Source organism: Octopus bimaculoides, chromosome 7, assembly GCF_046866305.1.
Source record: "Octopus bimaculoides isolate indiv1 chromosome 7, ASM4686630v1, whole genome shotgun sequence".
NCBI lineage: Eukaryota > Metazoa > Mollusca > Cephalopoda > Octopoda > Octopodidae > Octopus > Octopus bimaculoides.
Window position 1 is genome coordinate 64246111 of NC_142934.1, and position 127891 is coordinate 64374001.

At 36.2% G+C, this 127891-nt stretch overlaps 3 protein-coding genes across 5 annotated transcripts in view; 2 read left to right on the plus strand and 1 right to left on the minus strand.

The window, feature by feature from the left end:
• Nucleotides 1-9625, minus strand: part of LOC106878088 (histone deacetylase complex subunit SAP30L) — a 44205-nt gene extending 34580 nt beyond the window's left edge. The window contains exon 1 of the mRNA XM_014927187.3: nt 9032-9625. The gene's annotated coding sequence lies outside the window, so the exon portion shown is untranslated. The remainder of the gene's footprint in view (nt 1-9031) is intronic.
• Nucleotides 9626-22228: 12603 nt separating this feature from the next.
• Nucleotides 22229-49146, plus strand: LOC106878089 (uncharacterized). Of its 2 annotated transcripts, XM_089355455.1 has the most exons (5): nt 22229-23129; nt 38956-39136; nt 42943-43097; nt 46261-46435; nt 47997-49146. In XM_089355455.1, exons 2-5 carry the CDS (start codon nt 38987-38989, stop codon nt 48804-48806), a joined length of 1290 nt encoding a protein of 429 aa, XP_089211581.1. In that variant the 5' UTR covers nt 22229-23129; nt 38956-38986; the 3' UTR covers nt 48807-49146. The 2 variants fall into 2 exon arrangements, with proteins under 2 accessions (XP_089211581.1, XP_014782675.2); XM_014927189.3 differs by lacking the exon at nt 38956-39136 and having other exon boundaries at nt 22438-23129.
• Nucleotides 49147-56454: 7308 nt separating this feature from the next.
• On the plus strand, nt 56455-117455 carry LOC106878086 (exocyst complex component 1). 2 transcript variants are annotated; one of them, XM_089355453.1, is made up of 26 exons: nt 56455-56555; nt 60449-60574; nt 61655-61785; nt 63034-63135; nt 64768-64831; nt 66130-66326; nt 66652-66777; nt 70779-70880; nt 71836-71968; nt 72727-72836; nt 78319-78468; nt 79440-79542; nt 80945-81084; nt 83826-83921; nt 84352-84410; nt 88867-88926; nt 102533-102556; nt 103882-103962; nt 107696-107822; nt 107948-108031; nt 109592-109745; nt 111029-111049; nt 112160-112284; nt 113296-113418; nt 115352-115423; nt 117169-117455. In XM_089355453.1, the coding sequence occupies exons 2-26, from the start codon at nt 60451-60453 to the stop codon at nt 117319-117321; spliced, it is 2661 nt and encodes an 886-aa protein (XP_089211579.1). In that variant the 5' UTR covers nt 56455-56555; nt 60449-60450; the 3' UTR covers nt 117322-117455. The 2 variants fall into 2 exon arrangements, with proteins under 2 accessions (XP_089211579.1, XP_089211580.1); XM_089355454.1 differs by lacking the exon at nt 88867-88926.
• The last annotated feature ends 10436 nt before the right edge of the window (nt 117456-127891 follow it).

Sequence of the window (127891 nt, forward strand, 5' to 3'; positions counted from 1 at the left end):
AAGTGATCAAATGTTATATTTAATTGAAATTTAATCATCAACGTACTTTCCCTGATTGTCTATGACTTCCTTCCATCTATTTACAAACTTTTTAATCCCATCAATGTAAAACTCTTTTGGTTTCAAAGCAAAGAACTCTGAAATGTCAGTTATGACCTCCTCCTGGCTTGCGAAAGTTATGTCCCCCAAGTACAAAACAACAAAACAAATGGTAGTCTGAAGGAGCAAGGTCGGGAGAATAAGGTGGATGAGAAATTTTTTCCCAATTAAGCGCTTCGATCTTTGTAGTGTGGGGTCACGCATTGTCATGATGAAACATCACTTCTTTTCGATTCACTAAAGGTGGTCTTTTTTTTCTTCAAAGCTTGGTTCAAACACTCTAATAGCTGACAGTAGACTTGAGCATTGATTGTGGCATTAGGAGGTAACAATTCAAAGTGAATTACTCCTTTGCAATCCCACCAGATAGAAAGAACCTTTTCCCCATGAAGTTCCCTTCTTGGTTGTGGTAGAATTTTTCCCCTTTTACCAAGCCACTGTTTATGACATTTAACATTTTGATAGAAGATCCATTTTTCTTTATCAGTCACAAGTCTATCTAAAAATGGTGAACTGAATTCGCGAGAATAGAGAGAAGAGCAGATGTCAACTCAGGATTTGCGATTGCTTTCGGACACTTCATGAGGCACCCATTTTCCAAGTTTAGGAATCTTTCCAAGTTGTTGAAGATTACGATGACCAGTTGTATGGTTTGAACTAAACTTTATTGCCAATTCTTCAACTGATAATGCAGGATTTTCTTCAAGTAATGCCTCAGGGAGTCTATCATCAAACTCAATTGGACATCCTGTTCAATCTTCATCTTCAAGGCTGAAATCTCCACTTCTGAATTTTGCAAACCATCTTCTGCAAATACTTTCATTCAAGCATTCTTTGCCATAAACTGAGTTTATGTTTTGAGTCGCTTCGGCTGCAGAGTTTCCTTTTTGTACTCATAAAGCATTATGTGCCTCAAATGCTCTTTGAATACTTCCATGTTAGAAAGGGTGTTAATGAAAGAAATTTTAATTCTATTATTCTGTAAAATAATATTTAATTAGTTTAAATGTACACAAATGCATAAAAATAATTCTTAATTCCATTAGACTTTCTAAAATACTATTAAATTTCATTCAATTTAAAAAAAGGCAAAATCGGACAAAACTTATGGGATGACTTGATATATACATATATACAATATATATAGACATATATATGTATACATATATATAGATATATACATATATATAAATATATTCATATATGTATATATATATATATATATATATATATGTATACATATATATATTATATATATATTACACACACACAATATACTGGTCGAAACCTATCAAAGTTACATATATATATACACACACATAATGAACTCCTACGCATTCGAAACAATAAACACCGACTGTGTGTACAACATAAATGATGTTTGTACTTGCATAAGAGATCCAGACTTATTCAATTTAGACAAACAGATGAATATTATGACGTTTATGCACGTCTCAATGGTATTGGGAGATACACGATCGCCAATCAAAATTATTAAGTGTTTGTTCTAGACCTGTCGACAGAGAAATAAACATTCACAGTTTTCGTTTCTTCCTTTTTCTAGTGTGTTTAGATCAGAGACGAGGAACCCTGGCCTGCATCCAAATTTAAAACCGTTCACATACGATATCTAAGAAACCTTAACATTAAAAAAAACCGCTTCATTCCTAAAAAGCGAAACAGTAATTTTAAGTTGGTTTAACTTTTGAATTTGTAAAATTAAAGATTCGTTATTTCTCTCAACACGAATGCATCGTCCTTAGGACTAATAAGATACCCCACCCTTGGTTTAGATGTTTGTATTATCTGATCAATCTAGAAGCAATATTTTCGATCAACAATTACTTCTAAACCTGTTTTAGAGTAAAGACCACATGTACCATATATCTCCTACTTCTCTTACCAAGCGGTCAGCTTTGCTAGATATCTCATGGAAGATTTTTTTTTTCTATCATTTATTCAATCATTTGTACCAAGCAAGACCCAGTTTCTACATACATCCATACATGACAAACTCAACCACCACCGAACACAACTGACAACGAAGCTTGTGCTAAACATCGCATACAAAAACATTCAAAAAGTAGCAGGATCAGCCGCCGCACAGTCAGCTCAACAACCCAGCAGCCGCCCCTCAGCCCGGCATGTCAATTCTAACTTCTACTACTACTACTACTACTACCACCGCGATTCTTGCAGCACCGGTCGTTCTGAATAGAGGCATTTATCCGTTTTATTTTCTTCTTTCACTCCTCACACCAGATTGCAGCCATCGTTTCTCTTCCCCCCCCCTCCACCTCTCTTTCTCTCTCTCACAAATTATCAACACTATCGACAGCCCTACCTCCCGCCTTCCCGGTTTTTAATAATGTCTTTACCCAACATGCAACGGACGAAGGAAGTCCTATTGAAAAATTGAACAGTCAACCCTACCACCTCCACTGCCATCATCATCGCCGCCCTTGATTTCTTCCGTCTTCGCTTCTGTTTTTACTCCATAAAACAAAAACCAACCACTGCTTTTAGTATTACTAACCATCACAACCAGAGCGGTCTACGGAATAACAGACTGACAGTTTTGATGTAAGATATTATCAGAAACAGTTTAAACAAGAGCCGGACTTCACTTCGATCTTGCTTAGATTTCCCCCTTTTTAAATTTTTTTTTATAGCCAAACTTAGGCAAACGAGATGAAGGTAGAAGCCGGAAATCGATAAAATAAATAAGAGTAATAATATATAAAGAATCGATTTTAAAGAAAAAAAAAAGCAACAAAAAATTTGTGCTTCGCCAAAATGAAATTAGGATCATATTATCGTGTCAATTGTTTGCTTTCATACGTTCAGCTATTTACATCCTCCCCTTCCCCCTCTTTCACCACCCCTTTTTTCCTCTTTATCACTTCATTCATCCGTTTTCCTCTAGCTTCGATAGAAAGACAGAACTGAGCATCCATCTCTACCCACTCCTCCCAGCCGATTTCCTTTACCTGCTCCTCCTATGTATTCTTCCTATTTATCACTTCTCTCTATCTTTTCTTCCTTCAACACATGTTCAATAGTCGCTCTTTTCCTCTCTCGCTTCTTCACTTCACAAACTTAATTTTCATTACTCTTTCCACTACTCACTACTTAATCTCTTACTCTCTCTTCCTCTCCCCTCCACATCACGGTGTTAACTCTCTTCCTTTTACTCCTCGTTACCTTTAACATTCCACTTCTCTCTATTTTTACATTCTCAACCTCTCTTCCTTTCCCTCCATTTCGTAATCCAGTTTTCCTCTCACTTCATCGTACGTATTCCTCCGTTCCATAACTCTTTCCCTCCTTCCATCTATGTATATATATTTTTTCTCTCTTGCACTTCGTCATAAAGGTTCTTGTCAGACTTAATGTTTTCATACTTTCACCGTCCTTCCTTCTCAACAACCTACATACAATGCTTCTTATACTTCGCCTCCACGTTGATTTATCCTCTCACTACTACTCAAAATCACCCCCTCACCTTCTCTACTTCACTAATATATTTATGATGAAAACTCCCTCCCACTTTCACACGAAACCCTTTCCTATTTTCCTCATATCTATGTCTATATATATATATGTATACTCTTTTACTTGTTTCAGTCGTGTTGACTGTGGCCATGCTGGAGCACCGCGGCAAAAGAGACCGATAGAATAAGTACTAGGCTTACAAAGAATAAGTCCTAGGGTCGATTTGCTCGACTAAAGGCGGTACTCCAGCATGGCCACAGTCAAAATGACTGAAAAGAGTATATATATATATATATATATATATTACAAAAACTTCGCTTTTTAATCTGGTGTTAGCTTTGTTTATTGTCTTTAAACACACCTCCAGTAAGTAAGACTTACATAGATTTGAAGATATATGTGTGCGGTAAAGTGCAGCTTCCATATATAAGGTAGCCTGCATAACTAGAAGTTCTTAATGCAGATGGCACTCCTTTGTATATTATATTGCGGTGCTCTAGAATGGCCTTTATGCCTAAAATCGTAAGAACATCGCTGCACATACTTCTATCTCAGCTGGGGTAGCAAACAAGGTGTTTTTTAACCTCATATATACAGCAGATGACGCATATATACACTAATAACACAGATGGACTAATAACAATACATGGAATGAAAGAAATGAGAAGATAAAAGGATATTTATACATTCGTTTTAAAGCAATCGATTCTTTTACATATAATTTGTTTTGTCTTTCCTTACAAATGTCAAAAAATAGGCAGGCTTTCTCCAAACTGGAGCAAAATAAATTGAAACTAAATCATATGTAATTAATGTTTTGGCGTGTAACGTAAGTTTTATATCCATACTATATAAATGTTTATCGGAAATAGTTTTGGAACCAACCACTTAGTTCACTAATACTGCTTAGAAAATTCATGTACGCTATTAATACACTCCTATTATGTTCCTAACAAAACAGAAATTGTATTCGATAAACGAAGAAAATTACTTTTTAAAAAAAAATTCCAACTTGAAAACATCTAACGTCTTCAAATATGGCATCAACAACACACAATCGCAATTTAACCCATTCCCTGTCCAACATTTATTTTATAATGGTGTGTGCATCACCTTGTGACTAAAAAAAGCTACGTGTTTTAGTTCTCGAGATTCGGTTTCGATTCTCTGGTAGTAACTATTCTATTTCATACACACTGTTTTTGTCCTTGACACACACAGGCATGAGTGTTTCAACTTCCTAAACATCTCTTCTATTTTAAGAGGAAGTCACACAGTTGTCATGCTCTAACACCATGTTCAAAACAATCGATACACATGATTTTCGACTCCCACTTGGAACCATTTCACGTCACCGTTGCTTTATGCCTCAAGAAAGGCATGAAAGGTCGCAATCATCCATTACTCGCCCCCCTCTACATTTATCCTTAAAAATGGTTAGGTCCTACATAAGAAACGACTGCAATTCCCGACAGATTAAATAAAGTGTAAGCTTGTAAATTAGTCTGCATATGCAAACAGAAAGAGGAATGGAAAAAGAGTTTGGTTAGGCAAGCTGTTTGTATATGAAAGTTGATGTTTTAGACACAGAGCAGCTCTGATTGAGCAGACCTTTCTTTAGTCAAAGACACTTCATTCGTGGCCATCCTTTTTAAAATCATTTTCCAGAACACTTCGTGGTTTAGATATCCTTCTGTTTTTCTTTCTTTTTTTTTTTATAACGGTAGGACGTGAAAAATTCGACTGCTATTTCTGATCGAACAGAATTTATCAAAAGCATTCCAATTAAGAGCATCCCGTCTTTTTTTCAATTTTATATTTCATTTTAGTTTTTCCATCAACTATTACGGACTCTTCTTGATTATTTAGATATCCAATGTGTCCTCTAAGCGAGATGTGATTTTAGTATGGTCTCACTGCTCTTCGATGCAAATCGAGTGCTCACACAGAAGTTTGCCTCATTAGCTTTGCATAAATGAAGGTTATGTGGCTGCTAAAGCTGAGATAAATGGGCCTGAATGTTGTACATTATTGCATGACCCATTCTTATAAATAACGTGCAAGCATCAAAAAGAAAGGCTGCTTTTTCATTTACACATCTACAAATAATTGAGAGGTTTGTATAACTTTAAAACACAAATATCTTATATACTACAATCCCAACACAAGGTATATTTCATCCCCTTCAATTCTTTAATACATATGCGCGTGTATACAAATATATATATATTACAAACACACACGTATATATACGATAAAACATTAGCCACATGTACATCAACATACAAAGATAAACTTAACACCTCTATTTAAATAGCTAGATAGATCGTGCTACTGTGCGGTCGCTCGACCAGCTAGAAATATCAGTCAACCCTCGAATCATAACCTATTGCTCTTAAAAAGCAGATACCGCAGGACAAATGCTAGCTATACGAAATGTATAAATAAAAAGGATGATCATGGGTAATAATGCGTTTAACCATATGTCTGATAAATTAAAGCTGATCTGGGGCTGAACAATATATATATATATATATATATATATATATAATGAACCCATTATTATTATAACTTTGTATGAGTGATGATGTAAGGGAGTAAAGAATAGAGGAAGAAGAAATCAATCAAGCTATATTCAGCTATCAACATAAGGCATGATGTGTAGATATCGTTATCTGGCTCTAGGTCAGTCCCAACTGAGCAGGCCTATGATCATAGACATTCCAGTTGTGACCATCTCTTCTTTTTGAATATGAGAGACTATACAGTTCAATATGTCCCACCTTTTTTTTTATGACAGCAGAGGGTGGTTTTAAAGATTTTGATTGACAACTATTTCGAGAGGGTCGAAACGACAGCGTAGAAGATTTCATGTGTAGTAGAAGGAATACCCGCCTCTTGAGTACGTGTGTGTGTGTATGTACAATGTACAGAAAAGAAAGTAAAAGAAAAAGTAAATAGGTAACAGAGAAGCTAACATGAGGAAGACATGAAAGGACATCAAACAAAAGTGAAAACCTTAGTGAAGTGTGTGAAACAGAGAATTAGGAACGAACACACACACATACATATGGATATATACATATGTTTATATATTATATATATATATATATATATATATATATATATATATATATATATATAGTCGTCTAAGAATCCATAAGTCAGAAAAGCCATATATATATATGTGTGTGTGTGTTGAGAGAGAGAAAGTAATAATACAGAACAGAAGAGTAAAAGACTGAAAGAATGGATTCCTTCCTTGTGTTTTCTTTCATTCGAAAAAAAAAAAAAAACCTATTTACGTTATACTTAAAATGTTGACAATGGAAAGAGGAACTAACTATTCGGTCTATCGGTAACTAGAAAAAAAAGGGGGATATATTGAAATCAGAAAGGCAGATTTACAGAGATTACACAGAAGATTAATGAGGGGAACTATATATATATATATATATATATATATATATATATATATATATATATATATATAAACTCACTTCAAACAACACTTGTGGACAAAAGGAGTAAAAAGAAAAGTAAATGCAAATTTACACATATATATATATATATTTATATTCTTATGTGACTGGAAGTAGGAGAGACTTTCTCCCACTACATCTTTCTAAATGTTTCTTTTACTTTACCATTTTATATTTTTTACACGACGCATACATATCATTTCTTATATAGGCAGAGAATCGAGTCGGATACTTATTAGGGGTGAAGGTACGAGATGTTGTGATATTCGTTCATAGCTTTCGTTATTATTTTACATTATAACACCCATTTAGGATTTCTTGTCACTGGGGCAAAAACCTAATAGTTGGTCTACTTTATTTTTCGATAGGGATTTCGTCTTTTCATATATGATATTGAAATCTGTACGTATACATATTGTTTCTAGTAAGGGAAAAGGAAATATAGATATATATATATTACTGGTACTTATTTTATCTACCACAACAAACATTTAGGTTGATAGCAGAAAAACTAAAGTCAATACCGACAGATTTTTTTTTTTAATTCAAACCACAGCAAAAACACCTAACTCTATGTTAGAGTAAAGATCTGAATAATGAAACAATTGAAAAATAACAAAAAATGGAAAAAAAAGTTCGGGAAAAAATCCTAAGTTTGCATTAAGGTTTATGTTGTTTGTTGTTGGTTTCGTTGTTATTGTTTTGTTATTAATCTTCAAACTAGTCTTCTCTGGATTCCATGAATGAATTTTTTCTGTTTATGCTACAACTTCGCCGATCAATTAAATAAATATACACATGTCACTGTGCGAATATATTTCGTTCTTAATTTTATAGTACATTATCTTTTTTCCATAAATAAAATCAATCACAGGACCCAGGGTGTTTGTTTTTGGTCCAACCTCTCTGAAAATGATTTATAAATAGTTTTTTTTTTCCCCCTCTATCTTACATTAAATATATGAAGTAAGGGCGAATTTTGTTTTTCTCTCCTATTCGATTTTAGAAATAAAATATACATCGGAGAGAAATTTAAGTTGTGAAGTGGATGGATGAAATGCGAGTGAAACTGTTCCAACATGAGAAAGCGAAAGGGCCAAAACATGAAGGAAAACGACAAACGCATGTTTAGTTCCCGACCAAGTAATTATAATATTCTTTTCTACTCTAGGCACAAGGCCTGAAATTTTGGGGGAGGGGGCCAGTCGATTAGATCGACCCAGTACGCAACTGGTACTTAATTTATCGACTCCGAAGGGATGAAAGGCAAAGTCGACATCGGCGGAATTTGAAACTCAGAACGTAAAGACAGACGAAGTAATTATAATATTGGTTTCGTTTATGTTGGCATAGAGAAAGGACATGCATTTTTTTTAGAGGATATTTCAAATGAATAACTGTGATGATGATAATGCTTTCCAAGGATGAGCCACATAAATTGAAGTGAAATCTTTTAACTATGCCCGGGAATCGTAACAGCATTAGTTCATTTATTTGTTCTTTTATATAATGACAATAATAACTAATATAGGAAAATGTATATATTTATATATACAACTGTATACATACCTATATGGCACTTATACCAAACAAATAAACTGACATGATTTTCGAAACACTATTAAAAAAATCCTTTTAAGTGTTCTAGAGAAATACTATAAGATAAAATGACGATTGCATTAATGAGAACTAATATAATTAAATTATATTTTTAAGATTTCCATTATCTTCCTAGACCAAACCATACACGCAACACTAGGAAATATATTTACATTTGTAGAAACAGCAACTATTATATTATATATATGTGTGTGTGTGTGTATAAACGGGGACAGTTTAGTTGACAACACCAAGACCTAATTCATTTTTAGAAAACAAAATTACGATGGTGACTGTAATGTAGAAGACAAACAGAATACATACAATAATAACCAAACTAAGGTGTAAAGTATTACCTTCTTATATTTGTCTCTTCTCTTCGTTTGTTGGTTTCCCTTTTCTTAATTTTTTTTTTTCGTTTATATCTGGTCGTTTGGGGGTGAAAATGTGCTTGATTTGAAATCAGGCTTAGATTTTGAGATCGTATGCTCCAATATTCGAATTAACTTATGGATTATACAAATACATATTTGTATATATATTCAGAGAAATAAACAAATGATAAATCCAAAATATTGCTGTCTTTATATATATATATGTATATATATATATATATATATATATATATAAAATGTGTGTGTGGATGTATGTATAAATATATGAATATTGTTTTTAACTCCTTTTTTTTTTCTTTTTTCGTTTTCAAACGTCAATTTTCTTTCGTTCTGTCTGCCCCATTTGAAATATATGTCGCAAGCATGGTGCTATCTGTCTATCCAACTTATAACTGCTCTCAACATAGCTGCTTGCTGCTAAGGCGAACAGCAAATACAAACTAACAATGAAAGCCGACTGGCGGACTGTTTTGAGTATGCGCAGGTCAGAGGTCAACAGGTCAGATGTCAACGGGTCAACACTTAGCAGCAAGAGATTGCTAGGTCAGCGAACTGTTTGTTTCTATTTGTTATTCAGTTATCTCCCTTGAAATATGTAATTCTTTTGCTTTTCTTGTGTCATAAGATGACGTGAATTCCTCTGTTGTTGTCGATCATGTATGTTTAACCCTAGGTCAACCATGATCGCGCATACCTAGCTATGGTGAAAGATCTACCAACAGCATGATCATCAAATTTTTATTATTTTTTTCCCAGCATAGTGTATTTAGGTATACTTTATTTGGTATGTCCTTTGTTCTATTTTTTAAAAGGCAGTCTAATGTAATTTAAAAGGGATTCGATTGTTATTTCTAACATGTTGAGTGACCGCGGTTCTTTTGTGGAAATCCTGTGTTGAAACGAGGAAACGAGTCTTGTATTTTATTCAATGATAGTTGAGTCTTTTTTTATGTTTATCAGTCTTTCGTCACACGCCATCACTTGTTTTTAATATCAAAAATTAATTTATCTTTTGGTATGTTTCATCCCACTATCCATCAACTATAGCATCATTCATTCATTAATCAACTCTTGCAGCTTCTTTCTGATAAACAGTCATCGATCAGCTTGCTAGAAAAATAGCATTCTACTGCCTAAAACTATAAAACGACACTTTAGATAATGTGGTTCCAGACACACTTCTAAAAAGATGGATCGGCACGGCTGGAATATTTTTGATCAAAGTTCTGCTCGATCACAGTTGACCTTGGGCTGAACAGTAACAGGGCAGTCGTACTTCTTTTGACATTTTGCCGGTAACAACGAAGAATAAAAATAAGTACAAAAGTATTTAAAATATTCCTTATTTTATCGACACCTAAAGGCAAAGGGAACCTGACGTCGGCTGAATTTGAAATCAGAAGGTAAAGACGGACGAAAGTATTTTGATCTATGTGCAAACAACTTTGTCAGCTCGCTGCTTGTTAAGAAAAAAAAAATGTTCAAAATATTGATAAAATAAAATGAGCGTATTATCCGACTAAAAGAACAACGGCAAAGGTTTAATGAATGAAACCACTAAAATCTACCTCAAATCACACCTCTTCGTTTTACAAAAACAAAGATACATCATGAACAAAGTAGAATTCAAAGAAACCGGGGTTGGTCTGTGTTATAGGTAGGCAGGCAGATAGAGAGATAGACAGACAGACAGATAGATAGATAGACATGTGGATAGCTGTTTGTAGAATTTTATATAAATAAAAATGCCTCACAATTTTGTACCATTGTAACAGCTATATAATCGTAAGGTATTTATATAAACATATATTCTACGCTCTCTTGTATTAGATCCTTTCTTACATTTAGTTTTATTGGATGTAGATCATGGGCTAAATTATCTATCTATATCTACAGGGTGCAGTGAATAAATTGTCTAAACTATGCAGAAATGAAAATAACACTGACATCTCATTTTAACAGATATATTTACCAAAATTACATAAAAATATCTTGAAATACTAAAGAGTAAATTTATTCAATAAAATCGCCATTGCCTTCAACCACAGCCTCCTGCAACTTTTCTGGATAGTCTCCTTCTTTAAGTTGGTGAATGCTGCCTTAATCCTTGCCTTCAGTTCATCTTTAGTGTTACAAGGAGTTTTCTTGGTCTCTCGCTGAACCGCACCCCACACATAATGATCAAGGGGGTTGCAGTCTGAGGAGTTAGGTGGCCAAATGTTGGGGGTGATATCACAGAAATTGTCTGACAGCTATGATTGAGTTCTTTTGCTTGTATGGCATGGTGCAGAGTCCTGTTGCCAGATATAGTGTCTTCTAGCAGCCACCATCTTGACCCAGGGCAGTACTACATCCTCCAAGCGCTTGATGTAGGCCTCCACTAGTGATCACTCCTAACACCCTGATGTTGACTGGATGTTTGATTTTTATCACTCTCGGTACATGTTTTGGGGACACAGCAAACCAACGGTCCTGTGTGTTCACCATCTGATCGTGGAAGAAATTTTTCCAGTTTGAGAAAAACCAAAGCATGTTCGTTTGGAGGGGATGCTTGAGTTTGTTCAAAAGCTTTGTAGCGTGGTCTTACCTCTTGTCCTTGATGGCTTGGGATAAAAATTGGCCCTTTCTCATCTTGTATGAGGAATACCAAATATCTTAATGTACTACCTATCTGATAAGAAACTCAGACACTCCCATGTCTCTGGCGATGGACCTGATTGACTAGGGGGACTGTTGTCAATCATGGCCTGGATCTCACCAACAAATTCAGGAGTTCTTTTCTTATCAGAAAGATCAGAGTAAATTTTCTGAGCTGCTGTATCTTTGTAATCACCATTAGACTCATTCAACTCTTTCCAAATCCTCTGCACTGTCCTCAGATGGACATCCAAAATACACTAAAATGTTTGTATTGGAGCTTTCAGTGTGAATGCCAAGCAGTACAGCATGTTGTTTCCAAATTTTTGGCAGATTACTTTATGCTTGTGCTAGAACAACACTGTTGCATGGTAGTGAGACACAGGCCTTGAACACAGAGAACTTGACGAAACTGAAAAGAAATGAATCCAATATGCTCTCTTAGATGTGCAATGTAAGTATGCATGAATGACAGTATAAATGTACTGAGAGAAAAACTAGGCATAAGAGGAATCGGATGTAATGAGCAAGAAAAAGGACTACTCTGGTAAGGACATGTGATGCATATGGATGAGGACAGTTAAACAAGGTATTGTTGCACACTCAAGGTGGATGGAGCTTGTGGAAAATGGTGACCCAAGAAGACAATAAAATGAAGTGGTGACAACTGATCTCAGGACTCTGGGCCTCATAGATGACTGGTGATACACGGTTCTTGAAAAGACGTACCTGCCTCAGTGAAACAGATTTCTGAAAGTGCTATATCTGTGTGTGTGTGTGTGTATCCAAATTGAGTGAGTGGAGGAGGTAAAATCCAGGCTACATATGTTTCCTAGCTAGCATATTCTCTGATGTACTAATTAGTGAATGAGGGATACTCAGCTAGCTATTCACCAGGCCGAAGATACCTTAACTATATGAACGTTACAGTGTTGTTAAGGAATCCCAACTCACCAAAGATATAATTTGAAATGAGTGGTGAAGTGCTTGAAGCTTACAAACTTTCTGCATTTAGATCCTTGGATCTTATAATTACACATATATGTATGTGTGTGTGTATGAACAAATGGATCTTTTGGCCAATCTCCTCCTCAAATCACCCCATTCTCCCCACCTGTCATCTCTCTAACTGCAGCTCTCACTTGATACCACTTATTTTTCTTGTTACCTGGAACCATTTCATTTATTATTCATACTTCATATATTAATACTGTTCTCTCCACCCACAATTTACATACTGAGCTCCCCAATTATCTTTACTCTTCCACTACCATACATCTCTCTCTCTCTCTCTCTCCATGTGCATTACACCTGCCTCTTTCTCTCCCCCCACCCCACATTCCTGCAACCCATCCATCTATCTGTCATATCTCTCTCATCTTTCCCCTGCATACTGTATCATCACTCTTATCCTGATACTTCTCCCCCTGCCTCCACTTTCTTCTACACCCTTATCTACCCTCCAACTCATGCATCGTTTGTTATTCCCCTACAAATTATCCACTATTCACTACATCAAGCTTTCAACCTTATCCAACCTTTACAGATGCTATCTCCCCTCTTCTCATCCATTCCCCCATTTCTCACTTCACAATTTACTGTTGCAACCTGCCAACCACCCACCTGCCCTTCTACCCTCCTGCATTTGTGGTTCCCCTATTCCCTCATTTCTACTTACCTTGTACCTTGAGAGGGGGAGGGCACTTGAACACTTCATCACTGCTATTATATCTCTTTCCAACTCCACCTGATCATTCTCACCCTCTCTTCTAAATGTGAGTAGTCATATAGTTCCCCTACTGCAAGAAACCTGTTCTGCTTTGATACCTTCTCTCATACTTTAACATCTGATATACTAACATAAAGCGCTCCCACTAACACTGAGGTTCATAGTCTTGCTTAGCTACATGGCAATGTCATTACTGCTGGTAGCATGAAAAAAGCACGCAGTAAACGCTGTAAAGTGGTTGGTACAAGGAAGGGCATTCAGTTAAAAAACCATGCCAAATCAGACACTGGAGCTGGATGCAGTTCTTGGACCATTAGTTTCTGTTAAATCATCCAACTCATTCCAGTATGGAACATGGCCACTAAATGAAGAAGGAGGAGGAGGAGGTGGTGGTGGTGGTGGACGGACAGACAGATATCACACCTTTCTGTCTAAAATGGGGAGGATACTTTGGATAATGTAGTCTCAGATAATGTGTATGAAAAAAAGATGGAGTTATCATATGTCAGGTCAAGACCAATTTCATCATGAATTCATGGGAAAACATATATGCACACACACACACACACACAATAGGCTTTTTTCAGTTTCCATCTGCCAAATTCATTCACAAGATCTTTGCTTGGCCTGGTGCGATAATAGAAAACACTTGGCTCATGTGCCACATGGTAGGACTGAAGCAAGGTCAATGTATTTAGGAAGCATACTTCCTAAGCACACACCTATACCTACACTTCAATATTTATGAATATTATAATGATAATATTTATGAACCTGTGCACTCCAACTAGCAAGCCCACTCACAAAGCTTGGCCAGCCTGGGGTTATAGTAGCAGGTACTTATCCAAGGTACCACATTGCAGTACTGAACCTGGAACCATGTAATTGGGAAGCAAATTTCTTATCATACATCCATGCCTGTGTCTATATATATATATATATGCATAGAGAGAGAGAGAGAAAAGAAAAACAGATGACAAAGGAATAAATGGTTATCTGTTTCTGTTATAAGATCCAGTGAACTCATAGTTCTTATAACTTCACTGGAAGCTCTGATGTAATTATAAGGTGTTATTCAGGCACTCAACAATAAGTCCACTGCATCTTATAGCAGAAACAGCTGTAAGCTAATGAAGTTCATAAGATAATTATTCATTCCTTTGATATCTCTTTTTCTTATTACCACTTTAAATTTGTCTAACACTTTGTTCTGAAACATATGTATATTGAGTTCTACACCAGGTTATTGGTCTCACTATGCCCAAGTGAAATATTAAAACAATATATAAATGTATGTATACATATATATAGTAATAATAACAATAATCCTTGGATGGAATTTAGAAAAGACATCTATCTCTGGCAATGAGTGAATTTTCAGTGATTGAGTGCTGGATAAAATGCCTTGTAGTATTTGTTCTGGCTCTCTGCATTCTGAGTTCAATTTTTGCTGAAGTCAGCTTTGTCATTCATTCTTTCTGGGTCAACAAAAAACAGTACCATTTCAGTTGGTGGATTGAGATAACTGTTGGTGCATTAGATTGGATGCCTTGTAGTATCTGTTCCATCTCTGTGCATTCTGAGTTCAAATCTAGTTCTTCTCTCAGGAGTTGGGACTGACAGTATCAATAATTTATCAAAAGACATTAGAAACCTAGATTCTTTGGTTTGACTGCTAATATCTCCACATCACTGGCACATAACCATAAATTTAGGGAAACATTTACTGTTAGTTAAATCAACATTAATACTTGACTAAGTACTTTATTTTATTCATCCTGAGAAGTTGAACAGCAAAGTCACATCCAGCAGAAATTGAACTCTGAATGTAAAGAAATATAACTAAATGCTTAAAAGCATTTTGTCTGCTGTTTTACTGTTTCTTGAATATGTATCAAGCAAGAATCAGCAAAATCAAATAAAGACAAAGAGGAGGAAAAGAAAAAGAATAAGACCACCTTGGTATCTATTTGTATGTGACTTCATTTAATACTAAGATTTTAAAAACTTCTGAGTATGTTTACAAAACTAAGAAATATTTTAACTTATGGATTACAATTTATAGCGAGAAAGTTAAAAAAAAAAACAAACATTATAAAAGGGTAATGCGTTTCTGAAGAAAAAAAAAGTAATTTATAGTAATGAAAGTGATGACGTCACAAGGGATATAACTCCACTGTGAATGTAGAAGAGTTATATTACTTAAAAGTTCAAGCTATACACAGTACAAAGGAATACTTTTAAATTAAAACCAGTTACTTTTAGATTTTTAACGGCCTGAATGCTTACTCTAAAACTTCATTATGATTCAGATAGTATCCTGCACATTAATTTCTACTTTGATGCTTGAGAAACGAAGTTACCCGTATAAAAAAAGAAAATAAAAAACAGACACAAGTCCATGAGGCAGGCTCTACGCTAGGGGTTTGCAAACCAGGATATGCATATCCTTGGGGGTATGTGTATCCCTAGGGGAACACAGGAGCAATTGCATGAGTAAGTGAGGCTTGTAAAAAGACTGGAATTTTGAAGTAATCACGACTATGTAAATGCTACTATTATGTTTAGAAAATGTGTGGAGAGCCTTTTGTTCTCATCCATTTCCTGTTGTGAATAAGGGTTTTAAGCAATTTTCATAATCAAAAACGAATTTCATGCAAGTCTTTCAACTGAGAATGATATGTGGGTGTATCTCTCTGGAGCTGCCTAAAACAGAGTCACTCATTCAGAAGATCCAAGCTTATTATCCTCATTAAGAAAAAAAGTAACATTGAATTAAATAAAATTATTTCTCACATAAGCACAAGGCCAGAAGTAGGTAGGGAGGGAATAGCTGGGTATATCAACCCCAATATTGAGATACTTTATTTTATCAGCAATAGAATAATGAACGATAAAGCTGATTGTAGGGGAATTTAAGCTCATTAAATTAGGTTAAATTAATAACAAAGGCACCAGTGTTGGTGCCATGTAAAAGTGCCCATGCTCATGCCACATAAAAGCGTCCAGTACACTCTGTGAAGTAGTTGGCATTAGGAAGAGCATCCAGCTGTAGAGTCCAAGCTAAAATAGACAAACAGAGCACAAGCAGCCCTTGAGCTGGCTAACTACTGTCAAACTGTCCAACCCATGCCAGCATGGAGAACAGAGATTAAATGATGATGATGATGAGTACATGTCTATTATCTGTTCTATAGTATTCAATCAACCATTTAACATTATATTCTTCACGTAGGGTATGCTAACACTTTTGGACATGAGGAAGAGATATGCCAGTAGAAAATGTTAGAGAATCCCATATTGACGCAATCACTTGACCAGCTAGAAATGGCAGCCAAATCTCCCTCTAATCCCATCCAACCACTAAAAAAAACAAGGAAAGATACATTAGATTGTTTTGCCCAAGATCAGACCAAATAAAAGGACAATATAGTCATGACTGAAATGCCTCTGATCATAGATCTGTCTGATCAAGTCTGATCTAGGACTAAACAACTGTGTATATAGAGTGCATATTTTAAGCATGCCAGACAAAATGCTTAGCAGCATTTCATCTGTCTTTATATTCTGAGTTCAAATACCACTGAGATCAACTTTGCCTTTCGTTCTTTAGGGATCAATAAAATAAGTACCAGTTAAGCCCTGGGGTCAATGTAATCAACTAGTCCCTCCCACTCAAATTTCAGGCCTTTGGGCTATTGTAAAATTGGATTATATAAAGATAACTTATCATGTCAAATATTTGTGGAACAGAGCTTGATAATCTGTCTAACTCTGTCAACTTGACAATAAATTATGAGTTAGATCTGTTGTCATCAAGAAAACTGATGTCAAATAGAAATAATACATCTTGCTTAGCTGAGTTTTGGATGCATATGTATGTATGCTGCTACGTGTAAAGCGAAAGAGTATTTGTGTGTGTGTTTCTACAATGTTTTATTTCGTTATCTGAATACTGATTTCTTATACATACACAATGATTAATGTCGAATATTTAAGTGAAGCAGTGTTTGATATTTAAAGTTAAAATCATTTAAAAGCCAATACAATATGTAAGTGTAAGCATGGCTATATAGTTGAGAAGCTTGCTTCCCAATCATGTCATCTTGGGTTCAGTCCCACTGCAAGGAACCCAACTCAAATGTCTTCTACTACAGCTCTGCACCAATCAAAAGCCTTCTGAGTGGCTTTGGTTGATGGAAAGTGAAAGAAACCTGTTGTATGTGTGTGTGTGTGTGTGTGTATACATATAAATTTGACATGGGCGATTCTTTCTTGTCTTGGGATTCACGGTCAAATGGCTAGGTGGAATTGCATGAAAAATTACACATCTTTTGAAGCTTTGTAAAATTTTGTAACTGAAAACTGAATAGAGGTCTGTTGAACACTGTTCTTATTCACAAGTTTTATTATTATTATTACTAGTCATCTAACTCCAATTGGTGACACTATGACGTTCCAGAACTCCATAGTATTTTCAAGTAGCTAAAGTGAGTTAATGAATCACCAGTTCTATCAACTGATAGTAATCCACTAACTTACTTGGTTGACCCAAGACTGGACATTGACTGAAGAGGCTCTTTTGAACAGAATGTGTTGTGTAGTTTCACTGAATGAAGATCAATACATCCAACTTCACATATGCTATACTGCTCCCCATGTCTTTGCCATGATCCTGGAGTCCAGGGATTTTTCATCATTGAAGTTAACTCCTCTCTATACACACTATTGAATGGCTCTTGACTCTTACAAGTTCCTCTGCTCTTTGACAGGTTTTGTTTTTCATCTCACAAAGTGTCCAAATTACTCTTCTCATTAAGCAAGCTTGGTGGCATTGACAGTTTAGTTGCTGACAACTTGACCATGTGATAGGTTGTACTGGGTTACATTTTACCAGTAACCATTGGGGGTGATCTGACATAAGTGCCAGACATAATTTACTGTTTGATTTAATACCACTATCTGGCAAAGTCTACTCTATTGTAACTATTCAGGATAAATCTATGGAATGGAGACAACTTCCTCCTACTAGCCTCTTAGACTCTGCGAAAGAGTAAAGGTTGTTGCTTGTTAATCACTGATCAAGTCAGTTATAAAGAATGATATTCTTTACTGATAATACTCCTCCATCCATTACAACTATTGATACCAGAGGCTTTGGTCAGCTAAAGGCAATAGTAGTGGACACTTGTCCAAGGTGCCATGCAGTGGGACTGAACATGAAACCATGTAGTTGGAAAGCAAAAGTTTCAACAACACAACCATACCATTCACCCCCACACACACATACTAATTATTACTGGTGGCGCACCAGCATGGCCGCAGCCTCAAGGCTGAAAGATATAAAAGAATACTCATACATCCACACCTCTCTCTCTCTCTTTCTCTCTCACACACACACATCCACCTCTCTCTCTCACACACACACACATGCACGCACGCACACACTTTGAAGGTATTTTTCACTTCTTTTTTAAGACAGTTATTATTTCTTCCTGGTATATAAAATGTTTGCTTCATTCCTTTATCAATTTCTGCTCAATTTATATATACCAAACTTTTGTGATGTCATCACCTCTTATATATTGTGTGGCTAAACATATTACTAATGTATTTATGAGGGGATGCTGAACAGTTCCTGGCTTTGAGGGTATCATGAAAGGCCTGGCTGGAGGCCCAACCTTCCGAATTCTTTTACAGGGCTTAAAAAAACTGAAGGACCGCTACAAGTGTGTGAATCTGAGAGGGGGAATATGTTGAATACACTCATAATCAACTGACCCTTCTGTATTCTCTTTTACCCAAAGGTAGGAACTTCTCAGCAACCCTCATAAAAGTGTATAATATGCATTTTATATAGTGTGTACTATTAATTTTGGGGGTTACAAAATATATAATATGCATTAACTTGTCTTTACTATTAAGATATATAGAAAAAGATGTGTTTTGTCAGATTTTGTCAAAAATATTGAAAAAATTCAAATGTTTTAAACAAAGCAAAAACCAAATTCAAAAGTGATCTTTGAACTTCCTAAATGAACACATGGAAGTCCTGTCATCAGCCCTCAATGGGTGTGTGTGTGTGTGAAACATAATCTTGTATATTCTTTGAGCAATTCAAAAGCTGAAGCCTACCCACTCCTTTTATTTACAAGATCTGCCTGTTCCAAAATGCAAACAAAGTGAGAATAATCTTTATTTGCGGATTATCCAATTATCCATTAATTAACAAAAAAAACAAAACAACCTGAATGAAGAGTAAAAGGTTTTTTCTTTTGCATATTTCAGTCGATCCATTGTTGTTCTGTGAGTACAGAGATGTAATAGGCGTGACAACTTTCTTAGTGTAAACAATTTCATTATCAAATGCTTCTGTTAAAATACTTTTATTAATGAATATTTTCACTCTTTCAATAGAAGCATATACAGCAATACTTCACTTTACAAGGAGCTGCTTTATAAGACCCCAAGTTTATGAGTTTTATTTTTCAAGCACAAGATCCAAATTTTGAATGATGTGCAAAAGTTTCTACTACCATAACAAATGTGTTACTGAGAAATTTACAGAGAGCGAAAAAAGCTTCATCTAAGCAAACAACTCTAAACATTTTTTTAAAAAAGAAATCTACAAGTCTGTCTATGAGTGCTTGTGAAGTGGTGATTACATCTACAAGTCATGGTGTGCATGAGTCTAGTGTGAGTGAAAGTGATCCAGAAAATGATTATAATAATAGTATTTTTTATTCAAAAGAAGTAAGATGGAAAGGAGCTTCAGCTAGGGTCCTCACAGGCAAGGCACATAAGTATAAAGTCTTCTGGAAACCAACTGGATCTGCCAATGCCAGATTTTGACACAACAATGCCCTATCATACAAACAATGGACTATAAGAACTGTTGTAATTCAAATCATCCATAGTCTGATATGATATTTCGGAGTAAAAACTCCTTCTTCAGATATCCCTAGGAATTGATGGAGTCACTGATATAATTGGTTTTGCAACAGCACATTTTTTTTTCGGAAGCGTCTCAGCAGTGTTCTCAAGAAGCTCCTACCGGAATTCCTCATGAGAAGTGTGTGAGGTCGGCCATGTCTCATTCTTGTGTGTGCTGGCACATCCGTTAAGATTTACTATATATATATATATATATATATATAGTAAATCCCAAAAAGAACAAACACAAAAAAGCAACAACGCGAGGACGTGGTACATGTAATGTATTAGCAGACGCTCAGGAAAGGAAAGAAAGATGGTTTAACGTTTCGAGCAGATGCTCTTCTTTGGAAACAGAGGAAAGTCCAATAGAAAGGAAGAGGGAGGAAGAAAAAAATCGCCAACGAATCACATGTGGTTACATTTTGAAAATATATATGTGTGTGTGTGCATGTGTGGGTATATATCTTTCTGTCTCCTTGTTTAGATATTGCATGATAGCCATAAACAAGTGGTAATGTCATAATGTCATACAATCAGTTTCATCCATTTTCAGTCTTCTGTGAAAAACATGTCTGACTATGGAGTAATACAACCACGTAACAACCGGTGTTGGTTCGTATACTTCCTTCGTAACATAGCGGTTCGGCAAAGGCGGTACCCCAGTATTGTCGCAGTTCAATGACGGAAACATGTAGAAGATGAAAGACATGTCTAAAAGTTATGAAATATTAACACACACTCACACAACTAACACAATGAAATTGAATAGATCTTGCAGTTTGAGGTTTGGTGCGTCAGCCTTTTATTATTATTGGAGTCATCATTATTACAAATTTTACTTACGAGGCAAAAATGTCAAGATACAAAACAGGATGAACCTTCTAGACACTTTCCGAATACGATACAGAAAATAAGAAAATAAATAAAGAATATTATAAAGGATTTAATCAAATACATACAAATATTTACTTTATCTAGATTAAAAAACAGAAAGATAGAAATAAGGAAATCAACATAGATAACAAAAACTGAAAGCTATTTTGATAACAGAAAACTGAAAACTATTTACTTTGATAAGCTATTTACTTTGAAAGCTATTTACTTTGATAAATCAAAAATATTTTGATAATGTATACAGATAAAGAGAGAAGATAATTTAATGTGCCCTATTACGAATCATTAGAGAAAGACGTATTAGTTGGCAATAAAAAAAAAGTGTACTTTTCTTTCAGTTTTGTTTTCTTTTATCTTTCAGTACAGCAGACATGTATCTTGAATGAAAGAAAAAAGGAAGTTTAATAGCATTAAAATTGTCAGAGTGGCTGTTTTCTGACATACACACATATATATATATACTCCTTGACAAAGAAAAAACGTGAATATTTTCTTAAAGGATGATTATTATGGAAATCTATTAGCTTGCTGAATAATCATGGGGAAAAAAAACGAACTTAGAGTATAGTGTCCGGGTTGAAAATACAAGATGAGGAAAAAACGAGAATAAATAGAATTAGGAATGTCTATAATAGTGTAAAATGAGAATTTATATAAGGTGGTTGTATGAAATGAGTGAGAGAATTGGAGAAAGTGGTTGTTGATGTAAAGAAGAGAGAAAAAAAGAAGACAGAACGTGGAGACAGAAAATGTGGTTGATGATTGTGTAAAAGAGAAAGAAAGGGAGTCATGAAATGTGCTGATGTGAAGAGAGTGACAGTTAGAGCGAGCGAGAGAGTGAGTGATAATCAGAAAAGGTAATTGAGGTTGGAGAAAGAGAAAGAGAGAGATAAAAATACGGTGGTTGATTGAGGTGACGGAGAGTGAGAGTGTGAGTTAAAAATGGTAGTTGATGAAGTGAGAAAGAGTTAGAGAAAGAGATCAGAGACAGAGGGGTTGTTGATGTGAGTGAAGGTAACAGAAAGACAGAGTTAGAAAATGTGAGGAATGATAAGAGTGACTGCGACAGAGAGCGTTAACAATGTGTGTGAGAGACAAAAAGAAGGAGACAGAGAAGATGGTTGTATAATGTGAGTGAAAGAGAGGAAAAAAAGGGGAAGGAACATAAAATGTACAGGCGCACAAAGATAGTATAGAAGTAAATGTGCATTAAACAAGTGAAGAAAGAAATACGTGTGTACGAGGAAAAAAGAGAAAAGTATCTATTTTATTTATAAGAAAGAGGACAGTAAGAGATAAATATAGATAGAAAAATCAGTGAAAGAGTGTGTGTATGTGTGAACGAATGAGAGGGAAAAAGATTGAAAACTAGAGAAATAAATAGAGAATGTACGTATGTGTGAGAGTGTATGTGCGTGAGTGAAGAAAGGACAGGAAAAACAATATGCGAGAATACAGAAAGAACTTAGGTTATAGTGGTTGGCGGTGTTGAAAGAGTAGGGCAGGTGCTTTTATGAACACGGAGTGCTAACAGAGGAGGAGTTGGCAGTGCTTACTTGTTCTTTAGTTATAGTAGTGACAGTAGCAGTAATAGTAGTAGTAGACATTATTCTTGTTATTATTGTTGCCGTGGCGGTTTTTTTCCCTCTCCAAAGCGATCCTTAAACCAACTGGTGTGCTAAGAGATACGACATATGTTCTAGATTCCAACACCATACTTTAAAGAAAAAAAGTTAAACTAAAGTGTCAAACAAACAAACGTAAAAAACAAAAGTCATTAAGAACAAAAGCAGTTTGAAAAACCGAATCCGACAGTTTAGAATAAACTGGTCTCTGGAACGATCAGTTCTTGTCATCTTCCCCGTGAGTAAATTCATGCCCTCATTTTATTCGATGCGTGTGTGTATGTATGTATGCATGTATGATTTTATAGTCATGATTATGGGCCACAGAAATTCATTAGGGAATGAGTATTTGTATGAACAAACATGAGTGAGTGTAAGTATGTGTGCATATGAGTATGTATGTGATAGAGACAAACAGAGAGAGAAAGAATGATAATTAGAGAGAGAGAGAGAGTGAGAGGACGAAGGAAAATTAATGAGAGAGAGAGAGAGGCGAGTGAGAGGAGACGGGGTTTTTTTTTTGAGGAAGATATCGACACATGCTTGCATTCTGTATGTAACTTCCACAACATATTGCTCATCACATTTATGAGTGTTTTTCCCTCCACGATATGATCGTATCTCATGGTCGATAACTGTTTATATGTATGTGTAAATAAATGCTTTTATCGGAAAATATAATGTGTTTACGTATATTTCAACAGAAACAAACATATGGTCATATAGATCATTTTTGCTCATACACATGCGTACGCATACTCACACACACATCTTTTTGAAAGAGATACATGTACACGCTCACACACATAATGTGTGTATGTGTAAATATTTGCGTTTGTGGGTGTGTTTAAATGAAAAGCATATTGCCACAAAGCGTAACTAATTCGTGAGTAAATGGGAAAATCTGGTCATACACAAATATTACATACATAGACACGTTTGAGTATGTATGGAAAAATAGTATCAAAGAATTTATGTATGTTTGTGGTAAACAAATAGATAGATAGAGAGAGAGAGAGAGAGAACGATAAGTGGCCTTGTTTCTTCGATAAGGCGTTGTTTTCAAAATACTCCGGCACCTTTATAGGTCCCTTTATCTATCCCTTCCTCATACCTGTTTATCTTAGTAAATTCTCATTTTTACCTTGTTCTTATACAGCTTTCTACAGACCTCAAAAGTGATTACTTGATTTGCTATAAACAGCAGCAGTATCTATCTAAAATCACATCCTATTTGAGAAAGGATAAACCAAAAAAAGCGATGAGGTGATGGATAGTCATGTGAGGAACACTTTTGATCAGGTTTATTGAGTTAGGACTGATCTAGGGTTAAACAAGATCTATTTTCTGATCAACAGAATTATAATTTTAATCATTACTCAAAAATAACTTTCCGAAAAGACTGTTTCCTAAAGATTAATCTAAATAACAGTATTGTTATTTCTAATTGTATATCGGTATGTTAATTTCATATCGTTGTTTTAGAATCATTGAAACTAGGTTCGTTATATCAGATTGCTTCAGAAACGTGTCACATCCTAGTTACCCTTAACTAACCCTTTATGACTGGTGCAGAAACTAGCCAACCATCCACCCGTTTCTCTGTCACCTAACTACTATCTGCTATTTTCTTCACTACGACCCACGTAGTCATTCGATCTGTTAGACATGACAAGCAAATTTCCTCTAAACTACACTCTTCCGTCTCAAAGAAAAAAAAAAAAAGCGGTACATTGCATAGTGTAACTTGAAAACAAAACTGGATGGTCACAATTAGAATGCTTTTGATCATACGTCTGCTTAATCAAGGCTGGGTTGTGGCTATACAACAACGAATCTTGTCCGCAGTCACCACCTCATTTTGTACTCGCAGTAATCACAATTCTCCAATGATTGTCTGTGTATGTTGCACGTTACCTTGCCCTTATAAGATATGTGTATGAATATTATTGTACACACGATTTAGGGGCATGTACACAAACACTTATAAAAAATTGGCGATTTACTCTGTCGGTACTGATTGTTTCTTGCTCGACACGATCCTTCAGAATATACTACCATCTCTCTCTACTCGTCTGATTGATCGTAGTGAACAGGAAATCGTAAGTAGTTTAGCAATGAAGTGACTCACCAGTTTCATACAAATAATTATACTCTACAGCTTGTATTGAGTACGCTTTGAGTATCTGAGTATGTACGTGTGTGTATGTGAGTGTGTGTGTATACAAACAAATGTATGTATGTGTGCGTGCGTGCATGTGTATATGTATGTATGTATGAATGTGTGTGTGCGTGCGTGCGTGCATGCATGCATGTATGTATGTATGTATGTACGCATGCATGTATGTATGTATTCACGTGTGTATGTATGTATACTGCTAGCAGCAGCGCTTGCAGCAGACGGCAATAACAATGCTCGAACAAAACAAAATATCTTCAGAATTGCATTAGGATTATCATTAATAATCGAAGAAGCTCCTAGAAAAACTATTGGACCATTCAGAAAATTAAACACAACCCCAGAGTATTCTCATCATCATCGTTTAACGTCCGCTTTCCATGCTAGCATGGGTTGGACGATTTGACTGAGGACTGGTGAACCAGATGGCTACACCAGGCTCCAATCTGATTAGGCAGAGTTTCTACAGCTGGATGCTCTTCCTAACGCCAACCACTCCGAGAGTGTAGAGGGCGCTTTTAGGAGTGGTTGGCGTTATTCTTTAGTAAAAAGCAAAGGCTTCTGTTTCATTTATTAGTGCACTAAAACATCCTCCAGATTTTGTCAAAGTTGTAGAGATTCTACTGAAGCAATACTGTTCTCTTTTCAGTGGTACTGATTTGGTTGATTTATGCTGTATCTATTGAAGTTAAACTAAATCCCTGATATATCAATCCTTAGACATCATAGTGGCTAATAAAATTAAACACAATGCAGCTGTAAAGCATCTTAAGTTACCCCCCAAGTATCTTGTAAACAGTATCGACATCAACTGATCCCTTTTGTCTATTTTTTGGAGAAAATGTATGGATGCTGTCTATAATACCTGAGCATTTTCTGTCCCTGTTTGTCATCCCAGCTTTCAAAAATGGAAATAAATTGCTTACAGTAAATTACTGTTTGCTTACTGGTCTCTCTTATTTAAGTATTAGAGGGAGAAAGAGAGAGAGAGAAAGAGTGATGAAGTAACAATAACTGATTTTGAAGAAAGCAACAATCTTCTAAATCTCAGCTACCAATAAGTAGTAAAGACTGCTTAACACAGCTTCTACACTCTAATGACATTTTGATTGCTTTAAGCGTGGGCCCCCAACATATGTCACATAACTCGGCTTCAGTAAGGCCACTCATAATCATTAATCATAACATTTTGATGGAGAAAATTATCCAATATGGGAGTCTGCAGAAAGGTAACTGCAGAGGTTTAAGTGTTTTCTAGTATAACCCAACATATTGCAATCAATAAAATCCACTCAAGCCCTGCAAAAGCGATGCAGCGGTGTCCAGCTCAGGAATTGTGTTAGCCCTTCCAAGACTTTCCTTATGTGTATATATATATATATATGGTGCCCCAACATGACTGCAGCTTTAAGGCCCGAGACAAGTTAAAGAGTTCTACATAACTTTCACATCTTTGCTCTAGGGAGTAGAGTTTTAAACTTTTACCATCTCTCCTAGATAATCTTGGTGCAGCAACATTGAATAGCTTCTAGTTCCATACCAACACTTTACATTGACCATAGCTGAGAGCAATAATCCCAATAGCTGAGAATGAATGTCTCCAGGTGACATTCTTGTGAAGGATCTTGCAATGCATTCTACTAATTTGCACATTGTTGCCATAGGTGCATGAAACAAACCATCATTACTCATATTAACTTTCAGGTTGTGCAGTAGTTGTAATTCTGGGATTGCAGTATCTCTTGTCCTATATATCCTGATTGTGGCAAGTGTCCTATATATCCTGATTGTAGCAAGTGTTTAAAGTTTTCTGTCATTAAATTGCTTGTGCTATCTTCAGCATATTTGCATATTGTATTTAGGTCTTACTGGGGATTTGAGACATTATCAAGGTTCTTGATTGCCTTTGATACTTACCTGTCATCAATATTGCTAGTGAGAGTGCTGCTTGTGCAATTGAAGGTATGCCTGAGAATACAGCTATAAACAAATATGGTTCCTAAAACAGTTTCCTGGTGGACTCCATTCAGCATTAATGTTTCCCATGGAAGCACATCTTAACCACTCTTAGTTTTCCAATTTTGGTGAGATCATCATGATCAACTTTATCAAAGGCCTTTGCAAAGTGAAGATATATCACATATACATTTGAATAATTTAGCTGCCATTTCAATACCCAGGCATAATGCTGTAGGAGCTTTGTAAATCTACTCAGGTAGAAATTATGCTGGTTGTTTGTACGCAAGTCATTTATTTCCCAGAAATGTGATCAGTTTCTCATTGATAATTTAGTTCTGCAATTTTGTTGATGTGTGAAGTTAGAGAAATAGACTTTTAATTTTTATCATCTGCTCTTCTTTCTCTTTTATTGATATAGTATAATATGCTTTGTTTTAACCTTTTGGAGAATTTTTACCAGTGAGTAAGCTTTTAAATTCTGGAATAGTTTTGCTAAAGCTTGTTTTCATGTTATTACGAGAATTATTGGAAAGCTACCAGGTTCTGTTGCTGAGTTTAAACTCATTTCACCTGTGGCTGACAATACATCTTTCTCCTTTATGCTGATGTTATCAATTATTGCACTTCGCTCCCATAGAATTGCAATGTTGAAGAACTCATTTGGCTTATTTATTTACATGTTTTCCAATGAGGTGGTGACAATACTTTAGAATTGTTCATTCAGTATTTCCTTTATCCTTTTGAGGTCTGCAGCCAGCTATTTTTTTGGAATAATGGTCTTATTTTGTAAAGTACAAAAACTAATTATTTTGCAAATCAATAAAAGCTTTAGAGTTTGTTTCCTAATTTTCTGCAGCTCTGGTTTATTTGTGTTTCTTCCCTTTTCATAAGAATGTTTGATTTGCTTTTCAATATCTAGAAATATTCCCTTTAGGTAGTATTTTTCACTGTTCTTGAGTTGTTCACATAAGCAATTTGAGATCTATATTTTTTTGTGCTTTTTGTTTTGGACTCTAATCAGAAGACTAATAGATATTGTATACAATGTGTAATATACATATATATGTATGTATGTGTGTGTGTGTGTGTGTGTATGTATGTATGTATTTTTTTTTTTTTTTTTTTTTTTTCTTTTCAAAGTTTCAGCTCAGAGCTGCGGCCATGCTGATGCACCACCGTGTATGTATATATATTATATATATGTATATGTATATATATATGTATATGTATATAAATATTATATATATTATATATATATTCAATATATATAAATATATAGGCATGGGGAGAAGCTTGCTTCCCAACCACAGTTCTGGGTTCAGTCCCACTGTGTGGCATCTTGGGTAAGTGTTTTCTACTATAGCCTTTCGCCAACCAAAGCCCTGTGACTGGTTTTGGTAGATGGAAACTGAAAAAAGCCCATTGTGTGTGTGTGTGTGTGTGTGTGTGCTCGCATGAGTGTGTGTGTGTCTTTATGTTGGTGTTTGTTCCCCCCGTCAATGTTTGCCAACTGGTGCTGGTGCGCTTATGTCCCTGTAACTTAGAAACCAATAAAATAAGTACCAGGCCTAAAATAGAAACCAATAAAATAAGTACCAGGCCTAAAAAAAAAAATAAGTACTGGAGTTGATTCATTTGGCTGACAATTCTTCAAGTCAGTGCCCCAGCAATGTCACACTCTAATGACTGAAATGCAGTGGCCGTTGCCAGTACCGCCTGACTGGCCTTTGTGCCGGTGGCATGTAAAAGCATCTACTACACTCTCGGAGTGGTTGGTGAAGGGCATCCAGCTGTAGAAACTCTGCCAAATCAGATTGGAGCCTGGTGTAGCCATCTGGATCACCAGTCCTCAGTCAAATTGTCCAACCCATGCTAGCATGGAAAGCAGACATTAAACGATGATGGTGATGATGATGTTTATCTGAAAGAAGCCTATCATATACCTCATCATCATCATTTTAATGTCCCCTTTTCCATGCTAGTATGGGTTGGACAGCTGTTATTGAGACAGATTTTCTATAACCAAATGCCCTTCCTGTTGCCAGCTCTCACCAGTTTCCAAGTAAGATAATATTTCACTCTGATCAGAATATTGGAAATGAATGATACTGCTTGTATGATATTGACAATAATTTTACAGCTATCACATGATGTCAAGATAAGGAGACACAAATATACACCTACTTATATATATATATATATATATATATATATATATATATATATATATATATATATATATATATATATTGGCTGATGCTGGTGGTGTGTGAAAACCTCTCGCATTGGGCCATGCTTGAGAAGAAAACCCATTGAGTCAAGTAAAATCATAGTCATGGCAGATACTGGTGTAATACAAATAGCACCCGTGCCAGTGGCACAGAAAAGTACCTGTTACACCCTCAGAGTGGTTGGCATTAGGAAGGGCATCCAGCCATAGAAACCATGCGAAATCAGAAAACCAGGTTAGAGTCTGGTACAGCTTGCCAGCTCTGGTCAAACCATTCAACCCATGCCAGCATGGACAACGGACGTCAAATAATGATGATGATTATGATGATGATATATATATATATATATATATATAATATATATATATCATCATCATCATCATCATCGTTTAACGTCCGCTTTCCATGCTAGCATGGGTTGGACGATTTGACTGAGGACTGGTGAAACCGGATGGCAACACCAGGCTCCAGTCTGATTTGGCAGAGTTTCTACAGCTGGATGCCCTTCCTAACGCCAACCACTCAGAGAGTGTAGTGGGTGCTTTTACGTGTCACCCGCACGAAAACGGCCACGCTCGAAATGGTGTCTTTTATGTGCCACCCGCACAAGCCAGTCCAGGGGCACTGGCAATGATCTCGCTCGAAAATCCTACAGGAGCCAGTCAGGCGGTACTGGCAACGGCCACGCTCAAAATGGTGCATCTCATGTGCCACCCGCACAAGAACCAGTCCAGGGGCACTGGCAACGATCTTACTTGGCTTGCCGGGTCTTCTCACGCACAGCCCATTTCCAAAGGTCTCGGTCCGTAGTCATCGCCTCGGTGAGGCCCAATGTACGAAGGTCTTGCCTCACCACCTCAGCCCAGGTCTTCCTGGGCCTACCTCTTCCACGGGTTCCCTCAACTGTTAGGGTGTGGCACTTTTTCACGCAGCTATCCTCCTCCATTCTCACCACATGTCCATACCAGTGCAATCGTCTCTCTTGCACGCCACAACTGATGCTTCTAATGTTCAGCTTTTCTCTCAAGATACTTACACTCTGACGGGTATTCACATTGACATTACACATCCAACGGAGCATACTGGCTTCATTCCTTGCGAGCTTACGTATGTCCTCAGCAGTTACAGCCCATGTTTCACTGCCATGTAGCATGGTTGTTCGTACGCATGCGTCATACAGTCTGCCTTTTACTCTGAGTGAGAGTCCCTTTGTCGCCAGCAGGGGTAAGAGCTCTCTAAACTTTGCCCAGGCTATTCTTATTCTAGCAGCTACACTTTCAGCGCACCCACCCCCACTACTAACTTGGTCGCCCAGATAGCGGAAGCTATCGACTACCTCTAGTTTTTCACCCTGGAATGAGATAGAAGTTGTTTCCTGTTTGTTTGCAGTCTTTATTGCACCTGAACATCTGCCACAAACAAAAACTAACTTGCTAGTTAACCTGCCTTTGATGTTGCTGCACCTCTTATGTGTCCATAGCTTGCACCGGGTACATCTTATAGAGTTACTACCTACTCCTTTTCTACATACTGAGCAGGGCCATCTACCTGAAGGGGTTTGTGTTTTATCTACCTTCCTACTTATTAGGATTTTGGTTTTAGCTAGGTTGACTCTAAGGCCCTTCAATTCTAGACCTTGCTTCCACACCTGAAACTTCTCCTCTAGTTCTGATAGTGACTCCGCAATTAGGGCAAGGTCATCAGCATAGAGGAGCTCCCAGGGGCAACCTGTCTTGAACTCCTCTGTGATTGCCTGGAGGACTATGGTAAATAATAGGGGGCTGAGGACGGAACCTTGGTGGACCCCTACCTCTACCCGGAATTCATTGCTGTACTCATTTCCAACCCTCACCTTACTGGCAGCATCTCTGTACATGGCTCGCACAGCTCTCACTAACCATTCTTCTATCCCAAGTTTCCTCATTGACCACCAGATAAGGGATCGGGGGACCCTGTCAAAGGCTTTCTCCATGTCAACGAAAGCCAGGTACAGAGGTTTATCCTTAGCTAGGTATTTCTCTTGCAACTGTCTCACTAGAAATAAGGCATCAGTAGTGCTTTTACCTGGCACGAACCCAAACTGCATCTCATCTAAATTGATTCGCTCCCTAATTAGTTGGGCTATGACCCTCTCTGTAACTTTCATAACCTGATCTAACAGCTTGATGCCTCTGTAATTATTTGTATCTAAAGCGTCCCCTTTACCTTTGTAGCAGTTGACTATGATGCTGCTACACCAGTCATAGGGTATGACTCCTTCGTGTATCACCTGGTTCGTAATACGGGTGACTAGGCTATAGCCAACACTGCCAGATATTTTGAGCATCTCTGCAGTGATTCCTGATGGGCCGGGGGCTTTCCCGGTCTTCATACTCTTAATTGCTTTATCTACCCTGGTACTATCAACTCGGATAGCTGGTCCCTCTATTGGGTCGACATAAGGCAGGCTCTCTTTCTCCCATTCATTCTCTTTATTAAGCAATTTATCGTAGTGGCATCTCCAGACCTCTTTCTTTGCATCCTCATTTAATGCAAGCGTACCATCATCCATGCGAACACATTTCTCTCCTACAACATCACTATTCTCTCTCCTACACTGTCTTGCAACACGAAATACCTCACACAGTGCCACATAAAAAGCACCCATGCTGGTTCCATGTATAAAGCACCTGTACCACAGCCATGTAAAATACACCCAGTACACTAAAGTAGCTGGTGTTAGGAAGGACATCCAGCTGTAGAAACTATGCCAAAACAGACAATCTGAGTCTAGGCAGCTTTCTGGCTGGACAGCTCCTGTCAAACTGTCCAGCTCATGCCTCTATGGAAAACAGACGTTAAGTGATGATGATGATGATGATGAGCTTCTTTCTATTTCTGTCTACCGAATCATCTCACAAGGCTTTGGTCAGCCTGGGACTATAGTAGAAGACACTTGATGAAGTGTCTTCTACTATACTGACCAAGTGTATTCTACTATATATGTATGTATGTATGTACGTATATGTGTATATGTGTGTGTATGTGTATACATATGTATCTATGTGTGTGTGTGTGTGTATATATATACATATGTATATCTATATACATGTATATATACATGCATATGTATGAGTGTGTGCTTGTGTGTTTGTTCCCTTTCCTTGACATCACATGATGGCTGTAAACGAGTGTCACCATCATACAAGTGATGTTGTTTTGATTCCAGTCGTACATGAAAACCTGTCTGGTCATGGGAAAACTTGGATCAAAGGCATTCCAGCTATGAGCACTGCAATGTGTCCTTTATTTAAGATGGTAGGGTGCAAGGTAAAATATTTCCCATTGCTATAATATTAAAAATGAATGACACTGTTTCTACAACACGAACAGTCATTTTACAATTGTCACATGATGCCAAGACAGAGAGACAGGAGTGGCTGTGTAGTAAGTAGCTTACTTACCAACCATGTAGTTCCGGGTTCATTCCCACTGCATGGCACCTTGGGCAAGTGTCTTCTACTATAGCATCGGGCCGACCAAAGCCTTGTGAGTGGATTTGGTAGACGGAAACTGAAAGAAGCCCGTCGTATATATGTGTGTGTGTGTGTATGTTTGTGTGTCTGTGTTTGTCCCCCCCCCCAGCATTGCTTGACAACCAATGGTTGTGTGTTTACGTCCCCTGTAACTTAGCGGTTTGGCAAAAGAGACCGATAGAATAAGTACTAGGTTTCCAAAGAATAAGTCCTGGGGTCGATTTGCTCGACTAAAATGGCGGTGCTCCAGCATGGCCGCAGTCAAATGACTGAAACAAGTAAAAAAAAAATACATAAACAAACATGGTAGGGAAACTTAGCTGTTATTTCTAGCAGGTTGAATGGGCATGTAAAGCAGGAGTGGGAAACTTTTATAACAAGCATGAAATAAGAATAGCCCAAAAGGCAAGTCAGTTTATAGCAAGTTTTAATTCATAAAATGTTAAAGAGACAAACATACACACACTCATATATGTACACAAGCATAGTAAGGAGATTTAACTGTTATTTCTAGCCGGTTGAGTGGGTATGTAAACCAGGTGTGGGGAACTTTTATAACAGTAGGGTTGAAGTATGAATACCTCAAGAGGCAAGTCGGTTCAAACAAGTTTTAATTCATTAACCCTTTAACATTCAGATTATTTCTGTCAAATGTTGTTGTTGTTGGCACTCCATCGCTTACAACGTCGAAGGTTCCAGTTGATCCGATCAACGGAACAGCCTGCTCGTGAAATTAACGTGCAAGTGGCAGAGCACTCCACAGACACATGTACCCTTAACGTAGTTCTCGGGGATATTCAGCATGACACAGTGTGACAAGGCTGACCTTTTGAATTACAGGCACAACAGAATCAAGAAGTAAGAGTGAGAGAAAGTTGTGGTGAAAGAATACAGCAGGGTTCGCCACCATCCCCTGCCGGAGCCTCGTGGAGCTTTAGGTGTTTTCACTCAATAAACACTCACAACGACCAATCTGGGAATCGAAACCGCGATCCTATGACCGCGAGTCCGCTGCCCTAACCACTGGGCCATTGCGCCTCTACATGGCAAATGTAATACTCAATTATCCACATTGTTTTTAATGAATCATGCACAGGCACAGGCGTGGCTGTGTGGTAAGAAGCTTGCTTCCCAACCACATGGTTCCGGGTTCAGTCCTGATGCATGGCACCTTGGGCAAGCACCTTCTACCCTTCTATAGCCTCGGGCTGACCAAAGCCTTGTGAGCGGAAACTGAAAGAAGCCAAGCCCGTTGTATATATATATATATATATATATATATATATATATATATGAGAATTTACGAAAAAAACAACAGATAAAGACAGGTGGTGTAAACAACAAATGGATGTATTAGTATAACGCTCAGGAATAGAGAAAGTCTTTAACGTTTCGAGCCTATGCTCTTCAAATGAAAGGAACAGAGAAAGAAATAAGGAGAGAAAAAAAATATAAATGTAGTGGTCAGCGATCTATCTATCTATCTATCTATATATATATATGATTGACCGTTGACTGAACACTATTCAATTTTTTTTCTCCGTGTTTTTCTCCTTGTCTCCGTATTCTTTCTGTTGAAGAGCGTAGCTCGAAACGTCAAAGACTTTCCGTATTCCCGAGCGTCATACTAATATATACTTTTGTTATTTACACCACCTGTCCTCGTCTGTTGTTATTATTTGTATATTCTCCTATATATATATATATATATATATATTTATGTGTGTGTTTATATATATATATTCCTGCACCCCCACCATCACTTGACAACTGATGGTGTGTTTATGTCCCCATAACGTAGTGGTTTGGGAGAAGAGACCAAGAGAATAAGCACCAGACTTACTAAAAATAAGTGCAGGGATCGATATCTTCGATTAAAAGGCAGTGCTCCAGCATGGCCACAGTCAAATGACTGAAACAAGTAAAAGAACAAAAAAAATATCTCATAGCTTTGAGATTTTGAAGTTGTGATTGTATATTTTTAGAATGACGTAGGATAGGTATGACAGGCCAGACCTGGCTGGTTTAAACATTAAAAGGTAGAATATTGGGACCAGATATGGCCGGTTTAAATACTAAAGGGTTAAAGATTCGACTGACTTCTATTGACAAAACTGTAGTAGTTTACAAACTATTTGTAGCAACAGCGGCAGCAGCAGCAGCTACTGCTGCAGAATGTTGTGGAAAAATCTTACATAATCATTAATACATTTCATGGACAATTATGTCTAAGTAATGAGGTTGTGTCATGACATGACATCATCTTGTGGTTGAGTGAAAGCATTTTTTTTTAGTATAGTTATGGATGCCGTTGTCATCATCATCATCTCTTTTAATGTCTCTTTTCCATGCTGGCATGGGTTGGACGGTTTGTCAGGAGTTGGTTAGGCAGAAGACTGTATCAAGCTTCACTGTCTGTTTTGGCAGGGCTTTTATGGCTGCATGCTCTTCCTAACTTCAACCACCTGAAATTTTCTTGGAAATCAATAGTTCAGCAGGAGTATCAAATAAAAGTCAATAGTTCCCTTCGATTTTAGCTTTATGCTCCATAAAGCAAAACAACCAGATACCATATTCTTTTCTATTCTAGGCTCAAGGTCTGAAATTTTGGGAGAGGGGAGCCAGTCGATTAAATCGACCCCAGTATGCAACTGGTACCTAATTTATCGACTCTGAAAGAATGAAAGGCAAAGTCGACCCCGGTGGAATTTTATTGTGTTGAGTCATTTGTGTCATAGTACAGGTTTTATGTCGAAGATTGTAGCTTTTATCTTTTACTTGTTTTACTCAGCGGATTGTGGCCATGCTGGAGCACCACCTCAAATGTTTTAGTCAAGTAAATTGATCCCAATACTTACTCTTGCAGTCTCTTTTTGTCAAACTGTTAAATTACAGGGATGTAAACAAACCAACACTGTTGTCAAGTGGTATTGGAGGATAATCACATACATAGATATATACATCACACACATACATACATACATATATATATATATATATATATATATATATATATATATATATATATATATATATATATATATATATATATATATAATACACACACTCATACATACATACAGATATATATATATATATATATATATATATATATATATATATATATATATATATATATGTACATATATATATATCAGGATGATAATGTCTGTCTATCTGTTTGTGAATCCCTAAAACTCAAGAACTACACAACTGATTTCATTCAAACTTTAAACATGCCTTACTTAGGGTCCATGTAGTGTCATGGGCCAAAAAAATTTTCAACTTGCCTAATGCAACCCCAGGAATTTACAAATGTGAACAAACAACTTATTCCCTACAAATTCATTGGTCGGGAACTTATATTTGTTTCAGATTTTGGTTCAATGCCAGCAATTTTGGGGAAGCACTAGTGTAGTTAGAGGTGGGAGGCAGTGGTCTACCCCATGTGGCACTTTTAGTGGGGCAGCATCACTTTTGGGTCTGCTGTAGGCAATATGTATTTTTTGTGGGGACCTGTGGAGCAGCAAACTGAAGAGACACTCTGGGTGGTGCACACTAGCTACAATAGTATGGGAGAGGGGTTGAGTTGATTACATAGACCCCAATGCTCAACTGGTACTTATTTTATAAACCCTAAAAGGATGAAATGCAAAGTTGACCTCAGTGGAATTTAAACTCAGAATGTAAAACAGGCGAAGTGCTGCTAAGCATTTTGTTCGGCATGCTAATGGTTCTGCCAACTTGCTGTCTTGTAGGAAACATATTAACCCTTTTGATGCTAACCCACCTGAAACCACCCTTAGTTTTGTGATACAAACTTTTTTGTTTTAAAGTTATCTAAATTAAAATACTCCCACAAAATTTCATGTTGTTTATGCACCAAACACCACTTAAATAATGATTAAATTATATTACTTATTCTTTAATATTTTTCAAAATCAGTTGAAACAAAAGCAGTTTATTTCAACAAAAATACGGCAACTAAAATTTACTGTTTTGGTGTTAAGACTTAAGTGATTTCTTTTTGTTGGGATTTTTAGAGATTTCCTTATAGACAGTTTCACATTTGAATGTAAATGCAATTTCACTTATAAGTGAGGAGTTCTCCATCTTTAAATTTCTTCACTTACTTGTAATGCTTTAGTTGTAGTTGATAGTAATGCCATTGTCTATGATAGAGCATTCTGGTATTTCAGTCTTAATGTAGGGTTGTAGTAGTGATTGCTGATGGTAATTGCATTTGCAATACAGTATCACTCTTCCCTTGGTTAACCATGCTGGAACAGATACAGCAGTGAGTTCTCCAGCAGTAATTTGGTGAGTTCAGCTACCTGCCCAGGCTCCACTGCTTGTCAGGCTGAGAAAAGCAAACTGTCATGTGGTAGTGGAGACCTCCGGTGTCTTCAGCCCCTGGGCCATACTTTGTTTCGAAAGTAATGACAGCCTTTCGAAAGGCTGTCATTACTTTTGAGACAGAACTTCTTGATACACCAAACATTTCGGCTGTTTTCGTTACTCTAGCGCCTGCAATACGAGCACCAACAATTTGACCTCTTTGAAAGTCCGATGGATCTGTCATTTTAATGAATTTTAATTACCTTTTTCTGATATGTGAAAAGAAACAGTAATTTTAGCGAAACATATTAAGCAACACTTAAAAACATAAAAATAAACAAGCTTTTGACGGTTTTATAGATATTTCAAAATTATGATGCTATGATGCTAGGTGTTTCCATTATTTTGTCCAACCCCTGTCTATATATGTATATATATCGAATGAGTCAACCCCAGTACTTGTTTGTTTTTAAGTCTCGTACTTATTCTATCAGTCTCTTGCTTAACTGGTAAGTTATAAGGATGTAAACACACCAACACTGGTTGTGAAGCAGTGTTAGGGGACAAACACATACACAGTAATGCACACACATATATACATACAACAGGCTTCTTTCAGTTTTCATCTACCAAATCTACTCACAATGTTTTGGTCATCCCAAAGCTATAATAGAAGACACTTGCCCAAGGTGCCATGCATTGGGAATATATATAAATATGTGTGTGTGTGTGTGTATGTATGTATGTGTGTATATATGTATGTGTGTGTGTATATGTATGTATATTATATATATATATATATATATATATATATATATATATATATATATATATATATATATAGTGAAGTATATTGCCACTTAAGTGTGGCTGACCCCTAGGGGTGGATGTTACTGTTGCTTTTAGCCCCAGGAGGACATCTCCTCCAGCTGGCTTATCGACACACTACTGTGTCCTGTTTGCCAAGGGAAGTTATCCCTCTCATCGTGATCTGTAGCACGAACGGACCCGGGTTTCAGGGTTATTTCCCTTCGTCAGCGTCCGATAGCCACTGATCTTTGATGAGAGAGATAAATTCTTGGCAATCTTATGTATACTTTTCCAGTGAAATTCTTCACTGATATCGAAAAGGTGAAAACAAGGAATGTTAATTCTCTAAATGAAGTATTAACAGTAACTGCACGATAAAGTGAAGTATATTGCCACTTAAGTGTGGCTGACCCCTAGGGGTGGATGTTACTGTTGCTTTTAGCCCCAGGAGGACATCTCCTCCAGCTGGCAAACAGGACATAGTAGTGTGTCGATAAGCCAGCTGGAGGAGATGTCCTCCTGGGGCTAAAAGCAACAGCCAGAGGAGACAGGGTCCATTATGAGCTTGCGAAACTTGAAGTAGCACGGAATCTGAATCGAACTGTTTTGAATAATACATGTAACACCTAATAAATGTGTTGAGTGCCCACTCACTCATATATATGTGCGTATGTGTGTGTGTGTGTGTATCATCATCATCGTTTAACGTCCGCTTTCCATGCTAGCATGGGTTGGATGATTTGACTGAGGACTGGTGAAACCAGATGGCTACACCAGGCTTCAATCTGATTTGGCAGAGTTTCTACAGCTGGATGCCCTTCCTAACGCCAACCACTCAGATAGTGTAGTGGGTGCTTTTACGTGCCACCGTCATGAAGGCCAGTCAGGAGGTACTGGCAATGGCCGTATATATATATATATATATATATACACACACACACACACACACACATATATATATATGTATGTATACATATAAATATATACACATGCAAGCATATCTTTATCCCAATTTTTTAATTCTACTTGCAGATTTATCTAAATCTACCCAGTCCTGTCAAGGATGGGTAAAAAGGCAGATGGCAAACCACGCAGTCGGTCAACATCTTACATGTTCTTCGTCAAGATTTGTCGGGAAGAACACGAGAAACAGCATCCTGGTGTTAAGTTAGATTTTAAAGAATTTTTACGGAAGTGTTCAGAAAGATGGAAGGTGTGAGACTAATTACTTTTTTTTCTTTGCCTGTTTACATTTATTTTTTTTATTCACACACACACACACACACACACACACAAACACTGCTACATATATATACAAATATGTATATTTGTATGTATATATATATATATATATATATATATATATATATATATATATATATATATATTGGTGTATATATGTCAAAATCACTTTAATGACCACTTTTCCATGCTTGTATAGGTTGGATGGAGTTTTGTTGAGATGAATTTGTAGCATGGTTATGATGAAAGACTTCTCCGTATATATACATCGTTTATGTATAAATTGAGACACAAAGTGTTCATTTCAATACATGGAGAATAAACTGTGTATGAAATGACATATTACAAGTGCAGCAAATCTTCATCAGAAATTCACATTTAGGCTGATTTTACACATCTATGCATATTCTTGTTGCCAGTTGCTATGATATGTTTCTTCAGCTATTGCATTGGGTTGAGTATGTAGCTGTGGAAACAGCTATTAGTGAAATTTGTGCTGGGTTGAGCATGTAGCAAAAGAATTCATCAACGAACAAATTCATCAAGGAACAAGTTTGCTCATGGTCTGAATTCACTTTGGCTTTTTCATGCCAAAACCATTTGTAGCCTCTGTTCACAGAAAGTTCTTGTGATTGTCACCAAATTATCACATGAACAAAGAGCGCTGATTGGCTGAAATGGGGGCTGCACTCATGATGAACTTGTGGTTTACATGTAGCTGAAAGTGGGGTTGAAACCAACTTTTAAGATTTTTACTACAACTGGATGCCCTTCCTCTCACCAACCCTCATCTGTTTCCTAGTAGGTTAATATTTCCCCATGACTAGATATGTTTTCATGGAAGATTGGTAATGAAAGACACCACCTGCATGATGGTAACATTTATTTCCAACTGTCACACGATGTTAAGGCAAGGAGACAGTAACACACACACACACACGCACACACACACACACACACACACACACTTATGTACTCACATACAATATTATTCACAAATTGTGACATAAAAGAAATAAGCAACACAATAGTCAATATATAATATGCTACAATATGTAATAGGTGGAGGCGCGTGGCTTAGTGGTTAGGGTGTCAGCATCATGATCGTAAGATTGTGGTTTCAATTCCTGGACCAGGCGACGCGTTGTGTTCGTGAGCAAAACACTTCATTTCATGTTGCTCCAGTCCACTCAGCTGGCAAAAATGAGTAACTTTGCGATGGACTGGCATCCCGTCCAGCTGGGGAACATATACGCCATTGAAACTGGGAAACCGGGCCTATGAGCCTGGCTAGGCTTTAAAAGGGCGCATTTATTTTTTTTTTTTACAATATGTAATACATACCTCAATTTTTAGGACTTGAACTGTCTTAAATACCTAATACCATTTATAATTCACAGTGTTGCCCAACTGGCTACAAAAGTGTATCTCAGATCTACCACAAGCCTGAAGGCTCATAATACAGGAGCTTATCCTATTTCAACGGCATTTAACCCTTTAGCATTCAGATAATTCTGTGAAATTGTGAAATGTAATATTTATTTACTGACACCCTTTTGAAATAATCATGGATTATGTTGTAGCTTTGAAATTTCAATGAAGTGATTGTTTATTTTTTTTAAGAGTGACATTGTAAGGTAGGTATGAGATGCCAGATCTAGCTGGTTTCAACATGGAACAAGTAGGATATTTGGGTTGGATATGGCTGGTTTAAATGCAAGATGTTGGCATTTAAACCAGCCATAAGGTTATTGCATCGTGGTTGGCTTCACCTGGGCTCACACCCGTGACTTCCATTGTTTGCCACAAAGCCTTCCTATTTTTACTGGTGATTGTGCCACCTAAAATTTTAGACCCAATAAAGCTTGCACAATATCATACACACTCTGTTAACATGACTCACAGACATGCCAGGGCAAGATATCCTGTGCTAATATGGGTCACCAGCTCAGGAATGTGAGAGTGCCATTATCTCAAGCGCAAGCAAAAGATCCCCAAAATGTCCAATCCCATTCCCTACATGTCCGGTTTTAAATCAGAGTGACCTTCTCATATGGCAGTGAGCTGGCAGAAATGTTAGCACGCCTAGCGAATGCTTAGCAGTATTTCATCTGTCTTTATGTTCTGAGTTCAAATTCCGCTGAAGTCGATTTTGCCTTTCATCCTTTCGGGGGTTGATAAATTAAGTACCAGTTGCATACTGGGGTCAATCTAATCGACTGGCTCTCTCCCCAAAAATTTCAGGCCTTGTGCCTAGAGTAGAAAAGAGTGACCTCATACACCCATACATACATACATGCATACACACAGACACATAAATGCTAGCAAACAAAATTAATCTATATAATCTATTAAATTATCTATAAATACATGTATTATATACATTCCTAATTTTAGTGAAAAAAATGTGCGTTTTGTACATTGGTTTTTTCCAGTAATTGTTGAAATGTCTGGATTGGCCTTCCTAGTGTTGACCAATTCAGCTGTGAAGTTAGGAGCAGAGTCTATATTTTGTTCAGTAAGACAAACTGGTGCAAGTAGAGTTACATCTATTGTTCAGTACACAGCACTGTTCACAGCATCTATTGTTCAGTACACAGCACTGTTCACAGCATCTATTGTTCAGTACACTGCAGGCAGATTTAAACTTAGGATCCTGTCATCACTTGTCCAGTATTATTAATTAAATTGACTTACACCTCATTGATACGTTCTTGAATTATTGAACAACTAACCAATCTTTGAGTCTTTTGCATTTTGCCATTGGCAGTGCACTTTTTCTATAATAGAAATATGTTTGTATTATAATCCTGAATGTTTGAAATCCCAAATGGCTAGAATTTTGAAAACAAACATCTTTACAAGTTCATCTCAGGCTACATTATCTAATATGCTCTTCCTTTTTTTCCAAAGATGGTTGGATATAATTTGAAAGAGATTTGGCTACTGTTTTCAGCAGACCAAGAATTTACCACAGCATAGTGGTATAATTCGCCACTAAGTATTGGCCTGTAAAACTGAGTAATACTGAGATCAATCCTTGCTTTAAGCTCTCTGCAGGGAAAGTTAACTTGCAATAGACTAATATCCTATCAAGGGGAAGATTTACCTCTCATCAGGCCTAGCAAGATCTGTGACAGATGTACTAGTCCCAGTGTATCCACAGACAAGTGACCTTATGGTTAACCTTTTTTATACCAACCTATCTGAGTCTACATCTGATTCAATGGTATCTTTTATCTTTTATTTTTTAATTGTTTCAGTCATTAGACTGTGGCCATCCTGGGGCACTACCTGGAAGAATTTTTAGTTGAATGAATTGACCCTAGTACTTTTTTTCTTTTTAATTTTTAAGCCTGGTACTTATTCTATTGTTCTCTTTGCTGAACTGCTAAGTTATGGGGACATAAACACATTAACACTGGTTGTCAAGCTGTGGTGGGGGACCAACACAGGCATAATGACTCACATGTATACAAGCATACGCACACATGTACAGGACAGGTTTCTTTCAGTTTCTGTCTACCAAATCCACTCACAAGGTTTTGGTCAGACCAAAGCAATAGTAGCGGACACTTGCCCAAGGTACCACACAGTGAGATGAACCTGGAACCATGTGGTTGGGAAGCAGGCTTCTTACCATACAGCCATGCCTACAAACTTTCTGTTTATAGTAATTCTAAATTAAAATATACATCAAAATTTCATGTTCATTTATGTTTCAAACACCAACTTAGATCCACATTACTATTTTATCATGGTACAATTTCCCTTCAGGACATGTTACCTATGGAAAAGAAACTGTTTGAAGAGATGGCTCAGAAGGACAAGATTCGGTACGAAAATGAAATGGCTAACTATGTGCCACCCCCCGGTGAAATTAAACGGAAACGGAAACAAGTTAAAGATCCGAATGCTCCAAAACGTTGTCTGTGAGTGGAAGTTTACTCTGTACTCTGGAAATTTTTCAAACTTTATTTTCTATTATTTCTTTTAATTCATTATTTTGCATCTTGTATATAGAGACATATGTGTAAGTATCATCATCATCATCATATCATCATCATTAAATATCTGTTTTCCATGCTTACATGTGTGCATGCACGTATGTGTGTGTATATATATATATATATATATTGAGAAAGAGAAAGAGAGAGAGAGAGATATATTTATATGTATATATGTGTATATATATACATATATATGTCCAGTTTAATATCATCACCTGCCTTTAGAACAGTCCACTCTGTAACAAGCACTCTGGCCAAGTTTCTGGTCTGAGGATAATTCACACCAGTTTTGGAGACTGTGACAAGGTTCATGGGTACTACTCTGTCTTCTGTGATTAAGCATCATAAAAAGAAAAAGGTCAATTGAAATCTTCTGTTTTACTAACTCTTTATCTGCAAAACATTGTAATACAGTGTTTTCTAACATATAAGCCAACATAGAGTATAAAATAAACATGTAGTGTAATCATTCAAACATAGTTACCATCTTTCCAAATCCTGCTGCATTTCACTTGGAATTTTTGGCAACTTTGGTTAGAAAAATTCAACTTGTATCCTGGAAAACATTGTAATAACTAACAAATTGTTGTTAGTATTGTTATTGAGCCTGTCCAGGGAGTTCTGTTCAAGCAAGCCTAAATTATGCAGGTAGTCAATCAATTATTTTCAGAGCAGAATGAGGGTATGGGATTTTTTTTTCTTTTCCATTTTCAAATGGTTTGGTCTGAGGGAAGGAACTGAGACTGTGGCTCTAGCAGGTCCTCTGACACTGGTGAGACTGATGCAGTTGATGTTCTTGTTGAACATGAGTCAGTCAACAACAGTAGGAAAAACACTGGCAAGGAAGGAATTCCACATGGGTAGCATGGATAACATTCAAGGTAGAACTGGGATAAGTGATATGGTGTGGATCCTGGTGAGGGTAGTGGTAGACACAATATGGATAATGAGGGGAGGAAAGGGGAGTGAGTCACATGTGTCAAAGTGAAGGTGGTATGTAATCAGTGGGCTCTGAGAGAGGCCACTGTCATAGTGATAGAAACGACAGAGGGGGGTAAACTACGTATTTAGGGACCAAAAGTAGGAGTATGTTGGTGGTGTGACTTCCTGCCAAGTGGTTACATGTCTTTTATTTAAAAAATTTTGTTTTTAATGCAATCTCAGGCGTTTGTATGTGTAGCAGTAGCATCATCAACCTCCTGCTCTGCTGTGCAGTGGAATGTTACATCAGAAACTGTGTACAAGTTGGAGCATGTTCAGTGTATTTTGCCTCCTTGTCTGTTCATATATTGGGAACTGTTGATGCCTTAAGATAACCCTTTACCTATCCAAAGTATTTCTATTAGTTTGTCCTTAATATCCATTCTTGTTTTCGGACTTTTAGTTAGCCCTTGTTTCATGCATTCAGAGTAATATAAAACTTTCCTTTCATAAGGACCAAAGTACTCTGGTAGTTAAAAAGAATTGGTAATGTGTATAATTTATGATGCATGGACACCTGGGAAATACATCCTGTGTGTCACGTGTTACACAGGACAGAGAAAGGGTTCGTAAGTAATTGCATAACTAGTTAAAAGAGTTAAGAAGTTACTTATCCTTTTGTGTTTGTACTACATCTCTCCATGGCTAAAACACTTAAGTCTCATCTGCTAAGTTCATCTAGCTTTAAAACATTGTTGTTTAGATTCATATCAGCCTTGATAGTGTAAACAGATCTCTGATCAAAGGCCATTCTGGCTACGATCATATCTGATATTCTAGAATAGTGTACCTTGGACAATATTATTTAATGTATTCTTATTTAAGATGACAGTGAATGGTTGGAGGAAGATTTGCCTGCTATTTCTAGCAGGTCGAATGACCTCATAGAATTTTCTTCTTACCTCTGTAAGTAGTGGCACTCTTGTGTAATTTATGTAAGTTATGTTGGTGTGTAGTGTTATGATCAGTGGAAAAATATATGTCTATAATAGGCCAGCTACAGATCCAGAAGATTTATCTCCCTTCATTCCAAAACCATACCAACTTACCTTGTGAATTCTTGTGATTCAAATAAGTGTTAGCTTTCTTGTGCAGTTGAAGATCCTAATGGTAACTGCAATGAATACAAAGTAAGGTGGAGCTCAAATTCTATTCGACATGTTGATACCTTGGAATTTGTAAGATATGTTTAACAGTCCCTAGAAAAGAATAGTACTCAAATACCGAAAGTAGAGTTATATGTTTTTATTAAAGCTGCAAAATTATTACAAGACTGTTACTCAGAGTTTCATATTCCTGTTCGTTGGACAGTTGTGATGAAAACTTATCACAACCATCTAGTGTACGCGTAGCTTTAATAAAGTATATATATATATATATATATATATATATATATATAGTTTTAGGGAAATTAATAATTTTCATCGATGAGTTCTTGAAAACTGGTTATTTTCCCTAAAACTATATATTATATATACTTTATCTATAAGGCTCAATTTAATTTTAATTTTTTATAAATTGATTTTAATTGAGTTTTTTACCTGTAATTTTGGATTTTGTCCCTAATATTATTATATATATATATATATATATATATATATATATATATATATATATATATATATGTGTATATATCATCATCATTATAATTTAATGTCTATTTTCCATGCTGGCATGGATTGGACGGTTTGTAATCCTGGCCCTCAGCTCATCCTTTGTATTGTAGCTGGATTTGTTGGTCTCTCATTCCACCACACCCCACATAAAGAAGTTGAGAGGGTTGCAGTCAGGTGGGTTAGGATGCCAAGCATCAGGTTCCACTGAAGAAGTGCATATGTATTTATATATATACACACACATGAAAGGCTTCCACACAGTTTTTGTATATCAAACTCACTCACTTGGCATTGGTCGGCCTGGGGCTATAGTAAAAAATAATTTACCCATGGTGCTGTGCAGTGGAACTGAACCCCAAACTATGTGGTTTCAAAGCGAACTTCTCAACCATATAGCCATGTCTGTGCCTTATTTACCTCTGCTCCTTATATTACAGTCACATTAATTTACTTTACATCTTCTCTTTCATTTCTATTTTCATTTTCAGCTCGGCGTTTTTCATCTTCTGTAAGGACCACAGAGCAAAGCTGATTGAAGAAAAACCAGAATTAAAAGTATCTGAAGTGGCTACACTGCTGGGAAAGATGTGGAAATTATCGACACCTGAGGTGAAGAAATCATATGAAGAAAGAGCAGCACAAGATAGAAAACGATATGAGAAGGTAATTGTTTTGTTTGTTCAAGAGTTTTATATCAAAGCAAGTATGGCTGTGTGGTTAAGAAGTTTGCTTCGCAACCACATGTTTTGTGTTCAATCCCACTGTCTTCTACTGTAGCTCTAAGCTGACCAAAGCCTTGTGAGGGCATTTGTCAGATGGAAACTGAAAGAATCCCATTGTGTAAATTGTGTGTGTGTGTCTATGTGTGCGAGTGCATGTGTGTGTATGTATGCGTGTATGTGAGTGTGTATATTTGTGTCTTTTTATCTTGATATTGTGGAAGCGCAATGGCCCAGTGGTTAGGGCAGCGAACTCGTAGTCATAGGATTGCGGTTTTGATTCCCAGACCGGGCGTTGTGAGTGTGTATTGAGCGAAAACACCTAAAGCTCCACGAGGCTTCGGCAGGGGATGGTGGCGAACCCCGCTGTACTCTTTCACCACAACTTTCTCTCACTCTTACTTCCTGTTTCTGTTGTGCCTGTAATTCAAAGGGTCAGCCTTGTCACACTGTGTCACACTGAATATCCCCTAGAACTAGGTTAAGGGTACACGTGTCTGTGGAGTGCTCAGCCACTTGCACGTTAAGTTCACGAGCAGGCTGTTCCGTTGATTGGATCAGCTGGAACCCTTGACGTCGTAAGCAACGGAGTGCCAACAAATCTTGACATTGCATGACTGTTGTAAATTATCGTCCTTCATTTCCAGTGTTCTGTGAAAGCATGTCTGGCCCAGGTGTAATATTGCCTTGCTTGCAAACAGGTAAGGACTAGTGAAAGGAAGGACATCCAGCCATGGAAAAAGAAACTTCTTTTAAAAATACTGCACACCATCTCACTCTTGATTACATGAACCTTTAAATGGCAGTAAAGAGTTTGCATGATTGTGTGTGCCAAGCAATCAGAAAAACAAAAATTATCTCTTTTCCTGAAGGGTAATTTTTATAATTATTTTCACTTTAAATAAATACAAAAACTATAGTAATTGTCAGTTTCTCTTCCAATAAAATTTACAATCTCCTTGTTGAAGAGTGCCATAGATTATTCACTTTTGTCTAATGACGGCTAAATCTCTTTTACTCTTTTACTTGTTTCAGTCATTTGACTGTGGCCATGCTGGAGCACCGCCTTTATAGTCGAGCAAATCGACCCCAGAGCTTATTCTTTGTAAGCCTAGTACTTATTCTATCGGTCTTTTTTGCAGAACTGCTAAGTTATGGGGACGTAAACACACCAGCATCGGTTGTCAAGCGATGCTGGGGGTCAGCCTTGTCACACTGTGTCACGCTGAATATCCCCGAGAACTACGTTAAGGGTACACGTGTCTGTGGAGTGCTCAGCCACTTGCACGTTAATTTCACGAGCAGGCTGTTCTGTTGATCGAATCAACTGGAACCCTCAACGTCCTAAGCGACGGAGTGCCAACAACAACTTGTTAAGATAGTGGGTGTTGTGGTGGTGGTGGTGCTTGTTAAAATTGTTGTTGTTGTGATGATAGTGGTCGTTATTGTTGCTGTAGTGGTGGTTGGCTGTGTGTTTATTAATTCGTCTTTATTGTTAATTGCAGGAAATGATAATCTTCCGAAGTCAGCAAGTCAGTGTTGAATCACCAAAGGCTATTCCTGTACCAAAGACCACAAATGAAGAATTCCAACCAAAAGCAAAAGTTGCCAAATTGAAACCAGAGAAATCAGTTAAACCTCAAGCACCAGTAGCTGTACAAGTAAAATCTCCACCGTCACAACCACAACTACCGCCAGCAAAACCCATGATTAAAAATACCAAAATAACTGATAACCGGACCAAAGCAGCAAAGGCACAGATGGCTGCTCAAGCGGCTCAAGCGGCACAAGCGGCACAAGCAGCACAAGCAGCTCAAGCAGCCCTAGTTGCAGCAACAGTGAAAAGAGTGGTAGTAGAGTCAGACGATGAGTCAGACGAGGATGATGATGAGGAAGAAGGTGCAGAGTCGGAAGAGGGGGAAGAGGGCAGCAGTGAAGCTGGGGAAGAGAGCAGTGGGGAGGAAGAGGAGGAGGAAGAAGGGGAAGAGTCAGAGGGAATGGCGGAGGCGGTGGAAGTTAAGGGCAAGGCACAGTGCAAGGACAGTGGTACCATCAATACTGACAACAACAACGACGATGTCGACGATGACGATGATGGTGATGAGGATGAGGATGAGGATGATGATGAGGAGGAGGAGGAAGTGGAGGAGGAAAATGACAACAATAATGACGAGGATAATGATGACGAGGGGGATGATGGTGGTAATAATGCAGGTGTCGAAGTTGACGATAAAGATGACAGCAGTGATGATGATGATGACGATGAGGACGAGGACGATGAGGACGATGACGATGAGGAGGAGGAAGATGAATAAAGCAATGCAATTTGAGAGGCAAAAAGTGCTTTTTTTTTTTTTAATATTTTTTTAATCGCTTAGTGAGAAGGGGCAAAAGGCAGCCCCTGTGGTCCATTTGGGCCTCTGACTGGTGGCAGGAAAGGTGGACATTATGCTCAAAACCAGAGATCTGTCTCAAATGCTTGTAACAGAATGGACTCTGCTAAAACCATCTGATGGCCTGTTGAGGTTGTTAAACAAGTCTATGTATTAAGTCTACCAAAATCGTCCTACTCTATCGAGATCATGTACACATTGCATTTATTTATTAAAAAAAAATACAAAAAAATACAGGTACCAAAAATGCTATAAAAGAAAATGTTTTCTTAGCGTTTTTATTTATTTTTTTGTTTTATAGGGTATTGTTTGCTTTTCTTTTTTTTTTTTGTTATTATCGTTACTTTAGGCATAGGTGCAGGCATGGCTATGTGGTTAAGAAGTTCAGTTCTCAACCATGTGGTTTTGGGTTCTGTCCTACTGAACATCACCTTGGGCAAATGTTTTCTACAATTGCCCTGAGTCAACTAAAACCTTGTGAGTGTATTTGGTTGATAGAAATTGAAAAAAATAAGCCCTTTCCATGAATGTGTGTATATATACATATGTGTGTAACGTGTGTATATATATATATTTATATAGATAGGGTGATAAATTGAATATTAATTCAATTTAAAACCAAGTGGCCTAGCATATAAAAAAATCTGAAAATTCAGAAAAAATTGTATTACACGTGTATAAGGGATGACCACTAGGTGGACATCCAATATGCTAGAAAGAGGTCATCAACGACCCAACCACAAAGAAAAATAATTAGTTTTCTTTATTTTTCTTTGTGGTTGGGTCATTGATGACCTCTTTCTAGCATATTGGATGTCCACCTAGTGGTCATCCCTTATACACATGTAATATATGTGTCTGTATATATGTATATATATACATATGTATAGATGCGTGTATATATAAGATGGACTCTCTTGTCGAAAACAACGCTGAGCGTTCAGTTCTTGCCAAATAACCTGCACAAATGATATGTTTACCTTGATCAAATGGTCATGCCACACATTAGCTCACTGTCTCTATCAAATCAATGTTGTCTGAACAGGTGCACAGTGTAACACACGATGAAAGGTGTTTTAGCAGTTTAGTGATCATCTCTTCTCTTTGATTATCTCCAAATACACTGTTTACTTTCTTTTAAGGAAGTAAGCTTTGAGGAAGATTTGGCTGCTATTTCTAGTTAGTCAAGTGACTGCACAGGTGCTTTGGTGGTAGCTAATAGCTGATCAAACATTTGGCATTGTTCCACAAATCCACAAGTTGTGAGTCCTTTAATTTGTGTCAGGAATGCCACTGAAGAGAGATAAGAAACAAACTAAGTCTTAGGGTTGATTTATTTAATTAAAACCCTTCAAGGTGGTGCCCCAGATTGGCCACAGTCAGATGACTAAAACAAGTAAAAGATAAAAGTTAAGAATAAAAATAGAAACAACAGCCAAATATCTCTCAAATTCCATCCTGCTGTCTTGAGAAAGGAAGAGATGGTGTGGTTACCCCTGGAATGTTTTTGGTCCTAAGCCTATTCAATCGGCTAATCTGGGGTTAAACAACAGCACATCACCTCCCTCCAGTTAATGTCTTTGGTAAATCAGTTCTAGAAGTAAGTATCAATTTGTATCAATGGGAAGAATTAGTTGGTGGAATTGAACTCAGTACTGCTGGTTTTACAAATCACTCACCGCCTGACTGGTCCTCGTGCCGGTGACACGTAAAAGCACCCACTACACTCTTGGAGTGGTTGGCGTTAGGAAGGGCGTCCAGCTGTAGAAACTCTGCCAGATCAGATTGGAGCCTGGTGCAGCCATCTGGTTTGCCAGTCCTCACTCAAATTGTCCAACCCATGCCAGCATGGAAAACGGACGTTAAACGATGATGATGATGATGTCACTGCTAAGAATGCTTGCAATCTGTGTGGACTTGATCATTTCAAGTTTGTCTTAGTCATCAAAACTACCCAGTTCTCTTAAATGCCTATGCTGTCATGTTATTTATCAAGAAAGTAGTACAATGAGGTGTCATCCAATTACTGGCATAGCAGTATCACCGTTAACTATTGGGTCAAACTACAAGGGCAAAAGAGATGTTCTAGAAAGAGGTCACTGTAGAAGCATCAAACTGATGGGCCAAGTTATGAAAATAACAGAAAGAGTTTTTAGCAACAACTGATTAGGATAAGAATTAGCTTGGATGAAATACAGTTTGGATTTGTGCCTTGACAGGTTATGACTGATGCCCTCTTCCTAGTGGGCAACTACAAGAGAAATTCTTAGCTGAGTGCTATATCAATTGTTCATTGATCTGGAGAAAGCCTTTGACGGTGCCATGTTCTGTAGTCTGATAGTCTTTAAGAAAGCTAGGTGTAGATGAATAGTTTGTGGTAGCTGTGCAAGCCTTGCACATTGTTGCTATCAGCAAGATGAGATCTCAATGAAGAATTCAGCGTGCAGGTAGGTGTCTAATCAAAACTTGGGTCTCAGCTCTTTCCTGTTTATTATACTTCTCTTTCCTGTTTATTATACTTAAACATGAGTTTAAGATCGAGTGATGACCAGCTCTCATAGTGGAATAATTCAAAGATATAGAGAATTTCTTCTCTAAAATCAAGATGTCTGAGAGTAGACCTAACAAAGTCAAAAGTTATAACAGGAAAGAAAACAAGAATCTACTACCATTTGGAATGTGGATATGCTCAATATGCAGAAATGATGCAAGTAGGAATTCTGCACAGGGTACAGGGTATGCAATATAAACAATGTGTGGACATGTGATGTAGTTGAAACTCAGAAAACTGTCAGATGCACAAAAGTAGCTTGTCATAATAGCACCCTCAAAATTCAAATACTTGGGAAGTAGTTGATAACTTCTGTTACCTGTGTGATCTAATTTGCAATTGAAGTTGAAACTTTGAAACACAGTAGCCAGAATACAGAATAGAAAAAGTTCTAGGAACTCTTCTCTTTTGGCAAAAAGGAGTTCTATCTTCAAATGCAAGATAAAGTGTATGATGTGTATTGTTGCTTGGTAGCAAAATATGGGCATTGAATGTGAAGGTTGTGCAAAACTTGAAAAGAAATGAAAGAAGTAAGATAAAATAAAACTTAAAATTTTTATGTCAATAATGCGAGCTCTTTGCAATAAATTTATCCCAGAGAGAAGGATCAATATATGCAAAAACATTTTTTGAGACAGAAGTCTATGAGATGAAGAATAAAGATCTCAAAATGTTGAAGGCAGCAAGGAATCCCATTTAAAACACCGAAAGCAAACTCAAACTCTCCCAGGACAGTGCAGGAAGAAAAGTCACTGCTGTAGAAAATACAAAAATGAACCTCAGATTCTATAAATTTGCAAAATTGATTATATTATGAAGTGGCATCCATCAATTACATCGACATAAAAGAGTGATGTAATATCAGCAAAAAATAAACACAACCTGATGGCTTTCCTGAGATTCTTTTAAAGACATAAGAAGACTCCAGCAAAACTACCACATATTTTGCAGAGCTTTGCTGTAAATGGTAAACTCATCCCAAAATTAAAAGAAAATATAATATACTCATAAAACAAGAAACAGAGCGGATGCAATTCTTCACACTAACCCCTTCTTCTCTTTCTCTTATTTTGTTATTGACCCCAGGTTAATGTTGAATAAACTGATATAAAGTCAAAGATGTGTTCTGTTTCCTCTCCCACAGTACATTAACATCACCTTTTTTCCTTGCTTTTACTATTTTAATCATTGCTTTTATAGACCATCTCTAGTCTCTTTGAATTTTAGGGATTATATTATTATTGTAATTCAGTTGTAACTCGATACCACATAACTTATTTTGTTATGTGTGAGAGGCAATGTTGTAGTTTGGGTGGGGGAAAATGTAAGAGATGAAAAGGCCAGCCTACCTGAACTACAAGTCATCTTTAATTAACACGAGAAGTGTGCACACTGGTTTGTGAGTAATGAATCAGTGGCTTCATAAAGACCCACATAGTGTTGTCATTGTTGGACAAAATGCTAAGTGGTATTTCTTCCAGCCTTATTCTGAGTTAAAATTTTGTTAAGGTAAAATAAGTTCCAATTGAGCACTGGGGTCATTGTAATTGAGTAGCTCCTTCCCCCAAAATTTCAGATCTTGTGCTTATAGTAGGAATAAAAAAAGAAAAAAAAAAGACAAATAATATTTCCTCTTTTAAAACTGGATTGGCAGAATTGGTAGCATGTTGAACAAAATGTCATGTGATATTAAGTTATGGCTCTTTACATTCTGAGTTCAAATCTTACTGAGGTCTACTTTGCATTTCATCCTTCTGGGATTGATAAAATAAAGCATCAATCAAGGACTAGGGTTGACATAATCAGTGTTTTCTTCCCTTAAATTTCTGGCCTTGTACCTATCAAGAAATTACCAGGGCAGTGAATTAGCAGAATCATTAGTGTATTGGACAAAATGCATTGCAGTATTTGTTCAAATTCTTTACAATCTGAGTTCAAATCCTGCTGAAGTCTATCTTGCTTTTCATCTTTCTGGGAGGCATTAAAATAAATCATTTGTTAAATAATTGACTAAACTCCTGCACACAAAATTGCTGGCCTTGTGCCTGAATGTGATACCTTGCTGCCAGTTTTGACCTTTGTTACCATAAAAGTTTTATTCTTTGCATTATAATTTACAGTAATAAGTAAATTGAGAACTCTGAAAAACAAACAAACAAAAATGTTGGAAAATGAAGTATCTTGAGTTCCTTCAAGCATCTAAGTGAAGGTTTTTGTTATAAGGTTAATTGAAAATGTGGGCCCTTATAGCTACAAAATTTGTGTAAGGAGCAGTGACTTCAGGTACTAGTGCTGCTTAAAAAAGAGATCAAGGTAGGGTCCATGCAAGTAGCTTTTTTCCTGCCAATATTTACATGACTCTGTGGTTGAAAAGCTCACTTCTTAATCACATGGTTTCAAGTTCAGTCTCACTACGTGGCACATTGGGCAAGTGTCTTCTATTATAGCACTTGGTCAACCAAAGTCTTGTGAGTGGATATAATGGACAGAAACTAAAAGAAGCTCATATATATATGTATATATATATATATATATATATATATATATATATATATATATATATATATACACACACACATATATGTATGTGTGTGTTCTTGTCTTAATAATGCTTGATAGATGTAAGTGAATGTCATAGTTATACATGCAATGCCATTCATTTCCAATCATACATGAAAACATGCCTGGACATGGGTAATAATACTTTGCTTAGAAAGAAGTTGGCAACAGGAAGGGCATGCAGCTATTAAAAATTATCTTCAACAAACTCCATTCAGCCTTTGCAAGCATGGAGAGTGGATGTTAAAATGACAACAACGACGATGTTGATGATTATGTTGTATTTTCCTCTGGTAGCAGGCAACAGATTCAAGGATGGTACAAACTCTACTTATACCACTGACTCCAGTTCACTCAGCTGTAGAAATAAGTTGCAATGTCACTGGTGCCAAGGCCTTGCCTTTCCTTTGGATAACATCAGTGGCGTAAAGAGGGGAGTCTGGTATGCATGGATGACTGCTGGTCTTCCATAAACAACTTTGCTTGGATTTGTGCCACCTCAGAGGGGAACTTTTTAGGTGCAATCCCATGGCCATTCACGAACAAAGGAGTCTTTACCCTTTACACTAGGCATTATTAGTTTCAAAAGACATGCATCCAGTGCAGAAGTTGAGAGATGTAGGTGATAGATAAAGAAATATATTACAGTAAAAGTAATCTTTAAATACTGATATTCATCAATCATATTAAAAGGCTTAGTAATAACACAAGGTAAACAATTACAGTTCTATTTGTTTAGAGAGTCACTGCTCTAAAAAAGAATTATTTTGTGTTCTCAAAATAGGTAGAGAAATTTGCAGGATTACTTTGTTTCAATAGTAGAATACCTGTCGTGTTAATAGGAGATGTAGGTTCAATTCCTATGGACAGCTGTTGATATTTTCTATCCAAAGGATTCTTTTAATCTAATGTGCATGTGCTATTATTTATAGCTTTATCTGCTTTGAGATCCACTGTTACATAAAAGGATAATTTTACATTCTCTTGAAGTTTATAAATTCTTCTTACATCAACAACATACAGTTCTTGCTGGTAAGAACAAAGTTTCTAAAATGGATTGAGAAATTCAAAGTATTGAAGGCTGATTTCAAAATGCTGAACATTACAAAGATGACAAATAAACGATTACCCATTTGAGTTATTGTTTAGATTTGTTACAAACACACAACACACATACATGTATCATCATCATCATCATCATCGTTTAACGTTCGCTTTCCATGCTAGCATGGGTTGGACGATTTGACTGAGGACTGGTGAAACCGGATGGCAACACCAGGCTCCAATCTAATTTGGCAGAGTTTCTACAGCTGGATGCCCTTCCTAACGCCAACCACTCAGAGAGTGTAGTGGGTGCTTTTACGTGTGTATGTATGTATGTATGAGTTGGCAGTACAGCTAAGCACTTTATAGGTGCAAAACCAATGGTCAGTTTCTGACTGGCCATTACAAACAATCATCTAAATATGTTACTGTTCTAGTGACTTAGAATGTACTTCTTTTTCAGATATATGAACTACTGATGCTCTCTCTCTCTCTCTCTCTCTATCTATCTATATATATAAATTATCCATTATCTATTTTCTTTTTTTTGTTTGTAACACTGACAAATTATATGCATGTATATATATATATATATATATATATATATATAAATATATATATATACACACACACATAATATATATACATATATATATACACGTGTATAAGGGATGACCACTAGGTGGACATCCAATATGCTAGAAAGAAGTCATCAATTACCCAAGCACAAAGAAAATTTTTTCTGAATTTTCAGATTTTTTTATTTGCTAGGCCACTTGGTTTTAAATTGTATTAATATTCAATTTATCACCCTATCTATATAAATAATACATATATATTAATACAATTTAAAACCAAGTGGCCTAGCAAATAAAAAAATCTGAAAATTCAGAAAATATTTTTCTTTGTGCTTGGGTAATTGATGACCTCTTTCTAGCATATTGGATGTCCACCTCGTGGTCATCCCTTATACACGTATATATATATATATATATATATATATATATATATATATATATATATATATATATATATATATATATGCGAGTAAAAATAAATACAAAAAAAGGGTTTTGTATGATTGTATGTATATATATTATGTGTGTGTGTGTGTGTGTGTGTATATATATATATATATATATATATATATATATGGGAGAATATACAAAAAATAACAACAGACGAGGACAGGTGGTGTAAATAACAAAAGTATATATTAGTATGACGCTCGGGAATACGGAAAATATATATATATATATATATATATATATATATACGTGCGTATAATTTATCAGTGTTACAAACAAAAAAATATAGATAGTGGATAATTTATAGTGAAGTTACCAAAGCCACAACTAATCGAATCATAAACAAACTGGTTTTTGATATTATGCATTAGTTACGTCCGGTAGCCTCGCTATCGAGCATAATGGCGTATTTGTGAAAATGTAAAAATAAAAATAATAATAAAAAGAGGAAATCTTTATTTATTTGACTTCTACAAAAATAACCGAACAGTAAGTCTGAGCCGTCTTTTTCATTATCTCTGCATTAGTTAATGTAATATTTTATGATTTGAGCTACAAATATTAATAAAACAATTCTTTCGCTTGATGTAGCTTATAAAAGATTTGTCGTCTGAATATTTTGGACAAATTTCTTAAACGTTATTTAAATATTATGCATTATATTTGGTAAATTTTTACAATTACACCCTAAAAATTTACCTTATATCTATAATATTTATGATAGGCTAATATATATATTTAGCGGTGTAATACACAAACATTTGCAAGTGAAAGTGTGTAAATAAAGCACCTGTATTCTAGACAGGATAATCCTGGGCTAAGTACGACCCCTCCCACAAATCTAGTAACTACGTTACCGTTGTTTAACCCTAAGTCAATCCGGTATCGAGCAACTCTGTGATCAAAAACATTCAAACCGTGACCATCCCGCCCTTCTTCATTTCAGAACCTCATTATCAAATGTGTTCTTCTTTTTAAGGGGAGTAGACTTAATTTATAGAGAGAATAGGCTGCTATTTCTAGCGAGTCGACCATTCACTCGGCAATTTGAGACTTGAGTTATGGGCAGAAATTAGTCATTGAAGTCTGGTTTATTTCTCTGATGCAGTGTTTCTCAACCATTTTTTTTTTTTTACCTATGTACCCCTTTAATTCCCATTTTGCTTTATTAGACCCCTTCCAGTTGCCATTCGATGTTTAAAAAATCCTGTTATGTTTTCATAATTGAATATTATTAGAAATTGTATTGCAAGAATTGTTAAAATATTTTGTGTATTGTAAAACCAATTTATTGCACATAAATGTTAACGACAAAATCTTATAAATCTTGTATGAACCCTTAAAGGGTCATATGGACCCCGGTTGAGAACCATTGCTCTTATGTACCCAAGATGTGAATAGAATTATGATAGAAATAACGTCACCTTTTAAGTTTTCCATTGTCTTCTTGTCACCGCTAGCAGCTCTGATATTTTCAATTTATTAAAAAGGAGAGTATTAAGTGACGTTTAACGAGCGTCAGTGTTAGGAACCTCAACATATCAACATGTTTTTATTTTGAAACTCAGCATCTTTATACATATATACTGCTTTCAAATGTTGGCACAAAGCCAGCAATTTCAGGGGTTGGAGTAAGTCGATTACATCGACCCTAGTACTCAACTGGTTCTTATCGACCATGGAAGGATGAAAGGCAAAGTCGACCTAGGCGGATTTTGATCCCGGAACGTAAAGACAGACGAAATGCTGCTAAGCATTTTGCCTGGCGTGCTAACGATTCTGCCAGCTTGATCAACATTGTTCCCCCACCCCACTTATCCACATAATAATAATTAAATAACAGTCATTGCATCTTTTAATATACTCCTCCCCGTTTCTCCATTTATGATAACATGCTTGGAACTCTGGCTGCGACCAAAAACAAAAAACATTTGTAAGCTTTGAAGAACTCAGAAGATTTTACACTACTAAAATATGTTTTAGCCTATTATATTCTTTTATGTGATAGTATATTATAAAATTGTCATACGGTAGTCTTTATAATTCTATTTCTTCTTCTTTATCATCATCATCATTGAGTAAGAGAGCAGCACATGCCGTCAAAGTGACACTGGGGTACAAATATATGAAGCCCAGTATACCTATCATGACTATCCGTCTGATAAGGGTACACCAGGCACATGCATCACAATCAAATGTGCACGACAGGGTAATCTCATATCATGATAAACAGTGCATGACCTTGCAGGTGGGGTCCAGTTAGAATTTTTTTCAGGTCAAGTAGCCCATCCTGCTCAAAAGGTCCCTGAATAAGGGTTGTTTAAGAATGTTGTACAAAACACCCATGTTTCCAGAGGTGAACTATTCAAACCCCAAAGAATTCTTCTTAATGCATGGCTATGATGCTCCCCCACTACTTCTGCTCGTGATCAGAGATGCACATATCGTCAGCCACAAAGGGACATGCTCAACTGGCTAAGGTCAAACAACTGACAAGCAAATCTGTGGTATTAAGCAGAATATTTGCTGTAGCTCATTTTTTATACCAAGACAAAACATGTACATGATAACACTTCCAATCAGTTAAGATCAGAAGCCATGAGAGCCATCATTATTGTTATTTCTTCACTTTTCTCAGTCTTTCCCTCCATAAAGGAAACACCCATCGTTTAATAAACTTCTCAAAGTCAATGAACAGTTCTAATTAACCTAAAAATAAGATATAATTAACCTAGAAATAAGATATAATAATAGATTAAAGCAGATATGTTTTTAGATGCCATCAGTTTTGATAACTTAGCTAGTTACTGTAAGAAATTACCGAAGAAGGAACTTTTACAAAGTTGTTTGACCTGCCAAAATTAGCAGCAAAATTTTCATTATACCACATCGGCTGTTAAAAATGGACGCATTGGATAACATAGTTTGAGGTAAAAAAAAGAAAAAAGATTGGATGGTCATGATTTGAATGCCTTTGATTATATAGATCTATTTGATTAGAGCTGTCTTGGGTTAAAACATTATCTATGAGGTATTTGAACTTGGTCATTGAAAATCAAGTACTTTGAGTGACACAATGGTACAGAGGCAGCGATAGAGTAAAAACTTTTCTACTCTAGGTACAAGGCCTGAAATTTTTGGGGAGTGGGGTCAGTCGATTAGATCGACCCCAGTACGCAACTGGTACTTAATTTATTGACACTGAAGGAATGAAAGGCAAAGTCGAAATTCTGCCAAGGTCGACTTTGACTTTCATTTTTCGCGGTTGATAAATTAAGTACCAGTTGCGTACTGAGGTCAATCTAATCGACTGGCTCCCTCCTCCCAAAAACTTTCAGGCCTTGTGCCTAGAGTAGAAAAGAATAGAGTAAAATCTATTAATTTTTCTCTTGATTGTACAGAACTCAACCGTTTCTGCTCTCAGAAATAAGTTATGGAAGAATTGTCAAGTTGTTAAGATTTCTTTGATGAAGTATGAAATTGTTATCGCAGGTATTTTGAGATGATGAGATGATTGTTATGACATATTTTGAGGTCTTGAGGTTCAAAAAAAAAAAAAGGAGCCATTCTTCAGGCTTAGGAAGAAGGATAGTGGTAGTGTCAGTCAGCAGAATCTTGCAGATTGAAACTGTCCACAGTATTGTTGCCAAGTGAAATTGGTATGTTGCTACGGAGTGATATAGAAAATACACACAGAGAATGGATTTTATTCATTTATTAATGACTTACACACATTTGCATAAAATTTCTTTATTTGTTGCTTAAGGCTACCATTGGTGTCATGTTAAAAAAATATCTTAATATCCTAACAATTTTTCAAGCTGATCCCATAGTGGAATATATGATAGGATCCTTTCAGTTTCTATCTACCAAAGCCACTCACAATTCTTTGGTTGGCTTGAAGCTATAATAGAAGACACTTACCCAAGGAGCTGTACAGTGGGACAGAACTCAAGACCGCATAGCTAGGAAGCCAGCTTCTTAACCACAGATTATATAATAGAACTTCTGAAGAACCATTAAAATATTAAAAGCTGTTAACTGTTTTTCTATGGAAATCAGATATATCCACTCAAAATTTCATTACCCTTAACTGTGGAAAGCAGTTTTATATACCAAACTACCTTTTGTTGTGCAATGTCATGTTTGAAACTATTTTTTGTTGGAATCAGTCAAATTCACTGAGTTAACATAACTTGCAGAAAATACCAAATCTAAGTTTTGTTAGATATTTAACATAATTACTGGAATAACCATAAAATTTAATTTCACAGTTAAAAGGTTAAAACAAACCTATGCACATGCAGTGACATTCCCATGAATGTCTATATGCACACACATAGAATTGTATACAAGTGTTTTTTTATTTCTCTTTCTTACAGTAATGACAGCAATTAAACACACACTTCAGCGGGAGGTATTTCTTCCCGCTGAAGAAAGACTTGTTGGCCTAGTTCATGTTGCAAAAGCAGGAAAGAAGAAAAAGAGTAGTTTCTTGTGTGCAGCAGGTAAGTCTGAATATCACTCCCGTTTACCACGAAAAAAAACAGCAAAAAAACATCACTCTAACTACCCCATTTCTCATTGACAGTAAGCAGAATTTATGGTGTTAGGTAATGCATATCAAATATTTAAATATAATCATAAAATCTATGTATTTAGTATTGCCTTTGGTCAGGCAGGACAAAGTTTAACAAATACTGCATTTGGTTAATGTTTAAGAAAAGGAGAGTCTTAATGTTTTGGGCATTAGTCTTTCATCAGCGAGGAAGTGAAATCAATGAGAGAGAGAGAGAGAGAGAAAATGGGATATGAGCCAGGCAGGAATGTGGTTCATGTGGGGGTGTAGGTGGGGAGTTAAGAAGTGTTTGAAAATGATCAAACAGTGGAGTTGTGTGTGTTTTTTTTTTTGGGGGGGGGGTGTCTGCATGTAGAAATGTGCAGGTGTGGAAGTATAGTAGTGTAGGCTAGAGGGGGTGTGAGGTGTTGATGTGTGATTGTAAAGTGTGTATGGGGAAAGTGAAGATGTGAGGAGGTGAGAGCAGGTGTGTGTTTCAAGTTAAAGGGAAGGTAAGAATGTGGATAGTGCAAAGAAGTGTGTGCAGGGGTTTGAATGCAAGACACTGTTGCTTGGGAGATATGAACAAAAGAAGTAAAAGTAGGAGAAAAGGTTTAAGGAGAGAAGAGAAGAGGTCAGAGAAAAATGAATGATTATAAAAGACATTGGTAGAAGAAATGCTTTTACTAGTTCTGAGAGAGAAGTTATTTAGAAATCTCAAAAATGTTGGTGAAACATCTGAGGAAGAATTCTGTAAGAAAAATTGTGAATTCTGAGAGAAGCATTTTAGAAATTTCACAACACTAGCAAAACGTTTGGGGAAGCTGGAAAGTCCTTAAGATGTTGAGAAACTGGTAAAAACAAAAGAAGTTAAGAGAGGCAAATGGAGAGGAAAAAAGAAAGTGAAAGAAGTGTGTGTGTATACACTGGAGTGTGTGTGTGTTATACTCAGTATAACACTGTAAAAAAACTCATACAATATGATATACTATACACTATTCTATCTCGATGTCTCTTAACTTTATTTCAGTGACTGTTGATAGCCCTGTTCAAGCTCATATCTACCAACTGAAGAAAGCAGACAAGGGCGAATCATATAAGAAAAAGTTGTCCTGGTTTCTTAGAGAACTGAAAGTGGTCGATGGCAAAGATGTCAATAAAGTAAGTATTACATTTGTTGGTTTTTAGCCCATGGATGATCTCTGGTCAATGTAGATAATTAGCTGAATGATTGGTGCAAGCCACAATACCAGATATGTCTTATCTCCACCTAGCTGAATTTGGGATCACATTGCTCTTTCTGACAAGCTTGTATGACTGAAAATCATTTTACAACTATCGCATGATGTGAAGACATGAAAGCACACACACACAAATACATGATGGGCTTGTTTTAGTTTCTGTCTACCTCATTCACTCATAAGGCTTTGGTTAGTCTGTGGCTGTAGTAGAAGACACCGAAGGTGCCACTCAGTGGGACTGAATCTAGAGCTATAAGTTTGGGAAGCAAACTTCTTCCCACAGAGCCACATCAGAGAATATAAATCATAAATAGAATTAGAGAGAAAGAGAGAAATTAGATGTGTTCTGTCTAGTTTCACATGTAATGTAGAATGACTTTTCTGTTAATAGATATAATATTGTTATGGATTGGAGTGAACATGGTCGTCTGGGCAGAAAATACAGAAATAAATTTGTTTGTACCTTCATTTTATGTTTTTTTTTTCTATGATAGCATAGGTTAAATGAATACATGTTAATAATCTTACAACTGGATGTTCTTGCTGGTGCTAACCCTTGTTTTGCAAATAAGGAATTTTTTTTACTGATTCCACATGTCTGTAAAAGTAGAGATCTATTGGATGATTTCTTGTCAAGGAATTGTCAAACTTCACATATTGTGGATGCTATATTTTGCAAAATGCAACATAAACATTCACACAGATATGCATGTATATATATATATATATATATATATATATATATATATGGACACACTCACACAATGAACTTTGCACAGTTTACATCTACCAGAGTTACAGTCAAACATTTGTCTAATGTACTGTGTAAGTGGGACTGAACCTAAAATCACTTGGTTGAGAAATGAACTTCTTAACTGCAAAGCCCTATCTGTATCTAAATAAAGAAATAAAATGTATGCCACAATAAATCCTCATCTTCTGAAAAACCTTCAATTAAATATTGTGTAAACATGCTAGATATTGCTACAGTAGATATATTTTTATACAAATACATGCATACACACATGCTTACATATTTATATGTGAATGAATTTGAATGTGTGCGCATGTATGTGTGCATAAGCAATGAACTGTGTTTGTAATTTACTTAAGTTCAGTGTTGTTAATTTTAGCTTTTATTTTTAATGAAATATTTTTTGTGTTCCAGTTTTCAGAAATTGCAGAATTTGACCTCCATTTTGAGAAAGTTTACAAATGGGTGGCCAGTAGCATGACTGAGAAGTCCAGTTTTATATCCTGCCTTTGGAGGGTAAGTTCTAGCTTCCTCAGCTAAAGCACAACTCTTTGCTTGGACCAATGGATGTCTATAGCAGTTGTGGTCTCTTCTGAAACTATTCATCTTCCTATAAACCTAGGGTAAACTCTTGTCATCAATAATAATGGTTATTTCCAACAGAGTTATTCATCATCATCATCATCATTATCATCATCTAATGTTTGTTCTCCATGGTGGCATGGATTGCATGGTTTGACAGGAACTGGCTAAGTAGAAGACTGCACTAGGCTTCACTGACTGTTTTGGCAGGATTTTTACAGCTGGATGCCCTTCCTAACACAAACCCCCTTACAGAGTGAACTGAGTGCTTTTTACATAGCACCAGTATTTCCCTATACTTATAAAATGTTAGCTTTTTCTCAATTTTCATATACATTTGAACTGTTTGTGTTGTATTTTTAAAATTCCTGTGGGGAAAATATCGAAGTTTTATAGAAAATATTAGATGAAATAAGTTTTATATACACTTTATTCTTTCATTAGTGAAGTTGATATCTCCTAGGTGGTTGAAAGGAGCCACGGTAATCCCCTGGATTGTACTTGGGTTGTTTCTTTTATTAGGACAATGACTGAATGCATCAAAGTTCCATCAAGCACAACTTGGCATGTTGATTGTTTAAAGAGAGGAAATAAATGATACAGTTGGTATGGGAAGAGCTAGACAAATGAAAAATTTATTTTATTCAGTTTATTTTAAATTAATGAATATTTTCGTTTTGAAAATTAGTTTTTATTTCATCATTTTGTATAAGCATCAAGATATTTGATAAAAATTAAATTATAATTGCTACATGTATGTCATATTTCCTAATATTACCCATGGTGGTAAAATATACTGGATGCTTTTTCATGGTACTAGCACTTATGAGGTTGCTATGTAGCTTACAAGACTAGGATCTTCAATTGAGTGGGGTTACATTTAAGGTAAGTGGCTTTATGCTAGAAGATAAGAAACCAAAGTATTCAAGAAGGGGCCAGAACCAAACAGGTTCATGTAGCTGTTGATGAGCTTCATGACTACTTATTTTATAGAAGGTTGGGTGGGGTGGAGGAAGAAAAGGAGGTACAATAGTAAAGCATGGGGTTCACACTTCTAGTTCACCTTCTAATTACCCTCAGGGCACTAGAAGGTGAAGAGAGGTGAATAGTTACAGAAGAAGAGAGGGTGGATAGAAGTTGTAAGAATGTATGGAGAGAATGAGAAATGGTTAGCGATGGGAAATGGGTGAGGGGAAAAATATAATGAAGGAAAGGGTTGAGCAGTAGTTGATAGGTGGAGGGAAAGCAGGGAAAAGTAGGTGATGACTGTCAAGATTAGGTAGTGTTGAGGGGTGTATACCCATACACTCATACACATATATATAGGGCATACTGAAATACAAATGTATACAAGTATAGATTCCCCAGACTATTGTAACATTCATGCTGTTAAAGTTTGAAATAATAATAGACTTTCTTAATCAGAATGAAAAATTGGTAATTTCCTTTAAGTAACTAAGCAAGAAACTGTTTTCCTTGTTAAGTTAGTTATGAATTAGTAAATTTGTATTGATGTGGATGATATTGATAATAACAATAATAATAATTACAATTTTTTGTTTTTAGCTAAGTCAAAGATACCACGTGCAGAAAGCTGACTTCCTGAATATTCCAAAGACATTGTTGGAAGGTAGTGTGGATAATTAAATATATTTAGTTGTTTTAATATTGATTGTTCACATTAGTACCAGGTTATATATCAGAAGAAGAGTGACCCCCCCCCCCCCCCCCAATACATGTAGAGTACACCTCACTGAGATGAAAATCCTAAAGTAAACCTTTTGAGGGTTTAAATGTGCAGAGTCAACTCTAAATATCTCACGGTTTTGCTTTCTTATCTCTGTTGCCATTGGTTGGTTTTTATACTAATGTTCATGAAGGGCAATGGATAGTAATTGGTGAAATTGTAGACGAAATGCCTGCAGATTTTAGTGAAACAATCGATATTTGATTCTCATGATCAGCTGACCTAATTCTGCATTTCACTACCCAGTTTTGAACTGCTAAATATTATTATTGCACTTCCTCGATTTGCATCTTAAACCTTAAAGACTTCATTCATACATTTCTATACATACATACTTTTTTGAATGCCCATTACTCCGATAATTCTGTATTTTTACAGTTATTCTTTTTCCATGGCAGTAGATAAATTTTTTATTCCACAACGTATTTGTAGCGGCTTCATGCAGGCATAGCGTGGATTCAATCCTCGATTGCCAAATTTCACTTAACTCTTCAACAGTGCTTCTCTCACGGTAAAACAATAGTTTTTCTGTGAATGGCAGCAGTTATACATTTCCCAGATGCCTTTGCTAAGCAGAATAATGTCTTTGCCACTTGACCCTTCTAACCTCTTCTAGGCCATCAGGGGCTGGAATGGAGATAACAGACCTCCAACAAAATCATTTGTTCTCAACAATGTCTATCCTTCTGGCTGCTTTTCGATAGTTATAAAAACAAGAATCTCATAAGCTAAAGGCAGTTACTGAGAGTGATCATCAGTGAATGTGAATGTCATTGTTGCACTCTTCATAAAGTTCACCTTTAAAATGCCATGACGAATCACAGTACTTTCTTGCCAACCTCCAAAAACCTCTCTCACCAACCTCCAACAATCTTTTCCTCCTCCAGCTGCCAGTTTTTTTGCAATTTTTTGCAACGGAGAATACACCATTTGTGGCAGTTATAACGAAATTGCTTTCTTATATTAAAGTAATAAGGCATTTCAATAGAACATTTTTACCCCTGGGAATTACTGGGTACACCAGCTAGTTATTAATATATACACACAGTTATAAATATATACACACACTTATATATGTGTGTGTGTCAGTGTATATGTGTGTGTGTATAGCTCTATACATTTGAGGTACTTCCTCACAGTGTGTGCCATTCATGTGTTCCTTTGTACTTTATCTTCAACAGAAGTATCTCGTCCATCAGGACAGAGTCAGATAGCTGCTGGTACTGATGACATTGCTATGGTTGATGAAGACTACCAAGCTCTCTCTAGTAAAGAAGAAGCTGATCTTGAGCTCCTCATGTCTGAGTGCCAAATGGCTATCAGTAATGCAGAAGCCTTTTCTGAGCAGCTCTCCAAGCAGCTGTCCATGCTGGATGGTGTAAGTAGAATCACCAATGTCTTTCTCTTATAACAAGTTATTACAGTTATTACCTCCTCATCATCATCATCATCTTCATCATCATCATTTTTATAACTAGTAAAAATCTTTTTCCTTCCTTCCTTCCTTCCTTCCTTCCTTCCTTCCTTCCTTCCTTCCTTCCTTCCTTCCTTCCTTCGTCCCTCCCTCCCTCCCTCTCTCCCTCCCTCCCTCCCTCCCTTCCCCCTCCCTTCCTTCCTCCCTTCCTCCCTTCCTAGGCGACTTTTAGAATTTGATATTTATCTTAAAGATTCTTAGTAATTTTGATGCACTTCTCTGGTTCTAGGCCAACATCCATTCCATCATGGGCTCTGAAGATCAAGTTTTGAACCTGATGCGTTTACTTGATGATGGAATCCAGCAAGCTTCTGATATTGAAGCTAAACTCAATGGTTATGATGCTATTCTTAAAGTAAGTGTTAATTCTTTTTATTGATTTCTTTCTGTTGGGACATTTTAAATTTTTCTTTTAAAACTTAGTATGGTGAGAACTGTAGAAAGTTACCATAGCAAGATAAGCATTGTAGAAGGTTACTTCATGGGAAGCTTGAAACCATATTTCGATTCCTCCTAATTCATAGATATTTATCTTTCTATACAGGCATGGCTATGTGGTAAGAAGCTTGCTTCCCAACAACATGGTTCTAGGTTCAGTCCCACTGCATGGCACCTTGGGCAAGTGTCTTCTACTATAGACTCAGGTTGACCAAAGCCTTGTGAGTAGATTTGGTAGACGGAAACTGAAAGAAGCCTGTTGTGCACACACACACACACACACACACACATATATATATATATATATATATATATATATATATATATATATATATATATATATATACATGCATACATATATATATGTATATATCCATGTATGTATTTGTGTCTGTGTTTGTCCCTCACTACTGCTTGACAACAAGTGTTGGTGTGTTTATGTCTCCATAACTTAACAGTTTGGTAAAGGAGACTGATAGAATAAGTAACAGGCTTTAAAAAGAAAAATAAGTACTGGGATCGATTGATAGGTGGTGCCCTAGCATGGCCACAGTCAAGTGATTAAGACAAGTAAAAGATATATATACATATATACATATATATATATATATATATATATATATATATATATATATACACATACATCATCATCATATGTAGTTTTCCAAGCTGGCACCAGCATTTATGTGCAAACAGAATGTACAGTGCTATTTATAGGATACCTACTGAGGCATGATAGAGAAGCTGGTTAGCTTCATTGGAAAATCTGTCAACATTACCAGATCTTTACTTTTAATAACTCTGTAGATATCCAAAGTGGAACATCCACTGATTCTATTGCCCACGCTCACTGTAGAGGACAGTGAGCATCTGATGACATTCTGAGTGTCAGGTGCCCAGTCTCAGCCTATCCTTTACCCAGGACTGCAGCTCCGTCAAGGAGACGAGCTGTGGAAAGGCATGTCCCACAAACGGAGCCCACACAAGTTCACCTTCTAGAAATCGCTGCAGGTGATGCAACCTGAATACATATCTGTGCATTAAAAGCCATGGCATGCCTAAGCTGCCATGCAAAGGAAGTTGGCAGCAGACCGACTACCTGACCATTGGAATGCGTCCCTTCCACAAGAAAATAAACAGGATATGCTCCAATCTAATCATGCGGTAACTGGGGCATGGCACGATGGTCAGATGATAAATAATGACAGAGGTGATGTAGGCATTCACCACCTCTGCCTGACCTTTCAGGGACAATTTCCTTTCTGCCCATTTCTGGGCAAGAGAGGTCACCCTGTTCGTCACCTCTTCCCAATTCTTATCCACCTGGAGGTTGGGACCAAATAAAACCCCAAGCAGTTTAGTCCAGCATCCAATGACACCGTCTGATGACATCGATCTGCCTTACCAGGTGCCCAGTCACAATTCCACTGACTTTTCGGCATTGATTTTAACCCCTGCAACTAATTCCTTTGCAATGGAGCTAACTGTCTTCATTTCAGAGGCATATGACACCTTGATGGTGATGTCGTCTGCATATGCAGACACTGCCCTCCTGAGTTCAATTTCGAAAGGGAGGCCTCTTAACTGTTCCAACTTCTGCAACAGTGGCTTGGAGCCACTACATACAGAGTAGGTGACAGCAGGCAGCCCTGACAGACCGAACATGCGGTTCCGATAGGTGGCCATTTACTTTGACCACCGAGCAGGTGCCACTGTGCATTGCAGTAATCCAGCCTCTGAAAATGGATCCGAAACTGGCTGCTTTAAGGACAGCTTCCAAGTAGTGATTGTCTACCCTATCAAAAGCTTTCAACTGTTATAAATTGATCAGGGCCCCGCCAATACCAGCTTTAGTTTTAGCCCTCTCTATGATGTATTGCATAAGGTGTAGGTTGTTGTAGGTAGACCTGCTTGGGATTGCACACGTTTGTGCCTCTCTGACCATACTACCACCGACAAGCGCCAACCTTATTGCTAACACCTTGGCCAAAATTTTAAACTTTGTGCTTAGCAGAGTTATGGGCTGAAAATTCCCTAGCACATCCCCATTGTCAGCATCCTCTCTCAGCAGTGTTACCACACCCCAGCTAACAGCACTAGGAATTCTCCTATTCTGCTGCCAGTTACTTTAGACGGTTTACCTCTTAAATTACCTGCTGCCGTATACCTTATACCGAGGACCATACTTACTGAGGTAATTACCAGGAGTGCCTCCGGATACTTCTATCCCTTAGAGGGCTTAACACCTCTAACTTATACCTTACATAATATATATATATATATGTACATACACACAAACATATATATATATTGGCCTTCGTGCGGGTGACACGTAAAAGCACCCACTACACTCTCTGAGTGGTTGGCGTTAGGAAGGGCATCCAGCTGTAGAAACTCTGCCAAATTAGATTGGAGCCTGGTGTTGCCATCCAGTTTCACCAGTCCTCAGTCAAATCGTCCAACCCATGCTAGCATGGAAAGCGGACCTTAAACGATGATGATGATGATGATGATGTACCAAGAAGCTGCCAAACAAATCTGGCATGTAAACATAGAATTCATAGGGCAGACCATCCAAACCAGGAGATTTGTGACTTGTGCAGTCGCTCATCTCTCTCATATTTGAGAGGCTGTAATTGGCTTTTTGCAGAATCTCGTGTTCGTCACCAAGAGCCGTGGTAGGCCATCTAGGTACAAAGTAAACTTCACTACTGCCATCGACCCATCACCCTCCTCAAACAGTGGTGTAAAGTGCTGCTGGAAAGCTGCACACATCCATCTTGATCTGTCAAAGACTTGATCGTGGTTTTGTTTCCACGTCACGTCTCTACTGTTCAGGCCCATTGGACAGCTTTAGTTCCTTTATGTTTTAATGCATAAGCCTTAGCTCTTAATATGCACCATTCGTGTTTTGCCTCAAAGAAATGGTCAAGGGTCATTCTCACTGCTAACATGTCAATCATGATGCCTTTACTAATAGCCTCTTCTAGTTTGCTAACTAGTTCTCCTAATCTATTTCTTTGTATTGCTAAATCTTTGCTCAACACTATCCATTATACTCTAATTGCTCTCTTCAGAGTGATCCACCACCGGTTGTTGACGATAGCGCCTGTCAACTGCTGCTAATCTGGTCCCTGTAGTCTTTGTGAGTCAGTATGGATGCATTCAACTTCCAGTAACTGGGTCCCTGTTTATGGGTCCTATCTAAATTGACTGAGTATATCACAAATTTGTGATCTGTGTAGCCGACCAATTTAAATTATGGACAACCTATGCTATCCCTATCCTCTGACCTAACAAATACGCTATCTAAATACAATCTGGATGACCCACTGTGGTTGCTCCATGTCCATATTGGCACATCATGGAAATTCAGTTGGTACTTGTCATATAGGACTGCTGCTTCATGGACCTGTATAAAATTAATTGTGTGTAATGATGAAATATGTTAATATAGTAATATAATTTTAATATGAGATAATGTTAATAATAATACATCAATATATGTAAAAATCAACGATGATAATGATTTATCACACACACACACATACACTAGCATCATCATTTAATGTCTGTTTACCATGCTGGCATGGGTTGGACAGTTTGACCAGAGCTGGCAAGCAGGAGTGCTGCATCAGACCCCAGTCTGATTTGGCTTGGTTTCTATAGCTAGATGCACTTCCTAACACCAATCACTTTACAGAGTGTGGTAGGTGCTTTTTACATGACACCAGTGTATGCGCATGTGCACACACACACACACACACAAAAGAAAAGTACAGTTTAGAATATGGGCAATCAAGCTTCCTATTGTGTCTATGTACATGTTTATGTGTAATGTGTATCTGTAATAAATGATAATGTGTGAAGTGCACTTCCAAAACTTATATATTTATCATAAACCTAATTTCAAAACAGAATGTAAAAGACCAGATGGAAGTAATGAAGGACAAAGACATACTCATCACATTGAGGAACAAAAACTATGAGAAGCTTTTACATGAACTGGACACTTTGGTTGTAAGTAAAACACAAATCAAAATTCATTCTCATTCTTTGTTGGATATCTTCTTTCTTGTTGAATCCATTTTGACTCCTTAGCTTACAGCGTGTGTTTTTTGATAATTTCATTGTTAGAAGTATTGAATATGTAGTATCATGGACTATCATGTGTTTTTATGTTCAGTGTTCAGATATCTTCGAAAACAGTGATATATTCTGTAAGACAGTAACTGTAGGAAAGACATGAGTAGAGGGAAGATTCTAGAAGCTGACGTTCTGAGTAGGAAGGACTATACATAGTGATTATGTGAGGCCTGGGAGGGTTGGATGCAACATTGGTGATAATAGTTTCAAATTTTGGCACAAAGGCCCACAGTTGTAGGGGAGAGGAATAGTCAATTACATTAACCCCCCAGTGCACAACTGGTACTTATTTTGTTGACCCTGAAAGGATGAAAGATGAAAGGCAAAGTTAATCTTGACATTACTTGAACTTTGAACTCAGAAAGTAAAGAGCTATATGTAAAGCTGCTAAGCATTTTGCCTGACATGCTAACAATTCTGCCAGCTCACCATTTTAACACAGACATAGGTAATAGTGGTCTCAGAGTTTGGCTGATGGTCTAAGTTGATTAGATCGACCCCAGTGTTCCACTGGTACTGATGTTATCAACCTTGAAAGAATAAAAGGCAAAGTTGACCCTGGTGACATTTGGATTCAGAATGTAAAGATGGACAAAATGCTGCTCTGCTTGTTGCCTGGCATGCTGGCATTTCTGCTGGGTTGCCACCTTACACAACATTGGTAATAATAAGAGAAGGGGTGAGTGAGTCAGATGTGTATATGTATGTGCATGTGTGTGTGGTGTATTTTGTTTCTTGTTTCTTTCTCTTTTGCTTTGTTATAAAACAGTCTACGTTTGTATTGATTGAGCAGAGGTGTTAATGCATTTCTCTGTAACTTCTCAACTAGAGCACGTTGGACCTTGACATCAAACATACGAGAGCCCTTATGGACGGAGATCTGCTAACACCCACTGGAATATATGAGTGCACAGCAGCCGCAGAAGCTCTTCAAAAGTGTGTACATGCAAATATACATCCAGGTAAATCACATCAGACACAGATCTGGTTTTTGTTACTTTGTAATTGTTTGACTTTTTTTTTTTTAATGTATAGTGAGTGTTTTTTTGTTGTTGGTTGTTGTTTAACTGCCAAGTTGTCTCTGAGCAGGTATTCCTGTCTTGATCATTCTATATTTTCCTAGAATCTAGGACTATCATATTGTATGAGTACTTTTTCCCTAGATGATCTGAGAGAAATTTGGCTGCTATTTCTAGGAGGCCCTTATTTACCAACAAAGGTAGAAGCTCTCTGAACTTTGCTCAGCCTGTTCTTATCCTAGCAACTACATTTTCAGAACTTCCTCTACCCACTGCTAACTTGGTCTCCTAGGTAACAGAAGTTGTCTTCTACTTCTGATGATCACCCACATCACTTAATGCCATTTAGAAGAGCATGAATGCTGCAACATCCCATTACCAATTTCTAAAATGTACCGAGTAAAAATCAAAAAATCATACTGCTGGTCTTCTTCTTCTTCTTCTTCTTCCTCCTCCTCCTCCTCCTCCTCCTCCTCCTCCTCCTCCTCCTCCTCCTCCTCCTCCTCCTCCTCCTCCTCCTCCTCCTCCTCTTCTTCTACTACTTCTTCTTCTTCTTCTTCTTCTTCTTCCTCCTCCTCCTCCTCTTCTTTTTCTACTTCTTCTTCTTCTTCTTCCTCTTCTTCTCCTTCCTCCTCCTCCTCCTCTTCTTCTTCTTCTTCTTCTTCTTCTTCTTCTTATTGTAAACTTTTCTTAACTTCCAGCTCTTCAAAAGATGAAAGCTGTTGTTGAGCAACAGGAGAGGTTTGAAAAGTTTACCAACCAGTTTGCGAAGAGGCTCATTCACCATCTTAATAATCTCTTCATACATCAGGTATGATTTACCTTAATTATCTTGGTTTTCATATTTGTTTACTGACAGAGGGTTTTGAATTCATGTCTTTCTCCAGGGAAGTAGAAACAGTTTCTCTAATTGTGGTGCAGGCATGGCTATGAGGTAAGACATTGGCTTGTCCCACTACATATGTGGGCGGGTGTCTTCTACTATACCCCTGGGCTGACCAAAGCCTCGTGAGTGGATTTGGTTGAGAGAAACTGAAAGAAGCCCATTGTATATATATATATATATATATATATATATATATATATATATATATATATATATATATATATATATATATATATATATATATTATTTTGCTTAAAAGAGTTCCAACACTGTCTGTTTTTTATGTTTTATTTATATTCCTGCAGAACTAATGTGGGGTATAGAATATGGAATATACAATATATAATATGATATACAATATAAAATAAAATAAAATAAAAATGGATGGCACCATAAAAGAAATAGAAAAACAATCAACAGATGGAAAACTCATCAACGAACATATAAACAATGAAATGAAGAATCTCATGGAAATCATACCAACAATTATAAAGTCTACCAAAGAAAATCTACCACAACCTCCGTGGATATCAGAAATAAATGAAAGAAATCTGGAAAATGAAGCCCACCGAAAAAGAAAAGAAATTTGGCAGACATGGAAGAAATCTCTCAATATAAGAAAACAAAACTTCTGGAAAGCATATAAATGCGAAAAATATGCCGAAACACACTCAGAATGGATTTCCTTAACGGCACCCATACTTCCTCGGAAGTACCTAATTAAAGAAATTAGAGGAGAACCAGAGGAAGAAACAAAACTCCGATGGGATCTCGCATTAACAAAATTCAGGACCGACATTTCTATCACCCTGTCTAAACAATCCCGTTATAAAACCAAATATGAAGCAATCGACAGTCTTATTGAAGAAGAAATATCAAAACTAGCAACTGGCAATGTAGAAGAAAAAATGCGCGAACTATGGATCAAAGATATCTCCAGAGAAGAGAACAAATCACGCAAATTATGGCAGCAGAAACAACTATTCCTGGATAAATATTCTACCAACTACGGTAAAGAATTTAGAACCCAGAGAAATAACAGTAAAAAAGAACAATCTCACCAAGGTAACAAAAACCAGAGCATGAGGCAACATCAACGCCCATCCCTCCAGGAATCAATGAGGAACTACGGTAAGAACTCTTCCCCTTTTGTACGCAAACACCCTAATCTACACATTATAAACAAAAAACATGAACAAAATAAATATTTCTCTGATCAGACCTTTAGACGTATACACAAATATCCCACATGATTTAGGAATAAAGGCGGTTGAATACTGGGTAAACAAACACAGAGAAGCAATTCCCAACAGGTACACGGTGACATTTATACTAGAATCAGTGAGACTTATCCTGGAAAATAATACGTTCTTCTTCAATGGTAAGAACTATATCCAAATTAAAGGCACGGCTATGGGGACTAGGTTTGCCCCCGTTTATGCGAATTCGGTGATGGGTTACTTGGAACAAAAACTCTACCAGGAAATAGAGGAGAGATATAACACCGAATTTAGGAAGATTATAGAAAAAGCATGGAAGAGATACCTGGACGATTGCTTCATAATCTGGACCAAACCTCAAAGCATTGTGGAAGAATTTAACACCCTCCTGAACAACCTACATCCATCCATCCAATTCACAAAGGAGATGAACAGTAGCAAATTACCATTTCTAGATATAATGGTAATTAAAAAGAACACCGCCATTACCACAGATATATATTACAAACACACAGACACACACCAATACTTGAACTTTAAATCGTGCCATCCACCCCATACAAAACGCAACATACCATACTGCCTAGCCAGGAGAATATGTACTATTGTAGAGGATATAGAGACCAGAAATCAACGCCTGATGGAACTGAAAGAATTTCTGGTGAAGCAAAAATACCCATCACGACTCATAGAAAATGGTATTCAGCGGGCTTCGAAAATACCCATACAACAACTGAGGACACCGCAAAGAAAAGACAAACAGGAAAAGATCATTCCATTTATAGTGACACAAAATCCATGCCACCAGAACATCTTTAATATCGCCAAAGCGAACTTACCGATCCTTGCACAAAGTAAGGAATTGAGAAATATCATTACAGATCAAAATATAACTCTCAGTAAGAGACAACCTAAAAACTTGAAAAAACTATTAACAAAGGCAAGGTTTGACCTCAGCAACAAAAATCAAACATTCACTGTATCCAAATGCAATGATAGCCGATGCGGCACATGCCGATGAATCCATACCGGCCCATATATGAACACAAAAACAGGGAAAATATTCACCAATGCGAACATGAACTGCAAAAGTAGAAATCTAATCTACTGCATCAAATGCCCTAATTGTGAAGAATTGTACGTTGGCCAGACAGGTAATGCACTATCGGAACGCTCACAGGTACATCAACAACAGATTAAAAACCCAGAAGTCCGCCAAATACCACTGAGTAACCATCTAGCAACATGTGGTCATCAAACTTTTATTATATTTCCATTCCATAAACTTTATAACCGGAATGAAATTGAAAGAAAATGCAAAGAAAAGGACTTTATTAAGAAATTCAAACCCACTCTTAACAAACAATGATTAAATCCATCTTACTTGGGGTTTAAAAATCTTATCCCTGTAACCAAAACACAAAAAATCTCTCAGATATCATCATTTCTATAAATAGATTTGGCATCATTTCTAAGAACAGCCAAACACCTACTGGGGTTTAAAAATCTTATCCCTACAACCCACACAAAACAAGAAATTAAAATATCATCATTTCTAAAAATAGATTTAACATCAATTCTAAAAATAGCCAAACACCTACTGCTGCTGTCCAAAGGAATTGGTATAAAAGACAGAAAACCAGCCAACTTATTACAGTCTGTTAAAGTCTGTCATACCGGCCATGACGAAGGGAAATAGCCCTGAAACTCGAGTCGCCTTTATATATATATATTTATATTTATATATTTATATATTTGATCCTTTATATTGAACACTCAATATTTCATCTACATTCAATACTTTCTTTCATGGTGTCATCCATTTTTATTTTATTTTATTTTATTTTATATTGTATATTGTATATCATATTATATATTGTATATTCCATATTCTATACCCCACATTAGTTCTGCAGGAATATAAATAAAACATAAAAAACAGACAGTGTTGGAACTCTTTTAAGCAAAATAATATATTCCTCTATACACAATCATACAAAAAACCCCCACCTTTTTTGTATTTATTTTTACTCGCATATATATATATATATATATATATATATATATATATATATATGTGTGTGTGTATACGTGTTACCATCACCCTGCCTTGATGTTGTGTGATAGTTGTAAACGAGTGTCACCATCATGCAAGTGGTGTCCTTCATTTCTCATCTTCTGTGAAAACATGTTTAGTAATGGGGAAATATCTTATATGGAAACAAGTGAGGGTTGGTATGGAAGGGCATCTGGGGCTGTAGAAAATTCACCTCAGCATATTCTGTCTGACCCAAGCAAGCATAGAAAAATGGACGTTAAAACAATAACGATGATGATGATGTGTGTGTTTGGTTGGATGAACCTATGTCAGTTTTGATGATGAATATGTAGTTGTTTGATCTACTGAATATATATATGTATGTATGTATGTATGTATATATTATGAAGTTAAAAGTTACAGCTGGTCATCGAGTGACCATTGGTTTCGCACCTATAAAGTGCTCAGCAGTATAGGCGACTTTGAGTCTGAGGAGTCACTTTTATGCTGCTAAGTACTTTAACCACCCATAACTTTTAACTGCATAAAAAAAATATACATTACTACTCTAATGCTTTAGAGTGTGCTTACTTTTGGGATATATGAACTATTGACAATATATACATATATATAAGGAAGTTAGTAATTGTTTATTATGTGACATGAATATAATTTCATAAGTGAAAAAGATGTACTTTTGGATGTTAGTTAAAAGTTATGGGATATCTGCACTTAAACGCATACAAAACGATGAAACAATGATAATTAAACAAGCAGATGAAGGGGGTGCAATTGTCATCATGGATGTGGAATACTACAAGGATTTAGTTGAGGAACAACTAAATGACACAACCTTCTATTGTGAAATACCCTCGAACATAGACCACCACATCATGAAGAAGATCAACCACCTAGTTTCTAAACACTACAACTCACTCACTGACAATGAAAGAGACTACATCACCAACTTCGAACCAAAACCCAGTAACTTTTACGGCTTACCCAAAATACCCAAAATTCTCAATTCCTTACTTTGTGCAAGGATCGGTAAGTTCGCTTTGGCGATATTAAAGATGTTCTGGTGGCATGGATTTTGTGTCACTATAAACGGAATGATCTTTTCCTGTTTGTCTTTTCTTTGCGGTGTCCTCAGTTGTTGTATGGGTATTTTCGAAGCCCGCTGAATACCATTTTCTATGAGTCGTGATGGGTATTTTTGCTTCACCAGGTACTTGAAAGTGACTCATCAGACTCAAAGTTGCCTATACTGCTAAGCACTGGCTGTGTGGTAAGTAGCTTGCTTACCAACCACATGGTTCCGGGTTCAGTCCCACTGCGTGGCACCTTGGGCAAGTGTCTTCTACTATAGCCTCGGGCCGACCAAAGCCTTGTGAGTGGATTTGGTAGACGGAAACTGAAAGAAGCCCGTCGTATATATGTATATATGTATGTGTGTTTGTGTGTCTGTGTTTGTCCACCCACCATCGCTTGACAACCGATGCTGGTGTGTTTACGTCCCCGTAACTTAGCGGTTTGGCAAAAAGAGACCGATAGAATAAGTACTAGGCTTAGAAAGAATAAGTCCTGGGGTCGATTTTCTCGACTAAAGGCGGTGCTCCAGCATGGCCGCAGTCAAATGACTGAAACAAGTAAAAGAGTATATATATATATATATATATATATATATATATATATATACACACACATATATACATACATGCATACATATGCATTTGTGTGTGTGTGTGTATATCTTTTGGTAATATAAGTTGATGAAAGATATAAACATTGGCAAGCCTCTCTTTTTCCCAAAATGCCATGTTACAGAGTCTCTTGAGATAATTGTTTTGTGTCAAGTTACAGCACTCATTTGTCAATCTGTCAGAAGTACAGTGAACCAATGATTAGCTTGTTGGAAGTCTGTAATCAATGCTGCTATTGTTCACATGTGATATATAAAATAATGAAATCTTATTTTTTTTTTTTTTTTTTTTATAAATCATATTTGTTTGTATTGCTTTTCATATTTTATAATTGATAGAAATGTTTGAAAAAAATCATTGTTAAACTAGTTGACTGAACTTATAATTATTATTTTTTTTTATCAGTCTTTTTGATATTTATAACTATTCTTTTGATCGTCTTGCAGGGGAATGAGATGGGAGAGACTCTCAGCCGTTTTGCCAATGAACTGAAACTTCCTCAGCATCATTCCAGCCACCGAGACTTGACCCCATATGCTGACCTGATGCTCTGGCTCAAGAATGCGAATTTCAATAGTTTTGTGAAACTCTCTAAGGTAAAATACAATGGTCTATCCATCCATCGTCTCTGCTCACTATTTCTGGTTGAGTCATGGCGATAGAGTCCTGAAGCACCTCCTCCATAGGCTTCTATCTGAAGCAGTCGTCATTCAACCTTTCAGCTGGATTCCTAAGCACGACCATCTGAGACTATGGATATTACCCAATCATCTCATTCTTGGTCTACCCCTAGGTATCCTACCATCTTGCAATTCTTTCTTCCAACATTCTAATCACACATCTGTTGTACCAGAGCTGTAACCTCTGAATGTATGATGTAGATTTGAAGGAGATTGGACAGATATTTCTAGTTTTTCGTACAGCCTCATAGAGGCTGTCTCATTGGCTTTTAGTAGCTTTATATAAGATAAGCTGGTGGTATTTTTCACTTGCTTTCTTGTAAGCCTTAATAGTATAGCCAACACTCACAAGCAAATATGACTTCATAGCTTGTATCACACTTCTGCTAATTATTTTTAGTACCTCTGTAGTCTCATGCAAACATAGACATCCTGTTGGCCTTCCTACTCTTGACCCAGCAGCACATCAAGGATGTCACAGTTAGAAATAGATAGGGCTACAGCAGTTGGTATTCTTTTTTTTTTTTTTTGGTGGGGCAAGTAGATTAGAGCAATGGGAAATGATGTGTCTTGCTCAAGGACACAACCTTCTGCCCAGTCCAAGAATTGAACCTAAAACCTGATGATCATGAGCCCAACTGTAATCACTAAGCCACATCATTTAGGCATCATTGCTTCTTAATAGCTATGACACCTAAGACTGGCTGGATAAGTAGGAATGCTGACTTTCCTGCTTTTACAAGGGTGTTAGCAACATCAATGAAATGCTTTCAACTGGAAATAAAAGTTAGTTTCTAGAATTGTTTTCATTGAAGCTTATATTTTGAGCTATACAGTCATTGCTTTTTACTATTCATTTTGGTCTCTTGTTTTATGTCCTTCTCTAGGTATACACAGAATCATTGAGCAAGCTTTATAACAAAGAGATTCAAGATTTTCTAGAATGTGCGAAGCAAAGACTTGTTGGAAAAGGAGAGAAAGGCAAACTGAGTAAGTAATTCTTACAGTGATTCATTGTGAATTAAATAACAGCTTCATCTTTTGAGTTTTCATTTGCCTTGAGTTTAGGTCAGTATATGCTCTGTTTGTATTGTAGTTTATACATTTTCTTAGAGCTGAGATTAATGTCACTTGACTTGACAAGTCTTCTCAAGCACAGCATGTTGCCAAAGGTTTCGGTCACTTGTCGTCTCCATGAAGCCCAAGATTTGAAGATCATGCTACTGGCAATGGACACGATTACATTTTCATGGGTACCAAAAAGAGCTGTGTGTGTGTGTGTGTGTGTGTGTGTGTGTGTGTATGGTCATCATCATCATCCTTTGTATTTGTGAATGAATTTTTATTTCCTTCGCATTCACTAGTTGATAAACAATGTTTTCCTGATGATGTTATTTGCTTGCAGTCCACCACAAAAGCATGTCTGGGTTTCTTGACATATCTTGACATGTGTAGTCTTTGTAAACAAAAGACTCATTCACTTGGTGCCTTTGTATCCAGTTTGTAAATAGTTTTTATGTCCACAGTGGTACTACAAACAAAGGAGAAAAAGAACTCAGTATGCTAGATAGAGTAAATATTTAATTGATGTGGTTATTGCTCCAGTTTTTAGCATTCTGTTCATTTGAGTTTAATGTCCTCTGTTCTTGATTATTCCTCTAGTGGGCCTGGCTGATGGAACAGATTCTCTTCCTGGCTGATTTCAATCTGTCTGATTCATCATTTTGAACCTGCTTTAACAGCCATAGAACATGAAATTCTGATATACACCCCCCTACTATCTCTCTCTCTCTCTCTCTCTCTCTCTCTCTCTCTCTCTCTCTGTGCGTGTGTGTGTGTGTGTGTGTGTGTGTGTGCTGCAGTGTGACTAAATGGTTATGCATGGCATCCTCAGCAAATGTTGTTTTCTCAAGCCTTGGGTCAACCCACTCATTGTGAATGAAATTGGGTCAACAGAATCTGTACATAAGCCCATTGTTTGGATCATCATCATTGCTTTTCATGCTGGCATGGGTTGAACGGTTTGACTGAGGACTGGCAAGCCAGGAGGCTGCACCAAGCTCCAATCTGATCTGGCAAGGTTTCTACAGCTGGATGCCCTTCCTAACGCCAACCACTCCGAGAGTGTAGTGGGTGCTTTTTACATGCCACAATTTTGTCTCACACTATGTCACTCTGATTCTGCCTGGGAATCATTAAGGACACATGCGTCTGTGGAGGCTCAGCCACTTACATGTTAACTCAGGAGCAGGTAATTCATTGATGGAACAATTAAATCCTCATTGCCAAATGATGGACGTCTGCCATACATGTGTGTGTGTGTGTGTGTGAGAGAGAGAGAGAAAGAGAGAGGGATTTGTGTTTATATGTCATAACATTTTATATATTTCAGATCAGAAAACGTCTTCATCATCCAGTTTGACCAAAATGGCTGATAGAGGGCGTTCCTCCTCAATCCAAAGTGTTGATTCTGTAACATTTTCCAAGGATGGATCAGATTTAGATCTCAGTTCTAGGCAATTGTTTGATCAGGTATGTTTTAAACAAAGTGAATCTAGCTTGACAAAAATATTTTCTTTCTACATGTTATTGAGCCATGTCTCATTTGTCAACCAGCAGAAAATTTTATGTAAGTGTTTGGGTTGCTTACTTGAATCCTTTTTACTATAGATAAAATGAACCGAGAAAGACATAGGAAGAAGTAGTGAGTTAAAATCTTGGATGTTGAGCCTGTCACATGAGACGACAAAATAGTGAGACAGGTGGTAATATGATATGGTACTATGTGATATATATATGATATGATATGATATGGTATATGATACATACATATATATATGAAAAGTGGTATATGATATATAAATATATCTATATGATATATGACATTTTATGTGTGATATCATATAATGCAAAAGAAAAGTTCAAAGGTCCTTCCTGAGCTATAGGTTCACAAAGCTGATTTCCCAAATTTTGTGGCATATATATTCATGTCCTGGACAGGACACTGGTCTGTTGCAGGATTACTCATTTTCGCCAGTTGAGTGAACTGGAGCAATGTGAAATGAAGTGTTTTGCTCAAGAACACAGCACATGAACTGGTCCAAGAATCAAAACCACAATCTTATGATTATGAGTGCAACACCGCAACCACTAAGTCACACATCCCCACATGATGCAATACAATATGACAGACCTGTATGTCTCATGCCAGTGAAGGAAAATGGAAGGCTCAAATGATAACGGTGATGAAAATACCACAACTATGATTTAAAAAAAGTTTTAATTTGTATATACTTAAATGTTGTTTAATCAGTTTGGTAGGGAAAAGCCATGTTGGATTGGCAAATTGACTTCTATAGATGGTTGTGATATTTTGGATTTGAGGATTACTCGGATAAGACTTATGTTGTTTTGTCACACAAGAAACAAAACTTATTCTAAAAGATTTTACATTAAAGACGCATAATAAGTATGCTGACTGAAATATTGATGTAACCCTTTTTTTTTACCGTATTTCTGTTGAAATACATTGATTTTGTTTTAATTAATTTTCAAAATAATCATAAATTTAGTAAAATAACTTCATCCTTGTTAAACTGGTATTAGGAGTATAAATTAACATGAAATTTTGATGGAAGGTTATAATTTGGATCACTTTAAAATGGAAAGTTTGTATCACAAAGCCAGATGATACAAAGGACCTCTCCGATGTGTTAGGTTAAATAATTTAATATAGCAATGGTCTTTACATGCTCCACAACCTAATAACATAATTCATCATTCATTTCTGCATTTGTTTGTTTAACCCTTCAGCATTCAGATTACTCTGTCAACTGTAATGCTTATTTATCCATATTGTTTTGAATTAATCTCATAGCTTTGAGATTTTTATTGTGTTATTGTCCATTTTCAGCATGACATTGTAGGGTAGGTATGAGAGCTCAGACCTGGCCAGTTCGAATATAAAACAGATAGAATATTTGGGCCTGATATGGCTGGTTTAAATGTCTAAGAGTTAAAGTGAATTTTGTATCCAGTGGGTCCTTATTGCTAAAGCATTAATAAAGAAAGGGACAATCAAGTTGACTCTATTATCAATATAGGGTAACACTGACAGTAAATGATCAGTTATTATTCTTAAAATTCCTTTAATCCTTTAGCATTTGAACTGGTCATATCTGACCCAGATATTCAACTTGTTTTATAGTCAAATTGGCCATATCCAGCCTCTCACACCTACTCTACTGTGTCACTCTACTCATACTTACCCTACAGTGACATTCTGAAAATAAACAGTCATGTCATTGAAATTCTTGAAGCTAAGTGATAATTCATGATTAATTCAAAACAATGTGAATAAATAAACATTACATGTGACAGAGTAATCTGAATGCTAAAGGGTTAAATAATAACTATGAAAGTGGTAGTAAGTTTTTAACCATTTTGTTACCAACCTGACTGAAACTGGCTCTGGCTCTGAGTACAAATGTCTTGTTTTCTTAAGTTTTGAATTAAAATCTTCCACCAAACCTTAGTCACAATTTATGTTCCTAACAACACTAGCTGAATGATAACTAATTTATTTTACTAGATTCTTTGTTATATTTCAAGTAATTGAAAGAAACACAGAGCATCTCAAAATAAATACAGTAACGAAAGGGTTAAAAAAATTATATAAATATTGATTTGGGCTGTCAATTGGTACTTTGCTGGGTGATACAGCTCTCTGTTGTTAGTAGTTGGGTTGTTGTATGAGATAAGTGTAACATGAACTAGCAGTGCTAGTTATCTCATGGGATACTCAAATTATCTCATGAGATAAATGATACCAGCTACAACCACATCCAAGTTAGATATAAAAAAAGAAGAAAAGTGTCATGTCTTCTCTCACAATAATGGGAACAGTATTAATGGGTCAGTATCTGAATCTTTATTGTATAATCATCAAATTCCATTTCTATCCTTAGTTTTTTTCCCCTCATTATACCTCACACTAAGGCAGTTAGCTGGCAGAAGTGTTAGCATGTTGGGCAAAATGCTTAGCAGCACTTCATCTGTCTTTACATTCTGAGATCATATTCCACCGAGGTTGACTTCACCTTTCATCCTATCTGGGTCAATAAAATAAGTACCAGTTGAGTACTGGGGTTACTGCTTCCCTTCTAAATACTGGCCTTGTTTTCAAATTTGAAACCCTTATATCTGATACCCTCCCTGTCAAAATTTTCATGTTGCTATTTAAAAAAAAAAAAAAATCATCTTTTTGTTATTAGATTTTGGATAAAGTATTATCAGAACTGGAACCAGTATGTTTGGCTGAGCAGCACTTCACAGTTCGATTTTTCCATCTGGCTGATAATTGTACATTGGTAAGTATACCAAGAACTTGTTATTTGAAACAAAAATTTAGTGATAGATAAAATGAAGCTTTGTAGCTGAGAGCTTAAAACTTTGGACTATTGACCACACACACACTTACATATATATTGCTATCAGTTCCTATATTACTGCAACTGGCTACAATATTTGAATATGTATATGGAGTGAGACATTGTTGTTTAGTAAAGGAGTTCACTTTTGAACTATGAAATTAGGTGGTTTGTTCCCTCTGTATGTTGTTGGCTAACATTCTATACCTCAGTAAAAGAGTCACCCAATAAATACCTTGTGAGTGAAATTGCTAGAGAGAAACTGTAGAAGCCTCTTATATAAGCCTCATTATTTTATATGTTTTTCTGAATTTGTCCAGTAAAGGGTTTCCTATTGACAGATGATATTATTATCATTGTGGTTTATTAGGAACAGAAAACCAGCTCAGAAGACGAATCAGACCCTGGAGCTGTGAAAAAAACCAACGAGTAAGTAATTTAATGTTTCCTACTTCTTTAATCTACCAATAGCTAAAAAGTCTCAGCAGAAGGGCATCCAGGAATCATGACCTGGATGTGGCCTGGCCTCTTTAGGGTATAAGAAGTTAAGGGCCAAAACACTTGTCTGAGTGGGGTTTCTTCTCTGAAGACCTTCTGCTGTTCAGGTCTTTTAAGAGTTTCTTACCACTGCCCTTCACATTATTTGCAATGTTTTACTATTTTTAACTATCTTTATTTGCAGACCTTACATATAATGCTGTTTAAAGTCTTTTTTTGTTTGTACTTTGTGAGTAAATTCTCATCACTTTGTCTGAGTGTTGTGGAAGGGTTCCAACCACCCCTCAAGTGACTAAAGGTGGACCGGCTCATTGTTATAAAGTAAAGAACTGTGAGCAATTGGCAGTTTAGATTGGTAAGCAGTTTACTGTGAACCATTGATTGAGGGTGTTGAGTCTCGTGAAATAGTGATCGTATTGCATCGCATAAATACTTTCCAATACCAGGTTATAAAACTGTGACAGATGAATCATTAACTTCTTGGTTAAGAAGAATGGGATGGGTAACCAACATTAATGCAATTAATCTGGAACTCAAAAAGATGGAAGTTAGGATGTTGTTAGATGTTAGGATAATGTTGGATGTTAGTATGCTATGGGCCCTCACCTCCTGATGGAGTCTTAGGAGTATCATTGTGACATACTGTGTTTCTTGGTCAATGTTAGGCCTGGTGGAGCTCCTTCCTCTGCAAGCCTGACCACTGTCAATTTTTTCCAAAGAGAGAAAGAAAGAGAGAGAGAGAAGAATTGATCTCAGGTTAGAGCTGGTATTTTTTTATCAACTCTGAAAGGACGAAAGGCTAAGTTGATGTAATATTTGAACTCAGAGCGCAGAGAGCTGAAATGAATATGACAAAGCTCCAATGGTTCTGCAAATTCACCATCTATGTTTGGGTATTGTTGGAAGTTACGAGAGGTTTGGGGGTTTCCCACTGTGAAGTACTCTTTAGAATGAAACATTGTGATTAAAGCTTGGTATGGGTTTTAGAGAAAGGCAGTCTACAATGGGTTTTGCTAATACTTGCAAGGGAGAAGCAATAGGTAAATTGAAAGAAAGGCTGGAGGTCAAATTGTCAGGTATATAGGTAAGCTATTATAATGGATAATAAAAATAGCAGAGATGGATAACATTGTGGTGGTGAGCTTGAGTTTGAAGATTTTTTTTTAGTAAGGAAATTTTATTGATCATATGATAGCTTTTTTCTGCATTTGATTAAAGATATCACTGATAGGAAGTGTAGCAAGATTCCATAGTAAAGACTATTTGCACCTTGAAGAAAGTCAGTTATCATCATCTGCAACTACCAAGTTTTGGAGTGGGTAGGTGTCTCGTTTGACAATGTTTCTCCATTCATCTTCTGCTGCTATTATTAATTGTTATATAAAGGTAGCAAGCTGGCAGAATTGTTAGTATTCCAGGCAAAATGTTTAGTGGCATTTTGCCTGTCCTTTATATTCTGAGTTCAAATTCTGCCAAGCTCAGCTTTGCTTTTCATCCTTTCATGGTTGATAAAATAAGTACCAGTCGAATATTGGGGTCAATCTAATCGGCGTACCCTCTCTCCTGAAATTGCTGGCCTCGTGCCAAAATTTGAAGTCGACTTTACCGTTTGCCCTTTCTGGGTCGATAAAATAAATACTAGTTGAGCACTGGGGCCGATGTAATTGAATAACCCCAATTTCCGGCCTTGTACCTATAGCAGAATGAATTATTAATTGTTACATGAAGGCAAGAAGGCAGGAAGAATTGTTAACACACTGGGCAAAATGCTTAGTGGCATTTATTCTGGTTTTATCTTCTGAGTTCAAATTCCACCAAGGTCAGTTTTGCTTTTCATTATTTTGGTGTTGAGCACTGAGGTTGATGTAATTGACTAGCCCCCTCTTCCCAAAATTTCAGGGCTTGTGCCTATAGTAGAAAGAATCATCAGTTGTTACATCTTCAATCTTGTTATCTCCATAATGTGATCAATCCAGTTTTTTTTTACTAGGTTTTTCTTGTAGCCTATTTCCAGAGGCTGTTCCATTGGATAATAACTTTTACAGACTATCTGTTTTTGTGAGATGCACTCAATATCTTAAGTATTTGTTAATCAAGTTCTTTTACAAAGCACTCTTCAGTTCCAATTTGATCCAACACACACTGATTCATCCTTTTATTTCTGCCCAGCTAATTCTTAACATTCTTCTGTAACATCAAACTCTATCTTTTTTTTCTGTCAACTTTTTCAATCTGGTAGGAAAAATTGTAATTAGTTTGTTCTTTACAGAATTCTGGGGTCAGGTTGGTCTAAAAAGATTAATGCTCTGCTGTCTTTTTTATCTCTCATGACAAAGCCCTGCAGACTAGTCTTTACAGGCTAGTTTCTGTGGACCAGTCTTTGCAGAGCAGTCTTTGCAGACTAGTGCTCTTGTGAGGGGACAATGTCTATGCTGAAATGATAACATTTAAGCTGGCAAGAGCTGTGCAGGATGTGTTAGTCCAGAATTCATGACCCACTGATGTGTAAACATGCTCTGGGTGCCACCAAGCTGCTTCTAGTTATTGATAAATATCTAGGCATGACATTAGTACCTTCATACATGAAACCTAGCTTAGAGGAGATTACTTTCTTTAATCTCAGATAACAAGTAACCTAAGAAGTCTCTCTAATGTAAGCCACCCTTGTTTAACCCTTTAGCATTCAGATTACTTTGTGAAATGAAATGCTTATTTATTCACATTGTTTTGAATTAGTCATGCATTATCTTTTAACTTTAAGGTTTCAATGATGTGATTGTTTATTCTTACAGTGACATAGTAGAATAGATGTGAGGGGCTGGATTTGACCATTTGGAACATAAAACAGGTAGAATATTTTGGATGGATATGGCTGGATTAAATGTTAAAGGCTTAAACGGAACTGGGCAGCAAATATAACTGTATAACTGCCTGGTGAAATAACCTTCATTTATAAGACCTTCGCAAGGATTGACTGCCCTTGTTCATCAAGAGCTGCTTTGTTAAAAAGTACTGGTACATAAAACTTGACAGTGCAACTGTTTAGATGTTTAAAACTGTTAAACTAGTAAGAACCAACTTAAAAATAAGTATCAACATGGCCAGTGATACAATTCCATACATGCATGTATGTGTGTATACATAGAGGCATGCTTGGAAAACTGCCTAAATTCTACAAAAATGCCTTGTATCTGGATTGGAGGCTGGCTTTTTCTCTACTTGGGTGGAATTTGGAACATAAAACCAAATATGAGTTTGCATATATGACCCACAATAATATAAGGTCTGCATGTTAAATTTCCTCCATCTTAGTTCCTTACTAACCTAATCAACAAATAACAAAAAAAAAAAAACAGAAGAAAGCTTGCTCCCTTTCAGTTTGTTGTGCCAAACTGAAACAAAAATCTTTACCATTTCTAGAAACAGTGAGTCTTTGACAGAATGCCTGGGATAAATATCCAACCACTGATAACAATAACCATGGAATTTCATATTTTTATTTATTTATTAAATTTCAATGGCGGTAATTTCTTTTAAAATTATGTATTTGTGTGTATATATGGGTATATGTGTATGTAAGTGTGTGTGTTTGTGTGTGTGTGTGAATGTGCATACTTGTATGTACATGTGTATGTATATATGTGTATCCATATACCTATACATACATGCATTTATATGTAAGTAAGTATGTATGTGTGTGTATGTGCACATACGTATATATATATATATATATATATAAAAAAGTGTAGGTGGCATACGAGTGGGTATATATTTATAAAAAAGAAGTTTGAAAACGCCAATATATAAATGAATTTTAATTTATAATTTTGTCAGAGATATTTTTAACATGTTTCGGTTCTTGAAAAAACAAACCTTATCAAAAATACATATTTAAAAAAATTAAATTAAATGAAAAGTTCATAATTGTTCCTTACTGGTGTCAACATATATATATATATACACACACATTCCACTCTGATTTGAAACAACTATATTTATTTTATTTCATTCTATTTTGCAGATTTTCCTTTTGCTGTCTTAATATTTTATTTCCTACCATTCCTCTTCTCTCATTAACCCTAACTTCTCTCTCTCTCTCTCTCTCTCTCTCTCTTTCTCTCTCTCTCTCTCTCTCTCTTTCTCTCTCTCTCTCTCTCTCTCTCTCTCTCTCAACCCTCTACACCCAAACTCTATCCATACATATTTCATTATTTCTGTTTTTTTTTCTTGCTTTGAATGTTATTTTCCCTTATTTTGTGCACAATATCTTTCCCTTCAAGCTTTGTCAAATTTATTTATTGAATGCTCACACACAAAAAAAATGATAAATAAATTCAAAGAACAAACAAACAAACAAGCAAACTTTATTACCCTGATTCATTTTTAGGGATTACTTTGTGGAAAATTTAGGGGAAGGATTATATCAAAAACGGTCAACGGTGCAAGTGTAAGTAGCCTGATGGCAGAACTGGTGTTGTTGATGCTATTTATTGTTTGTTGTCTTGGTCTTGTTCCCTTCTTTGCTCCAATCTTTGCATTTGTTGCCAGTTGAAAGTGGTTTCCCCATTTTTACTACCTCCTTGTTAATTCTGTTTTTTTGTTGTTTTTTTTGTGTTTGGTCATTTGTTTATTTTTTGGTGGTATTATTATTATTATTATTATTATTTATATATTTTGTTGTTTTAGTATATTTTATGTCTGAATGTTGTGTGTGTATATGTATGTTCAAAGATATGTGTTTATATGTGTGTATGTATGCATGCATGTGTGTATATGTGTGTATATATATATATATATATATATATATATATATATATACATTAAATAAGAAATTATATATATATATGTATACAATTATATTAGGGGAGCGAGAGTAAAAAGAACAACCTATCTCCAACATGCTTGAATGCTGATGCATTCAGACACTACCAGAAAACTCCCAAAATATACACGTGTATATTTTTTGAGTTTTTCGGTAATGTCTGAATGCATTGGCATTCAAGCATGTTGGAGATAGGTTGTTCTTTTCACCATTGCTTCCTTAATATAATTATATACATACATATATATATATATATAATTATTAATTTAATGTATAAATTATCTATAACTTTTTATTGCATGTTGACTACCTGATAAAAAATCAGTAACATGATTTTATCCTTATATTCTAGTATGAATTAAAAAATAATATATATAATATATATATACTTCGACTAGAGGTTGTGTTAACCTCATGAAGGGATGGTTTCATCCAAGGAAATACTGGTTCAATACCTAGTATTTTGGGGGGAATTAATTTCCTTAAAATAATAGGTATATATATATATATATATATATATATATATACATGCACATATATAAAAACATATCGCTTATATTCATATAAAAGAAGAAAAAGAAAGTGGAAATTGGGAAGTTAATAATTGTTTATTATTAACAGCAAATTAATCATCTTCACTTACAGCTGTATATATATTTGTGTGTGTGTGTGTGTGTGTGTGTGTATGCATATATATATATATATATAAGCTGCATGTACAAATAATATATTAATGTTTGTGTGTGTGTGTATATATATATATATATATATATACGTTATTTGTGTGTATGAATATGTACACATGTGCATGGATATATGTATATGTGCATGTATGTGTTATTTCTTTACTACCCACAAGGGGCTACACAGAGAGAGGACAAACAAGGACAGACAAACAGATTAAGTCGATTATACCGACCCCAGTGCGTAACTGGTACTTATTTGATCGACCCCGAAAGGATGAAAGGCAAAGTCGACCTCGGCGGAATTTGAACTCAGAACGTAGCGGCAGACGAAATACCGCTAAGCATTTCGCCCGGCGTGCTAACGATTCTGCCATTTCGCTGCCTTATGTGCATGTATGTGTGTGTCTTTCCCAACCTAACTATAATTACTCTTTAAGTCTGTACAATTTTCCTTTGCCATTATTTTGATCTGGGATGATGTCCTTATTTATTCAAAAGTTACTCATGTCACTTCTATCTTTGGTCTAAAGAGCTAAACAACAACACATATAATGTAATATATATACGCATACAGTTATCATGTGAGTGTCAGCCTAGGGTTTAACAATAATAAAATCACTCTGATTGAGCAAATATTTGATCAAAGGCATTCTAGTCCTCATAAAGCCTGCATAGTTCAATATGCTCCTTTTTATGATAGTTGGGTATGATTTGAGAGAGATTTGGCTTCTATCATCAACAAGTGAATCAACCACGACGCAGATCCCTTGTTGGATTGCTATTATCTGTTATTTAATTAAGGTTTTATATATATATATACAAAATTAAGAAGAATGACCACCAAAAGTGGACTCCTATATGCTAGAAATAGATGCCAAATCACCTAACCACGAAAAATATGTTCTCAAGAAAAAAATGTTTTTCTTGAGAACTAGGTGATTTGACATCTATTTCTAGCATATAGGAGTCCACTTTTGGTGGTCATTCCTCTTAATTTTGTATGTAATATAATTTTAATCTTTGGATTTTTTAAATATGCTAGGCCACTGGGTTTAATTGATTAATATCAATTTCTACCCTCATTAAATTTGTAAATAAATTTATATACATATATATATATATATATAAATATATATACAAAGGAAGTAAAAAAAAAGCATCAGTTGATTGCAACTCTTTCAATATAAAGAGTCTAAAGGAGCATGCAGTGAATGCTGTATGCAGTATAGCTCATGCAATATGCTATATGGAATGTGCCTTATATGTACAATGCAATATATGAGACATGCCTCATGAATTGCATTGCATGCTATGTTTGTATGCAATATGCTGTGCTGTGTGCAATGCACTGCATGCTATTTGCAGTATGTGAACACTGGTGAATACTGGAGTGTCAAATAGCATCTTGTAAGAATATATGGACTAAAGAAGTGCAATACTATCGTTTAGAAAATCATATAAATGGTGAATGATGTTGCTGTTTAGCCCCAGGTTAGCCTTGATTGAGCAAGCCTAAGATCAAAGTCATTCCAGCCATGACTATCTGATATTTTTTTTGTTTTTGTTTTTGAAGCATAGTGTGTATAGGACTAGATTATTCAATGCTCTTTCTTTTCTTAAGATGATGGGATGATGGTGTAATTTGACAGAAAACTTTTGTCTCCTGTTTCTAATAGTTTGAGTGACCACACAGAGGCTTTCTCTGTTGTTGTATAATTCATATATTGTATTGTGTTGCAATATGTTTCAGTAAATATATGTATGTATATATGTTAATTTTTACAAGTTTGTCAGTGAAAGCTTTGAAGTTTCGGTTTGCTCATCAATGTCAGATAGTCTGATGTTAGTGAGCAGGTTGAAACATCAAATTCATTGTTAACTTTTACCTTGTAAAAATTAATATGTACTCTACTAAGAAGTATTGGGCAATCTTCCAGTTTAATGTTAAATTGTTTTTAATATATAACTTGACATAAAAACAAACACTAAACATCTTATATATATATAGTGATGTATTTTAGCTATATAAAATAGTGAAAGATTAGTTGAACAAGGACTCAAGATGGAACGGAATTGAATTATTTATAATTTAGAAATTGACTGTTACTTCAAACTTTTGTTTAATAAGGTTTTTTAAACTGTTTGAAAAGCGTAATTCATTAAAAATTCAAATTAATGATCAGTTTCTAACTATGAGAGTTAAAAAATAGTCAAGATTAAAATGATAACAATTATGGTGATGATTAGGATGAAGATATCATCATCATCATTTAGCATCTACTTTCCATGCTGGCATGGGTTAGACAGTTTGACTGGAACTGGTAAGCTGGAGAGCTACACCAAGTTCCAGTCTGATTTGGCATGGTTCCTATGGCTAGATACCCTTCTTAATGCCAACTACTCGAAGGGTGCAATAGGTGCTTCCTACATGCTATTATGTGCCTCTGGCATATGTGCTCCTATGTGCCACCAGCACGGGTGTGAGACACGTGATATCAGCATTGACCACAACTACGATTTCACTTGGCTTGACGAGTTTTGTGTATATATATATATATATATATATATATATATATATATATATATATACACACACACATGAAGGAGTGCTGGAAAGTTTCTGGCTTTAAGGGTATTGTGAAAGACCTGGTTGGAGAATCAACCTTCTGAGTTCTTTTACAGGGCTTAGAACAACCAAGGACTGCTGCAATAAATGTGTGAATCCAAGAGGGGAATATGTTGACTAAAATCATAATTAACTGATCCTCCTTTTACTGATTCTTCTTTTACTCAAAGCCAGGAACTTTTCAGCACCTCTGCATATCGTTTATTTATTTTACATCTATTTTTTTCATGCTAGCATGGGTTAGATGAAGATTTATTTGATTATGGCCAGATGGTTTTCCTGCCAACCCTTTACTTGATTTTCAATTAAAGGAGGTTTTAATGTTCCACTTGTCATCAAAAGTGCAGACTGTTCAATTTGTCAACAGGGAATGTAAACGTTACTTCACTGTTTTACCCTTCTTGGTGACAAGTGAAGATAAAAATGTCAACATTTGTGCACAAACAATGATGGCCAGCTTCCATGTATTTTCTGTCTACCAATGCTACTTAAAAGGCATTGGTTGGCTCAAGGCTGTAATAGAAGGCAGTTGCCTAGGGTGTCATGTCGTGAAATGGAACTCAAAAATCATGTGGTTATGAAGCGAATACCATATCTACATAGTTATGCCTGCACTGTGTGTGTGTGTTTGTAAATACACGTGTATCTGTATATGTATGCTTTGTATATGCAGTGACAGTATAAACCTCCCAGTGTATCTATAGTTTCGTTGCATGTGTGAAGTCTGTCTGTTACCTTCTGTGTCCAGCAGCATTCTATATTATGAACGATTGTGGTTTTTATGCTTTGGCTGTTGTTACTGATGTTTTGGTACCCCTCTCCATGTTTGGAACCTAACTTGTGTATTGTATTATAACTCTGTTACAGTCGTATAAAGAAATAATAATAATAATAATAATAACAACAACAACAACAACAACAATGATGATAATGATGATGGCGATTATGATGATAATATTAATAACAGTTTGAAACCCTGTGGCTGGGAACTGAATTTCATAACCACACAGCCATGCCTGCGCTTGTTTAGCTTCTTTGTGAATATGAATCCCTGTTTGTATCAACATATACAATATTTAATGGTATTGTTAGCTGAGATAAAGTCTGAACCACTACTAGCCAAATGTATCTGAGGCAGTATGAGTGTTTGTGCAGTTGATACTCAATCTGTTGCTTGGTTTAACAACTCCACCATTTCCTGATACCTTGGATGCTTATGGTAGAGTCTTCACTCTGTCACCTGCATTCAGGCCAAGTCTTCAGCTTGAAGATATCTTTCATCCATCAATCTAGAACAGTGATTCTTATCTGGGACCCATATGGCCCCTGAGGGTCCGTATAAAATTTTGGGGGTGGGGGTGGGGTTCCACATAATAAAATAGTAAATTAGTGATCCACAATAGAATTTGGAGAGCCCCCGAAAAAATTTTGCTTTAGATGTATGTATTGGTATGTATTGCAAGAAACAGCTAGTTTTCTTTCTCTAACATTTTACATAGTTCAACCTACACAAATTAATGGGTGAAAAACAAAATAGGAATTTTGAAAGAAGTTTCTATAAAACTAGTTTTTAAACATCGAATGGCTATGGGGGCCCACCAGAGTAAAATAGTAATCAAAGGGGTCTATACATGAAAAATGGTTGAGAACCCCTGATCTAGAAGCTCCTGTATAAGGTTTGTGGACACAGCCTTCTCTTCTGATTAGAAGATTTTTAAAAATTGATGTAAAGTAGCCAGGTGTGTTTCCACATGAGATTCCCAAATTCCCCTCAACTACTTTCAGTTTGTAGGTTACTTACTTTATCAATGATTGGTTCAAAGTACATGTAAGAAGACAGTTGCCCAGGCTGTCAGTCATGTGGTGAGATAGAATTTTAAAAAATCCACAGTGCCTATTACACCTGCAGAAGGCTATGTCACATTCTTAACTTCTACACTCATCCTTACAACATTCATATCTCACCATATGTTCCTCACTTTACAGTTGAATCATTACAAATGAATAAATGAGCTTTAGTTGATAGTAAAATAAAACATAATGTTCATGTGGTATGTCATGACTGGGTGGGTATGATACTTTGGAAATATCTTTTTCTTCAATCCCTAGCCTGCGATGGGAGGGGGAGGCTGTCCTCTCAACCAATATGCTGCAGTGGGTACTGCTGGATGACAGACTCTGGTGATGATGTTATTCCACACTTTCTGATCCATGGCGCTGGCCTTAGCATGCTTGTGGTCAAAGTGCTGTGACTTCATGTCTCCCTCAATTTGTTTAGCCTATGCCTTCTTTGGCATAAGTAAAAAAAAAAAAAATTGTTTTCAAAAAATGAAAAGAAAAAATAATTATTCTCACAATTTATGTTAATTTGTTCAACAAGCCTATTTATTTGTTTTATTAATTAGTTAGACGAGGAATGGCAACAGCACCTTTGACCTTTGTAGGCCTTTTGCAGACTGATGAAATCAATAGTAATGATGTTCTGTCTGAACTTCTGCAGATCACTTCCTGAGGATGAACATGGCCAAGAAGGAAAGTCTAGAGACTGAAACTCTGAAAAGTAATATTTGGACAGTGTTCAGCAGTAGATTTTGTTGGGGAGACATAGTAAGGATGATGAGGAGGGGATACACTCACATATACGTGTCTATTGAGTCTGGGTGGAAGTTGTGAGCAGCTTGTCAGTTTAGAGGAATAAAGATTCTGTCTTTGCCAGTCAACTGAAAAGTCTATTCTTGATGTTTTTCAGACTATAACAGCAGCATTACCATCATAGATATGTTAGCACTACTTTTCTCTTTTTCCTTCTTCTCTTGTTCTTTTCTGTCTTGCAAGTTACTTGAGAACCCCATGGAAAAAATAGCATGCAGTACACACTGTAAAGTGGTTGGCGTTAAGAAGGGCATCTAGCTGTAGAAACCATACCAAAGCTGATGTGGAGCATGATACAGCCCAGTGGCTCACTGGATTTTGTTAAATCATTAATATATATCTTACGCTCTCGGAGTGGTTGACGTTAGGAAGGGCATCCAGCTGTGGAAACTCTGCCAAATCAGATTGGAGCCTGGTGTAGCCATCTGGTTCATCAGTCCTCAGTCAAATCGTCCAACCCATGCTAGCATGGAAAGCGGACGTTAAATGATGATGATGATTAAATCCATACCAGCATAGAGAACAGACATTAAATAATGGTGATGATGATGATACTCTAAGAGGGGTCCACTTTAGCTTTGAGAAGGGTTATCAGCTGTTCGGAGCTGACTTTAAAGAAGGGGTCTAGCAATTGGGATAGAAATTTGGCAATGACATATATGTAAGGTTGCTTTGAGAAATCATTGGGCAGCGTGAAGTGAAACATAGAGACTTTGAAGGTTTTAGAGTGTGTTTATATGTGGAGAGGGCGTAATGCAAGATTGATTCCATGTTATTGTATCTTTGTAATGCTGAAATTGTCTCTGTTTTTAATTGAAGAATGATTTTGAAGTCTCTCTTCATAGAATCAGTGTACACATGAATTGATGTGGCTAGATTATTTGTAGGTGATACTTGTGTGTGAAAGGTTATCTTTCTTATGCACCCTTTTAAAGCCTAGCCAGGCTCATGGGTCTGGTTTCCCGATTTCTATGGTGTATGTGCTCCCCCCAGCAGGACGGGACGCCAGTCCATCGCAGCGTTACTCAAGAAACAGGAAGAAAGAGTGAGAGAAAGTTGGGGCGAAAGAGTACAACAGGGGTCGCCACCACCCCCTGCCGGAGCCTCGTGGAGCTTTAGATGTTTTCGGTCAATAAACACCCACAACGCCTGGTCTGGGAATCGAAACCAGGATCATCCGACCGTGAGTCCACCACCCTAACCAATGGGCCATTGCGCCTCCACGTGTGAAAGGTTAACAAAAGTACAAAGGGTAGTATCATTTGTGAAGAAATGTGTGGTGTGTGCTTTGACATAATAACATGTACAAAAGGGGAGATTAGTAAGAGATGTTAACAAACCTTGGACCATACCACAATACGTCTATGAAGGAATCTTTTTTTTGGACAAACACTGTAGCTATTGGCTTTTCAGAGATATATTGACTTACATCAAATATGTCACAAAGATAAAGATTTTAAGAAACCAATATTGGTCTAAGTCATTGAGTCACTATTGATTCCTGATTACAGAACCTATTTCATTTATGCCAATAATGCTTTTGGCTCCACTATGCATATTTTTCAATTTTTGTTATATTTTCTTTCAGTTTGCATTTTCTCCTCTTTTTCTTCAGCGCTTTTTTGTGTTTTTTTTTGTATTGTCTGCATTTTAATCGCTTTGTTATTTGTTTTATTGTTTCCTTTTCTTTTTCTTTTATAAAATTTTATTTTCCCTTTTTTTCTTTTCACCTTTCCTTTGTTTTTGCAGCTTTCTTTCCTTCTTTTTTACTCTTGCTCTTTGTTTATTTTTAATTTGTTGTGTTTTTGTTGCATCATGACTGTGTATATGTATGTTTGTATGTATGTTTGTATGTGTGTGTGTGTGTTATATGTATATATATATATATATATATATATATATATATATATATATATATATGTGTATATGTATGTGTATATATGTATATGTATGTGTATATATGTATATGTATGTGTATATATGTATATGTATGTGTATATATGTATATGTATGTGTATATATGTATATGTATGTATGTGTATATATGTATATATATGTATGTGTATATATGTATATATATGTATATATATGTATGTGTATATATGTATATATATGTATGTCTATATATATATATATATATGTATGTGTATATATATATATATATATGTATGTGTATATATGTATATGTATGTGTGTGTATGTATATATATATATATATATATATATATATATATATAATGTAATTTATTTACTGTACAGTTGTGATTTTTTTTGTTTCTATATTTTTTGTTGGTGTTAAGGTTATGGCTCTTGTTGTTATTGAATGGTGTATATATATATTTTTGAATTTATATTGTTGTTTTTGTTGTTCTTCATTACGTTAAAGATCCAAAGATCTTTAGTTCAATGTTGGGGTTCAGCATCCTGAAGATAGTATTTAGTAGTTTTGCAAATTCTCAAAATTATTAGAGCATCAGACAAATTTCGTCTTGGTATTTGTCCCAATTTTTTTTACATTCCAAGTTCAAATCCTACCAAGATCAACTTTGCCTTTCATTCCTCCCAGGGTCAGTACGAAAAGCAATACTATGAAAACAACCAAGAGATTGATTGGTAGAATCAACAGCTTTATAGAAATCTTAGAAATCACTTTGTTTTGATTGTTGCTTATCATCTCCTCCTTGACCAACTTATATTCCTTCACCTTGCCCCAAACTGACAGTCATTATCATGCCTCCTTCCCTGTATGCCATTCACTACATCACCCTATATGCCTATCTATATTCCCTGCCTCTGACCATCTGTTATCTCTTACTTGATCCTCTGTCCTTGTTCATTTCACATTCACCTTGTTTTTTGAGGGTATGACCTGACTCCACATCACCATCACTTTCTCTCCTTTTCCAGCTGGGGTATCCATGTATCTCCTCTACAACATCAGTTTCTCCCCAAAACTGATTTTCACTGCATCCACCTCAAACCTCATCTCTAATCATCCATCATACTCTTTTCACTCTAGTGCACTTACCTACCCACCCATTTTTCTTTTCCTCTTTCTCTATTCTCTCTTTATGCCTATTCACCCTGTACCCACACCTCATCTCGCTCTGTTTCCAGATGAGGAAGTTGTGTATTCACTTCTTCAACAAGATTCCTTCTCATGTCCCTCTATCATATTTTTATATCCCCTCAATACTTTACTTAACCTAGTTGAGAAAGTCTTATCTTGTAAGTACATGGTGACCTTACCAATGCAGATACCACAAAAAAGAAAAAAAGCACCCAGTACACACTGTGAAATAGTTGGTGTTAGGAAGGGCATCTAACTCTATGTAAAAACCATGTCAAAGAAGACATTGCAGATTGGTGCAGCTTTCTAATTTGTCAGTTCATGTTGAACTGTCCAACCCATGTGAGCATGGTAAAAGGGACTTTAAATGATGATGATCGCCATCATTATCATGAATCTAGTGTTGCTGATGCTGATGAGGCCCATTGTATGACAGGAAAAATATTTAAAAAATAAAAGAACAACAACAACAACAAAAATCCAGCATGATTATTGTGATGATGGTGTTGGTGGTGATGGTAATGTTGTGGTAATGTCAATGAGAATGTTTATGTTGATGCTTATAATAATTGTAATCATATATATTTATATATGCTCTTAATTAACAATTTAATCAAATCCTAAATTGCTTTAAAATAAATAAACAAACAAAAAAAACAGGAAGAATGTGACATTTTGAAGTATGATTGATGATTTACTGATTTCTTGTGCTTAATTTGATTAATCATTTTTCCATTTGTTTGTATTTTAAATTTCATCATTGTTATTTTTTTGTTTCATTTATTTTTATTTATTTATTATTAATTTCATTATGACAGAATATTCTAAGCTGACATAGCAATGTCATAAGAGTGTGGATGCATTTTTCTCTCCATGTCTTCCTCTTTCACGCACACACATAATGAGAAAGCTGTTTCTATTGACCTCCCCCCCCATATATATATATATATATATATCCCCGAGTTTGTATAATTGTGTATAGATGAATATATTAATCAATGTTATTCCAACATACTCTGATTTTCACATTTTATTATTTAGTTTTACCATATTATAATAATAGAATATTATATATTATTATGATAAAACTAGTACTTTCATGTGTTACGCAATCATCAGGTTTATGTAGTAGTAGTGACAGTCATGTTCCACAATTGACATACATATATTGTGTGTGTATAGTTAGATGTATGACTTCTACTGTTGAGTGTTTTGCACTTCATGTAAATTGGTAGTTCCCAAAGTGGGTGGTACTGCCCCCTTGGTTGTGTATGTATGTAGAAAAATCCAGTGAGGTTTTGAAGAAAAGTGTGGCGATAATGAGGTGGCAAAGAGTGGGTGATGGATGTAATAAAACCCCCAAATAGTGGGTTAATTAGGCTAAGTTTTACTTGTGAAATATAGTTGTTTTAAATTTGCTGCAGAAAGTGGTCTATGTTTGTGATAGTGAGAGGGGTGGAGCATTAGGAATGTGGCCTGGGTGCCAAGTGGGTCGCAACCTGAAAATGTTTGGGAACCACTGATGTAGATTATCATCATCTAATCTCTTTCCAGTATAGTGGTTTGCTTACTTCTTTACTTAATAGTATCCCTAGTTACGGTATACAAAGCAAATGTAGAAATAGTTATGATCAACATGAGTCTATAGCATTTCTTCCCTACATATGTTTCACTGTTGTGGTTGTTTGGAACCTTTATGCTGGAGGTTGCAGAGATTAAATGTTTCTATAAGGGCATCCAGCTGTAGAAACCATGCCAAATCTTTTGCAGCTCCTCGCCATTCCCAGCTTGACAGCTCTGGTCACACCATCCAACCCATGCCAGCATGGACTACGGATGTTAAATGATGATGAGGATGATGGTATTTGCCTGATGATCCGTTGTTGTTAAGCGTCCAATTGAGTTTGAGGATGAAAACGAAGTAGACCGAGAAAAACATAGAGGGGACAGGTGGAGGAGGAAATTGGGAGGGTTGACTTGAGAAGGGAGGATACCCAAAACAGGGCAAGATGGTGAGATGGTGTGAGGGCGGTTGCTATAGCTTTGAGGTAGATTTGGCGACCCCTGTTAATGGGGACAAAACCTGGATTTAAAACATTGCATGATGATGATGATGAGTACAGAGGTTCCAAGCAACTGCAGTGGTGAATTGTACATGAGGAACATATATAAACTTGTGTTTGTCATAATTTCTTCTGTGTGTGTGTGTGTGTGTGTGTGTGTGTGTGTGTAGATAGTAGAAATTGTGTGTATAAGTAGATGTATGAGTGCTACTGTTATTATGTTTAGAGCTCCATGTAGATTTTCATAATCCAATCTGCTTTCTGTATAGTTGTTAAACAATTTCTGTACTGAGTAGTGTTACCAGTTATGAGCTACAAAGCAATTGTAGGAAAAATAAGGGTAATCAGAAGTTTATTAAACTTCCTACACATGTTTCACCAATATAGTTGTTTAGAGTCGTGCAATTGGTGCTCAATACATGTAGACGTTCAACCACAATGGATCCTTGGGGAACACTTTAATGTATCAAGTTACAGACAACGATGGACATAGTTACCTCTGTGTATGTGTATGCATGTGTGAAGGTGCATGGTGTTGTGGTTAGGTAGTTGCACTCAGTCATGGGGTTGTGGTTTTGATTCCCAGACCAGCTGTGTGATGTGCTCTCGAGCAAAACACTTCATTCCATGCTGCTCCAGTCCACTCAGCTGTAAATGGGTAGCCCTGCAATGGACTGGCATTCTGTGCAAAGGGAATGTTGGCATACCTGTCTAGCCAGCAAGGTAGCATCATTTGAAAGCTAAAATAGTGTGAAACATACACACACACATGCACTCGTGCACACGCACGCACACACACACACACACACACACACACACACACACACACACACACACACACACACAGTGTATGTATGTGTGTGTGAATTAGAAGCAGCTTTTCTTTTAAAAATGTGATTGAAGATACTGTTGTATGTCCCACTTCTTTATAATTATCATTCTTGCAAATATAAGAAAAATAAGCACAATGGCTATGAGATGAAATAGTTGGTCATAAGATCAAATCTTACTACCATCATTATGCTGAATCAACCACCTTGTCTCACTGAACAAAAATAGGCTGTATTTTTATTTCATTATAATACTAGATATACAGTTATTGTGCTTACTTTGTATTAATTATTTCTACTGGTTTAAAATACATAGATAACACCAGAACTTTTGTGTAGTCAAAACATGAATATCATGAATTATATATAATCTACAGTAATCTATGTATTATTAACTGTATTTATCAGTGACGGCACATTGCCTAGACTCACTATAATAATATCCTTGGTTCAATTTCTGTACCAAGCAGTGCAATACATCCTTTGAGCAAGGTACTTCATTTCATGTTTCTCCAGTTTATTCAGTTGAAAATGAATATTAGTGGTGTTGGTGCTACCTTCAGTCCCACTAGCATCACATCCTCAATGCTCTGCTGAGTTGAGAAGTGTTTTATGTCTGCTTGTGACTATGTTGGTACCTAAAACAATTTGCAAAAGCATAGTGAATGCTACCAAATAGTACTTACTTGTGAGTGACAACTAGGGTTTTAATAAATTTGTTTTTTATTGAGATATCTGTTGATGGTGGTTTCTGAAGTGTTAAGTGTTTTACTCATTTGTATGTTATCTGAATATAGATGGATTTCAGTTGTAATCCACTTGTTGATGTACAATGGAAGACTTAGATACTGTCATTTGTAGAAAAATGCATCAGTGAGGGAATAACAACAGTGCAAATGCTTAATAGAATCTATTGTTCAGCTCCATAAATGTGGGTATTTAGTGGTGAACTATGCTTGTTAATTTGTTAGATTAATCATTTTTATATTTACATATTTTTAATTCAATTTCTCTACACACCTGAGATTTTACATTTGCAGTCATCATATTGAGAGTTGTTTTTTAAAATTGATATAAAGTACTTTGTTGGTATACAAACATTTCCATTGTTGTTTAATAATTTCAGAATTTAGGATAAGTGTCAAGAATGTGTAACTTGGATTATTAAAGTGATTTTAAGTTAATTACTTAAAAATTTATTGTATCTTGTTACTGCCACACTGTACTTGGCAAATTTGTGTCATTGCAATTGTATGTGTTTCAATTTATTATTAAAATATACCTATTTTTGTTTTCTGCTGCAGACGGCAGATCAATGAAGAAATGCGGTAAGTACTTGGAATATCAGATACATTCTTCAGTATCAAGTATAGTCTGTTGTGTCAGATCCGCACGTAAATGCATTTCATGGGACTAGTGTAAAATGTCTTGCCAAAGGTTACCCTGGAAAGGAGACTTCTATGTCATCACTCAACCTTCTGAATGGAGTAGTCGATGTATCTGAACTAAACCATGCTGTTTTAAAATGGTTAAGAAAGCTACATGTGTAAAGTTCTAAAGTGGAATCAGCTTAAAAATTTACAATGGAAACTGAATGGCCATAGCTAGAAGTATTTGAATGCTTTGTTGAGTGGGCCACCTCCTTGTAGATGTCTTGAAGGAGAGGTAATTGTGACTGCTCAGCACCAACGATAACTAAAGCACATCGTCACGGTTGTTGCCACTATATTGTACAGTTATTCCTTAGCAAACAGGCACATCTACAACACTCCAGAATGCTATCTCTCTCATTCAGTTCTGCTAAACATAAGAAATTCACACAAAAAAGTGGCAACATCAAAAACTATATTTTCTCCAAATACTGTATTGGGATACATAGGACCAGTGATAAAAGCAGAGGAATAACATTTGGTATGTTTGAAAAGAGTTAATATCATCCATTTTTGGTATGGCCACCACTAGAATCTATAGACATATCAAAATAGATTGAACAGTGGATATCATGTTCAGACTCCAACACTGCACCACATACAGTTATCCACTGTCCATTGGAATGTGCATTATGACCCTCTGGTGAAAATAATTGTGCATCTTAATGTCAAGGTGCAAGTTACCATTTTAATTGATAGAAATCAATAAAATAAAAATCGGATTGAAATAATACTGGGATATATATCGTCTTCAATATAATAGCATGTCTTCAGTTACATTCCATAGTTAATGTTGTTTACTTCTTGATGTAAAGATAAAACTAATAAAATAAAAATTTGTAAGATGAAAGAAGTGACAAACATTTAACAAAGAATATAGTTTTCACAGATGTTCTCCACAAGACTGTTCCTTTAGTTTTACCTGTGTGGATGTTATATCGTCTCAAGAATAAAATATTTATGAAAAACATGGCAATTTCGAAATATTATCTATTTCATGGTTCTCTATAAACTTCCAGCAAATCTTGTAGTTTTCAAAATAAACTTAGAATTTCAACAGGTATTTCTAGTCTCATATCCCAAAATATTTTTCATGTGAAGTATGTGTTAGGGGCTGTTACTACTATTTATTTACTTTGCACTAGTGTAGACAAATAGAACAAATTGTTTGATATTTCAATAATTATTAGGCTATTACAATTCTAAATGTATCGTTATTTCAGACGTATGATGACTGATTTATTCCCAAGCTTGGAAACTGAATTGGAAAATTTCATTACATTTGCGGACAAACTTGATGGATGGTAAGTCGATAATTTTTGATTAAAAAAAAAAAGATATTCTAATCTATATTAACACTCTCTTACGTATTTTTACTAGTATTGTATTCTATTCCTTCACAAAGTGGATTACTCAGTTTGCTTAGTTGCAGCAAGTGGCACATAACACTTCAAGTTATGCAGTTAATTACAGAAAGCATCCGGCTATAAAATTACTTGTTCCAAAAATATGTAAATATTTTAAAAAGATGTAGCACTATATATATATATATATATATATATATATATCCTTGCCTTATCTTACCTTTGGGTTTCAACATATTCCTATGACTCATAGGAATATCTTGGTCAATTTTATACATGGTAGAGCCCAACCCTCTTCAGGTGAGCATAGCCAGTTTCTTCTGGAGAACGTGGGGGAGAGAGAGATAGAGAGAGAGAGAGAGAGAGAGAGAGAGAAAGACAGAAAGACAGACGAATCAATCCTAGTAAGGACTGGGATTAATTTATTTATCAACTCCGAAGGGATAGTTAGTAAAGTCAACCTGAGTGGTATTTAAGCTCAGAGTTCAGAGAGCTAGAACAATTACTGCAAGGCTTATTTGACAATCTAATGATTTGACCAGTTTGCTTGTCATTCGAAGTTTTCTTTCCTCAGTCGAGTACCAGATTATCTTTGTAATTTCGGCTGATTATATATATACATATATGTGTGTGTGTATATATATATTTATCATGGAAGGCAGACATTGAACGATGATGATGTTTCATCATCATACATCCTTTTCACCATATCCCTTTGTCCATGCTGACTTGGGTTTGACAGTTTAACAAGAACAGATGAGCCTGAGGCCAGGTTCTGTGTTTGCTTTGGTATGGTTTCTACAGTTAGAAGCCCTTCCTACAACTGGAAACCCCTTTAACAGCTTGAAACCCGTCCATTTAACAGAGTGTATTAGGTGCTTTTTACATGACACCAGCACTGGTGAGGTCATCAAGTACCTGCAAGATAAAACACCTCAACTGAGCAGGGTAAGGACTGGAGAAAGAAACTATGATAATAGGAGAAGGGCAGATGTCTTCTGAAGAGGTGAATACATGGCTTGCCCACCTGGAAAGTGAGAGAGAGAGAGAGCGAAAGAGATTTCAGGTCTAGGTACAATGTGAATATGAGAGAGAATAGAAAGTGTACTGAGAGAAAACAGATGATTAGAGATAAGGAATGAGTTGGACACAGAGGATATCAGTTCAGTGCAGTGGGGAGTGATGAATATAGAAAATGAATTATGGGAGAAGGCTTGACAGAACTTCTATTCTACTGAGATGGACAGATCTCCTCAAGCACAGTGTAACGCTGTTCATCTCTGTCTCCAATTTCTCCTCTGAGAGGTCAGTCTTCTCCACTTCAACCCACATTTTCCTAGGTCTAACTCTTCTACATGCTCCTTCCATGTTTAGTGATTGGTACTTCATGCAACTTCTGTTAGAAGCTTGTGAAACTTTAAGTCACATGGGAATGGACCAAACTGACTGCCTTAAATAATAAATAGCAGTACCCATGGAAATTCCACGGTAAATGGGAAATTTTTTAGATGGCTGTAAGTTTATATCAAGACATAAAAATTAGCATTCCTTTATAAATTGTATATTCTGCATAATTTTCATTTAAAAACACCTTTCATTTCTTCTGGATAAGACTGTAATTGAAAGAGCATGAATTTCCCAAACTCTCAGAAGTTCAGAGGTTCATTTATAAATCTAAAGGCTTCACAATGATTAGAGAATATTCATGTCATTAATGTAACTTTTGACTGTATGTTTACAGGTTTTTTCTTTTGGTTGTTCTCTCTGATTTACATTTTATATTCCAGCTTGAATACGTCCTCTTATCTGTTGTAAATACGCACTCTATACCCTTTGATTCATATTTTCCCTTCTACACACTGATGCTCCTGTGCTTGTTCTAGTGTTTTGACCCTCTGCTTGTCTTTTCATTATTGCCTATTCGGTTTTATTCCTTCTGTTGTTAGCTTACATCATCTGTCATCTATATTTTATCCACAAATATCAATTTTCAAGTGAGCAGACGATCGATAATTGCACTTATGTGTATGCTTTAAGTGATAAGTGATATAAAAAATTTAGTTCAATCAAAAAAAAAAAAAGAAATTACACTTTTCATTATCCACTCACCACTGTCACCTTCACCACCACCACCACTACCACCACCACCATCACCACTATCATCATCATCGTCTCTCTTTCTAACCTCACCATCAGAACATCACCCCTCTGGTAAAAATATATTTCTAACTCTCCTCCACATCACTACCTTCAACTAACTTTTTTATCCATGTAATTATTATTATGTTCCCCCTACCTCATGTCATGGACGCTTCTCTCTCCCTCTTTAGTGTTTAGCACTTATTTCAGTTCAATGTGACCATCATTTGCTTTCTGTAACAGTTCAATCCATTAATGAAATGATGTGCATGTCTTAACTATTTCTTTCTTTTACATTTCACTGAATGCTCGCTTGATGTAAGCCTTCAGAGAAGACATACAGTTGTGAGAAGTTGTGTTGGATACTTCTGCAGCTGGGCTCCGTAGCCAAAACTCACACTGATTCAAATCTTACAAGCTAGAGGGCCAAATATCTTTAGGGACAAACATGGGCAATTCCTTCTTCAAAAATTCTTGCACTCTTTTTGAAGAATGGGCTGGTGCAGAGTCCTGTACAAACATAACCCAACTTGCATCATAATGCTTCCCAATCCAAGGCAACAAAACTTCTAAGATTTTGAGATACTCTGCTGTGTTGATTTTAAGACCTGCTTCAATAAAATGGAGAGGCATCAATTTCCCATCACTTGCAACAGCTCCAAAGACCATAATGGAAGCTGGATTCTTGCTATGCATAGCTGAAGGAACTTAGGAAGGGTTGTACACTGTCACTCATGAGTTTTGATGGTTTGCAACTTTGTCTATCATGAAAATCTTTTCATCCACAAAAATGCGGACGTCTCCACCACGATGTTTCAGATGACTAAGAAGTTTGGGACGTTTTTCAGCTCAAATGGCTTTGGAGCATGTTACAGTGTTTCCTCACATACGATTTCATATGGAAGTCTTATCTCACAGCCCCAGAAACGATTGTTTTACTGATTCTTTGATCTTGAGCCAACTTAGATATTGATTTTGATGGGTTTGACTCAATCGATCTTTCAAATCCTGTTAAGAAGTGAGATGTGCGTTTTTGGTTACTACAAGGACTGTGAGGCTTTCTTTGGACATCCTGACTTTTCTTCAAATTGGCTACAACTTTAAAAACAGTAGATTTGACATACTTTGTGGTTCTAACAATCTCCCCAGCACATTTGCCCATGCGGAATAACTCAGCAATTACACTTCTACAGTTTAATTCTGTATTAACATTTATAGTTTGTTCAACCCAAAGTATAAAATAGTACAAGTGATTATTCAAGTTGGTAATATTTAAAATTTAGTCTCCAACAAAATCTATACAATTAGAAATATACCCATTTGAAATTTGTGCCATTTTACCTATTACGCCCTGTATATATAAGGAACTTTATCTTGAGGTTTGATGACAACAAGTCTCTTCAGATCTCAAGAATCTTTCTGAGGATTCTTGCTGAATATAAGGGGGTACTTTTCTGTTAGTCAACAATGTGAGTCTCAGATACAGCCACTTTCAATCCCTTACTAACTACTTTTTTGTCTTTTTTTTTTGCAGCAACTCCATGTATATGTTGGTGCGTATGAGCCAACATGTGATTAACACGCAGGATGCTGGTTCCTTCTTAAGCATGACATTTGCTAATTGCCTTGTCAAGACCAAACGTAACTTTGATCGTTTCATTGTAAGTGAAAAAAACAAAAAAAAACAAAGACTACTCATAGTTCAATTACTTTCAGTAATTAGACTGATCACAAATTTGACCCAAATGTAAAACCTTTATATATAGGTGATTTTTCTAAATTTCAGCAAAACAAGATCACTGCCATCAAAGAAAGCAAGATCTCCAAGAAAAACAAGTGTGGCATCATCAATTTTGTTTCTGATTTTGATGTGAGTATTTTAATTTGTTTGTTGTTCATGTACTGTCATTTTTTTTCTCTGTATGTCTGTGTGTGTGTGTTTCTTTTTGTTAAAATAATTAGGTATGCGTGGTTGTGTGTTTAACAAGCTCACATGGTTTCAGGTTCAGTCCCACTGCATAATACCTTGGGCAAGTATCTTCTACTATATCCCTGGGCTGTAGTTTCAATTTACAGACCAGCTGTGCATTGTGTTTTTGAGCAAAACTCTTCATTTCACATTGTTCCAACTCAAGGCGATGCTGGGCACAGGTGCCATCACGATTTCGCTTTCGCTTGCCCCAACAAGTTTTCGCAAGCTGAGTTTCGTGTCCAATGAAGGAGACGATGTTGGCATGGGTGCCAGTTGTCGAATTTAACTAGATTTCGATTTCACTTGCAAGGGTGAGATAAATGGTGAGCTGGCAGAATTACCAGTATGCCTGGCAAAATGTTTAACAGCATTTTGTCTGTCTTCATGTTCTGAGTTCAGATACTGCCAGGGTTGACTTTGACTTTCATCCTTTTGAGGTTGATAGAATAAGTATCAGTTGAACACTGGGGTCGATGTGTTCAACTTATCCCCACCCCTGAAATTGCTGGCTCTGTGCCAAAATTTGAAACCAATTAATAGCATTAGTTTGATGAAGAATTGTTTGATTAACATTTTAGCAATGATTGATTATCTTGATTTTATTGTGTGGATTGCTATCTGAGATTTAAGAACCAAAACCTCTCCATTTTAACCCTTTAGTATTTAAACTGGCCATATCAGGCCCAAATAATCTACCTGTTTTATGTTCAAATTGACCAGACCAAGCCTCTCACAACTACCCTACTTTGTCATTTTTAAAATACACAATCACATCATCAAAATCTCAAAACTCTGAGATAATGTATGATTAATTCAAAACAGTGGAGGCGCAATGGCCCAGTGGTTAGGGCAGTGAACTCGTGGTCATAGGATCGCGGTTTCGATTCCCAGACCGGGCGTTGTGAGTGTTTATTGAGCGAAAACACTTAAAGCTCCACGAGGCTTCGGCAGGGGATGGTGGCGAACCCTGCTGTACTTTTTCACCACAATTTTCTCTCACTCTTTCTTCCTGTTTCTGTTGTGCCTGTAATTCAAAGGGTCAGCCTTGTCACACTGTGTCACGCTGAGTATCCCCGAGAACTACGTTAAGGGTACACGTGTCTGTGGAGTGCTCAGCCACTTGCACGTTAATTTCACGAACAGGCTGTTCTGTTGATCGGATCAACTAGAACCCTTGACGTCGTAAGCAACGGAGTGCCAACAACAACAATTCAAAACAATGTGAATAAGTAAGCATTATGTTTGACAGAGTAATCTAAATGCTAAAGGATTAAAGATGGATACAAATATAGTAGAAGACACTAGCCCAAGATACCATGCAGTGCCACTGAATCTGAAGCCATATGGTTGCAAAGCAAGCTTCCTAAATATGCGTTTAATTTAAATCAGACATTTTTCAGGAATGTCATTGTTTATTTTGCTGTACATTTCTAATTGACCTTTCTGTTATATATTTAGGAATTTGCAAAACAAGCTGAGATAATATTCAAAGGTTCTGACAGACGTGCCGATTTGGAAAAAGCCTATTGTAAATTAGTTCATACAATATCTGATGAAATAGTACGTGTTGCCAAGGAACATCAAAAGACGCCTGAACATGTCATATACATGGGTAGGTATTGATTGCTCTCTCTTGGACTAATTTGATTTTATTAACGATCATAATTGGTGAACTTGTTGTTATGTTAGTATACTGTTTGATTTTCTATTATAAATGGTAAGCTGAAATGATATTTATAAATCCAGTGAGGAAGCATATATAGAGTTACTAGGTCTGCTAGTAGAGGAGCTAAACCTCATTAAAGAAAATCTGCCAATTTATATGAAATAATTTAAGATTTTAATCTAAATCCCACGAGACATTATAATCACCAATTTGTGAAAAAAAAAAAAAAAAAAGAAAATCAGGCCCATTAGTAGAATTTGAACATACTTATGTATCACTTATCATCATCACCATCATTATCATCATCATCATCATCCTTTAACATCTGTTTTCCATGCTGGCATGGGTTGGATGGTGTGACCATAGCCGGAGAGCTGTACTAAGATCTACTCTGATTTGGCTTGGTTTCTATGCCTGGATACCCTTCTTAATGCCAACCACTTTACAGTGTGTGTTGGGTGCTTTTAATGTGACACTGCATTAGCACTTCTATGTGGCTCTGGCACGAGTGCTTGAGTGCTTGCTACATGGCACTGGCACAAGTGCTTTTTATGTGACACCAGTACACACTATCATATTATCAGTTACACAAATTACTGGGCTACAGGTGATGATATTGTCATTCCCTCTGTCAACAAATTATCCACCTGCTCTGTGCCTTTGAAAACATTTGGAACAAGAGGTCTCTTATTTGGAAAGCAGGTAGGAGTTACCAACAGGAAGTTGAAAAAAATAAGTACTTGTCAATAATGGGGATCAGTTAGATCAATCATTCTCTCCTTCAAGATTTGCAGTCATATACCACTTTATAAATAGTTGCAGTGAGCTTGGTGTTATAAGTCCAGGGCTAGAGTAGATCCCTGCTGTGACTCATTTCTGTGCTTAATCCCTTTGGAGTTGATTTTGGCTTATTGTTCCTTCAGTGTTAATAAAATAGCTACAAATCCAGGATACATCATTCAATTATATTCCTACCTGTTACAAACAGTGCCATGTAGCTAGGTTTATTGATGAAATCATTATTATTGCAGTTCATAAAAGGCAGTAGATTAACAAAATCAGTAGAGTGATGGATAAAATGCCTTGAAGTATTTTGTTAGATTTATTACATTGTGAGTTCAAATCCACTCAACATCGACATTGCTTTTCATCTTTTTTTATGTTGATAAAATTAACCCAATCAAATATAAGAAGGGATTTAATTGATTGTCTTTGTTTTTCTGTTGCAGAAAATTACCACCGAATGAATTGTGAGTATAAATATTTATTTCACTCTCTCTCCAACATATTTTAGTCTAATATCATTTCTAAAACTGTTTGCTTTGAAATTTTAGTTTTTGTATTAGATGGTAAACAACAGTGTTATTAGTTACATGTTTCCAATGAAACTAATCTCCGGTTTGAGCGATAAAGGAGCGTTTATACCTCAGTACATAACAGATACTACTAAGGACTTTGAAGAATACTTAATTTTTGGCTTTCTTAATAATGTTTCGTTTTTTATTGATATCAGTGAAAGATGTTCACATACATATACACAGGCACACACATGCACATAAAGCGTCTTCTACTATAGTCTCGGGCCAACCAAAGTCTTGTGAGTGAATTTGGTAGATGGAAACTGAAAGAAGTCCATTATGTTTGTGTGTCTGTGTTTGCCCCTCCATCATTGCTTGACAACCGATGTTGGTGTGTTTATGACCCTGTAACTTAGCGGTTCGGCAAAAGTGACCGATAGAATAAGTACTAGGCTTGCAAAGAATAGGTCCCGGGGTTGATTTGTTCGACTAAAGGCGGTGCTCCAGCATGGCCACAGTCAAATGACAAACATATAAAAGAATATGTGTGTGTGAGGGAAGATGCGTGGCTTAGTGGTGGTATTCAACTTACAATTGTAAGGTTGTGAGTTTTATTCCCAGGCAGTATGTTGTGTCCTTGAGAAAGACACTTTATTTCATGTTGCTCCACTCCACTTGGCTGGCAAAAATGAGTTGTACCTATAATTCAAAGGGAAAGCCTCATCACATTCTGTGTCATGCTGAATCTCTCTGAGAACTATGTTAAGGATACATGTGTCTGTGGAGTGCTCAGCTACTTGCACGTTAATTTCATGAGCAGGCTGTTCTGTTGGTTGGATCATCAGGAACCCTCATTGTCATAACCAATGAAGTGCCAGTTTTAGTTTTTATATATATATCTCCCTCTTTCATTCCCTTTTACTCACTATATCACTCCGTATGTATGTATGTACATACATACTGCTCACAGATATTTTTGAAAATAGATCTTCAAAACAACAGAAGAAAATTATTTTTACTTTGCTCTATAGTTTTCTTAAATTTATTCATTCGTCTTTGTAGCCATTTTGTCGCGGCTTAAAATATCTTGCTTGGAAAGTGAAAAGAAAGACTTCAAACAAAAATATCTGGAGAGTCTACACAAGTATACAACATCACTGCTTGGCCGACCACTAGAGAAGATTCACGTATGTCTCATTTTAACATATTAACTCTCCTCCTTGTGAGGTTCACTATGTTTCACCTTTCCATTGCACTTCTTCTTCAAACTGTTGCCTTCTGAAATTCTTTTCTCACCTATGTTTTTCCTGTAAATATTCACTTACAAGTATCCAGACTGAACTTCAATGACTTTAATCTCTCTTACTTGGGAGAAAACACTTTGGACAATATAGTCAATGGGGAACTATGCCTGAAAGATGTCTCGAGTGTTATGACTGGAATGCTTTTGATCAGGACCACGTTGGGGCCAGTCAGCAACTGCTTAATAATCCTTTCTACTATTGGCTCAAAGCCTGAAATTTGGAAGGAGGGGACTAGGGGACTAGTTGATTACATTGACTCCAGTGTTTCACTGGAATTTAATTTATCAACTTTGAAAGGATGAAAGGCAAAGTTAACCTTGGCGAAATTTGAACTCAGAACATGAAGACAGATGAAATACTGTTAAGCATTTTTCCCAGTCTGAGGACTGAGTTTGGGAACAGAATTGTTGTTTCTTGTTTCAAGGTTCCATGATGTGTATTCTGTTACTGCTTGCTAGGATATTTGATGTTGAAATGTTCAGTCCAACTAAATTCAATAAAACCTTGAGGTGGTACAAATCACTTCTGTTTATAGTTGTAGTACTGTATAATTGATGGGGTTTTGAAGTGCTGATATAAGATATGAGTGTGGTTTGGAGAGACAGGCTCTTTCAGTTTTACATGCCAAATACTGATATATGGTTATGAACTGTCTGACTTGGCTCTACAGTCTATAAGTTTAAGAGAATCACTTTTTAACATGCACAAAAATAATGTAAAAAACTTTTGAAAAAATTAATTGTTTTTGTTATAAAAAGTACTGAAATTTGAATAGATTATTTTATAGTGAAGAAGAAAATTCTAACAATTTGATTAAGACCCTTTGTTGGAATGAGATGAAATATTTGTTAATTTTGTTACAGTATTCAACTTTTGTGTATTTCAATTTTACAGATATTTTTCGAAGGGGTTGAAAGTAGAGTTGCTGCTGGTGTGAAAATGGAGGAGGTCGGTTACCAGCTGGCCTTCAGCAAACAAGAACTAAGAAAAGTCATTAAGGAATACCCTGGCAAAGAGGTAAAGTTGACTGTTATTCTGTATTGGGTTGCTTTAGCACCAAGAAAATGGTTTAGTCCTTGAATCTTGGAATGATTAAACAAAATTTAAGACAAATTTCTGTGTCTCCTATTGCTAAAGCAGTGGTTTTGTTCCTGGACACTTATTTGCTGACCCTCTAAACCCTAAAGGGATCTAGGGGCCAGTAAAGAACAAAGTGTTAAGGTCCCTTACTTAAGCAGCATTAGATGTTCACCTCTTTATAGAATTCTGTTTCAGCACGTATTTTCTTGTCAACCATTCAGTCTATGACATCCTAAAAAGGCTATGGCTACTACCAGTCTCTTTTAACCCTTTTGTTACCATATTTATTTTAAGATGTTCTGTGTTTCTTTCAGTTAATTTTAAATATAACAAAGAATTTAGTAAAATAACTTAGTTATCATTAAGCTAGTGTGACTAAAGTTTAGTAGAAGATTTTAATTCAAAACTTATGAAAACAAGACATTTGTACTACAGAGCCAGAGCTGGTTTCAGCCGGTTTGGTATCGAAAGGGTTAATGAATATTAAATAGATACTGGTGTCACTTGATGTTTCAGTGTTTGAGTAAGTCAGGGGAGGATGAGCATTGCCCCAGACCTCATTTTGATGGACATTGGAGAACTCTTAGTTTATCTGTTGACTAGAAACTAAGTCCAAATGCTCACAACAGGATGGGCACTACTAAAGTCACTGAAAAGCCAGTTGGTGATGTTAAACTGGAGGACAGAATAAGTTTAATACCCAAGTACAGTCCAGTCAATAGGCTTCCTCACGGTTTCCATCTATTGAATTTCAGTTATTTCAATTGGTCTGAATCTATTGTAGAAGACACCAGCCCTTGGTGCTGGGTAGTGGGATTGAACAAGAAATCATGTGATTGTGGAGCATACTCTTTAATTACGTTAATGACTATACCTGTAACTGTAGAAAATATTAAACACTTACTCCAATAATTCATATGTAAATGTTACAGATGCATTGGAATGTGTGAGTGGATAGAGTACAGACATACTTCACCCTTTGTCATTAATTGGTTCCAGGAGACACGACTTAAGTCGAATTAACTTGTCTCTAGGCTAGAGTAGGCCGAATTTATTTGTCTCTAGGTTAAACCAATAATAACCGTTCCTAGTTCTGTACTTTGTTTATGGTTAATAATACATGGTTAATAAAAACCTATTTTAAGCTTACAAACAAATAAGTTTTATTTTTTAATAAAGTACAGTAAAAAAAAAAAGTAATCTAAAATTATTTAAAATTTACCAATACATACATACAATTTGGTGGTTTCGTGATTTCATGATTTTGCTCACTAAGCTACACTACTTTATGGTGCATATCTTAACATTTACTGTATGTATTTTAATATGATTTTATATGCTTTTATTCTTATTTATTGTACAGTAACATGATAATATGTGCTTTTCACAGTTTTCTAGTGATTTTATAATTCCAATATTTGTGGTAGACAGATGTAAAGTTGAGTAAAATGACTTAACATGATTTCTATTTTTCCATATATTATTTTTGAAAACTCCTGTATAATCAAGAATGACTTAAATTGAAACGACTTAAGCTGAGGTATGCCTGTATTGAACTCCAGCTTTTTTTTTGTCAGAGTTAAAATTGAAGGTGCTTAATTCGACAAAATCACTTGATTTAAATGATAAGTATGTCTATAGTATCTTCTGGGAATGTTTGTGATATTCTGGCATTCTGTTGGGAAGTGAATTTTAAAGGCCCAGATGCAGGCTGACCCTTTGAAGAAATATTTGTTTCAATAAATGTCTTAAATGAGATTTGATATATAATTGTGTTAGTGAATTGAAAAAGAGGAATTGTTTATTGTTTAGAATAGAATTATGGTCTATGACTTTATAATTCAATTTATACATCCATTTCTCTTCAAAGGTGAAGAAAGGTCTGGAACATTTATATCGCAAAGTTGAGAAACATTTGTGTGAAGAAGAGAATCTCTTTGAGGTGAGTTTCAGTGCCTTCTATCTTTTCTGTTTTTATTACTGCTTAGTCATGAGGAAAGGGTGGTGTTCATTACCTTTTTCAAGAACTGCTGGCTGGGAGGGAGGAAGGTGTCCTCAACCTACAGACTTGGTTCCCAAATGCTTACGACAGAGTGCCTTTCCTAAAAGCTCTCAAGGACCAGTTGTCAGTGTTGAACCATATGATGAATTAAGGCTACTACAAAAGTAACTCCTCATATATCACACCATATCATTTCAAGAGGTTACCTGAGGCAGGTTCATATTGTTTTGCCTCATATCAACTCTGATTAAGCAGATTTACAGTCAAAGGTGTTCTATTCACAACCTTTCTGTCTTTTTATATGTCATGGTCTACACTGTTCAACACAACCCTCTTTATTTATATTGGTTGGATGTAATTTGAGTGAGATTTAACTGTTATTTCTAACAGGTCAGACAATCATGTAGAGGCTCCCTCGTTGATGTGATAGTTACAAAGAAGTAATATATTAATGTTGCATAATGTTCAGCAAATAGTTAGCTGTGTGGAGTGTAGTATGACTCAGAACATGAATCTATTTAGCTCTCTAGTTTCTTTTTTGTATGGCTGAATGCTCTGGGAAAGTTTTCTTACTTGGTTTTTATTTTGGAGCCTGATTGCAACTCTCTATACTGAAGTGCTTATAAATCTAGCACAGGATTTGGTTATCATAGGTGCAGTTATTTTTGTGTGTGTCTCTTGCATATGTGTAGATCCGGTGAAGGAAAGAGTGTTTCAAAAATGATATTGGAGTGTCTTTCTAGTGTATTATTGTTGAGTCTATAATGTTTGTAGGTGTCTCAGAGAGAGAGAGAGGGAGAGAGAGAGAGAGAGAGAGAGAGAGAGAGAAAGAAAGGTGTTGAATTAGCAGATATTACAAGATATTTGCCTCTGTCTCCTGTCTTCAAATGCTAATGCTGCTATTGAATTTGCCTTCTGATCTTTCTTCAGAGTTATAAAATAAACATTAGCTATTTGCTTGGGTTGAGGACTGATCCAATCAACTATATTTAACCTTTGCTACAGAATGTTAAAGGAAAAAAAATACCAGCTATATACTAGCAGAAGAGGCATTTACATTGAGTCAGTGACTCTGTCTGCAACTAAAATATCTTTTTTTCTGTCTCTGGAACAAGAAAGAAAGATAGGTACTGGAGTGTCGGACAAAATGCTTTGCAATATTTGGTGTGATTTAAGGTGGGGAGCTGGCAAAATTGTGAACATGCCAGGCAAAATACTTAGTGGCATTTTGTCCGTCTTTATGTTCTACGTTCAAATTCCGCTGAGGTTTACTTGCCTTTCATCCTTAAAAAATGCCACTAAACATTTTGTCCATACCAGTGACCTTTTTTCTGACTTTACTTTCTGAGTTTAGATGTCACCAGGGTTGACTTTGCATTTCATCCTTTTGGGGTCAATAGAATAAGTACCAGTTTAGCACTAGGGTTGATGTAATCAACTTAAGCCGGTCCCCCTAAGTTGCTGACCTTGTGCCAAAATTTGAAACCAGTATTTAACATGGCTGTTTGTGCTTTGAATGTAAATTTTGCTAAGGTCAGCTTTACTTTCATCCTTTTGGTAGGGACCAATAAAATAAAATAGCAGTGAAATGCTTTCTGTTTAATCCACTAACACTTCTCTCCTCAAAATTTCTGACCTCCCTGTATTAACATGATGTATTTGTTTTCTTTTTTTTTTTCCTCCAGGTGGTTTGGCATACAATGCAAGATGAATTCATTCGAGCATACAAGCATTACGAAAACTTGATAAATAACTGTTACCCTGACTCTTTGATATCGCTTGAGTTCAGCATGGCTGATGTGCTCGAGTACTTTTCTAATATTGCTCGATTACATTGATGCTCTTTAGTCATTTCCATAGCAAAAAAACAGATCTAAAAAAAGAAAACTAACAAAAAAAAAACATCTTCCCACCTTGAAAAACAAATAACTATATATAATAAAAATGTATTTATATATGATTATGGAAAAAAGATAAATAGTTGTAAAATGATACATCATGTTGAAGTTGGTGGTAAGTGGCTGAGATAAAATGTGTTTATTGTCTCACAAATTGTCTATAATGTAATGTAATATATATTCAGCATATTTATTCTGATTTAGAAAACTGCAGTATACATATATATATATATATATATATATATATATATATATATATATATATATATAATAATTTTGTATGTATGTGTATATAAAATTTTGTGTGTATGTATATATATATGTATACACAGGATGGCCATAAGTTGCTTTACCCAGTTCTTTATTATTATTAGAAATGGGTAAAGCAACTTATGGCCATCCCTGTATACACACACACACACATATACCATAACAACTATTTTGGAGCACTTTGGAATACATTATGTAGCCAAGCCTCTTTCTACATTACTTCTACTACTACAGCTGCTGCTACTACTACTACTACTACTACTACTACTACAGTTTTGCAGAAGCCTTAGGTTTAGAAATTATCATCATCATCATCATCATCATTTAACGTCTGCCTTCCATGCTAGCATGGGTTGGACGATTTGACTGAGGACTGGCGAACCAGAAATCTGCACCAGGCTCCAATCTGATAGAATCATGTTCTATTAAACACTTGTCTTTATACATGTATATATGTGAGTATGTATCTCATACATACTAATACATATTCATGCAATGTGTGTGAATGTATACATGTGTGTGTGTGTGTGTGTGTGTGTGTGTGCATGTTTGGATTTACAAATGGCTGAAAATATGTACTTGGTACTTGTAGAACTTATTTATTTCAAGATAAGGTTTCCTGCTTGTCACTACTCTGAGTTTCTCCTTTCCATTTTATCACAGTGATTGGAATGTGTATTTATACATGTGATATTAGTTAACTGCTGTTATCTAGTATCTGGTTTTCTAATCCCCTGTAAGATCAGCTGAAATGGATCTAAATTGCTATTTGCTTTGATTAATTACTCACTCCATTGACAAATATACAAGCGGATATTTTTCCTGACTTTATGGATTCTTAAATGACTTATAACATCATTCTTTAACATCCATTTTCCATGCTGCCATGGGCAGGATGGTTTGACCAGAGCTGGTAGTTACAGTGGCACTATGTTCTAGTCTGATTTGATTTCGTTTCTACACCTGGATGCCCTTCCTAATGCCAACCATTTTACTGAGTGTGCTGAGTGCTTTTAACATGGCACTGGCATGAAAGCTTTTATGTAGTGCCAGCACAAGTTCTTTTCACATGGAACCAGCATGAATGCTTTTTATGTGGCATTGGCACGAGCCTCTTGCAGGCCAATCCTCTTCATCAGGGGGAGTGGCCTTAACACTGCTGCTGTAGGGTTTCCTTGAGTACAGCAAGGCGCCATGTATCTCAGTCTTTTGTCGTCTAATATTTATATATGTATAAATAATACAAAATGGGACAAGAACGCAAAACATCCAGACAGTTAGGTGATACAAGAAAGGGACAACAAAACATCCAGATAGACGATACAAAGAAAACAAGGACAGGTCATTCAGAGTTTTCTTTCATCAGTTGAGATCAAGATTATCTTTGCAATTTCAGCTGGTTATTCTCGATATTGCTCCAATCTGGCCAGCCCCAAGGAAAAACTAAGCTAAGAGCATTAAATTCCTTGGAAGAAAGCAGCGAATATGTGTTCATATTGCAAATCCTTTACTCTCAGTTTTTGTAAATTTTTGAAGACCAAAGCCTCAAAAATTTCCAAACTTTGTAAAATATCAGAATATTTTTCTGTTATTTTGCTTTGGCAACAAAGCATTGACACGGAGAAAGTATATGATTCTCCACATGGCTGTGTCAACACTAGGTTAAGCAGTAAGCTATTATGTATACATTATAGTAGTAGTGTTGTTATTTAACCATTTGACCGTATGTCAGCTCTGAATAAGTTGGCCTTTGACCAAATGCATTCCAGCCTTGACCACCTACTGTTATTCTATATCTAGAATTACATTGTCCAATGTCTCTTTTTATTTTTGAAGCTGCTGCAACAGGGTCTAAAGTAGTGGTTTGCAGCTGGGGACCACATGGCCCCTGAAGGTCTATATAAGAATTTTTTGGTGGGTCTATGCAACAAAATAATAAATTGGGGATCCACAATAATATTTTAAGGGCCCCTGAAAAAATTTTGCTTTAGATGTATGCATTGGTATGTATTGCAAGAAACAGCTAGTTTTTTTTCTCTCTAACATTTTACTTAGTGCAACCTACACAAGTGTGAAAAATAAATTAGGAATTTTGAAAGAAGTTTCTATAAGACTAGTTTTTAAACATTAAATGGCAGTGGGAGTCCACCAGAATAAAATAGTAATCAAAGGGGTGCATAGATGAAAAATGGTTGAGAACCCCTGGTCTAGACGATAATTGGCTGTTATTTTCAGCAGGCTGGTTGACTACATACAGGCTTTGTTTTTGACATATGTATATATTTATGAATGATATCTTCTCTTTCTTCTACTCCTCTCTCTCTCTCCCATTTTGTTCTAAGTTCATAGTTCACTGGATTGTGGGGTGTCTTTGCCTTCTGTCCTCCTTGGGCTGATAAAATGGAATGCCAGTCCATTGCAGGGGTTTCTCATTTACAGCTTAGTCAACTGAATCAGTGTAGAATGAAGTGTTTTATTCAAGAACACAACATAGTGCCTAGTCTAGGAATTGAAACTGTGATCATGAGTACAACACCCTTACAACTAGGTCATGCACCTTCAGTGTATACACCCATCTATACACACACACATGTATGTATGTGTGAAAACAGGTTCAGCCATGGGCCCTTCAGTAAGTGTGGGGAGCTTTTCCTAAATGAATATTTGCTGGGGGTTTTTTATGTTGTTATTCAACATTTTACTTTTGAGTGGGTGAGGGGATGGAGTTTTGTGTGTGTGTGTGTGTGTGTGTAAATGCTAGTATAGATTTGTTTACTTTTTTGTTAAGTGTTTGTTTTTGTTTCCACTGTATATCTTATTCTGTCGTTGATGTTGTAGACAATGACGATGTTGATGATGCTCTATATTAAACCATTCAAAACATCCCCAGACTAGCCGTCTGTCTGTTTGTCTGTGTCTGTCCGTTTGTCTGTGTCTGTCTGTTTGTCTGTGTCTGTCTGCTAGCCTCTCAGTTCATGACACTTTGATTGGTCATTTTTCCATGTTTGTTGCAATCAGGTGGTTGATTCTCTTCTGAGAGGCAGCTTTTCAAGAAAAAAAGTAACAATAAAGAATAAAAAATGAAAAGCAAACATGTATATGTGTTTGTGTATGCAAGCATGTGTGTATATAATATATATATATGTGTGTGTATGTGTGTGTGTTATTGATGCTGATAAATTCACTATAAGCTGGATGTTCTTTTAGTCTTTTGTTTTTTCTCTCCCTTCTTCTCCCATTTCTTCCCCACCTTTTGAACTTTGCTGGGTCCAAATATATTAAATCTTTAAGTATTTGTAGTGGTGAAGATAGGTGTTAGGACTTTGAGTCACATTGCTAAAAATGACGGAAGTTTGACACAAAGGATATATCTGACAGATCTGACTAACCCGTCGCAGTCCAATTCAGCTCAGTCCATGCCAGCATGATTAAAGTTGGTGTTAATATGTTGTTGATGTTGGTAATGGTGATATGAAGGTTGTTAAATATGTATATATATGAATGATATCTTCTCTTTCTTCTACTCCTCTCTCTCTCTCTCTCTCTCTCTCTCTCTCTCTCTCAGTTCATAGTTCACTGGATTGTTGGGTGTCTTTGCCTTCTGTCCTCCCCTGGCTTATAAAATTGGATGCCAGTTCATCGCAAGGGTTAAAATTAAAATTGAGGAAATGAAATTGTGATAACCTGATGTGATTTGATGCTGGTGGTAATGGTTATAAGTCTTGGACTCTGAATTAGAAAAACAAATTTTTCTACTCTATGGTTGAAAACTGTGCAGTCATATGGTGCCAAGTTTGATTCCACTGCATGGAAACTTGAGCAAGTACATCTTCTCTCATAGCCTTGGGTCTACCAAAGCCATGTGAGTAAAATTTGGCCGATGAAAACTGCAGGAGCCTGCTGTATAGACACACATACACACACACACACACACACGCGCACAATGAAAAATAGGCGTGTTGAACAAAAATGTTTTGGTGTTTGGTTTCATCTCAGTTACCGTCCTTTATGCTTGGTTGATTTTGTTTGTCTTCCTTGATAAGATGAAATAAGTACCATGTACTGGTGCCAGTCAACATAATCAGTGAAAGTCTTCAAAGATAATGTTCCAGTCAGCATGATCACAGTCCAGTTACTGATCCCAGTCATTAATATATATGCGTGTGTGTGTGTGTATATATATATATATATATATATATATATATAGATATAGGTATAGGTGTGACTGTGGGGTAAGAAGCTTGCTTCCCAACCACATGGTTTCGGGTTTAGTTCCATTGTGTGTCGCCTTGGGCAAGTGTTTTCTACTATAGCCTTGGGCCAACCAATGCATTGTGAGTGGATTTGATGGATGGAAACTGAAAGAAGCCCAATGTGTATGTATATATATATATATATATATATATATATATATATATCCTATGTGTGTGTGTTTTTATGTCTGTGTATGTGCCCCACTGCTGCTTGATAACTGCTGTTGGTGTGTTTGCATCCCCGTAACTTAGCGGTTTGGTAAAAGGTACCAATAGAATAAGTGCCAGGCTTAAAAAAACAAAAATAAATTCAGGGGTCGATTCATTTGACTGAAAATTCAAAGCAGTACCCCAGCATGGCCTCAGTCTGATAACTGAAACAAGTAAAAGATAAAAGATATATATATATATATATATATATTTACACACATATACACATATGCAAACACACACAAACATCTCGAAAGTAAATATACAACATAATTTTTGAATTCTAGAAACAAAAGAATATCATTTGATGCATTTAAATACTCAGTCTAGTATTTTGTAGACATGCTTTTTGTATAGTTTGTAATGATTTAATCCATTTGGGTATTATACTAATGAAGAAAATATCTCTACAGGTAATGCAGTATAATTGGTGGTGTCTATTTACTTTTGGAACGTCTCTCCATGTGTATGTGTGTGCGTGCGTGTGTGTGTGTGTGCGTGCGTGTGTGTGTGTGTGCGTGCGTGTGTGTGTGTGTGTGTATATATATACATACACACACTATATATATATATATATATATATATATATATCACTTCCAGTAATGTATTTATGGCACATGGTTTTAGGCCAATTTGCATGCTCTAAGATTGAAGCTGTACTTATTTCTACACACACACACACACACACACACACACACACACACGCATTCACCCCAATAATGTATTTATGGCATTTGAATTTTGGTTAGTTTACATGCTAAACAATTGAAGTTGCACTTGTTATTGTTACAAATACACTTCTTTAACTGGAACTGTTAAGAATTGAAACCCTTCTTAGTTTGTATTATGGAATTAAATTAAAAAATGACAACAACTATAATAATAATCACATTATATAATCATTTACATAAACATACTTACTCTATTATATATTCCTGTACACGTTTTTCATATATATATTCAATTATTTATATATTTATATACTCAACTATTCATATACTTATATATTTATCTATTGCACTTTGCATGATAAACATTAAGAAAAAGATTTAACATAAAATAAAAATATATAAAGTTTTATAAATACACTGATATATTATCCCTATTGCTGGTGTACAGATCCTAGAATGGCCATGTCTCATTCTGCCATTCTAAACTTTTAGTTGACAAACCTGTATCCCTTGTACAGGTTTATTTTTTAAAATTTATATTTAAAAAAAAAATATCTGACATAAACTTTTCAAACTATAAAAAATCTATTTGTTTGTGAGTCAATTTGTATGTCGGACTGTCAATCTATCGATCAATCTACCTTCCATTGTTTTTCTTCGTTACATTACAACTATTAGTTTTGCCATAACATGGTTCTTCAGGCAGTGAGGGATAAGATTTATGACCCTATTTTGAAATACTGATTCTTAAAAAAAACTACCATTCTTTTTAAGAATCTGAATATGAACGTGGGTTAATAAATCTTACTCTGCATACATGGTGTGTCATTTAATGGCAAAATTAATAGTTGTAATGTAGGGCAGAATACAATGAAGAGAGAGATATCTATTTCTTTGTCTGTTCTTTGTCTGTTTAACTAAATGTTTGTCTATCTCTATTCTCGAATTTTTAAATAGTTATATTTGCTGAAAATTATCACACATACACACAAACACACAGATATATATACACTCACATACTATTTGTATTTAATCAAAAGACTGGCACCGTTTTACTGGAAAGGGAGAATAAAGGAAATAATGCATGAGTGTGTGTGTGTGTTTCTGTTTAATATTCTTATCTCACCACAATTGGTTATGTGCATATATATCTACATATAAATTAATATAAACAGCCATTCGAAATGTGATACCATAAAGGAAAACTATAATCATCACTAAACGTGACTAGCAATGTAGATGTCTGGACACCCTTAGTTGCGTTTAGTGACGATTATAGTTTTATATACATGTATATGTAATTGTCAGTAAAATATTGGAGGATTAATTGAATCAACTATTCCCCCTCGTCTCCCTGCTCCTGTGATAAACCAATAATGATGATCAAGTCTGACCACAGCAAAAGTAATAATATGTATTTTTAAGTTACAATATCAGATCAGATCTTTTGCAAACAAGAAAACAAAACATACACACACACACATGAGCGCCTGCACATTTAAACAGGCACGCAAACACATGCTGAAGTACACATTGCTTCATTACCTATGGTAGTTGTATCACTGGTTACATGGTAGTGCTGCCTAGTTTGAGCTATATGCTTGTGCCAAGCTAGCCAAATGGTTTGTTAGATTGTTTCTTAAATATACTATTGCACACACACACACACACACACACACACATGTAAATAAATGTGTATGTTCTGACAGAATCGCATATCATGTTTATGATTGTTTATTGAATTTAGTGATGAATCTTCTTCAGTTCTGGATCCTTATATAATGACTATAAACCACAGTCCTTGACGTACAAGACATACACCTATACAAACATACATACATACATACAGACATACATACGCTGTTTCGTTTCCAACTGTATATCACTGAACACATAAGTTGTTAGTTGAAGCTTTAAGTATGCTCATGTATATGTATATTTAAGCTATAGGCATGCTCAAAAACATATACACACACATATGTATCCTCTAATAAAGTGCAGAATGTTTGTATTTGTAATTCAAAATTAAATATGTTTTTGTTTGTTTCCTTTACAGAAGTTCTGTTTCTGTTACCAAAATTAGAAAAAAATTCCTTTCTTTCTAGTTCCCATTGTTCTTTTTATTGTTTTTGTTTTAGCAATCCGTGTTTATATATTATTTATAATGAACTGTTTTATGTTTTTCTCCATGGTGAAAATTTGACTGAATGTTGAGAGCTTGGCTTCGTGTGTGTTGTTGTAAATGCATACAAGTACAAGTGTGTGTGTATATATATCTATACACACGTGTTTGTGAATACATGTGTATGTCTTTCTCTGTCTCTCTGTCTGTCTCTCTCTCTCTCTCTCTCTCTCTCTCTCTATATATATATATATATATATATATATATATATATATATATAGTTTTTGAAGTGATGTACAGATATTGTACATTTAGAATATTGGATGATATATTAAAAAAAATTTAAATAAAAAATATAATCATCCAACATTCTGACTACCTTATTATTCTATATATATATATATATATATATATGTATATATATATATATATGTATATATATATATATATGTATATATATATGTATATATATGTATATATATATATATATATGTATATATGTATATATATATGTATATATGTATATATATATATATGTATATATATACATATATATACATATATATACATATATATATACATATATACATATATATACATATATATATACATATATATATATATATACATATATATATATACATATATATATATATATATATATATAGAATAATACGAACAGGCGGCAAAGACAAGTTCCTATACTTGAAAGACCTAGTAACATGCAATCAAGCAATATGCATGGTGCTTACCGAAACGCATCTAACACCTAATATAGCAGATGCGGAGATAAATATACCAGAGTATGCCGTACTCCGAACAGACAGAAGGGATAGAAGTCATGGGGGAGTTGCAATGTACATCCGAGAAGATGTCACACCCCTACTACTACTATCACACTCAAACTCTGTATGTGATACTTTAATAGTACACATAAAACAAATTGATGTAGTTGTATGCTCAACATACCGTCCACCAAATACCGCAAAGCAGGAAGGTAAATTTGAGGACAGCCTCAGACGCATAGAAGAGGTCCTGACAAATCTGGACCAACACATCAATATACTTTTCCTAGGCGACTTTAACCTCCCAAATGTTAAATGGCCTGAAGGTCACATCCTCTCTGGGATGTCACTGCATGAACAAAGCCAGGCAAAATCATTGCTAGAACTATCCAACATGCTGTTCATGGAACAAGTGATACTCCAACCAACCAGGGGAAGCAATATTTTAGATCTCTGCTTCACAAACAATGTGAGCCTAATCCATAATGTGAAAATAACGCCCACGTCTCTCTCAGATCATAACATTATAGAATTAACTATGTATGGTCCTAGACAACCCACTGACACCCACCCCACCAGGAGGACTCAAGCAATATCCAACCTGAATTTCCACGGGGCGGACTGGAAGTCAATTCGCAGAGAGATTCGAAATCAAAACTGGCACGACAGCCTTTCTATACAAGACAATGACCTCAAACTAAGTCATTTTATGTCAACCATACAAGACATATGCACCAAATACGTGCCATATAGAAAGACCAGCAAACATGCCAATAGAATTCCTAGAGACAGGAAAATCCTTATGAGACACAGAACAAAGGTCTCAAACCAGTTAAATAGAGAACTGGAGGATAGGAGAAGGGCTAAATTAAAACTAACACTGTTAGAAATAGAAAACAAAATTAGACTCTCCCATGAAAAGGAGAGAGCAGAGAAGGAAAAGAGAGCAGTAGAAAGCATAAAAACAAACCCCAAGGCTTTCTATAGATTTGCAAAGGAGACTGCTACGGTGCAGTATAAGATAGGACCCCTGTTCCTGCCTAATGGCTCACTGACTGCAGATCCCACATGGATAAGTGAAGTGCTCAGTACACAATTCAAGAGTGTCTTCACCTCTCCTCTGAGTCACATGCAGATAAAGAACCCAGCTGATTTCTTTGACAATAGCACTCAGCAGAAGGGGACTGCATCCATTACCTACATCGACATTGAAGAGGAAGATGTGATAGCTGCCATAAATGAAATGAGCTCAAATTCGGCAACTGGCCCCGATGGTTTCCCAGCTGTCCTCTTAAAGTCGTGTAAACAAGAATTAGCAGGACCACTCCGGATACTCTTCCAGAGTTTCCTTGCAAATGGTAAACTTCCCAAAAAGCTGAAGGAAGGCACCATATGTCCTATCCATAAAGGTGGAAGCAGAGCAGAGGCTGGAAACTACAGGCCCATCTCTCTAACTTCACATATTAGCAAAGTCATGGAACGAATTGTCAGAAGGAGATTGATTGCGTTCCTAGAAGAAAATGACTTGCTGAATGAGACCCAGCATGGTTTCCGTCCAGGTAAAAGCTGCCTCACGCAGCTCTTGCAGCATTATGACTGGGTCCTGAAGCAGCTACTTGACCATTCAAATGTTGATGTGATATATCTCGACTTTGCAAAAGCCTTTGACAAAGTTGATCATGGCTTGATATGTCACAAGCTGCGAAATCTTGGCATAGCTGGTAAATTAGGAGAGTGGCTGCATGACTTCCTGAATGGTAGAAGTCAGACAGTTGCAGCCAATGGAGAACTATCTAGGGAAACACATATTGAGCGGTGTTCCACAGGGAACTGTTCTGGGGCCACTACTGTTCATAGTGGCCCTTCTGGACATGCCCACGGTCACTCGGAGAGCCACTGTCACTAGCTATGCTAATGACACAAAGATATCTCAGGCAATAAAGAATCCTGATGATATTGTAAGCCTGCAGAATGACCTAAATGCAATATATGAGTGGGCAGAGCAAAATAATATGCAGTTCAATGCAAAAAAATTTCAAGTACTGCGCTACAAGACCATGAGTACCTCCCAACTGGCATACACAGGGCCTGGAGGTACTGCAATCCCAGAACCACAAGCAGTTAGAGATCTGGGCATCAACATGTGTAGTGATGCATCATTTCACATGCACATTATCAAGTTGACAGCAAGGTGCAGA

Coding starts and splice junctions, on each gene's coding strand:
- LOC106878089 (XM_089355455.1), top strand. CDS start 38,987: ATGGGTAAAAAGGCAGATGGCAAACCACGCAGTCGGTCAACATCTTAC. Junction 43,098..46,260: donor AATGCTCCAAAACGTTGTCT/GTGAGTGGAAGT, acceptor TTTCATTTTCAG/CTCGGCGTTTTTCATCTTCT. Junction 46,436..47,996: donor ATAGAAAACGATATGAGAAG/GTAATTGTTTTG, acceptor TGTTAATTGCAG/GAAATGATAATCTTCCGAAG.
- LOC106878086 (XM_089355453.1), top strand. CDS start 60,451: ATGACAGCAATTAAACACACACTTCAGCGGGAGGTATTTCTTCCCGCT. Junction 60,575..61,654: donor TAGTTTCTTGTGTGCAGCAG/GTAAGTCTGAAT, acceptor ACTTTATTTCAG/TGACTGTTGATAGCCCTGTT. Junction 84,411..88,866: donor GCTGTGAAAAAAACCAACGA/GTAAGTAATTTA, acceptor ATTCATTTTTAG/GGATTACTTTGTGGAAAATT.